The sequence below is a fragment of the Tripterygium wilfordii genome, chromosome 4 (genome assembly GCF_013401445.1).
Source record: "Tripterygium wilfordii isolate XIE 37 chromosome 4, ASM1340144v1, whole genome shotgun sequence".
Taxonomy (NCBI): domain Eukaryota; kingdom Viridiplantae; phylum Streptophyta; class Magnoliopsida; order Celastrales; family Celastraceae; genus Tripterygium; species Tripterygium wilfordii.
The window spans coordinates 7,274,034-7,397,313 of NC_052235.1; the positions used below are offsets into that span (position 1 = coordinate 7,274,034).

The window sequence follows — 123,280 nt, forward strand, 5'->3', positions numbered from 1 at the left end:
GGTGGTGGGGGATGATATTTTAAAGACTTTTGATTTCCGTTTTCTTTTTTGTAAATTTTGAGACTAAAAAGCAAAAAAGCAATCACAAAAAGACAAAGATATTCTGGTTTTTCTCCAAAACCGAACACCAACATCAATTCCAAGACTCCAAACAAAGCATAAATATGATGTTTTGAAAAGACACAAACCCACCCAACCCACCCACACGAGCGGTTCTTGAGTTGCATGAAATCCAACACATCAGCACAGACTTTAAAAAAAAAAAACCCCACTTTGTTTTTGTTTTTTATTTTCTTGAGCAAGATCAGTCTCAAAATATGTATATATAACTATATATCCTGCCTCCATTTGATCTTCATAGTCTCAATTATTACAGTGAGTGAGTGAGTGAGTGAGAGAGAGAGACTCGTGTGGGTTATTCTCTTTCTCTGTTTTGTTAATCTTGTTATTTGATTCTTCTCTGTCACACCTAGAAAACCCCCACAAAATCCTGCTCTCTTGCCTAACAAACACATCTATGGCATTGTGTAGAAGGACTTGAAGTTGTGCTCTGTTTTTGATAGTTTTGTTCTGTTTTTCTTTTCTGGGTATTTTAGGGGGTTTTGGTTCAAAATGACTCCACAAATCCTTCAGAGTGATTGTAGTACTGGTTTCTATGGATATCAAGAGATGAGCTTTTTTCCTCCTCCTGCTCCTCCTCAACTTTCTCTCTCTAACACATTTGGGGGTTTAGTGGGTAATCATCATGTAGGGACGGAGATTCCTGAAATGGGGTTTCAGATTTTGGGCGACCAAAACAAGAAACCATGGAGTTTTCATAACAGGGTAGACAAGATAAATAATGGTGATGGAGAAAAGAAGAAAGTTTTGTCCTTGAAGTTAGGTGAAGAAGAAGAGCAGCAGCAGCAGCCTCAGGCTATTAGGAGCTCTGTCTCTGGCAGAAATGGACACACCAAGCTTTGTGCTAGAGGCCATTGGAGACCAGCAGAAGATTCAAAGCTTAAGGAGCTTGTAGCCCAATATGGTCCTCAAAACTGGAACTTGATTGCTGAGCACCTTGAAGGAAGATCAGGTGCTTGTTAAAATGCCTGATCAAAGTATTGTTATTGTTATTCCAAGATTTTCATCTTTGAAATACCTCGTCTTTTGGTGTTTTATTTTTTGTCTTTCTTTGGGTTGTTTTGTTCTGGTTTTTTTGCAGGGAAGAGTTGCAGATTAAGATGGTTTAACCAGTTAGATCCAAGGATCAACAGGAGGACTTTCACTGAAGAAGAAGAGGAGAGACTATTAGCTGCACATAGACTTTATGGTAACAAATGGGCAATGATTGCTAGGCTATTCCCTGGTAGGACTGATAATGCAGTGAAGAATCATTGGCATGTTATAATGGCTAGAAAGCATAGAGAACAGTCTAGCATTTACAGAAGGAGAAAGCCTGCTCCCTCTTCTTCCTCTCCTTCTTCTCCTGTAGTCCTCCCTAATAAAGGACTTGATTCCATGACTCACCGAAACAATGCTTCTAGTACTGATCAATCAACCATTACAAGCACCATTGATGAATCTGGCTCAACCTGCACTGATCTCTCCCTCTCTCCTTCCTCAACCAGACCACCCACACACATTTTCAGTAGATTCAGTCCCGTACTGCAGCAGCAACTCCAACTAGCGCAAATGGGTGTGTTCATATCACATAAAGATTGCATCTTTTGTTCATTTTCCTTAATGGGTTTATCTTTTTTTTTTTTTTTTTGCTAATTATTGAGTTCTCTGTTATGAGATTCTGGAATTGCAGGTGAAAAGAAGATGGTGACAATGGGAAAAAATCCTGATTTTGACAAGTTTTATGGCACTGGCCATGGATTTTATAATCAAGATGGAGTATTGGTGGTGGGTGTGGACCAATCTGGTCAGTCAGATTCAAACTCATCAGAAGTGTCTGCAGTTGAATCAGTTGGCACCAAAAGGACCAGTCCCCCCTCCATTGAAGACCAAGAGAGTGAGAAGATCAATCTGCACTTCATTGATTTCCTTGGAGTAGGAGCTACTTAAAGATTAGTTAGTTTTTGGTTAAAATTAGAAACTTTGGTTTAAGCCATTGTAGCAACTCTCCTGGTGCTGTTAAATCAAAAGCTGAGCCTGAGCCTGAGCCTGCAGAAAGCTTAGGTTTCATTGCTACAGTCTTTATTGTACAGCCAGTTCCATAAGTGGAAAAAAGAGAAGTTGAAAGATAATGGGAGATATGTGACTGTGAGAGAGAGAGAGAGAGAGAGGCTTTAATCAAGTTTTTGGAGTTATATGGGAAGAGGAGCAGGCTTTGACATTATTCTCCTCCTCCTTCTCCAGTCCTCCTCTATGAAGTTATGGCATATATTGTGTATGAGAGGTTGAGTCAGGCAAAGCCAAAGTTTCTTTTATGACTAGTGAAACTGACACATTGAATGAACCTACTCATGTTTCATGACTTTTCAGTGTTTTGTATTGGTATACTTTTGTTGACCATATTTTTACATGTGTGTGTTTGACCAAACAGTGCAAAACAGCCTAATGAATGTGATTATAACATCAAAGTGGGATCTTAATATGGATCTTTGCATGATCACTATATATAGGTTTATGAAATGTGACATTAGAGTTCTTCAATGATTGGTATGAGGACATAATTTTATAGAGTTTGATACTTAACTATCAACTTGATTAAGCTTTTGGCTAGGTATACTAACCCAATTGGTTAGTTTTGATACCCACTTGAATTGGCTTTGATGGGTATCCATAGTGAGAGATATCAAAGAAATTGGGCTCCACTTTAAGGTTGGATTGCATTGTAAATAGGCTGTCCAATTGTGTGGCTTGGGCTGGTATTTTGTCCTTCTAGGCTTCCTTTTTGGTACTTTTAGTGTAGTCATGCATTTGATGGAAACTTTTTCTCCCCATTATTGGGATTGTTCCAATCTCCTCATGCATTGTGTATGCATTGTGTAAGTAAAACCCAAAAGATGAATGATCCAAATAAAGATTATGATATTTATTTTTATGTTAATGTTAACGGGTGATATTATATAGAACTAAAGAGAATTTGGAGATGCTGCCCTTAAACCCCCACACTCCGCCCCTGATTTGGGCCGTTATAGAGGGATTATTCCTTAGTGGGAGAGCATGACTATCATGCACTTGACTAACCAGACCATAATTATGTAAGCAAGAAACATAATGGCTACACAACAAATGTATGGTATGGGTGATGTAGTCATTAGAATAATCTTTGTAAAGTTATGACAAGATGTTAACCTTAGAGCAACCCTAACCATGCCTTTCACCCTTTGGGGCCTGACCTGCCAAAGCAACCTCCATCATATTATATATTCATATGCAGCTCACAAAAAAGAAGATGGGGGCCCATATTGCTGGAATGGATTGTTGACTATATTGGGCTTAAAATTACATTTTGGGCTTTGGGTTCTGAGTTCCTACAACTCCTTCAGATTGTGTTGGGCTTAGTTTGATTGATGGCCCAAATGCTTGTGCATTTCCCAATCGGGCCTAATTAACCCACCCGGATTATTAGACCACTAGTTTAGTTTCCAAGATCCGACGGAAGACAAACAGACAAACAAACAAGTGGAAAGTTTGATTGCAATCAAATCAATCACAATCAACCTGACAAACTCAAAATGACAGTGTGGCACTACTACAAATTTAATTAATTAATTGAGAAAAAGGCTGTCATAACACACACAGTGGAGATTCCTTGCACCTGAACTTTGGTAGGCAGTTTTCCATTTGTAGCTAAACTTCAAACCCATCAAAACCTTATAAACTTTACTTCAGTGATAACCCACCTACCTCCCCTTATAATCATCACCATAATTCTTTTAATTTAATTTTGAGTTCAACTTTGGTATTTATTTATTTATTTATTTATCTGTAAGTGAGTATTGTTCTTGACCCACGACCCACGACGGGATACATATACACACACATTCGAGAAATTAATATAAACTCCGTCAATGAATTTATTTTGAAAGTACATTATTGTATACTAAATAAAAGTGAAAATATCACCAAATGTCCTACAGCTTATTTAATGGTCTGAAGCTTCCTTCTTGGCCTTCTATAAACTCGCATGTTTTTAAAAGTTTATATGTTAAACTTTTTTTCCCCCTTAATACAAACTCTACCCAACAAAACAAACTCATAATATAGCTTTTAAGCAAACACCGACCAACATCTGGTTGTGCTTTTAGGGCACATGTGTGCATGCCCTTTGGCTTTGATTTGCTCCATCTTTAACATAAGTGTGCGTGTTTGTTTCTTCTTCAAACCATCAAACTATGCGGCTCGCTTTCATAATATATATATATATATATTATGATTATCTTGACAGGGAATTATATTATGATTTTAATTTATTCCTTCATGTGATTTTGTATGGACGGTTGTTTCGGTGGAAACTTGGCAGCATATGTCTTTTATATACATGTATGTGCAATACAACTACTGTACATATATAATTTGAAAGGGAAATGGAAATATTGGATTCTTATGTGTTATGTATAGTAATATAAATATAAAAGGATTTGTTTGGATCAATTACAATCATATAATGATTAAATACATGTGCACTTTGTTTGTTTACGGTTTTTTCTTATAATACTTAATTTCTTAGTGTTTGTTAGGCTAATTATGTTTATTCTTAGTTGGACAAATGTGACATTAAGCCTCTTTAACACACACACACATATATATACAAGTATATATATATATTATGATTTTCAGTTTCATATAAAACAATACAAAGAAGTAATTAATGGTTTCAGAAATGAAGGAGAAAGGAATCTCTTTCCGCGGATATATATATATATATATATATAACTCTGGAGAAAATAAACCAAAACAAAAGCAAATGTGGAATGATTATCACTTGATACACTGAATGTAATACGTGTAATAATTAGGAAGAAGTGAAAATAAAAAAGAAAAAAAGACCTACGAGTTTTAGTTAATTATTTTATAAATATGATGATATCGAAATCAACCTCCACTAATATGTAGACACGTGACATACTGTCTAGGCATTGACCAAGCACTGAGCTATCAACCAATTTACGACTGAGATGATAAGCAGAACAAGGGGCACCCAAGCGATGTGGTAAGCCGATCTAGAAGACATTTCGATACTAAACCCAGATACATCACCTCGGAAACTCCGGGAGACCAAATACCAAGGGGACTGATCAAGAGCTATAAAGAAAACAAACTCCGATTACAAAAGGAGTGAGGATGCAATTCACCTTCCTTAAAATCCACCTAAGAATCAGGAAGGAAAAGATCCTACCAACATTAAATCTCTCAACCTTATATAAAAAGGGACCTTTAGCACACGAGGTAAACGATCATGAATCCTACACTCTTGATTGTTAGACTTGAGAGAAAGAGAGCACTCATATTTATCTAAAAGCATTTTAAAATGACTTGAGCGTCAGAGAGAAACCCTATAAGACATTTTATGACGTCATATGGGAATGTAACTTGAGTGTTAGAGAGTAATTTAGAAGACACTTTTTGAGCTCAGTTCGATCACCTGATACGTTACTAAGACCGAACTAGTTTTGAACCTCATCAAAACACATTAATTACTAATACCAAGTTTAAAGGCTAAATACATATGTAATATATTTAGATAATGAATTCTTCAAGGAAGAAGTACAAAATGCAAAAGCAAAGAGAAGGGGAGTGTGAGAGAGTCGGTGATCTTGATGAAGTAATAATAAAATATATTCTTACAAAGAATATTATGTTGGAAAGGAAAGTGAAACGTTCGAGATTTAAGCCAACCTTGATGATCCCTTTTGAGCCTCTCGTTTAATATATATAAAAAAAGTTAGAAGAGCAAGAGGATATGTGTATGTATTTTTCTGTATCGGGGGGCCACTGCAGCTGCAATTACTGTAAACCATGTTTGGGTTTAGACGTCATTCTTTTAATAAACAATTGCACGGTTCCTTGACCATCCATTTGGATTCTTCTTCTTCTTCTCTCTCTCATATTATATTAATCACTTGGACTCTCCTTTCCAAGCATTCTCTCACATGCACTTGCCTAAGCCAAAACCCTAACCCAAACTTTGCACCCCCCACCACCTTTTCACATTACCATTTTTGACCCAACTCTCCCCCTTTGTTCTTTTAGTTTTCATATCTCCACGCAACCTTTAGTTATCCGAGTAGAGCTGCTGAGTTGTACACATAATATTTTATGTGTATTATATGAGACATGTGAAACCCACGAATTCACTGGAATCTTGTATGTCAAAATTCAATTACTGGGATATCAACTGTTAAGATTTTTATCATTTTTTGTTTTTCATTAATTAATTATCTCATTAAGGATTAATACCCTATGTTTTCTTATATAGTTTAGCATGACACCTACACAATGAATCTAATCTAACAACTAACATAGAGAATCATTCATTATGTTTTCATAGGAGAATGATCATTTGGTAGATTCAAACCCTAGCTACTTCATGCCATGCCACCCAATTGATCTGAAAAACTACTCCACTAATATTCCATAACATATAGATGTTAATAATTAAGTCACCAACATTATAAGACTAGTTAGCTTAAAACATGCATGTAGGTCACATATGTGAAAGATAATCTGTCAAAGCAGACCCAAAAGTAAGGCGGTTGACTTCTTAAGTAGAATGTTTGATTAATAAATCCCATCTCTATTTTATATATATATATGTGTTTTCACAAATGGGTATAAAGGTAATTTCATTAGGGTAATATTGTAATTTGACTTGGGTAGCATTCCTTTCACCACTATACAGTTACTTATATATAATATAGCTTTGAAACCCCACTTTAAGCAAAACCACATTTGAGTGTGAACAAGTTTTCATTATATTATATATACATATATTGCATTGGTTTTAGTTTCAACAAAAACATTTCTTAAATCCCTTCCACTTCTCTCCACACAAACACCCATGGAAGATGGTAATCAACAACAAGAACAAGGAGGTGGAGGCACAGAGAGATCACCACCACCACCACAAGCAGGATCATCACAAGCAGGAGGAGGTGAGCCAGTTAGGTCAAGATGGACACCAAAACCAGAACAAATCCTAATACTTGAGTCCATCTTCAATAGTGGCATGGTTAACCCTCCAAAAGATGAGACTGTTAGAATAAGAAAACTTCTTGAGAAGTTTGGTGCAGTTGGTGATGCTAATGTCTTCTACTGGTTCCAAAACCGACGATCAAGATCTCGCCGCCGCCAACGCCAGCTTCAAGCCAGCCTCGCCGCGGCAGAAGAAGAACAAAGAAATCTAAATCAGACTAGTAATACCTCTTCTTCTTCTTCTATGGTTTCTTTCATGGCAACACCCCAGTCTTCTTGTTATAATAGTCTTTTGGGTGGTTCTTCATCATCTTGTGGAGTTATAAGTGATGATCATGGTGTGGAGAATTTGTATTCAATCACTCCACAAATGGGTTTTCATCAAGATTTGCAGGAGCAAAGCTCAGGTGGTGTTTCTTCATCAATTTTGTGCACTCCAGAGACAACAAATTTGCACTATCATTCTGGTAATTTATTTAATTGCATGGCTATTAAGTTTTAGTAATAATGGGGATCTTAGCAGCTGGTATTCCAGCTGCTGAGTTGTACATATAAGATTTCATGTACATCATGTGGGACATGTAGACATGTAGAGTTCACGAATTCACTTGGATCTTGTACGTCCTACTCAACAGCTGAGATAACTAGGATATCAACTGACTGATGAGGGCTTTATCATTTTTGATTAAGTTTGGTCTGGATTAATTAACCAACCTAACTCTAATTATAATGACAAATCATTTCATTCTCATTCATTAATTTACTAGTCTAAGTAATTGACTGGTTAATTCACTAGATTTAGCTATGCATGTCATCAATTTGTAAAATATATTTAGTAACCCCAATTATTATATATAGTCCATGTTTTGGTGATGTTTTTTGTTCTAAATTTAAAAGAATCTTGTGGGTAGGTACTTTTTTTTTTTTGGGGTTGTGACAATATTAATCTAGGCCAGATTAAGAGAATAAAACACCAACATCTTACTTTTCTGCTGAGAAAAAGTGGGGTTTGCCCCTTTCAATTTTATAATTTTATTTCTTAATCCAGCAGCCTTTCCCTCTCTTGAAAATTTGATAGCAAAACTTAATTTCCTCCATGATTGATGTTGTTGCAATTCATGAAAGGAATAATCCAATTTTCTTCCCTCTCCTTTTTCTTATTCTTAGTGTTATATTTTGCAAAAGCTTTGATGGGTCTCTTCAATTGGGTTTAATCAATGTTTCTTTTGAGTTCAATCACTTTTCTGGTGAAATTAAACCAAAAAGAATCACTTATTTCTTCTTTTTAATCTTCTTTTCTTATTAGTTTTGCCCTTAATTACCCAAAAAGGAATAACCCAATTTAATTTGGGTACCCCATCTCAAGAATCCTTTTTTCTTGACTTGGATTCACTTGTCCCAACTCAATAAAACTAGGAAATAAAGATTAATGTTGTTACTAGTTATTAGGCAGGATTCATCACATATATATATATATTGTTAGAGAACAATCATTGATCAAATAATGGTATTGGAATTGTTGTTTTGATTGTTATTATTATTATTAATCAGGAATAATCACAGTGTTCATCAATGGTGTGCCAACTGAAGTTCCAAGAGGACCTCTTGACATGAAAGCAATGTTTGGTGATCATCAAGATGTAATTTTGGTCCATTCCTCTGGTGTTCCTGTTCTTGTTAATGAATTTGGCTTCTTAATGGGCTTACAGCATGGTGAAAGCTATTTCCTGGTAACCACATCCATAACTTTAATTACTTTATTAATTAATCCCTAATTAGTCCAACTTTTTTCGTTCATTTCCTTGTTTATTTGTTGTTGTATGATTTTCTACATCCTGTTCACATCTTCAAAATTGTTTGGCATGGTACATACATATATTCAATGAATCCAATATATTTAGCAACGGCACCAATAATGTACCTTTTTGGATTGATTTGGGCAGTAAAGGGATTCTCAGAATTCCTTGATCTCTCTCTACACTGTTTCAATGATGTTTATATATGCCAAACAAATATAGAAAAATCACTGGTTGTGTACTTTATTCTGCTTAATTGACACATATTATATGAATATCCTATAATTTCTAAGTAATTACTACATTCTTTTAACTGATTATCAAAATTCCTCTCTCTCTCTCTCTCTCTCTCTCTCTCTCTAAGGCAATGAAGGGTTTAATTTGGTTGCAGGTTTCAAGACAAACATGAACTGGCATGGCAGCAAATAGTAGTGGCAATATATCTCCTCCAAATTAATATGTGTGATGGGTTATTTAAGAATGCATGTCCATTAGATTTCCATGATATCTCTTTAGTTTTTCTCTTTCCATCTCTTGTTTTTCTGTTTTTTTTTCTTATTGGAATTTGGACGGTCCTTAATTATAGTTAATTATTTATTCATGAATAAAATGCTCAAGAAGGGTGCTATTTTGATTTGTGTGTATATATATATATATACATGCTCTCGATCTATACTGATTTTCCAGGTTTAATTTCCTTTTCATTTTATGCATATAATGCTATAATTGACTCCATGTTCTCAACTTTAGAGTAGTCGGTAGTTACCAAAGAGCCAACAAAGGCTTAAGGTCATATATTAGGTACCTATTAAAAAATCGGATCATGTGTTGTATCATTGGACCAAAGAGGACAATATTTATTGTGTAAACTTTATTTTTTGAAGATTGTTGTGTAAATTTGGTGCAGCTGTTGTGCCACTTCGATCCCCAACTAGAATGTTTTCTAAGTTTAACAACTAATGACGATGGATCAAGAAGAATTAATTCGTGCGAATTCGTGGACCAAAGCTAACAATATTGATTTGTAGTGTTTGGCCTTAATTTTCGGACAAAGTGCACAAATACACAAAAATCGCGAAATAAATGAAAACGTTACATAGAACCATTTATGTGTAATTGCATGTATTTGTAATTGTCGTGGGCATTCTATTCTCTCAAGGGACCTAATTAATAATAAATAAATAAATAAACCTCTGCTCTTCTGTCTAACTTTTTTCACTTCTTTCTTTCTACAACCACGCGCCGCCTCCTCTTGAGGAGACGGTGTTTTCTTTCACCGACTCCTCTCCCCCCAACACTTTTTCATGTTTTTCTTTGAGTGTTTGTTTCAATAAGATAGGCAGACGGTGGGATTCTCCCATGAATTTTCGTTCGGGAGATAACTTGGTTTCAATAATAGCGTATGATTTGGCGGATTGCGCTCAAATGACCAAATCTACTTCACCCAAGTTGTTGTTTTTTTTTTCAATCTAGCATAGTTCGGTGCACTCTAATTGTTTTTCTTGTTTGCTTATTTCATCTATTTGGGTATATTCTGGTGTTGTTTGTAATCCGGTATTTTACCTGTGTAGTCGGGTCTTTATTTGAAGTTTTCGACTGTAATCCATTTTTATGATGGTTCGAGTGTTTATGAATCTCAAATTCTCTTGCCTAAGTTATTGGATAAATGAATACAATTCGGTTTGAGAAATAAAATTTTTTTAAAAAAGGAGCTAATTAATATTTCACATTGTGGCCTTGATCGATATCTTTTTTTCTTATTTCTTTTTGTTGTAAGTAGGTATTAGGCTAATTATGAAGAAGAAGAAGAAGAAGAGTTGGGTAATATGGGCATACATGTGCAGTTTCCTTAGATTCTGGATTCAATTGCGCGCATTCTTTTAAGGAAGAACTAAAAAGGGGGGGAAGGGGTTCTGTCCCATGATTGACAAGCAATCAATCGCAGGGAACACTGCGCAGTTTTTACTCCTTGAAAAGCAGAATATCATATATATGACATTAAAGCTAGTCCAAGTTCATTGAAGATGTAATAAGTATGTGTCGCTGCTTGGGATATCCACCAGTAGATGATAAGCCCATTGGATCTCAACAACCGATCTGTGCGTCAAAGCAGAAAATTGTTGATGATATGTGTGGAGGAAAAAAGAATAGGCTCAGCAACGCTACACGCCGTGCTTACTTGCCTTCGAAGATGTGGTTGCTGGATGATGCTGTCAGGAAAAATCTGTGCCGTCATGAGCAAGAACGACGAGGAAAATTCTTGTCAGTCTTATACTTTATGTATAAAGGGCAGTGGTTTGATATTGGGAAGATCTATCTGGCCACGATCTTCAAAGCCAAGGATTTTGTCGAGAAGAAGCCAATAAAGGCGGGGAATGCTCCCTCAAGCAGTGTATCGCCCATTTGTTGATTGCTTCTCGCTGTACCGTTTCATCAATTCTACACTCCAGAATAATTTCAGCTTCGTTGAACAACGCAAGCAGTATGTAACTATTCCAATTGTGTACTTCATTCTATTTGGACAATTATTTTATTTTCCATGAATCATGACATGACTACTTGATTGTGTGTGGCTTGTGGACTTTAATTCTTGATGATGATTTGACAGATAGAAAATAAAAGCAAATGGCCACCAATGTATAGCAGCAAAGACTTCATACAAGTAAATATCCAGATTTGAGAAGCCCATATCTAACCTATAACCAGATTTCTGAAGCACCAAAACCCCATATTAAAACCTAAGACCATATTTGAACAGTCCCAATATCGCCCTAAACAAAAGAATCAAGCCCCCAATTGAAAGCATAAAATTGCCACTATGGTCTCCCTAATGGCTAGCTTTATATAGCTCGAATTATGATCAAGGAAGCGCCTTGTGATATAATGCGAATTGGCGATAGTAAGGTGTATGCTAGTCATACTCTCCCACTAAGGGTTCCATCATCTCAGCTGGAGGAATGAGTTCACACATGGATTTTCCATGGACGTATCTGACATGTGTAGTTTGTGGGTTAGTACAAAGGCCGATGAGTTTCCCTAGTGGGCATTGATTGGACCTCTATTTGATGTTCCAATGACTTTTAATTAGGTTGTTCTAGCATTTAGCTAATGTGTTTTATTACGCTTTAGCTTAGTTTTACATTTATAAGTGTTTCCCTTTGGGAGGTGTCCGGACACTTGCTTCATAAAATGAAACAGAGGCTAATCAAAAAGAATTGAAGAGGCTAAGGTGTCCGAACACCGTTAGAAGCCGTCATGACACCTTGTCACGATACAGCAAATTCAATTCTGTAGCACTTTTTAAGGGTTTTTTTGGGTATTCTTCAATTGTAACCAATGGGGATTGATATTGTAAGGTTAGTTAGGTACTTTCATAAGCAAATAAGGTGTTTTAACCCTAAGAACGTGTCATTTGTAAGGGATCTCTCCTTTTGGGGGGAGTAGTCTCCATTCCATTCTCTCTAGTTTTTGTTAAGTTTTCTCTTGATTTTGCTGTAAACACTAGTTTTGATCAATAAAATTGGTTGTTTATCTTCAATATCATGAATGCCTAGGTTTGATTTCTAGTTTCTAATCTCAAAGGGTGGATGCAAAGTTTCGATTGCTTGAGTTACGTTTAAAGAGTCGTAGCTTCGATCTCTCTCCTTTAATTTTGTGATAGTCGTGTAATTGGGTGCAAGAGAATAGCATGTTTTATTGCATTTTTGGATTGTATAATCTAGGGATTCAATTTAATGTGTTTGATTATAAATTGTTAATGCCCAATGCATGATTTTCTTAATTGATTGAGTTTTCATTGCATAGCTATTGATTGTGTGTATTGATGATGAGATCTTGTGAAATTTACGGAATATGCATGGGAGAGTTATGGTTAATTGGTTTTGAGTGTGAAACCAGGATGCTAGCAAAGTTGAGTCCCAAGGGGGAACATTAATCCATAAGAGTATGTGTCTACCCCTTTGCGTTCATCGTAGACCAAGAGGCTCGATGGCCTCCATGTAGGAATCGAAGTCTTCATGCCCAATTTCCTTTTCATATGCATAGTTAATGGTATCGCACAATGCATTGTGTATGATTGTGCGTATTTGTAATTATACCTTGAGTCTGAGAAATGAGCATCTACCAAGAAGGATTAAAGGCTAGATGTTTTTAATTAATTGTTATTTTCACTCTTGTTTTAATTTGGTTACAAAAAAGTGCATGCTTGCCGAGCCTTCGGCCCTTTTCTTTTTCCGTACTTTATTTGTTATTCTTTGCGTTTAGCTCTTTAATTAATTGTTTGCATTCATCCACCAAAATTTACATTTTGCTTCCTTGTGGATTCAACTCCGGACTCTCGGATTTTATTACTTACCGACTACCCTACACTTGGAATAAGTACACACGCGCACATTTTTGTGTCGGTCACGCACCCAAAGAGTAATGGTTGTGGATCGCACTGTAATTTGGTTTTGGCCGTCTTGGTGTATTGGGTTCTCGATTATGGATGTTGCGGATCTGAGATTGGGTTCTGCTAGCGTAGATCTTCAATTTTGGCTTGTATTTTTTTTTAATCTTTCCGTTTCAATAAAATCCATCAGATTTATAAAAAAAACGCCTTGTGATATAAGCGCACACATATATTTTATATATATACATACACACACACTTATTGTGCAAAATGTTTATTGCCCATTAGACTATATCTTAAGAATGTTTATATGAAGATTGTCTATTAAATAAGTTTTAGGATGAAAAAAAAAAAAACTATTGAGCAATTATCTTCATTAATATTCTCAACTAATATTGGCTAGAGCCTATTACATGTCAAATAGTTGTATTTTTGAAGTCATTCTATTGTAGTGTAAAAATATGTTCCCATATCTTTTTTTAGTGATATATGTTTAATGTAGTGATAACGGTGCGGCGGTGGACTTTTGTTTAGTAACATGGGAAAGATATTCGGATATGTAGCGCACATTAATTTATTAACATATTTCTTACAAGTAAAAGAAAATTTAATATTTCTATAATAATTAAGTTAATTAATGTGTGGTAGCTAATAAATAATAAAAAAACAATACAAGGCCAGCTCTGATGAGGATTTGTTTGAGGAGCAATGTGAACAAGAACAGTACTTTTATTACCGTAAATTACATATTTTTTATAATATATACAGATATACTGTATATATATATATATATATATATATATAGTTTTCCATTGTAATTAATTAAAATAATTGGTACTGCAGAGAGTGTGGGGGTGTGATGAAGGTTGCATGGCAAAGGAAGGTTTCAAGAACCAATGCAGGAAATGGTCAGGCAACTTGGGTTGTACACCGACCAAGATAACCAATCCAAATGGGACGGATGTTTGTACAAATATTTCTTTAATTATATATATTTTTACTTAACTGAAAAATATTTGGGGCACAATTACTGATATATACCCATGTGATATATCATAGTTTCAAGTGTTTTTATTGGTTGCCATGTCATATACATATACATACATACATACATACATACACACACACACACACATACACAGTTTTACTTACTGCAAATTAATAAGTCAGATTCTGTGGTCCTAGATATAGTTTAACACAAATGGGGAGTTCATTAATTGATTAGTGTGAAGATTACGTGGACTTGACTTGAGCTTCCTTGTTTTAATCAAAACCTTTGCACTTTGGCTTTTGCAATTGCACCACCAACGTTGTGTAGAATGTCGATTTTGCTGGAAGTCTGAGTTGGGCCGGGCTTGGGCCTGAAGACCTAAAAGGCCGCCAGCTCATTTTGTCAATTCTTTGATCAATCTGTAACATTCTTATTGTTCGGTCAGGCCCACTAAGCCTATATTGGAAAAACCCACAACACCAACCGAGTGTGCGCAACTGACAACTGCACCCAAAAGCGTGATCTTGTGATTTAGGGTTAGTCCTTTAGGTCTGAAGGTTTGTAATGCACCTCAGAGTCTGAGACACTGAACCCCTGGTCCCATCAAGTCTCCGTCGTCGGAGTTCGCGCTAGACCGGGCAGTCAAGCCTACCGGTTGCGGGTCTGTAAATGAGACCTTCATCACTCCTATTTTGTTTCTACAAATGGACATGCATATATATATATATATATATATATAGGGGAAGAAGTCATGGAAGGTATTTGCAAAGGCTCATGATTTGCCACATTTGTCACAATGAATCTTTAAGAGATGAAGCAATCTGATCTTATGGTTATTAACTGATTATACTCGCACATTTATATTTGTATGTATAGGTTATGTTTCCCAAACCCATCCCAGTTTTGTATTGGACCGGGCCTATGTGTCTTTTCCAATGTTGGACTCAGTAGCTCTTTTGTAAATGTTACAAGCCCGCTGATATATGGACCGCAAGAGGCAATGGGCCTGGAGCCCAAAATAAGAATTACCTAATTACTAAAAAGTAAAAAATTTGGAGATGACTCGGATGAGTAATGAAATAGCCCTCGTACTTTCAAAAAATGGTCAATTGAGCCCCTCTACTTTATTTTTATTTTGGATCAAGCAAGCCCTCAACCTTGAAAAATGGTCTCCGTTAGCCCTTCATGACATATGTCGTTAAAAAAGTCTAATGTAGAGTATATTTTGTGACATGGATGTGATTTTGCTAAAAATACAAATGACGTGTGTAATCTGACATGGTATTTTATAAATTTTTTTAAAAAAACAAAGCAAATCAAAATCAAAACACCTCTGGATTTTTATTTGGGAGTTTTCAAACTTTGGGGTTTTCGATTTGGGAAATCCATTATTGGGATTTCAATTTGACTTTAGGGTTCGAAGTAGGTCATTTGGGAGTTTTCATATGCCGTTATGAACCTCATTTCTGTAATAATGTGAATTCCCTCCAACTGTGCTTCTTTTGTTGCCGAATATCCATCGAAACTCAGAAATCCAAATCATATAACCACGAATGTTCTTCTAGGATATTGTTGTTCCCGTTTAAAGACTTGATTTTGATTGTGTATTTCTTCGTTTACGATTTTTTTGTTGTCTTCTGTTGATTTTTCTCCATCTTTGGGTTTAACGGGTTGTGTCAATTCGAAGCAAAAACAATGCTTAGGAAGAATAGAATGACGACTTTTCATCTCCAGCGGTGGTGATTCTCTAATGAACAATAATTGCAATGGCGAGGTTGTGGTGAATGATGATAAGGAAGAAAAGAAGGACAATTTTTCGTTGACCAATATCACCTGTATGTCACGTGGAATGTCAATAAAAAATTAAAAATTACGCATCATCAACTAACGGCCACATCATATATGTTACGACGAAATAGTGGTCGAATGGTTACTTTGGATCAACTCCCAAAGTGGAGGGGCTGTTTGATCCAAAATAAAATAGAGGGGATCAATTGACCCTTTTTTGAAAATATAGTGATTATTTCGTTACTTACAGTTTTTTTGTTTTTATCTGGCACGTTACACTCACTCCCTCACATAATTGCACACAAATGATATCCACATGATTCGAACCTTACCCATCAGATAGAGATACACGAATGGTAACCAGAGCGTTTGTTACTTCTAACTACTACACAAATGTTTTTTTTTCAAAATTGGACTAAACATGGTTGACGGACTTACAAGTCTCCAAAGGAAAAATCCAAAACCTAAGGAGAGAGAATGATCAAAAGAAAATGAAGTAGCTTTTATTCTTTTTCCTCCTCCTTTTCCTCCTCTAAACCCATAAAGGCTAAAGCCCATTGAACACAAGTGAATGATGACAAGTGCTGCTTAGTCATTATTACAATCAAAGGCGTTGATTAATTCTGTGGTGTGCTAATTTGGGATAATTAAGAACAAAAGAGGCTTTTGAAAACAATTACCATATAGAGTAATCCAAAAAAATCATAGAAGGGCATAAATACTAGCTTCCTAATCACTTAAAGAAACATACTCAAGGGGTTAGCCGAGTTGATTCCTGATATTCCATGAAAACCCATGAATTCTAAGCTCAAAACTTTTCACCGACACTTTGAATCAATGTAAAATGCAAAAACTGGACAATATACAAAAAAAAAAAAAAAAAGCAAGCAAGAATTTTAGTGTCTTTTATCTTTTTAATGATGCAAAAAGTGGGAATTGGCTTTCTTTTGAAGATGAAAAGTCATAAAAGGAGGGGGATATATTCCTTTAGGATTCCTAAAGTCATTTCTGCCTAAAGGAAAAAAAAAGAGACTTTTTCCAGGAAAAAGAAGAAAGCAGAGAACTAAATATGGCTTGAAGTTGGGCCTTTTTTTTGAACTTTAACATTGAGTGTTAACATGGCATCTTCATTAGCTGTCAAACAAAAAGAACAAAAAAGTACCTTGTCCTGAATATTTGCTGAATAGCAGAAATTCTTTTCCAAAGACAACATTTTGCTTGATACTATTTCATAAGCTTACAGAAGAAGTTGTGTAATCAAGAATAGAGCTTGGGATCAGCACTTCTGAGAAGAGTTTCTATAACTTTGGAATTAAAATCCAGCAAGCAAAGCCCCATTGTATTGGGGTGAACCATTTAAATTGAGCACAATTTTGAATGCATATATACAACAGCAAAAAGAGTTCTCTCCCATTTTTTTCTAAATCAAATCAAAGATAGTTGCATATAAGACTATGAACTGAAACTTAAACTAGCCGGCAGAGCATAAACAACACTCAAATCACTAACCTCTACTATTTATTTACTACATTTGATTGTTGAGAAAGAGTTGAGGATACTTGTGATTAGAAACGCAGCTTCTGGTACCCGAAAAACTTCTTCCGCGAAGTCATTATTCGAAGAAGGGATGGCAAACAATGGGAATTCACAAAGGCAGAGCAGAAGCTTTTTTGGCCCCTTGTCTACATAGAAAATGTGCATCTTCTATCGTACAGCTGAAACTTTGAACAACTATTGGCAGAAAACCCTTAGGTGCTTTCTTGAAATGTATGAGAGCGTGAAAGAGCAGCTGGGTTAGCTTCCAATATATGAGTAGCTCCTGATGCATGTCCCTCTCCTGATCCATTGCCAGAAGTTTTTGGGATAGCACCACTTGATAAGGAATCCTTTTGGTTGGGTTTAATGGCTAATGTAGCCCATACTGGACTCCTTGAAGCTTCATCTGGGTCATCAATTCTCAGTGTTTTCGGAACCAAAATACCTTTTTCTGCTTTATCTTCATCGAAAATATATGCATCTCTGGAATGCTTGCCCAAGGTTGGTGAGCCATTGCCTGAACAGCAACTAGTGCTAGTAGAGGATGACGGAGAAAGGCAACCATTAGAGCCAGCCAGTGGCATATTTCCTGTCCCAGCAGGCCACATAGGTGTGCAACCCCAATATGAAGCAGGTATGAACTGCAACGGAATGCCTGATGGACAAAAGCCAGGAACTGCCAGCATCGGTGTGGGGCACCACTGTACTGGATTCTGATTACTGCCAGTTGGTAAGCCAGCATGTTCAGCAGATGGTGGTGCTGCCATGGGAGCCACATTGTTTAGACCTGGACTCCAAGGGAAAACCAATGGAGGTACAGGGTAACATTGTAGAGGATTTGGTGTATTAACATTATTACAAGCTCCTGGCAAACCAACTTGATTTTTCTGTATGACATTTGCCGGCAGGCCATTTCCCCTGATACTCGAAGCTGTCATGGAAGATCCACATGAGGATGGCTCCTCCCCACTTCCTCCACCACTAAAAGAACCCGTCTCCACACCTCTCTTCTGGTCTCCAAGACTAAGCACAGTTTCCATGGATTCACATAGAGTAGCATCAGGACCAAATTTCGGAACCATCCCATTTCCAGACGAAGGCCTGAAGGTGGCAGCAGTTTCACTGGGTAACAAAAGTTCGTGATTCGACGAGTCTGCAGCATCTATTCTAGTAATCGGAACTCCATCAGAAGACACTAGTATCTGACGGTATTGGGAAGCCAAGTGCTTATTCTTCCTCCTTCCGGCCCCAATAGGAACATTTCTTATTGTTCCACCGGCTGTCCAATATCTCTGGCAATTCTTGCAGAAATGCCTTGGTTGATTGACATTATAATTATTGAAGTAACAGAACTTAGTTTCTAAACTATTACATCGTGGACATGACAGGATCTTGTCTGGCTTCTTAAAAACCTTCTCTTGATCTGCACTATTCCTCTCTACCTGATCTTCATTGGCCTTACTATTTAGCAAAGTTTTGTTACCTTGCACCAGAGTTTTGTTTTCTCCTTTCACACCTTCTAAAGCAGAAGACTTATCTAGGTCTATGGTGTCATCAGATTCCACGGTTATTATTTCACTGCAGTTGTTCAAACCCTGAAATTAAAACCAACATCAATGACAATCCAATTATAATTCCTATTCAATCGAAAAAAAGTCAACAACAAAGTCAAACAAAAGTACAATACCAATCCACGATCAAACAAAAAATAGACAAATCATCAAATAATGGGCAGTCGTTTTCCATTTTCGTTATTTTTCCTCTCCGCCTAAAAGGAACATGATCAGGTATCAAATATAAGGTCTTTCATCAAAAGCAATAACTCTAAATGGTCTAATAACAGGAAAAATGATCAAGTATTTGCAAATATGTGGTGAATTAATCAATAAAAACTATTCCAACACCTACGATTATGAAAAAAAAGAAGAAGAAAAAGAACCCCTAATAAATGATTTGAAGAAGACCATACACACCTATCATTCATTACAAAACCAAGAGTGTGTTAATAGCAAGTTCTTTCCTTTAGTCAGCTATAGTAGAAACTAAAAGTGGCTCAGTCATGGAACACAAGTTTGGGATTCATTTTCCCAAACAAGTTACTGAAAACTTCACTTACAGAGGTTCGCCCTTTTTATTTCAGTTTTAACCAAAAAAAATTCCAGAGATAGAAATTGAAAACGAAGTAATTCCCTCAATTTCAGAGATTTCCATTGAAGTCCAACCGTAAATTTAATACACCTGAAACCAATCTTTTCCATACAAACATATTAGGAGAACCAACTCTAAACACAAAAATTAAAAGTCCCCATGAATGAAAAATCCAAAATATGATTCCAAATAGTAGCTAAAGCAAAACCAATACTTCATTTGACATTAAAAATCAACAAAAATAATACAGATTTTAAGTCAATCCAGTATGTATGTATGCGTACCTTGAGCGTGGACTTGGCCGGAATCTGCGTTTCGGGGACCGGAATCTTGGCTCCGAAGAGCTTGATAGCTGGATCTTTTGATTGAGGCATATCTCCGCTGTTCATTTTAACGATCAAAAAGTTGTAGCAGAGTTTGAAGAGTGACAGAGAAACCCATATGTGAAACAACGAAAAGGAAGCGTCAAGAGAGAGACCCTATTCGAAGTCTTTCTCTTCTAAAAATCCACAAAACAAAAAACACTCGAACAAGTCTGAAGGCTCTTCCATGGAAGTCCCAGATTAAAAGGATAAAGAACGTGAATGAGCAGAGAAACAGAGATTACACTTTTTTTTATAACCTTTTGTCCTTCTTTTTATTTAATATATTAAAAATTGGTATCACTTTTTCTATTTCTTTTTTTTTAATATATAAAAAAGAATAAAATGACATAGTAAATCACATGTTTTTATTTCTTTTTTAGTTTTATTCATGAAACTCAACTTAACTTTTTTTCCTCAAAAGAAAAAATTTATTAAATCAATTTTTCATTGTTTTCATAATCCTTTATTGAGATAAATTATAACTTTAAATTTTTTGTTTAATCTTTAACTAACATGTTTCATTTCGCCAAATTATTTCTTGTCTGCTCATGAATTGAGCAAAAATTCAACAGATATTTTAAAATAATTTGCATCTCTTTTATGTGTGTTTTCCCTTCCTCTATTCCTCGCTTGCTTATTAAAAAAACATGTTTAATTTTATTCCTAAGAGTTACTATGTTAGCAAAAAAATCTATTTGAATTCTTATTGGCATAAACTAATCACATTATGTGACTAAAAAAAAGTCAATATTTTAGTGTGTAAAAGGAATAAAAAGTCGACAAATTTTATCAAAAAAATCAAAATTGGACATATGCCCAACTTGTTTTGAATAGACGGTTAAATATGCATAGTTGCATTTTTTTTATGGGAGATTTGTGGGCCGGTACACTAGGGTCTACTTATTTGTAAAAAAGTGTAACCATTAAAACATTATTTTAAAAAAGTCCAATGAAGACCTGTTTTTACCAAAATAACCTCATATTTCATTTTCTCTCCCACAAAACCTTCCTCCTTATACCGTGATTTTCCCTTTCATCACATCACGTTTTTCTCTCTCTACAAATTGCAAGAAACTACCGATTTTTGGACCTTAAAACCTCCATTTTCAGAGATTTCACATCCATAATGACGTTTCTTTCTCAATCTCGAGTGATACTATACTGATTTTCTGAAAAATGGTTAGCATATTACATATCCAAGGCTTTTTGTCGGTTAATGGATACTTTGGTGATATTATCTGAAATTTGTGCGCCGAAAACCTTTGTTCGTTTTCAAATCATGTTTATATGTCTTGATTTTTGAAAATTTTGGTTAATTTCTGACACATTTACTAGTTAGGATTAGTTGGAATCTGTTAGGGTTTTTGATACAATACTGATACTTTTGTGCATTTGAGGCTTTCATGTGGTTAATTTTCATCCATTTTTCTTCAATATTTTCAAATTTTGGTTTGAATAATATTGTTTCTGGTGTAGAAGGTACCTTTTTTTTGAAATTTTGGTAAACTGATACTATAGTGAAACTTTTGTAATTGCAGCAAATAATTGATACTATAGTGATACTAAATGTGTATTTCGATATCAACAATCAATTTGTGGGAATGTAAGTGGTTGAGGGATTTTTTGCTTGCTTACTGGTGAATTTTAGTGCAGATATGACATTTTTCTTTGGTATTTTGTTGAACTAATACAATAGTGATACTTTTAAACAGAATATCCAATTTAGTGTTCAATTTATATATTTTCCTCATAAAATGATGATACAAATGTTGGAATGTAAATTTGATTGCATTACATGTCTTTATGGTTCAATGGTATCATTTTAGTGGATTTTTTGTGTTGGTGATACTATAGTGATACATCTCTGCACCTGTAAATGTTTTTTCAGAATTAGCAAGAGAGGTAACCAAGAAAAGAAAATCAAGAAATCAAAAGTAATTAGGAAGAGTAAGTATGCATACTGGTTCAATTGTATCATTTTAGTGGATTTTTGGTGTTGGTGATACTATAGTGATACATCTCTGCAACTGTAAATTTTTTCCAGAATGAGCAAGAGAGGTACAAACAAGACAGAGCGAGGAAGGAAAGAAGAGAGAACGAAGCATAGCCTAGATTGAGCAACGAAGCATAGTCTAGATCTGGCAAAAACAGAGACAACAGCAACTCGACGCAGTTTAGATCTAGCAACAAAGAAGAAGGCGATGAAGAGAGGAGAAGTTCGGCCAAAAACGGAGAAGAAGGCAACGAAGAACAATTCAGGTCGAGAAGAAAGAGGAGGAGGAGGAGAGAAAGAAGGAGATAACTTTTAGTAGAGAAGAATGGGAGAAAGAGGGGACACACTGGAATTGGATAGTTGGAGGGAGGAGAGGGAGGAGAAGAAGAAGAAGGGTATTGTAGGTATAAATCAAAAAATATCTTAAGTCAGATGACCAAATTACCCTTAAATTGAACTTTTTTACAATTTTAAAAAGGCCTACGATCTTTTTACAATTAAATTGTCTAAAGTGCTCTTAGTGCCAATTGTCTGTTTTTTTATTAAATATGCTTTATCCCTAATTTTATTATAAAAAATATTTTTTTTCATTAACAAAACTTTCTATTCATATTTTTTTAGTCTTATTAGAGCAATATAAGTATGGTGCCAAGCTGGCATTCTAGTCGGCAGGGAAGTGATTTAATGACCAAAAGATGAGTGGTTAAGGATGAAGTTTTTGAAATAACTAAATATAATTTATTTTTTTGTCCCTCAACTATACTCATAGTTTACTTTGCCATGTAAAGCAATATATGGAGTCAATGACATTATATTAATTAACTAGCTTTATGGTATAAGGTCTCTTGCATTATATAAATTGTGTAGATCTAAGGGACCACAATGTACATGTATATTTTAAGTCACAACTTGATTTATTTGTTTGACTTGTGCATTTAATTTGTGTAGATTTGGCAACAAGAAGTCATGTGGTGAGGGGTGAGTGTTTTTTTTTTTTTAAATATTGAAGAAGGGGGATTGGTGGGGCGCGAATTCGAGATCTTTATGAAATACCACACACACGAGTATCATATGAGCTACTCGTGTTGTTAGATAATTAAATAATATATATGATCACACATTTTGTCATAAAAAGTAAGCAATAATTGAGTAAAAACTGATTTTAGTGTAAATTTTAAAAAATCCTAATAATTGTTTAAAACATTTGACCCTACAATTATATGTGGACAGGGCTATTACCAATATGTTTGATTGATCTAGTTGTCAATGGGGAAGAGAGAAAGATATGAATAGCAAAATCTCATCCTCATTTTTTGGGGGCCTTAAATAAAGTTGGGGGTTTGATAGTATTGTCTGCTTTTTTGGAGCTAAAGGAGGGCCCTCTTTGAAATTCCCTATCTCTTAACACCAAAAAGCCAAGAAACCATTTATTTTGGCCCACCAAAAAGGGCCTTTTTCTAACTTCAAATTTGGAACTTTTTCCTTTTTCTTTTTTCACCTTTTATTGCTACTTTACTTCAAAAAGTGTAACAAGAACCCTAAGCAATTTTAGGTCTTTTTGGCTAACAAAATTATTATTGCAAGTTTTTTTTTATATATTTTTTTTATATATAATTCGAAAATGACATGTAACCCATCTATCTGGTAGTTCATGGGAGTCCAACAGGTTTATTCCATTGATTTAATCAATGAAATAGTTTTATTTACATTATTTTATCCCATAATTTATTGTCTAAAATTTATTGTTTTAATATAAATTCTATTGTTTTTTAAAGCACAGTTTAGAATTCATTGTTTTAATTTTGAATTCATTTGTTTAAGAAATTATATTGAAAAAAATAATGGAATTAAGATTTACCCGATAAAACTCATCTTTAATGAATCTTGTTATAAAGAGTTTTATACGTTGATTATGAATATGTAATTTTTTAAAAAAAAATTAACAAGTATTTTGAGAGTTAAAATGTTTTAAAATTTTGTTTAAGAGATTTGGATTCCTATAAACTATCACTATATGAACTACCTAGCACTACTGTATATAATTTGATGTAGATCAAATCCTCCATTCTTGTTGATTCACACAGAATACCAAGATATCGCAAGTGCGGCTGAGAGACCTTCTCATTCTGTCATTCATTCACCATGAACTCCATTACACACGGATCCTAAGGACCATGGGCCCTGACAACAAAGGCCCAGCACAAAAGGGGCCCAACACAACAAAGAAAAGCCCAACAAAAGAACTAAAAGCCCAACCAAAACGGAAGAGAAACAATAAACAAAAGACACAGGGGATACAAGAACTACAGGTTCTTCTAGGAACATTAAACTCCGAAGCATATGATGAGCCAACGCATGATCCTATTGCAGCCTCTAGGCGCATGTTGGAAGCAAACATTAGACCAAAGCTTTGGCTGAGTCCACTAAATGGCCAAAGAGAGCGATTGAGTACTTGTTAGTATTCAGTGCCTAGACAAGGATGCTTGAGTTTGGCTCCACTATGAGTTCACTAAATGCCTGCCTCCATTGCCACTTGACAACCATAAAGCACTGCATAAGGCTCGGCAACACTGGGATCAAAGCCACCTGAATAGCAACCAGTAAAATGCTAAGCAAAGAGGCCCAGAATCATCTCTCTTAGGATAGCTCCCACACCGATTGCCCTGGCTTCTTTCAAGGTTGCGCCACCAACGTTAAGATTGAGACAATGTGCCCGGGGGGGTCGCCAACAGGTATTTCTCGTATTATGAGGGGAACTCCGATAAGACACATCAACTTGGAGCAAAATTAGAAACATCGGCATCACTTTTGCTAATTCCTTGATGGAAAAACTGGCTCTTTCTTTCTCAAATTGCCAATAGAGACGGGCGAAAAAAGATGCGTCGTGCTTGTTCCTAGATACTAGAATATTTGTTAGACAATCTTGAAACTTCGTGTGCGGGCATAATAACCTTAATTTAGGTCTATATTGAATGTCAAAAAGGATAAACTTGTTACATTTAATTTATTTTTTTAATAAAAAATGACATGTTATCATTCTTGTAGACAGCTAGGCAAATTTTGGCGTTAAATTATCGAAAAATGGAGATTGGGATAGATTTAGGCGAAGTTTTGAAACATCAAGGACATAAATGAGAAATTTTAAACTTAAACGATAGAAACGATAAATCGATGAAACTTCAAGGACATAAAGAATAATTTAGCCAAAGTTTTGAAGTTAAATGTTGAATCTGATTTTGAGAAATATATAGTTTTGTGTATTTTTTTCATTTAGGATAATGCTTTAGATTTTCAAAAAGTGATATCCATTTAATATGGAGTGTTGGATGTGAAGTAAGTCCTGCATATGTATTTTTAATCAATGACTATTTTAATACCATATAGATTTGGGGGACTTTGAATCATATTTTGGGGGTCTAACATTCTCCTTTAATTTATTACTCTATAGTAGATATGGCTATAGACATACATACCCCTTTGGCTTTTATTTAAACATCACATAAATTTGAAAATTTATTAGGGTTCCTAACATTTTCTTTTCATTTACTATTCTAAATTATATGGATATAGACATACATATTTACATACCACTTTGGCTTTATTTTATTTTTTACTTTTTATACAAGTTATTTTGGACCGTTAGCTGAGAGTGCTAAGAACCATTGGATTAAACTCAAGTCAGGTCACGTGCGAACTAGAGAAATCGATCCCCAATATCTTCTCCTCAGGGTTTTCTTCGATCAAAGCTTCAAACTTTTTTAAAAACCCTAATTTGCTTAACCGCTCTCAATCTGAAACAGCTAGAACCACAGCAACAATATGTCGGTTACAGCTGGTGTTAGCGATACCATTATCGCTATTCGCGATAAGCTGAGAGGGAAAATCGGGCAAACGAAGGTCAAGAGGTATTGGCCTGGTAAGGCTCCGGAGTGGGCAGACGATGTCGATGAAGATGGCGATATTCGTATGGCCAGGTCGGCCGCCTTGGAGAAGGCTTTCCCTAATCAGCAAGATTCTGATCTTGCGGTGAAAGATGACCCAAGGCTGCGCCGTCTCGCTGAGATGAGGATCGATAATCGTGAAGAGGTTAGGGCTGATCACAGGCGTATTAGGCAAGCCGAGATTATTTCTACGGAATTAGAGGAAGCGAGAAGGCTAGAGGAATTGGAGGAAGAAGATGAGGATGCGTTGGAGGAGAGGAGGAGGAGGATTAAGGAGAAGATGCTTCAGAGGGAGCAAGAAGAGGCTGCTCTTCTACCTGAAGAGGAGGAGGAAGAAGTGGAGGAAGAGGAGGAAGGAGAGTCTGAATATGAAACTGACTCTGAAGAAGACACAAGAGGTGTAGCAATGGTGAAGCCTGTGTTTGTGCCAAAGTCTGAGAGAGATACAATAGCTGAGCGTGAGCGGCTTGAGGCGGAAGAAATAGCAATTGAGGAATTGGCAAAGAGAAAATTGGAAGAGAGGAAGTTGGAGACGAGGAAGATTGTGGTTGAGGAGATTCAAAAGGATTCACTGATACAGAAAAATTTGGAGATGGAGGCAAATGTTGCTGATGTTGATACTGATGACGATGTCAATGAAGCAGAGGAGTATGAAACATGGAAGACAAGAGAGATTGCAAGGATCAAGAAGGATAGAGAGGAGAGGGAGGCATTGTTGAAGGAGAAGGAAGAGATTGAGAGGGTGAGGAACATGACAGAGGAGGAGAGGAGGGAGTGGGAGAGGAAGAATCCCAAAGCTGCTCCTCCACCAAAGCAGAAATGGAGGTTTATGCAGAAATACTACCACAAGGGTGCCTTCTTCCAAGACGAGGCTGATGACCATGCCGCAACTGTTGGAACTGCTGATATTTACCAGCGTGATTTCTCTGCCCCAACTGGAGAAGATAAGATGGACAAGACCATATTGCCCAAGGTTATGCAGGTCAAACACTTTGGTCGTAGTGGAAGGACAAAATGGACTCACCTTGTCAATGAGGATACAACTGATTGGAACAATCCGTAAGTTTTCCTTCCTAATCTGCCTGCTTATTGCCTCTTTTGATTCATAGGATGAACTTTAGTCTGCAGAAAGCAAATATTATACATAAAAAGTTTGTGATAGTGCAGAAGAAATGGTAGATGGGGAAGTGCTTTAGGTGCCTTGATAGCTTCTTTAAAAAAAAATTTCTCAACGATTCATCTTTCTCAATGAGCTTACACTCTAAAAAATTAGGAAGTAACATAAATTAGGCATCTTGATACAATGTTGTAGGTTGTTAGTTATGATTGAAAAACAATGGTTGACCCTATTGTTTACTTGGTTTTGCAGGTGGACATACAATGATCCTCTACGGGCTAAATATAATGCGAAAATGGCTGGGATGAATGCACCTATTGCTAAACCCAAGGGAAGCAAAAAATTGAAGAATTGGGATAACCAATAAAAGTTTTGAAGATGGTCACCAGGCGCCAGTTCGAAAATCTTTCGCGTGATTATATCAAACTGACCATAATATGTTTGGTGAATTTACGGTATTCTGCTTACAATGATGCATATGCAGGCATGATTAGGTTTATCCATTTGCGTAGTAAGTATAGGATTCGCCTTAATCATGGTACATGTGCTTAGAGATAAATAATCCTATTATATCATTGCCTGTGTCTTTTTGTTCCTCTATGTGTAAGTGACATATGATCCTGAAGAAATTTGAAATTTAGAGAAGGGATTATGTAAAGTTATTCTGTGGGTGCATAAATTTGTTTATTGTATTCAATACAGCTCTTTTTTTATGAGAAGCATATTCAATACAGCTCTTGCAGCCATTCTATCAATTCTCTTGTGGTGATTTTCTTCCTTCGATCCTTCGGATGTTATTGGTCGATCAAGATTACTGTGTACGCTGATCTTGGCTGTCATGATGAGATTTGCATGCTCTCAGACTCAGAGTCTCAGTAGTATTCTTGTTAAATGTGCTGCTGTTTGCCTAATTGAAACTATAATTTCAGTTGGCTTCTTACATAATATAGTGAATTTGCATATCATGGTAATGTTGTTGTACTGGGGTTATTGCCTTTTCGTACCTCAGCTTTCTTTTGGGTTGATTATGATCCTATAGTTGTATTTATATTCCTATCTGCAGACATGCTAATTATTCTTGATTTTGTATATCAACCGAAACTCATGGGTTTGATTTACTTATCTAAAGCATTACCTGCTAGAAACGATATACAGCGATAATCTATCCCCTCGTAGGAACAGTGATTATCACACATTTCTCTTCGGAAAATTTCATTTTTATCTAGATCAGCATTTTTCCCTTTGTCAATTTTAGCCTTGATATCCTCGTTTTTGCTGAGACTCGATGGCCGGATTCCCATTACATGGGATGGTCTCCACCCCAGGTGTTTCCAAGCGTTGAATTCCTAATAACAACTTTTCAGTTGTGTTTGTTGACATTTTTCTCCCTCCCCCTGTTTTCTTCAGTTTTTTTGGTATGTTTGAGATGTGGTTTAAAAGCGAGATATTTTGTTTTGGGTTCTTCAGGGTTTGGTTGTGTTGTAGGGAACTCTACATTATGGTGCAATTAGAGGTATCATTTATTTTTAAAACATGCATGATGTTGATAAAGATATCATTGCTTCACATTCTGCAAATTGATTGTACATTTGTATAGAAAAATTACTGGGTATTTATCATTAGCATGTGCAAAGATCAAAGATCAAAGATTGATTTCTTAATCTTTATCATGTGATGATAATTTTGAGAATGACAGTACTTATGAACATGCCTTATATATTAATTATGGCATGAGATTTTTGTTTAGGAATGTACAATATAATGCAGATTATATAATGTGGATTTGGGTTTCTGGAATTCTAAAAAAATGTCAAAGGGTATTGAAATTTATGTGGCATGATATATGCCCTTGGATTAAAATTTGAGAATTCTGAATTTTTTTTAGAATTACAGAGCCTCAAATCTTAGGTTTGAGTATAAATATGCATAGAGAATTCTTATATGCACACCAGCATCGTGGGAACCACACATTTGTTGTGGGATCCGTTACATCTATGATTGAAAAACACCATAATTCAAATACCGACTCAATTATAAATCCCCTAATTAACAATTGTATTAATAAACAATATAAATCTGAAGTGGGCCTTAATTTTCCCTCGAAATTATGTCTACTGGGCTTATTTAAGCTATGGGCTCATCAACTACCTTGTGTTCACAAGACTTAGATTAGAAGCCCATTAGCCCATTTAGGTGGTTTAGACTTTAGACTGTTAGTACGATATCATGTCAGAAGACTCAGAAGCAGAAGACCAACAACAGAGTACAGAGACCTTCTCCTTTTCGTCCATGGCAGAAGAGTCCACCTCCCTTTCGTCCATTGCAGAAGAATCCTCCTCTCATCCTTCAAAGGTAGAAGAGTCCTCTTCCCATTCTATGGCAGAAGGATCCTTCTCCCTTTCGTCCATGGCAGAAAAATCCTCGGAAGTCGATCATCCAGATTCTCCTCCTGTAACTACCTCTATCTCTCTCTTTCTCGCTAATGTGTATGTAGTGTGTATGCCTTGTGGTCTCTGCATGTGTCACTTGAATACTGGCACGTTTTCATTGTGGGTTATATCATGCGATCCCTCTCGATGGTTCTGTTGTGTCGTTAGAGAAATTTTTGTAGGAATATATGAAAAACCGTCTCGTAAAATTAGGAAAATATTGAAAAAAAGCGAAGTGGTACTCATTAATGCGCTTTTTTTGTTACTTAAATAGTTATATTGATTAAAGTCTCATCTCAATGAGTGCATTGAGTCATTTATTTTTCATGGGATGCCTACAGTTGGGAAAAATTTACTTAATTACATTAAGTAGGACTGGAGGAGAAGTGATGTGGTTATGTGATTTTTCAATGTTTTTCTTTTTCCCTGAATCGTTTCTCTTACTGTGAAATAAGTTTAATTCAATAATTAATATTCAGTCTCTTGTTAAACATGTTGTAGTTGCTTAGGGATATACGATCCTGAAGAAATTTAATATTCAGACCTCAGAGAGGAGATTGTGTATAGCTATTCTCTGGAATCTGGATGCATCATTTACCACCCTGGCATACATTTGGTTTTTTTGTTACGTATTATATTCTATGCAGCTATTGCAGTTAAAGGCCATTTTCCCAGCTCTCTTGTGATGATTTTCTTCCTTTGATCCTTGAGATGTTATTGGTCAATCTAAATTACCATATGAATGTTTCTTGACTGTCATTGCCAGTTGTGCGTGCTCTCAGTAGGATTCTTGGATTTTTTTGTTATTTATTATTTTACATCAAGAGTGTCTGAGGCTTTGCCACGACTTTTACTTTGGGTAAGTTTGATTGCTTGTCCCACATGGACCATGCAGGCGTGCAATTGCTATGTCCTTGGCCTTGGGGGTTGGCCCCATGGATATTATAACGTATGTTAGCTTGTTGGGTCTTTACATAATATAGTGGCATGTTGCATATCATGATCGTTTTGTGGACTGGGGTTGTGAGCTCAGCTTTGTTTTTGGATTGTTTGTGATCCTAAAATTGTCAGAACTTTTGTGCATATTGCATAATTCATAATACCCTTTCCAAGTAAAAGATAAAAACTTATCTTCAAACGTGCTGATTATTCTTGATTTGGATATTAAGAACTTTACAATTATCAGTTATTAGATGACAAATCCTACGCATCTAAAGCATGATTTCCTAAACCCTAAATATTATCTTAGGCAATCTATGTACTCTTAGGAAAGAAGATTTTCACTTAACCATTCTCTTCTGTGATCCTAGCGTTTTCATCCCCAGTGTAAATTCCAATAATTTTGTTGCTAATTATACTTTTTATGACAGAAAGACTGTCTTTACTCTTTTCCTTCTCTTGGCTATTATTGCCAATGACCGGAGAATTCCATTCTTATTTTCGACCTTGAAATCCTCTTGTTGAAACTAGGATTGTTGAGTGTGATTTCATGGCCTCTAGTTGTATGGTTATTCTCGGGTGCATCATACTCATACATCTTGCATATCCCCGACCCACCCACCGTGGGAGCCTTGTGCACGAGAGTTGCTTACTGGGCCTTAATGTTTCCCCTAAAATTATATCTATTGGGCCTTGGCCGTGGATATGCTTTTGGCTCATTTTTACAAACAACCACGTACTATTTACCTGACTCATCATCCATTTAGGCAGCTTACTATGACATGATGTCCAAACCCAAAGAGCATAACCACAGAGAAGTTCTCTCTGGTGTCCTCGGCTGAAGATTCCTCCAAATTCAATTGTCCAAATCCTTCTCCCTCTCGTCTTTATATGCTTCATTTATGCTCTTGCAAGTCTAATGCAGTCCCTCTTGATTATTTATGTCGTTTATTGAAAATTTCATGTCTTTAGAGAGCACCATTTTGGAGGAATATAAGCCAATTGATCAGGTAAGATCAAGAAAATATTTAAAACTAAGTAAAATTGTGGGAGTTAGTTATTTGTATTGTTGAAGTTATTGTTTAAGTTCTATCTCAATGAGTCCATGGAGCCATTTCGTTAGCATGAGATATTTGCAACTGGGCCAAATTCGCATAATTACATTAGGCAGGAGAAGTGATTAAGTTGTGATTGTCCAATGCTTTTCTTTTTCCCTGAATTGTTTCTCTTTCTCTTACTTGAAATAGTCGAACATGTGGCCTATGGTAGAGTTGCAAGGGTGCATCCTAGAGGTCACATGTTCAAATCCTGGAAATAGCCTCTCCACTTATTATGCGGGGGGTAAGGTTTACGTACATCATGTTTGTCCCTGACCCAATCCACTACGGAACTTTGTGCTCGGGAATTGTTTACCTTTATTATGAAGTAGTTGAATTATATATTAATATGCAATCTTGCTATAGTTTTTGGAGGTTACATGCAAAAGTACGGGTAAGATCCGTCGCTTTGCGGCGGGTTCAAAGGCAGGGTTTGCGGTGTCTTTGATAAACAGGACATTGGATATTGGGATGTCACTTGCATTGAATATTGAAGCATTCAGAAATGGAGAAGAACCCATAAGTTTCGGCCCTGACGCAGTTCTTGTAAATTTCGGAAACGGATGGAAGCTACAAACTGTTATTGATTCAGATTATGGAGGTATTTGAATTTTATTTGTGTTAAATTTTCACCGACTTTGTGGGGAGCTTGTTAGTTGTTTAAGTTTGAAGTCAGTATTTTTTTGAATTTCATTAACACATGTTCTCTTGAAATAGGTGTTAGAAAGGCAGAAGGAGTTCTGCTAATTCCAAAATTGTTTCCCACTGTAGCGGTATGGATTTCTTATTCTCTTCTCTAATAATATTCATTTGAGACTATTAATGTTTCATGGAAGGTTGGAAGCCTTCAAGTGGTTTTTGGGACAATTGGAAAAGAATCGGGGATTTCTGCGTGGGATAAATATGGACATGAATAAGACACCAGTGTCAATGTATTGAACAAGGATTTGATAATTTCTGTTCTTCTAACATGGTATATCATTGTAGTTGTTAATGATATAATCTGCATATCGGCGAGAAAAGCTTATAGTAACCCTTACAATTCTCAAAACTGCAGTACAATGCTTTTGGATAAGTTACACTTTGAAATCGCATGTGGGTAGGGGGCAGTTGGTAAAGTTTAGCAGGAAAAGTGATTGCCCTCCGGAATGGCCTTCATGACCTGCTGCAACTCTAGTTAGTGCCTCAGGGATGTTGTGTATGGCCATTTATAGCAGCTAGCGCTAGAAATCAATTTGAAGACACTAAAGTGGGAATCTTTTTTATGGACATGATATCGGATTGGATAAATTTTTGTCAACTCTTTAGCTTTTGTTGCTTCCCCGCGTTTCCTTTCTCTCTTTCCGGGAGTGTATAATGTAGCCTTGTGATGATTAGACTGCAGAAACAGTCTGGTTCTTATCGATATTTTACTCACTGTCTAATATGGTTGAAAGACGAAATTAGGAAGTCTTTTTATGGCAATGTAGTAATACTTTGGAGCTTTCCTCTATGGTGAGCAGTTATTCATTTTTCTCGTTTTTTGCTTCGGCAGAATTCTGGTGGCCCAGATCAGATGAAGAAGGGTGGAAGAACAGGAATCAGTTCTATGTACATTGCTAAGATATTATTAGCTTTCATTTTGATGTTTGTTCTTGGCGGAATTTTCACGTTTGGTCTTGAGAATCTTCCCAGACTGATTTTGTTAATCAATTCATCCTTCTAGAGATTGCTTATGAACTCATACGCGTAACTTCAATGAAGATTTTTCAGAGAGGGAGAGCATAGCTTTTGGTTTTTAATTGGGAAGGGAAGGGGGCACCGTTTGTATTCATTTTTGGGATTTGCGTGCTCCCTGGTTAGAAACTCTAGCCTCTAGGGGTCCCAATGGTTTTTATGTACGAATGAAACAAGGAGAATTGATGGCGATGATGAGGTTTCCTTGTCAAGAGTTGTCTGGTATTTGGCATATAATCCTAAACAAGGTGTCTTGTTGCACTATGCAAATCCTCTGCCTTGAAATTGTGTAGATTTAACTTTTGGTCATTCTTGTTAACATATCTAGCTTAGAGTTTGTGCTCTGTCCTCTTCATGAGTTTTCAAGTGAATCCATGTAAACCCTCATTGCATTTTGTGAGTTTTCATCTTGTAATGTCTCATTTACAATCTTCTGGTATGACACTTCTGCTACATAAATAGCAGAATGAAATGTAGTTAAGAACTGCACTTCATTCTGACAAAAACTGTGGATATATATCTCAAGACAGAAATGACATTTACAGGCTGATGAGTTTTGTGTCAAGTTAAATGTACAGTTTTAACCTAGATTTTGATAGATTACGGCATCAGCCTACTGTATCAACCACAATTTGCAGAGTAATCATTGAGAATGGTATGTTTTGCAGCAGGATTTCATCAGTCATTGCCACTCTAAAAGCACAGGCACGTCTTCAATCTCCATTGCTTGGATATGATGAGGAGTTGACGAGAACAAATTGTCAACCAATTATGCCAAATACTGAGAAAAAGATTACAAACAACTTTCCCCACTTTCTCACAACCACAACCAAGTAACCAGCACCACTGGTATCTTATGCACATGCTATAGAAGACCACATATGAAAGAAAGCATACTCATAATTGAAAAATAAGTTTTAGCTTAGCTGTCTAGGAGGCAGAAATGAAGTTTTGCAGACAAATTTTCTACAAGCCATGCATGTGAAAGCAAAATAAGGTACATCAACATCTAACGGGAGGTCCCCGAAAAGAGCCCATCACCAGCACTTCTTTTTTGCCCCTATGTAAGGGGCTGTCGGAGCACTAAAATACGTCCTCAGTCAGCTGTCCAGCTCTGCTCCACTATTTCACGCACTCTTCTGTTGTATTCCCGCTTATTCTCACTGAACATTCGAGCTGCTTCAGAATTTGCGGGAGAGTTTGGATTAGGATCACAAAGCAGGGACTGGTCAATACACAAATCTCTTGTTAGCATTTGCATGGCTCAAAAGTGCAAGTTCTATAAAATCTCAAATAAGATGTATAATCACTTATGTGAAACACTAGTCAGTAATGATAGTTGTGAAGTCTCAGAGGTTAAATATAAAACCAATTAAATCTCGGTTGAACTGGGAAAGAAAAACACTGGTGTTTTTACCTGTATTGAAGAAGAAAGCGATCATAAACTGAACGACAGAACACACAATTGACTGTGAGATTCGCTAAAGTTGAAGATGGCCATATAGATAGATATCTTCATATATTCAGACAAAAAATGAAGAAAGTAACTGAAGGTTCAATAGACAAGGTTTCATAAAAATGAACTTTTGTCAAATCTGGAATTCATCACATGATCTGAAGGGGGAACTCATTGATGAAGTTCATTGTTGGCACAATCTTACTATGCGCTTAATATTGTTACGCTCTAATGCATTCTCTATGCCTTCAAATATCAATAAGATAATCAAAGTTGCGCCTAACACATTAACCAAACTCCAAATTTAAAAATTAGTATCCTAGACACCATACAGCCAGCAGAAAACAAAAACAGCACAAACCCTGCATATTCACACAAGCCCTCTCCCCCCTCCCTCCCTCACTATTCCTCAAATTCCTCAAAGCCTCCAGGTCAGGTATCTAAAATTAAGTGCCAGAATCTCTGTAAATAAAACAAATCAAAGGCATGTTGTATTCAAACTAAACGAAAATCCTGAAGAAGTGAGCAACAGCAATGACAGTGCAATAGCACATCCAAAAGAAAAACACGAAGTTGTTTAATAAAGGAGGAAAGTAGGAAGGAAGGGGTAAACTGATAGACCTATTAGTCAAGTGTACAAGAGAGTAAGAAATGAGGCGCGTGGCTAAATAGCAGAGGACCACGTGTTTAGTGGGTGGAAGAAGGTTGGCCGTTTTATCTGGAGAAATTAGGCCAAGTTTGGGAGGTCCTATGCTCCTTGAAAGCTAGAGTTATCTTTCTATGTTCTGTCCAGTTGTAATTCCATTTCTATTCCAAGTAATATTACCAGTTATTCTCCTATTTCATTCTCAGAGGTAGTTGCATATGTGAGTTCTTATCATAAACACACACAAAAACAGGGAAAAAAGAGTCGAGCATAGAGGCCTCGCAGTTAATGTTATAATGAAAATATAAGAAAGTGCTGAAGAAGAATGAGAATGATTGAAAATGAGTCACAGAAAGTCACACCTGGATGGAAGTGAGTATGGCAGCGACATCATATATAGGACTCCACTGATTTTGCAAAATATCCAAGCAAATACTTCCATCAGCATAAACTGATGAAATCGATGATATGGTTAGAGACCAAATACAAACACTTAAACGAAAAACCCATGCAAGTTAAGTCCTAGAAGGTTTTTTTAAAGAAAAAATTAAGAGAAACTAAATGTGATGCAGTTTATCGTTACTTGATGATAGGAAACTTATTAAAGATGCTGACATACTATTAGGATGAAACATTCGTGAGACGAAGCGGACTGTCGGAGGCTTATTAGGGTAATCTTCTGTAAATTGCAGAGTCAGCTTAAACGTACCTGAAAACTCAGAAAAAAGTTATGTAACATAATGAATATGTTACATAAGAAATGGATATAATAAGAGGCCAAGCCAAGCAAAAGGAAGGTGAATGCAAAACAAGAAACGAAATTGTTCTTAAGGAAAAAAGGTAGAACAAAGTCCATTATATTAAGAAATACATCAGTGATCTAGTTATCATTAAAGTTAAGCTAAAGAAAAGTTTAATGGACTAAATACACCAAAAATATGAACATCTGGATCATAGAGTATTATTCCCGTAATGACCAAAACTCATTCAACTGTTGACCAGTAAAGTCGTGATTCAATGATTTCTTATCTATTGTTTCCTACATCATTTCCAACTCCGACCTCTTCCTCTCACCCTAGTATTGCCTCCTAATGTTCTTCACGTCAACACTAACTCCCCTTCTCATAAACGATACGACCCCAAGCCGTCGACATAAATTCTTCCCCTCGCCGCCGCCAATCCTACATCCTTAAAATCAGACTTGCACTCCTTCGACCTTGATTCCCTAATCGTCTTGACCTCAGCCCTTGTAGTAAAGCATCTCGCCTGACAAAATTCCCTCCCGAAAACGATTACCCTGCCTCTCACCTACATCTAGCAAATTCCCTCAACATACAAACCTTGAACCAGTCCCTAGTCGAGCTCATGTCCAATCAATCAACCCATATTTATCTCGAAATGCGCATTTACACCCACCATTATCAATAAACCAAAACGTCGAACTTGCTCTTGACAAAAAGAGAACTCCAGGGCCTATTTCTGAACACATCTGGTGCAAATCTACTTGACCGAATCAATATGAAGATCCATATCTTTAGCAAAAAGATATCGGATCTCTACTATAAAGAGGGATCACCTACACAATGAAAGGGATCCCCCGGGAGAAATGAAAAAATAATGTACTTTACAAACCGTACGAGATAATGATAGGTGGAAACTCTACTAACTTGAGAGAGCTTCATTGGCCGGAGCCTTCCCAGTCAAGGATTCTCTAATGCTATCTGAGCTTTGCAATCATTGATTGTGGAATCTTGGCCCACAATTCCACATATAAAAAACATAAATTTAAAGTTAACCATGACCCATAATCAACACCTTCACGAGAATTATAAATATACTCGGAAAAATTATGAATTATCAATTATATCTCTTCATGGCAGGAAAACCAACTTAGATGCACGAAACATCAAAATCCAAAACAGTATGTCACAAACAGTTCAATCAATTGAAATTTGCTTAAAAGAAACCAAATAGCATATGAAGTTACAGAAACATGTAACTACAAAAAAAGAGAGCAAGAATTGGAATACCCACCTCCGTCCCAAGGAGTATCATCTGGCCTACAAACCCACAAAAGAAGAAACCACGAAAAAGAAACCAAAAAACAACCAAGAGAATCAGAAACATATCAGGGATGAGAACACAAAAGCGAACCAAATCAAGACAAAATAAAACCCAGAAATGAAGGGGAAGAAAATACCCAAAAATGACAGCGTTCCATAACATAATATTGTTGTCTTGGGGAGCCCCACTGATCCCCGCCGGAGGATCCTGCTGAAGCCTCTTGAAATCCCTCATCAGCCTCTTCTTCGCTGGCGTCGACATGTTCTCTGCTTCTTCTTGTCTCCCACTCTCCTGGGAATTGTAGAAAGAGAAGGATAGATCTGTAGCTTAACTTTTCTGATGAGAGAAGAATCTAAGACAGATTCATCTGGGTTTCGAAAGAAAGAGAGGCAGACAGAGATTTCCTTTATGGGTATCAGAAACCGGTCCAGAGGTTTTGCAGAACTTCCTCTGTTAAATGCGTGTAAATGCCATGGTTGTCACATGATGAGGCAACTCCGCTGTCATTCTTTACTTGACAGACAAATCACCACGTGCCACCTATACGTAACTACATTAAACGGTCTGTATACTCTATTAATGATATGATCGATCGAATATCATGATTAATTTGTATGATAATGGATATATTAACGGATGTCTTTACAATTTACACAACTCAAAGGGAGTTGAAGAGTGATAACTGATAAGTTATTAAGATTAATTAATTCTTATTAAAGTTAAGTGATTTAAGAATCAACTCTTTACGCCCATCAAATTTCTTTAGAACTACCTATATGGCCGCATGTCCAAAAAAATCTTTGTAATTTTAGTTTTCAAATACCGCAAATAAATATGTTTGCAATTGAAATCGAACTTTAAACACAAATATACCCCCTTACTCAATCGATTGTTAACCAAACCACCTCTCCTTAGTCCGAAGTCCTTATAATTACATGGTGTGTCGATCAATTTCTCGTTAGGGAAAAAATATATATTAAGGATTCCATCACATGTAGTGCTTCTCTATTTTTACTTTTTTAGGTCACTGTGTTTTTAGTCTCTAGAATTTGATAATGCACACATTAAGGAACGTGTTTACATGACCTCTCTATGTTTTGCTTTTTAGGAAGTAACCATATGAATGCGTATTAGTCTCCCTAATCTAATTTATACTTGCAAGTTTTTTTTTTTTGTCCGGCAATATAATTGTACACATGTAACACACATGTATCCCGCAAGCTCTCACCCACACTCACACAAATGCACACCGGACAAATATAACCAGCGGATCTAGCACCGGCGTGTATTTATACTTGCAAGTTGCAAGTGCCTTTTTTAATTCCCTAATTTCATCATGTGGGTCTCTATGGGCTGAGATGTAGGCCCATAATAAGTACTAACCAATTATAGGGCCTGAAGCCTATACTGTAATCCATCCAGAACTCGCTCAACATGTTGTGCCCACCATTGAAAAAAAAGATAAAATAAAATTGGATTGGACAATGTTTTTGTTTTGGGATTAAAAATTAACATATCATATGAGCAGTTGATGGGAAGCCAAGATCTACATTTATACGTGTACATACGGAGAAGATTGACCCTGAATATATATATATATATATATATATATATATATGCTTAGCTAAGTTCAGGCAAATTTAGTGAAGCGACATGTTGGAAACTTTGCTGGGTGCTTGATGTGTGGGGGTGCGTTTGAGGATGTTGAACACATTTTTAGGAGATGCCCAATAGCGAATAGATTATGGTTTGACCTTGACTTTGGTTTAATCTCTACTTTAGGCCGTGGGCTGCAGTTCAGGGATTGGGTTGGATGAGTGCAGTTCTTCAATTGGGTTCGACTGAGGATCAAGTTAAATTTGCTACTGGTTTGTGGTCTCTTTCGACTATAATCGAAACATGCTGTTACACGAGGGTTAATGTTTGGTCGCTAATAATATGGGAGATATGGTGGTTAAGGTCCCCTCTTTTGCTATAGAATTTCTTTCTAATTGTGTTAGGCGTGGATCTGTTCCCTTGGCTGCTTCTTCGGAGCGGGCGGATAAGAGTTGGAATGTCCCTGATGTTGGTTCCCTAAAGTTAAACGTTGATGGTGTTGTATTTGCTGCTACGGACGAAATAGGGGCTGGGGCTGGGGCTGGGGCTGGGGCTATACTGCGTGACCATATGGGATCTGCTGTGATCTGCTTGTCTGAAAGGGTCTGTGGTGGAGTTGATTCCATCTATGCTGAGCCCCTTGCTGCTCTTTGTTCATTACGGTGTCTTCATGATACAGATTATCGGGATTTTATCCTTGGGGTTCATTCCATTAATGATGGTTGTCCATGCTCTGGTTGGAGATGAGTATCTTAATTCTAAAATGGATATTTTATTTTTCCCACTTACTGAATAATTTCATTGTCAACTTTTTTGTTTTCTAATTATGTGCGCGAATATGACGACTCGAATATATACTTAACCATCTCGTCGGTCGGGAGAGAGATTTTCATTGGCAACAAGAATTTCAAAAACAACAATAAAACACCCTTATTTTATAAGAAACTTATATTGGGATTTACATTCACTACTTAGCCAAACTCCAAGCCATAATAGAGATCATAAGCGAAAAAGAAGAACTGAAAGAGACATATTAAAGTTCATACTCCATTACTGCCACCTGCAAAGCAACAGATCAACACAAACACCTAATGAGTAATCTTTCAAAAGATCTCAAAATGTTCAGATCTCAAGATTAATAAAGGAATGGACGATATTTATTCAAAATTAGATATAAAAATTTACCTGGAATTAGGTTTTGTTTTTCTAATCGCTGTCGCTGCTGCTGCTGCTTTCATGACCATCCTCATGCTTCTTCTTCTCCTTCTTCTTCTTCTTCTCACCGTCATGACCAGTCTTCTTCTCACCGTCATGACAAGCAGCGCCTGGTGAGGCACCAGGGAGCTTGTGCTTCATCTTGTCCACGAGCCCTTCCTTATGCTCCCCTCCATGGAGTTCTCCCTTGCGTTGCTCACCATGATACTCCCCTCCATGGAATTCTCCCTTGTGTTGCTCACCATGACACTCTGGTTTGTGCTCAACACGGTGTTGTTCAGGCTTCTGCTCCTCCTTCTTGTTGCCTCCTACGTGGAGGGTCTCCTCAATCTTGTGCAAAATTCCTGCCATTGTTGTTGGTTTTGTTTCTCTTCTGAAAATTTCTCTTTTTTCTGAGCAGATCAGATACGATCTTAGAAGTCAGGGGGAGGGTCGAATTTATAGGAGATTGAAGGAAGGAAGGAGATCACGGGTTTGAGCAAAAATCTGAATAAGGCCAATCTTATCCGCAAATTCTGTTGGAATTACTAAAATACCCAACACACGTTTACACGGTCTACACACCTTCTTTGACCATAAAATTTAGGTGTTCGCGGTTTCGGTGACATGAAAATAATCGATCAAACAGTTGATTTTTTTATTGATTTGATTCGGTTTTTAATGAAGAAATGTGTAATTTTGTATTATAAAAAACCTATCAATCATTTTGATTTCGATTTTGATGGTTTTTTTAACAACCCTAATAAAATTTAATGACAATCGATCATGTCATCTTAATTATTATTTTTTTTGTTGGAAGGGGGTGAGACAAAAATGTAATTTTTGTTGTTATATCCACTTGGTTAATGAATTTTTTTAAAAAAAAGAGGATTATTCTCCTCTTTTTTTTTCTTTTTTTTTTTTCTCCCTTTGGTTTAGGTATGGACATTTGGGCCTTTGTGGATGGCCCATCAAAGTGTGTATGCATTCTATCATTCTTATCCTACAATGTGATCATCTTTTCTTTGATGGGTGTGGGAGATATGGACTTCTCTCCATTAGGGTTTCTGCATCTGTTCTTTTGTGAAGGAGGAATAGTAACTACCAGTGGATTATAGGAGATGCAGGTGATGTAATCGAAAAGATAAGTCACCAGTCACTAATGTTAAGGAAGGACACCTGGACACTTACTAATGTTTAGTAGTTATTGTATGAAAAGTACTAAAGTTCCTTACTAATTTTAGTAAAGTGCCGTATCCAAATCCAACATGTGCATCCTTAATCAGTTTGTTATCTAATCCATAAACCCTACCCAAGATCTTAGGATTTTTTTTTGGGTGTTTCATGATAAATTAGGCAAAAACCTAGCACGTGGCCACAAAGAGTATTGTTTTCAGTGAAAATCGAACTCGATCACGACCCTCTAAATCCATATGGCTTGGTCTGGAGAGATTTACCAACTAAGTTATCATCCAAATAATTAAATCTTAGGTTTCTAAACCCTAAATCAAATCATGCTACATTGTTGTTTCATGTAGTGATGGGAAACACACACACACACTATGGACACAAAATGAATTTCAAATGAATGTGTATATCATAGTATCTCAACTCCATATTCCATTTATCACATTCAACCATGCATGGCCTTAAGTTAATCCTAAATCTTAAAAATTAAGTCTTAAAGGCCTAAACCTTAAATACGAATTTTTAACTTATAAACTCTAATATTTTTTTTTCACCTAAAAAAATAAATTTTTTAATAGAATTAAAGTCGAAATTGGACGGTGTAGGGTTTGGGAATCGATAAAGTCAGTGGAGGAGCTTTTGATGACATGTGGACGGTTCAGAACATGTATTTAAGCTCTTATTCAAAGCATGCAGAATTCCTGTGATTCTGACACGTGTAATCATACTACCGACACTCCCAATCCAATTCAATTCCCATCTACTTTCTTTTTGAAATATCTCTTGGGAATACGTGCTGTAAGAAATTAAAATGACATGTATATGCTGCATTCAGGATAACAACAGTTTCTTTGGCTTTTGGTGCCTCCCATTGACTGACACGCGTACAGTCGGGATATTATTGCCGACAGATGGGGAATACTGTAATGTTAGAAGTAACACACCACATACTGTGTGTCTAACCACCCCTCGCATGATCCAAGCTTACTAGAATCTTCTACATCTCTTGGGGCAGATACAGTTATACATAGGATGACAGAAGTAGTTCAGTCTAAATGATTGAATTTGTTCGATCTAGAATAAATTAAGTTTGTCTAAAATATGGATTCAAATATAACGGTTTATTTATCCGAACCTTAATCCAAATTATACTATTTTTTAATTTATTTGTCCGAATTTAAATCAATATGAGTTTGATTAATTACATACGTATGAAATTCAATCTGAATTAGAGTCTAGACGTGTAAATATTTTGTAAACACGTGATGTTGTTTGACTCGAAGCCAAAATTTTGTCACCCTAGTGATGCAGATTACGGAGAACCCCAATTTGTGGAAATTAATTCCCAGAAAGTAAGAGAGCAAATGGCTTGAACGACTAGTGATGGAATGGTTGCCACCAATTCAATTCATTAACTTTGGTTATCTTCAAGTCTTATCCCACACAGATATTTTTTGAAGCATTCAATTTCCTACCCAGACCGGCATCCAAAGCCACTTATAACTATGTCTGCTAAAGTATATGTTTTGTTTTGTTTTGTTACCACTGAGTAGCGCTGTTGACCGAACCGAACCGAACCGACAAAATTGACAATTTGATTGGTTATTTTCATGTCAAAAAAACCTTAAAAAACTGATCGCGAACACCTCTATCACTCATGGAGAAAGTGAGCGAAAGAAATCCTACGTGACATCTACGTAACATATCGAAAAATTCATATGACAAACGTCAACGTTATATCCCTAAATCATTAACACGGCACTACACTTGAACATTTATAAGTAACAACAATATTACAGATATTACCGTCCAAAATAAAGAAATACTAATTTAAGAGATATGCTCTTGTCCAAACTAATGTCAATTGTGTTGAATACTTCCACATAGGTGAGGGACGAAATATAAAGCTCATCATATGTACAAGTAGTTTAGTACTATATAGGTCCTCTTAACAGATATTTGATGGTTAATAATCTATAATAGCACAGCCTTTGTGGCTGAAAATAGGGGAGCATATACCATTTTCAGCACTCCACAATATCAGCTCCATTGAGAGAAGCAGCAGCTTTTCAGGAAATAGATGCCAATGACCAGGGGAAGCATTGTGCAAAAGGGTCATTATAAATTGAAAGAAACAAATCAACACAATATTGAATATTTTAGCAAATCAAACAATGGATATATGCAAGGACTATATCTGAGACCTAATAAAACAACAACAGACAAGGCATGGTCGCTAAAGATTAACTAAAGCTAATTAATTAATTTGCAAATAGAACAAACAAGAATTGCCTTGTAGGTAAAAGCACATCTTCCCTAGGCAACAAAGAGTCATCAGTTTGATGATACACACATACATATATATATATATATGTTTTAGCCAAACAAAGCCCAACAACAGTTTGCTGTATTTCTTTGTAAATTGGAGTATTGGACTAGGGTTCTTACAAGAGTATTATTCTTGCATTTATATTGCAGCATGCAAACTTGGCAATGGCGGCTATGTGTGGGTTATCTATCCTGTTATCAGTGATCCCGTTCAAGTTGGTGATTATGGCAGATATATTGTACGACCTCATTATGACATCAAAACTAAACAAGTTCTCGGACAGTGAGCAGGGGAAAAACTTGGTTTGTGCTTACAATCATTAGAGCCAAAACTCAGTGCCTTTCAGTGGTATAATGCTGATTTCAGGCTCCAAAAGATAACACAAGCATGTTCCAGACTCGATATTTACAGACTGCAGCCAAGCAATGCCTGGTGAAACCTGAGTTTCTCCCCTATCTAGGAATTATACCTGCCTTAGGTAATAGTCACTACTTTCCTCTTGCCTTTTCCAAATCTGACTCACAAAGCATTCCTTCGTCATCACTGCTTCTCCCCTCTTGATTAATGTCCTGTGAAATATAAACTTGCAAGATTAAAGACAAAACTCTGGAACTCTATATATCATCAAAGTAAGAGAAAACAAGTTACCCCTCATCACCATCTCCATCAGAGGCCCAGTCAGCTGCAAGGGAAACCAGCAAATATCAGATCCACTGTGACACTATAGAAAGTAAACTCAAGTTACACGCACAGATACAAAAAAGATTGCATCTCCCCATAGACGGCAACAATTTATTTAAATTCAAATAATGTCATTATTACAGAATCACTTCACTGTTTCAAACATTATTCAACAAATAATAATAATAATAAAACAATTTATTCAAATTAAATTTGCATGGAATAATTCCTCTCTTGACAATCTCATCAGGTGTAGGCACTAGCCATAATATCTGCTACTTCTTGTTCCAGCTTCAAGATTTCCTGTTCAGCCTCTAGCCTTTCATTCGCATGCATTGAAGCCAACATTGGCTTATAGTTTTCAATTTGCTTCTCAATGCTTTTAATCTGCCAAAAAAAAGAACAGAAAGTTATAAGAAGAAAACCTGTTCGACGAAATGCCAAAGAGAAGTGGCAGAATAATATTATTATTATACCTTTCGATGAGGCCAACGGTTCAAGCCCTCTCTTCTGCAAATTTTCTTCACAACGGTTGGGCATAAATCCACCTCTTCAGATGCCTTGTTGATGGGGAGATGGAAAACATCTTTAAGGTCTTTCAGTTTCATTTTCTTTGCCCTCTCCCTCTGTATCATAATTAGACATTAATGGATGAGTTCATGAGTTGGGAGGAAATCAATCAGAATCGTTACGATTGAACAGAGGGAGAATAACAAAGAACCTGTGCAGCAAGAGTTGACTTATAGACCCTCGATGTGGACGCATTCTCTGCAAAAATGTGAAAATTTCAGGACTACTGACAATGCCAATGCCGATGGCGCAAGCAACTTTACCAAAACTGAAAGTGATTAAAATGTTTGTGTTTTCTAACCAGAACTAGTCGATGAAGATGAATTAATGGAGTCGTCAACATCTAGACCATCCTTTATATCCAATTCCACGCAGAGAGTTTCGTAGAACAATGTCAGTGGATCGTGCACCTTGGTGAATCCCTGTTTGTTTCTATCAGAAATGTACTGCAGCATGAACCGCTTCACATCCTCTGGGCTTTTATTGGAGAAACTGATTTTAAAGAAACATCAATTAGTACCGGAATCATGTTGGAAATCCAAACCCAAGCACATCAAAGATATTATCCGCGTTGGGCTGTTCATAGGGCGTCGTCATCCGTTCTTAAATCCATGAAAATGCGTTCTTGAGAGATCAGAGTGCACAACAAACCCACACAAGGATATTGTCCTCTCCGGTCCAACATTGGTCTGACTTCTCAACGGGTACTCAATATTTGTCCTCAAGGCCTTATTTGTACCCGTCTTTGTATGAGAGATGCAAGACCTTTACTTATACTACTCGGTTGAGTTATACCAATTCCGATGTGGGATATTATTCTTGACAATTCATAAACAATAAAGGAAAAACAAAGTCATACATCAATGTCAAAAACTTACTCGAACTTGTGACACTGAGGCGCCAGTAAACCAACGTTGCAAACTTTTTGAACCATTAGAATAGCATGGCCGATTATACCCAGCCTTCCATGAATCTCGAGTTTGGTAACAAAAGTGCCTGCCACCACCACAATAATTTATCACATTTCACTTAGAAAAACAAAAATCAATCACGCCAAAACCAATTTGCATACCATCTGTATGAATCAACTCTCTGAGCACTTGACAGCAATCACAATGATAAGGCTCTGGCTCTCTGGGCCACTTTGGAAGTTTAACTCCCTTCCGAATGCCCGGATTCTTTGCCAGCAAACTTTGTCCTCCATTAATCATGCTCTGTTCTGGAATCGCCAATGGTGTTCCATGATTGGACCCTTTATAAGAGTTCCAAATCATAGGATCACTTGGGTGATGGTTATTGTTATTAGCATTTGCGATGCCAAAACCGATCGAAGGAGTAGGATCCGGAACATTTGGTTGATTGATTGAAGTTAAATATCTGGGATTCGGATCCGGGGTATTGAGTAGATTGATTAACTCGTACTCAACGTCGGCATTGATGACACATGACTCATTGTAAGGCACAACAACCCCCCTGGGATCCATGCAAAGTAAAGAATAATGAGACTCTGTTGTGAAGAAGACGATATCGAATCCGTCTCAAGCACCCATGTAGGTGCTTGAGAGAGGACAATTGTGAATGGGAATCTCTGTTCTTACCCCTCTGAAAAGTTATTAGATATGAGAAGGTGTTACAGAGGGAGAAGGAGGAGGCGCGAGTGGCAGTTAATAGCCGTTGAGACAAAGACGGTTTTTGATTTGAAAATTGGAAGTTTACATCCCAACGACACGACGTCGTGTCAGTAAAATATTAATTTTATGACTTTTTATTAGTCCCTAATTAGTCTATTTAACTTTTTTCTTTACAGTGTTGATTTTAATATAAGAAAAATATGCTGAAATTGAATTTTACATTTTTTAATTTAATTATTTTCAATAACTCCTTTTTTTTGTGTGTAAATAATTAAATACTTGCTTTCTTCATTGAAAGAATGTTTTTACGTGTTTATGGTAAGTTATCCATTTGAACTTCTTAACGCATATGCATGAGAGGTCGCAACATGGGATGTCGAACTTAACCAGCCTTTTACCATTGAGACGTAGTCTAGTGGGTTGTGCTTACGATAGATTCCCTTGTACCAAAAAAAAAAAAAAAGATGATATAAGATTGCCCAGGATCATCTTCATGGCGGATCTTTGCCCGGGGACTGATAGAATGCCACAGATAAACCATATGCAGTCTCATTATTGTAGATGAAGCTTTATTTGCATCAGAAATTGCTTCTATCAGTAACAAATCTGCATCAGAAACAAAACAGACACAGCAAACCACCGAGAAGTTTGTACTTCTATGGCATTTTCAAACATGACAAGTTCAGGGCAACAGGAGGATTGCAACCATCTCTTCCAATTCAGAAACTATTTACATTCCAAAGCGCGGTTTCACCTTACTTTAACATAGCATATATGTACAACAGAATGAAAGACAATAATACATACATAAAGGGAGAAGATGATCCCAAACATACAACAACAGACGATTCTTTTCTAATGGCAGATAAATCAGCACCCCAGGCAATGGTGAAGTGATTTGTGTGTTCAGCTAGGCTAAGGAGTCTCCAGAGTTGCGATAGATTTCATCAGCGTGCGCTGCGGGAACATAAACTGCGTCCAGTAGTGAGCTGTGCGTTCGGCCGTAGAATGCATAAACAAGTGCCCCCATGACTAGCCATACCGAAACCCGGGTCCAGGTGGCAGCGCTGAAAGTCGAGCACAATGGAGAACATTATACGGTTGTATCGTAATGAAGAATGCAGTAATCACTAAGTTTAGATGAATATATACAATAGATTGGCTGACTGGATACTCACCCAAGATTAATTAGTAGGTAGACATTGATCAGAATGCAAGCAATAGGTAGAAGCGGAACGAAAGGGCAGATGAAACCTGGAAAGAGAGAATTTTATTAACTGAACATTTTTATCCTAAAAAATAGACTGATGGATGATGACTATTAACAAATTACTAGAGAATAAATTCGACAAGCATTAGAGGAAAACCCCATGTGTAGGCAATAGGCATTACTTAACAACGTTAAATTACAAAGACTCTTTGACATAAAACTCCGGTGAACTAATGGTGGTACAAACAGTTCCATGGCATTTGGAACTAGTTCCTGTATATGACTTGACAACAGAGAATTAATGCAATGCAATTGCAGCTTATCTAGCATGAACTTATCTCAAGTAATTTTACACGCAGTTCTAATCTATCTCAAAAATATTAGGCCATAGTATCAAGCTAGATCTCTGGAGATCTCCACCTACTGAATGTATATGAGGAGCATAATTCAGCCCAGTATGAAGTATCCTGCGTTCATTAATTTCGAAAAAGTTGACCAATGAATAAATTTTCGAACTTCACTAGGCAAAAGTTCAAATATAAATAGCTGAAGGACCAATCTCCACCTACTGAATGTATATGAGGAGCATAATTCAGCCCAGTATGAAGTATCTGGCGTTCATTAATTTCGAAAAAGTTGACCAATGAATAGATTTTCGAACTTCACTAGGCAAAAGTTCAAATATAAATAGCCGAAGGACCATATCCAAGCAGATGACTAAGGAACAGAAAAGTATATTTTACTTTCATCATACAAAACATAACATAATTAGACACAAACCTCCTGAATGCCCAAAGCTATGCCTTGCATCATCTTGATCTATAAAGGTCAGCACAATCAATCCAGAGAGAAGAAGAGCACCACCGACACCACACAAAGTGAAACGAAGAAGCCTGATGAAGGAAAGAAAAGGGGGGAGGAGGTAAATAAAAATATGTAATAAGCAAAATTGTACACCAAACTTCCTGAGAGGAAACAAACAAATAATGTTTTTAAACGTCAATAGATGCACCAAACTATTGCAATCGTTACTCATTATACCCCTTACATTCAGATTACAGAGGAAATAGACACAATTAATTATAAGCAATTTACCAGAACTAATTTTCCTTTACTTAAATTTTTGTTACATGGCATCCAAATATTTTAGGTGTAACATATCTATTGAAAAAATTAAAAAAGAAAGAGTATTAAGTTTATTATTAGAAATTTATACAATAGACTATTACATTAATAAAAACTTGCAGCCTTTCACCATTTGTTCCTATTGAACGCTACACTCTCCACCAATCCTGTAGAGCCCATATATTTTCAGCATTTATTCCTGTCTAGAGGGTTAAAACTCTCCAATCCTATGCGTATAAGAGCCATTCTAAAAATTCATTTTACAAAGAACAATTCTGTATGATAGGCCCTATCAGAAACATGATGCTCCAAATATTAAGAATCATCAAGAAAATATTAGACTATGGCATATGAAATATTGTGGATCTTCAATTCAATCTAAGAAAACTGTGCAGAATTCTGACTTGATATTCTGGTCCCTCTTCAGCGAGAGAACCTTTAGATTATAGCTTTTAACAGTATTTTCATTAAAAGAGTTACTGATACTACTTTATGGTTTCCAGTCTTTTGCTGTGTCTTGACTAATAACATTGGGCGACAAAAATCTCTAACCAGAACATTGGAGCAATTAGTTAAGGACTTGCAATCAACTCACCCAGGAAGGCCCAAACTTGAAGCTGAGTAGGTAAGGACAAACACCCCCATACAAGTGAACATTATAGTCCAACCAGCAATTTTTCGCCTTTTCTCTTCACTTAGGATGCCTGCAGGAAGTAACAAAAAGGAGTGGAACACATATTTTAGCAGAGACCGTAAAGTTAGTAGATGTAAGTAGTTATGTATATGATATATCAATAGGTGAATCCTTGAACCTACTCAGAACTCAGTTAAGGAAAATGCAGACTGGTGTCTCCAGCCAGTCTGAGGGAGGAGCAATTGCCTCCTGAACTTTCTTTTTTTTTGGCTTTTCCTTCTCACTTACCAATACACAGGAAGTGCATTTGTGCTTTCTTAAAGATATTAAAGCTTAGTGTATATTGTGATAAATGTTGTTTACATATATCTGCATATCTGTATGCATGTAAATGAGTACCAGCAATACCAAGAAAATGGGACATATTACAACACAGGTTCTCAATGATATGGATAAATTTAGCCAAGCTCTAACCTTTCATAGTCACCTGCATATATGTGTGCACTACACTCTATATTTAAGAAAAACCAATGTCCAATAATGTAATACCAGAGGTTAAAGCACACAAAGAACTTAAATCTACCTTGAGCTTCTTGTTTCTCAGATAATGGAAGTTCAATTGTCGATCCCTTTTCGCCTAGTAGAGGTAGGGTACTGTCAACGGAAGTCCCAACATAAACTACAGGTTTTCCCACATTAATCTCCTGAGAACTCTTACTGTAACGCAGTGACACTGAATCAATTGACTCCTGCAGCGAGGATGGAAGTGGCACCTCATCTGGTGGGACATATCTGAGAATTAAAACAGAAATCGCTACCATAGTAAACGCAAGGAGTGTGCCCACACTAACCTGCCAAAATAAAAAGTAATATGAATGAATTCAGTATCATTCTTCGCATAATAAGAGATTATTCAAGAAACCAAAAAATCAGATCTGCAGGCTGACAAAGGAAAAAACAATCAAATTTTATTTAAAATAGGCACCCATGCTAGGTCACAAACTGGAAGATGTTCTTATCTAAGGGTAACAGTCATTCAATTTGGATTTCCATCAAAGCCATATAAAAAATTTAGATTCCTAAACAGCTACGTACTAGATTTGATACTAAAATATGCATATGCATGTACATATACACATGGCACACATTTGTGCAGTCAATGCCCATTACATGATTATAAAATTATTAACTTGTTTAGACATGGCATTATGGTGGTCTCAAACCAATTCGCCGAGGAGGCTGGTTAACCACAAGACAGCATGTTCACATCCAAGTTTAGATTAACATCACGGAAGGGAATCCTACCAACAAAGACATAACACGATCTTCATCCTAAATTTTTTTTTACCACTTACCATCCCTGCCAACTGTGAGACATCCATAAAAAAAGCCAGGACTGCAGAAACAAAACCCGTCACCAGTGTGCTCTTGATCGGAACTTGTGTGCGTTCGTTGACATCTGAAAAGAATGAGGGAAGTAATCCATCTCGAGCCATTGCCATCAGGATTCTAGGCTGAGAAACCCATAGAGGTAAGGAACATGAGCATTCCATCATTTGGACGTAAAACATCTCTTAAAAGGTAAAAGCAACTAATAAACATTGGATCACAGACCAGAAGTACAATGGTATATACCTAATGCTTGGCCTTGTGGATCTTAAGAGAAGCATTAATATAAAACAGGAAAGAAGTATACACAGTAAAAATTAACTATCTGCCAACTACAGACTTTTTAATCTGTTACCATGTAGCAGCAGATGTTCTCATACACAATGGTTTTACTTAAGCAACTCAAACTTAAATCAGCCTACATCACGTCAAGGTCCACTGTCCTGCTTTCCAGATGAAGACATGGAAAAAAATTTAAAGGAGCACCAGAAAGAAATTTCAACAATTTAAATCACATTTCGAATGGAATTCGCCCAAGCTCCTCTCATGTGGTAAAGTTATAACCCAGGTTAATAATTCATTCCAGGTATAGTCATGAACAATTAGACCCAAAGAAATCTCACAGAATTTGGATACTGAAGTTTCAACTCATCATATCACTTGGGAAGGAAAGAAACATCTTAAACATAAAATCTATAACACTTGGGACAAAAAGAAAAGAAAATTTTATCATATTATAGAGCGATACATAGAGGCGAATATGTGGCCAAGTAGTAGAATTGCAGGGGTACAACCTAGAGGTCACATGTTCAATTCCTGATAATAATCTCTTCATATATTATGTGGGGGCAAGGTCGTCGTACATCTTATCTATCCCCAACTCCATTATGCAAGGGAGTTGTTTAGTGCATTACATAGAGTATAAAATTATTATTTGCTCAAATAATTTCATTAACTATTTCCCAAGGATTCAAAGCATTCTGGAAATACAAAACATGGGCACTGACCATATCACAAGGGTACATCCAATCCTACTCCTGGTAACTCAAAACAAACATGCTCTAATATTTTTTTAAAAATGGTAGAAAAAGAAACACTTTGAGGATTGTATTTAATTACCTGCGGGAGAAGTGAACCCATCAAAGTAGAGCAGAGGGCAGTAACAGCTCCTACAGTAATTATATACCTGGAATTTAAAAAAAAAAAATGAAAACAATGCTCAAGATAAATTTCAATTCTAATCTTCTGAAAAGACTTCCAAAAAATAAGGGGAGGGGGAAGCTAAATGTACAACAGGGTTCGAGCAAAGTAATTTGCTTACGCTGCCCATTGCATCCCGTGGTGTGTGAATGCAGAGGAGATGGGTGTGTCAGGATCCATTGAATAATACGGGACCAGACCCACAATGACAATGGAGACCAACATGTATAATGTACAACAAATAGACAGTGCAAGCCCTATACCCAGTGGCAAATCCCTTTGAGGATTCTTCACCTGCCAGAATACTAAATTAGAACACTTAACTTCATGTCCACAACAATAATGACTGAAGGTACATGTATGTGAACTACATTATAGGTAGGGGTTACAGACATATTCAGAAAAGGAAACATATGTACCTCCTCAGCAGTGCTGGCAACAGAATCGAAGCCAATGTATGCAAAGAAAACTGTTGCAGACCCAGCAAGCATCCCATCTACTCCAAAGGGAAAGTACCTGACAGTTTAATGATAATACATCAAACATACAGTCTTGGTCAAGAAAATTACCATGTATTAGAGGATACAGCATGAGATTCCATTTACCCAGTAGGGAGCTCATATCCAGCCCACCCAGTCTTGAACCCAAGATAGCCACCAGCTATTATGACGAAAATCATAGCACACACATTTAATGTGGTGACAATTCCTTGTGCAAATGTGCTCTGCACAAGAGCATCTTCATAATGAATAGGAGAAACAAAATGACCTTAACCAAAGCCTGGTTTGATAAAAGGAAGTGGGAAAATAATTAAATAGATGGAAGAAGTAGAGAAAATAAAAAGACAACATACCTCTTTAATTCCCACACAAAGGAGTCCAGTGACAACAAAAACTAGAATTGCAGCACATGGATCAACCACAATATCAATCCCAGGAATATACTGACGAGCGAGAAAAGCAGGTAAACTATCTTCACCTCCAAACAGCAATGCCTAAGTTACATAAAATAAAACATAAAACAAATAAGATTGAAAACATATCAATACAGTGGAACCTGAAGTAAAGTAAAGAAGAAAACTATTCCTACATCCACAATGCAATGCCATACATGAAGATCAAACCATAGTTACCAGGAACTCGGTACGCTCCGGGTCGTGATACGGGTACGGGAACGGGAACGGGGTATGACACTTGATTAATTTGTGGTACGTTTGGGGGTAGACTTAATTGTTACGCTAGTTGGGCACGTGGTACAGTTTGAAGAGTTATTGGGGTCACTTCTAAATATTGAATGAAATATAAAATTAAATATAACATATTTTACAATCTACCGCGCCTTCTCTGATTCTGTCGTGGGGTAACTGTTTCTCTCTCATGCATTCCCAGTAACTATCTCTCTCATGCATTCTCTCTGGTTTGAGTACTCCTCTCCCATGCCTTCCGCTTCTCTCCAACGTCGTGAAGCATCGACCAAGTATGATTTTTGGGTCTTTTCTGGTTTGGGAACTGTTAGTCTGTACGCTGTCTTCTACTCTTCTTTGTTCTCACATCTCAATCGATTTTTGGGTTTTTTCATGGCAGAATTTTGGGACGCTACTTTAAGCGTCCCAGGTCGCGTTCCCGAGCTTCCCAAGTCGCTAGTGTACCCCGAATTGGGACGAACATTAGGGGGTAATGACCGTTCCCGGTAACTATGGACCAAACCCATGTGCTATATACCATGTACTTGTGAAAAAGTAAGTGTTGCAATATATTCGTGAAAAAGAGTTCCTGCACCTTTTGATGCACATGAAAAATACTAGTTAAGAGAAAGGAATTGGGTTATAAAACTGCTCAAGAGATCAAACAACCTTGCCTTTGCCTAATATTCAAAATTCATACTCAGTTGAGTGCACTTCATGTTACATGTAAATACTTAGAAATGTAACTATTATAAGTCAATGAAAAGAAATAAAGAATAACAGATGACACTTCATAACAGGCAGTGGAATCCAGATAACAAACAAGATGCAATTTGTCACTAAGTGATAACACACTGAAAAACTACAAGGTTAATCCATTACAGCTTACCAGTAATCTAATGTTTTCTAAATTGCAGTCTATCTTTGAAGAAACAATGATGACCATAAATATGCAAACAAAAACATCAAGTCAAAGATAAAAATTCACTGAACCAGATTTGGAGATATGCCACGAGCAACTGCAGAACCGCCAATTGTATATTCCAATATGAGAGCCCAACCAATCAGCCAAGCAACGCTGCATAATAAATTTTCTTCAGTATTTTCTAGGGGAACAACAAAACACTAAAATATTACCATGAGAAAATGATCCCTATAAGTGGCATATGAGCAAAGGACTACCAAACTAGAGAAGTAAGAGTAATACCCCTCTCCAACACAAATATACGAATAATGATAGGCACTCCCGGCAGATGGGCAACGGCTTGCAAGTTCAGCATAACAAAAGGCCGAAAGAGCAGCAGCGATTCCAGCTATCAGAAAAGAAATGGTAAGGGCTGGTCCAGAATGCTGTCTAGCAACTGTTCCAACAAGAATATAAACTCCAGCTCCAATTGTAGAGCCAACACCTGATCAACGCAGTAAGAACTATATAGTGAGACCGTATACAAAATGTGAAGATTAAAGCCAACAAATATCAAAATAAAAGGTTGAAACTAAGCAAAGTCTGACATCTTCCTTAATAATTTGTGATCGAATATACAATATTCATAACAGAGAAAAAAATTTCTTAACTTTCCATGGTATATACGGTAAAGACCAGAGCTAAGAAATTAAAAGCTTCATGGATACTGCTGAATGAAAAACTAATCCATAAATTGCATATCATTATATTGATTGAAACAAATGAGACTATATATGAGCATATAATTACAATGATTGAAACAAATAAGGCTATACATGATCATACGTTTAAGTCACTCTATCAGAATAGAAACATAATGATTATAAACAATATCAATAATCATATTCTACAGAAGGCAATAAGGAGAAAAATCAACTACACCGTTACTACATCATCAAATACACAAACGTTATGTTCAAAATTTTTGACAATTAACTCAAAGGCACAAGCATATATTGGCAGAAAATCCAAAAGACGTGCAAACATATAAAAGTAAGTAAACTCTCATCCAAGTTTTGTCCAAAAAGATCGTAAGAATAGTACCAATAGCAATTAGGTGAAGAACAGATAACTCCTTGGCCAATTGGTGACCAACCCCAGCCCTGGCGTGAACAGAATCCACCTGCTTCCTCCTCACCAAGCTCCTCAAACCACCACTCCAAGGAGAACCCCCACCCTCCTTTTGTGAATCAACAAGATAACCCATCAAGCAAAGAATCACAAATTTCCACTGTAAATGGAAAAGTTCACCGCTTTTTATTCTTCTTTTACGTAATAATAATTATCATAGAAGAGGGTATCCAAATTTGTACATAGAATTGCAGAAGATATTGTACAGAAACCCAAAAACAAAAACAAAAACAAAAACCTATGCTATAAAACCTGCCCGCCAATCCCTGACACAAAGATTTGGGTAAGATAACTTTGATGAGTCCTATAAGGGTTTTCGAGAGGGAAGCGGGCAGATTCCAGATTAAAACAGAAGATTCTGTGTGAATGTTCTTTCGGCTGACTGATTTAACGTAAGGAGAATGAATAGAAGGAAAGGAAAGAGCCCCCTGATAATTGCTGCAAAAGGAAAGTCTTCACACGCTATCATTCTCCAATGGCTCCCTGCCCCCTGCCCGTTGCCCGTGGCTTAATACATCAAACTTGGCTGAGTTTATCGTATTGCACTATTATTTTTTTTGTATTTCCTAATCAATCGGAGCTAAATTGGTCGTTGGAATGTGTGTAAGAATGCAAGATCCGATGGGTCCCACTTCAATTCTTTTTCCCTTGCTAAATTAATTTCACTTTTTGTGGGGTTGAATAATTGGCGGCAACAATTTTCTTAAATAGCTGAAAAATTAATTAATTTCTCATGGATTATATAATGAAATTAAAATAAATTATTTAGTGTTATAATATTTAGACAAATAAATTAAATAAGTAATAATCTTTCTTAGTTTTTTGATATATTCAATGAAATACATTGAATACAAAACCCCTTTGTCAACTTTTTATTGGATGATGCATAAATAAATATAAACAAAATTGAAAAAAAGAGGTAATGGGGCAATGTAATATATATGGGAAAATTCTTATTTTTTTTATATACCTATTCTATTAGAATTATCAGATCCATGGTAGATCCCCCCCTGGGCATTACTACTCCCAAAATGGAGTAAAAAAATAAAAGCTCCATCATGACGTTTAGCATTAATGCAAGCGTTTGGGAGTGCTGTGAAGTGAGTTAGGGTGCTGCAAGGTAAAAAGTTGTGGTGCTGTGAGGTGAGTTTTGTTGATAAAAAGGGTTTGACGTGTCACAAAAAACTGTGATGTTGTGAGGTTAGGTGCACCTAAACGCATTCTGTTGACAAAAAACGTTTGACGTGTCACAAAAAACTATGGTGTTATAAGGTTAAATGCACCTAACCGCAGTGCAAACACTTTGTCAAACCGCTCCAATGTTATTACTGATTGAGTAATGAGTTGTGCAACTCCTAATTGGCTGTGCGAGTAATGTCCTTTTTGTCTATGAATTCTCATGTGAAAATCTAATTTAAAAAAAAAAACAAAATAAAAATATCCATGAAAGATATTGAAGATAATTGGACAACTTTAGTTGGGGTCACTCCATTTCCAATGGATCAATGAGTGGTAGCAAAGGTAATAAATCAAAAATAAATTAATAAATTGGATTAATGGAAGTCAAAAAAATAAAAAATAAAATAAAATTGAGAGGTAGATGGATGCCCACGCAAGTAGAGGCTGCTAATTCATATTGAATGAATCAACGAACATACCAAGAAACATTGAATCATGTGTCGGCAACAGAGCAGACAACAAAGTTATGGAATCCACGTTGAGAGTTATGTAGTATTTATTTATTTTTATATATATACCTACAGTATGTCATTGTGTTGTGTGGAGGGTTACATAGAACTTCACGTTAGCGATATAAGAATTTACAAACGCTAACAAAAAATTACAAAACCGAAGAACAAATATCGGGTAACACCGAAATGTACCCAAATAATCTTTTATTAACAAGTATTTTGGAAATAAATAAAGATAGAATACTATTAGAAATCCTGGCTTACATGTTTAACAAGAATGGGATCCATTAGGAGCTTTGTGACAAACATGAGAATGATGGGATCTTTTTGATGTTATAGCACAACAGAAACTCTTTTCTTTTAATCCATATATTTGATTAATTCACATTTGACATCGAAAACAAGTTATATATTTTCAATTTTGTCCAATTGACTCTAACTCATGCCTCCAATGGTTGTTTTGGTCAATGAAGAGGCGAAACAGAGGGGTGATCTACGGTAGCCGAATCAACCCCCTCTCTTTTTCATGGTGGTTGCATTGCCTGTGAGGCGTTTTTCCAGTAAAATGAGCAATTTTTACAAATCCAAACATTTTATGAAATTTGAAAATTGTCGAGTTGAGAGATAGGTTGATGAGAAATTTGAAAATTGTTAGTTTCTTTTGCAATTTATGAAACATTTTAGGTAGTTTTTGCAAATCCATCGCATTTATTACATTTTGACAGGCCAAACACTAATTTTTTGTCAACACAATTCATCCCACCTCCCCACGATTTTGGAACACACCTCACCACACTAGGTTAAAATACAACACACTCTCAAACCGCAAAATGGACCCATAATCATAAGATACTTGCTAACAAAAGATTAGCACAAATCAATGAATTATAATGAAATCATAATCAATACTCCAAAAACTTCAACATTACCAACACAAAGCGAGTTGATTGTGATTTTGGTTTATATTCCAAACATTCCAAAGCAAGATAGCTAGCTATAAAGGACAAGGGATTTTCTCACACCAATCAAACCAACCAGGATTGAATTTCAAATATTTTTGAAACAAATCGAGCTATGAAATGAAAATTGCATTTTCTCAAAACAAACCAAAACCCAGAGATGTTACACATTAAATATTGACATTTTCCCAAGGAGGAAGATGGGAAAAGGGGAACTAAGGTACAAAACCAATATCCTTGAAGTATTCATGCTCCAGAGCAGCCCTGGCTGCTATTCTTTTGCTAGGATCCAAGCAGAGCATTTTCTGAAATGCAAACCAAAAATGAGAGAGAGAGAGAGAGAGAGAGAGAGAGAGAGAGAGATGCCAACAAATGAGGTTCCATATATATAAGTATGATAATAAGACCAACTTACACAAAGAAGATCAATTCCAGCCGAATCAAGATCTGGAACAACAGATGCCAAATCCTACAAGTGAAGCATACAACTTTGAATTTCTAAAGAGTTGTAACAGGAGATATTTGTTAACAACAAGAATCCTCAAAATTACCTTTGGAAGCCACTTTGGGAAAGCAGTTTTAAAATCAGGCAAAGATGTCACTCCAGGCCATGTATCCTCATTTGGCGTACCCAAGATGCTTCATAAAAAAGCAAGTGGATAATAAGCAAAGATACTGGGCATGTTTTAGAAGAATAGTGTTTTTCACCAAGAGATCTTTATAGACATAATTCCTTAATTATAGCAGTTGAGATTTCCCGCGTAAATTGAATAATTAGTCATGTTCCCTATGCAGTTACCACACTTACTGATAGCAGTATAGCACCATAAACTAACATCTCAAAAAGAACTAGTAAGCATGAGGTTTCATAAACATGCAAAGCTGAGCCACTAGTGGAGATGCCATGGTAAAACTATGAAGCCCTGCGTTCCTTCAATCTAAAAAATTATGGATCCACACATTCAGAAACTAAAAGTATAATGATGGATCTAAATGGAAAAAATCAGACATTGCATGGTCTTTTTGTTACATCCAAGCAATAAACCAGACAACATAACATTTCAGATGAATCATTTCTCAAAACAAAACCCAAAATGCTTTTGGACTTCTGATAGCAATTTCGAGAAACAATCATAGTTTCATACAGTGTAGCAGAAGAAATGAATTTCTAAGCCACATATATTTCTAGGTTGAAAAGGAAATTGTATGGCATCAGCGTTTGCCATTAACTTTCAGCTGCTGTATTTTTCAATTATTTCAGCTTGTCTAATCAAAGGGAAAAAAATTTGGACAGGCCATATGCTGCAGCTTGTTGAGAACCACTACCATAATAAACGGGAGGGGCCTTATATTGCTCAACATTGTAGTACTTAACTCATACATGCTGTGAATATTTATATCCAAACAGCTTATAAAGTGATTTCAGAAAAAACAAGTCATTCGGGGGATAGCTTCCCACACTCTGAATGGAGAAATGCAATATCTCATATCTGTATACAATTATAACAAGGGACAGCAGTGATTGGAAGTTATAAAACCTGAAAATCTTGAATAGTTCATCAATCTCGGAATCCCCAGGAAACAATGGCCGCTGGTTCACCATCTCAGCAAATATACATCCCACGGACCAAACGTCTACAGGGGTTGAGTAATGACGAGACCCTAGCAGTATTTCTGGTGCTCTGTACCATAAGGTCACCACCTAAAGAGAACCATTGGTTATTGAAACCAGAAATACAATGATTGATGGACATAAACTTAACAGGGGAAAAAAGCAAGCATCTGGCTTTCTTCAAGAGCCACTGAATTAGTTATATCAAGAGTTGGCATTTATCCAGTGATGTTATATCACTCGAACCAAGACAAACCAGGATAATAGATTTAATACAATTCTCACCAAAGGGCATAAACTTATATATCACATGTTTACCACAAACAGGCACCATAACAGTTTGATCTTTCTGTTTTAATCATATGCCTAATAGGCACGGGAGCCACCGCTATTTTTTGTATTTCAAATTTTTTGCATTGTTGGTTGTGGCAGCAGAAATAAACTTAGAATTGAAAAAAGATAAAAACTATAATTTTTATCATCGACATATAGAGTTCTTTTCAACTCAGTCACCTATGTTTAAAATCTCTCATTTTGGTCACCCAAAGAAAAATTTCTCTCAGGCTTGGTCACTCCAAAACCCGAAAAATCTTTCATGGCAGTCGGAGAGTTCAAGTGGGATTTAATATTCATTTTTAAGTTTTACGTGGCTAGAAAAAGAAAAACAAAAATTAATGACATGACAAGGAAAAATTAACTAATCAATTAATTGAGAAAATTTAATTAATTAATTTTTACATAAATAACATGTGAGGTGTGATGTGGATGAAAAAAGGAAAAGCTAATAAAGTATGTTTTTCAATAACCATTGATTGTATAGATCTGGTTTTAGTGATTCCTACACCTTCGTTGTACAACTTTTTAGCATCTCCATTCCCATATCAGCCCATCTTGCAATATCCAAGTCATCATCTACCACAGCCATCAATCCAGCCACAATACTCATCACCTCTACCATGCCCATGCCCATGCCCATCACCACCACCACGGCACCACCACCACCACCACCACCAATGTAACGCTCAATACCATCTACCACACCTGCAATCCAACCTAATACAGCCCCCGAAATACACATAACTTTGAGCTCAAGGTCCTCTTTATTCACCGACTCTAATAAAGATGAAGGTTATAGAAATAGAAGCAACAAGATAGACGCCCCTGCCCAAAGAAGGGTGCCAAGCTTCTTGTATGAAAGGAAAGTGAGGAGATTTGAAGCGACGGAACAAAAACCTTTTGATTTAGTCATTGAGGTCCAGGGTACTAATGTTGTGTAGAACCTTGATTCATTATACAGAGATGTCAAAAACACCAAATACGATCCAAAAGGGCTTGAATTGATATTTGAGATCAAAGTTAGATGCAAGTGGACAGCGGAGAAGAAAATTTGGGGAAAATGGGGTAGTCGAGAATTTTTCCATATCATCGTTTATTAACCTTTTTTTTGGACACGTCATGTCTCTAATTTCATTTTTTAAGATAACATAATATTCAAAAATAAATATTAACTGCCACACGAGCACTCCATCTGTCAGCTATGAATTTATAGTGACAGAGTGGCCACTGGTGAGAAAAAATATTCCTTGGATGACCAAATTAAGAAATTTTAAACAAACGCCAGAATAAGATTGCATTCAAAGCTTCAACAGCATATAAACTAATAACCATGGAGCACGAAACTCAGGAAAGGAAAGTTAACACCAAGACAAAGTGTTACCTCATGAGTAAATGTTCTAACGGGTATACCAAAGGCTCTAGCCAGTCCAAAATCTGCAAGCTTTAGTGCATTGGTACGACGATCTATTAGCAAATTCTGCGGTTTCAGATCCCGATGGAGAACTCGATGAGAATGACAATAAGCAATGCCACGGAGAATTTGATATAGAAACGTCTGCATAAGAAAATACAAAATTAAATTCTGCGTGACATCGATATCAGTCATCAAAATGAACAAAAGCTATAAGAACAACTGATCAAGCAATCACGCTTACTCAGAGTAACAAAGACGATAACAAAAAACATGAGTGCCATTCTAGGTGCAATCTTGACACATTGCATATCTGTCCAACAAGCTACAAGGGTGATTACTGATTACACATATATTACATGTGGTGGTAGCAATAAGAGGCTTCACAAGACATGGAACAACTATTCCTGAAGAAAATTATCGACAAGAAAAGTATATTCACTCGCTGGATAAGTACCTGAATGGACTCCAAAGCGAATAATTTGAATAAAATAGTAGTATCTAAGGAAGAATACAAAAACCTCAAAAGAAAAAATCTCACTTACTTTTACCAGTCGAGGGTCCTTTGAAAATTCTGGGCATGAGTCCATGTGCTTCTTCAAATCCAACTCCAGATACTCAAAAACCAAGTAAAGGCGTTTCTCACTGTGTACTACATCCTGCAATCTGTCACCTCAATATATCAATCAGAAAAAGTTTCTAATAAATCCTTAATGCATAAAAATATAGAAATACATACAAGAACTTATAAAATATTACACAGATTCAAAAAACAGCACAGCCACAAAGTAAGGTGGATGGAAAATGGGAACAGAGCAACTTCCAAAATTATCAAATTTCATAAACAATCTGATTACCGAGGTAGCATAAACTTTTGTTGTTCCAAGGAATCAATCCATGTTGCCTACATAAAAAGACTCTTCAAGAACATCATGCCAAGAGAGTTTGTAAATGTCCCTAAGTCTCCTACATAAATATGAGGTTCAAACTTCAAAGTCATTTGAGCAAAGACAAAGCTCCTCCTTTGACTCTTGAAATGCCCCGAAAGGACCTAATACTCAGCCAGTTAAAGGGTAACTATTTGCGTACCTGATTAAAGACATATTAAGAGACCGCCCGGCCAATCAAGTAAATAAGACAGAAGAAGCAAAACAAAAAATTTCACCAAACACAACAGGCAATGTACTGAATCCAGTCCCATAAGTTGAAAGGCTAAATCAAACGCTGGCCATCTGACTGAAAATGTACCTAACAATGTTGCCGTGCTGCATTTCCTTCAATAAGGAAATTTCTCTTATGGCAGTGCTTGGTACACCTTCATCCTCCTGCTGGAGGCCTATGTAGCACGGACACGGACACGGACACGCGACACGACACGACACGGACACGCGGACACGTGATTTTTCCAAAAAGTAGGATACGGACACGTTGGGGACACGTTGATTAATTTTTTTTATATTTTTTATATATATACATATATTTCATTTCAATCAATATGGTCCAAAACAACAATACATTAAAACATAATATAATTCAATTAAGATAGTTCAAAAAATCAAATATCTTATAACAAATTAAAAAATAATTCAGTAAATTAAAAACAAAAGACAAAAACGTGTCCCCAACGTGTCCTCAACGTGTCGAAAACGTGTCCAATATTAAAAAAAAAAATAAAAAATCGGATACTCAGATTCACGTGTCCCAGACGTATTTTGAGCGTGTCGGGACGTGTCCGTGTCCGACACGTGTCGGACACCGACACTCTGACCAAAACAGAGTGTCCGTGCTACATAGCTGGAGGCGGATCTTTTTCAAGGCTATAGTCTCATTTGTCGCACGATCACGGGCCTTGTAGACCACACCATAAGTTCCTTCACCAATCTTTTCCACTTTCTCATACTGTCATTTTAAGCATTAAGCATCACAACCCAGCGCCAACAATTATGAATACATTCATGCAATGAGGAGCTAAAGACAGCTGTAATATGATAGACAAACATTGAAACATATCTACACAAGTCAAGTACCTGTTCCATCCACTCCAGTTGTAAGGCCTCCGTAAAACAATTTGTTCTAGGGGCAGCACAGCCGAAGAAAGGAAATTTCAAGTTAGAAAGTCATCAACACAGATAAATGATATACATATGTATTGCAGAGTCTAATATATAGAGTCACGTTAACAAATATAAATATCCTTTGGAGATCTTCTTAATCTCATTTTCAGCCTAAAATGTGACTGCAAGTATATCACTGATTTTGTCCAAATTATGCTTACACACAAAAGACATTACATTCACACTGATCAATTATTACAGTCCAAAATTTGACTATTATTCTCATCGATTTAACTAAGACACATACATTACATTCACTCTTATAACAATAGATATGGTGCGTTGATACATATGGAAATTTATCAGCGATTCTCTCTGATTTTACTACTTATGTTTAAAAAGAACGTTAAACATCAATCGATCCCCACCCAGTAGGCTTTAGTTGCTGAACAATCATGACTGAATTCACAAAACACATTTAGATTTTGGACTGAGAAGAAGGAACCCTAATATTGAAGACACAATGAGAAGCTGAATTACGTGAACATGTCGTTAGGGTTTTGCGTAGACAGAGATATGACTTACCAGAGACCAATCCAGGATCTCTCCGCCTGTTGTGGGTGTGGGAGGCTGAACCGTGAGAGACTGACTGGTAGGCGACTGATAATGCTTTTCACATTCTTCTTCTGTCTGACTTGGAATGACATACACGTGATTCTCACGTGAGCAGTTACTAAAAGGAGTAAAGGTAATAATAAGGTGAATCTACTCCACTCATGATTTTTCTCCATTTTTGCCTAAATTAGGGGAGTGAACCTACCAATCACATTGTCTAATGTTGAGGACTTTTGGCTTTTGCATCAACATGGGTTTGTTGGGAAATTATTCAATCGTTGTGGCACACCGTCTTATACGTTAATGTAGTGTATTAGAATTAAGGAATGGTGTCAATCCTCGAGTCAATGGTTCTGACACACCATATTATATACTAATGTGGTGTACCAAGACCATAGAATGGTGTCAATCCGCAAGCGATTGGCCTGTGAATTGATATCGTCCGCGAACAATTGGCTGCTTGATATCATCCACGAGCGATTGGCGTGTGAATTGATATTGTTTATTGATTCTGGTACACTGTATTAGCATATGAAATGAGGTACTAAAACCATTGAATAATTTATCAGGTTTGTAAGTGTAATAGACCAGTATCAAAATATATTTGATCACATACTATTGGGCCGGGCCGGGCAGGACCAGAAGCTTTGGGCCAATTCATAACCCCTTTAAACCTTAAGTGAGTAAATAAAGATGAAGAATTTCTCTTGCCAATATCTAAACAATACAGAAACAACACATTTTGTTTCCAATTGAACTCCTGTTACATACACTCCTACATTGCAATTCTCCCCAGATCAGACTACAACAATTCAGAGGAGACTGATGTCATGTTCATCAGACATCAGCCATACAAATTTTACAGTAGACAGAAGATAAATGATGGTATGCAATACAAGCAGGAATTCTTCTTCTTGATGAAGTAAGGGAAAGCAATGTTTGTTGCTGCACATTCTATACCAAGTGATTTGATGAGGCGCGATGGATCTCGTCTGCAAAAGCCGAGGGCACGTAGATTGCATGTTTCAGCGAGCTGTGGGTTCGGCCGTAGAATAGATAGACTAGTGCTCCTATTGCCAACCATATTGAGACGCGGATCCATGTGCCAGCCCTAGATGTTCATATGTCAGAATCAAATGACCACAGACCTTAAACATGGATCAAAACTCATAAGTCGTATTAAAAATAGCTCAAAATGCTCTTACAACGAGGGAAGACAATACGGTTGTCCAATCACTCACCCAAGATTAATTAATAAGTATGTGTTGATGAGAATGCAAACAGCAGGCAAGAATGGGATGAACGGGCAAAGGAAACCTGGTAAGAGGTAACAGAGCATCTCGTAAGCATTAGAGATTTTATGCGCAAAGTAGCTTTCATCAGCAGAGATGAAAAGTTAAATTACCACCAAAACATGCATTCTTCTTCATGAAATTCATCAATTCAATTTTAATAGTGAAACTGTGTTAAACTTAAAATTTCACTCACTTGAATTAGTAATTTGTTTCAAATTACCATGGGGCCTTAGAGAGTTTAGCATGATGGCAGCATGTTCAGACAAGTCAAATTAAAACCAACTCAATTTCCTCAACATTATATATTAGAGCATACCTCCAGCGTGCCCAAAGCTATGCATCCCGTGATCCTGATCTATGCAGGCCAGAACAATCAAGCTGCACAAAAGAAGAACTCCACCCACCAAATACAATGCAACATGAAGAAAGCTGGTGGAAACAAAAGCAACCATGAAGCATAAGAACAGAATCAACCATGAATTATAAACCAAACTTGGGCCTAATCTTGTAGCTTTTTACCACAGATAATGCTGCAGACCTTCTTTTTTTTTCATTTCCTTTCTCTTATTTGGCTCTAATTAATGTTGCGAAAAAAAAAGTGCTATATTTGTTTCTTGATAAGAAAGGTAAAATTATGTCAAACCGAACACAATTTCCAGTCGACAAATTACAAGAACATGGAAATCTCTTAACTAAGATTCCTAGAGAGAGCCAAACACCTCTCCCATGAGTAGGATAATGTGCAAATTCTAGAGCTATGTGCCTTCACAGTATGTAGGTATACGCTGCATTAACAAACTCATAACACATACCAAGAACAACGGAAACTGTAAAGGTCTCCAGCTCGAATGAGGAATAAACATCACAATTTTATGATGTTAAGTAAGCTATTATGCCATTGAACGAAACAGAGTTGTTGATTCTTTTGAAATGGTGATTCTAACGTACAAAGTACCAATCAGAAGCAGAATTACTTGTCAAAAATTGCATATAGTTGAATGGAATATGAGAGAAAAATGGCTTTTAAGATTCATTATCAAATGCAGAGAAGTTCAATGACTAACAAACCTATGTAGCCCTTGAGCTGAACCAGCCAAAGCAAGGACAACAATTCCTATGCATAGAAGGGCTATGCTCCAAGCAGCAATTTTCCACCTCTTCTGTTGATATTCATCTACGTAACCAATTGCACCAAAATAGAACATCAGTTGGCATGACATAGAAAGTAGAGGTGGAGGTATCCATGAGCTGGAAAGCAAGAAAGTACATTATCACCAAACAAAGATTAATTTCTTGATTTTTAAATTGACAAAAACCACGGAAAATTACATTATGGACAAAGAGGACCACACCGGGAAAATATATGGCTAATACAAATCTTAAAGATTTGTCTACCTATTGCCACGTGAGTCCTGCAAACTCACATGACGTGAAACTGTTGTTGGTAACCCACCTCTTGGTTCGCCTGATGAGTAGCCTAGGATTTCAATTCCATTTTCCATTTCTTTCTATTCATTTTTGTCAAGCACATAATAAGATGAATGTATAAATGTATTAACTACCTGTCAGAATTCTTAAAGAAAAAATTCCAGGTCTCATAGATATCCTTAATTATTAAAACTATTGTTACATGTTGATTTAATCATTCATCAATCAAATTAGCAAATTCAAAATAGTGAGCTTTTCAACAAACCTTAAGTCCATCTTGAAAGTGCCCATGGGTATCTAAGAAAAGAAATGAAACCTTTTTATGTAGTTATATCTTAGTGCCGGGTCATCATTGTTGGCTATAAAGACCTGAAAGCAGCAAAATTAGTGGTACCTTGACCTCTATTTTTTCCAAGAAGAAGATATTTAGCCCAAGCATCGCTGTCATCAGGTGAATATTGACTACTTTCAGGAAAGTCATTGTCAGACTTTTGCATATTAATACTGAACTGCTGTGACACTGAATCAATAGTATCTTGAACTGATGATGGAAAAGGCACTTCATCTGGTGGAACATATCTGAGAATTAATACTGAGACTGCGGCAGCAGTGAAGGCAAGCAGCGTGCCAACACTAACCTGCACCCAAGGAAAGGACAGAAAGGGAAGTCATATCTCTTACTAAATTTCCATATTTTTTGGATTCCTGTTTCATCTAAATGTGTTTTTTCACCACAAAATATCTCCAGTTCAATCAAGTCAACTTACCATCCCTGCCAATTGTGAAACATCCATAAAGAATGCCAACACTGCAGCAAGGATACCAGTTGTCAATGTGCTCGTCACTGGAACTCGGGTGTGTTTGCTGATATCTGAAAAGAAGGATGGAAGCATTCCATCTCTTGCCATCGCCATCAAAATTCGCGGCTGTGGACAGAGGTAAGATGTACAAAAATCAAGGGAATCTGCCATTTTAATAACTGATAAAACAATCTCTTAAACAAACACTTTTTAGCTTGAGCTTAGCGTGCCTCATAGAAAAATCATGAAAAGATTAAGTAAAAAGAACAAACAATGTCGTTATATATCTGAACTCATTGAGACTGAAATAATTGAGTAAAGTTGAAAATCATTCCGATAATACATAATGATTAAGATATTAATGATGCACTACTTATGTACCTGAGCAAGAAGCGATCCAAACAAACTCGCACAGAGAGCGGTCACTGCCCCAGTTGTTAATATATACCTATGCAAGGAAACATTAAAAAAAAAAATTACAAACACAGTTTCAGAAGAACCTTCAAAATTAAAGAATATACTAGAACATCATAAGAAAATCATCATTCTTACGCTGCCCAGTGCATCCCATAGGTAGAAAATGCCGACGAGATAGGGATGTCTGGATCCAACGCATAATATGGCACTAGGCCAACAATAACAATGGATACCAACATGTACAGAAAGCAACACGTAAACAAAGCCATTCCCACACCAATGGGTAAATCTCGTTGAGGATTTTTCACCTGCGTCATGATAAAAAGTGATGATAAGGTTCAAAATGCTCCACGAGCAGCAACTAATCCGAATACTTATACCCATAAGTTGTACCATCAACAAATCAATTTGAATAGAATATGGAAGAATAAAGATTTTTTGCTCAAATTACTCATGTATTCTAAAAAACAAAGTTATGTATAATGAAATCCATGACAGCAAGTATATGTCCAAAAGCACTACTTTTACAGGGATAGTTTGTCAGGAAGCCTGACAAAAATGTTTACATCACAGAACTTGAGCAGTTTAATCCACCACGTGATAGATATGTATGTGAAAAACATGTCATAACATGGTTGTTATCCATGTATTATAAAATTTGTTTCTTCATAGATTTATAAATCATGATGATCAAAGAATATAGATTGAAGAATCCTAATATCTCTTCTTACTCATCATGCAGAAATACTAAGTCAGGTTCAGATTAGTACCTCTTCAGCAGTACTGGTGATTGCATCAAAACCAATGTATGAAAAGAACACTACTGCTGACCCAGAAAGAATCCCATTTACTCCGAAGGGAATATAACTGAAATAGCAAAAGAAAAATATGAACTAGATCTATTAAAGAAGTATAAAAAGCACATGCCTTTGTCGACAAGATAACACATTCATTACCCGCTGGGAAGTTCGTATCCAACCCATCCAGTTTTGAAAGCTAAACATCCACCGGCTATTATGATAAAGAGCAAGACACACACATTCATTGTTGTGACAATGGTTTGTACCAATGAACTCTGAAAGGTTAAGTAATTGTTTATAGCATTTTATATTTTTTATTTCGAAATAAAATGCAACAACGTCAGCAGATCAAGCCTTAATGCAGATATTTGGGATTTACAAGGGCTTCATAAATCCCAAGTGAAAAAACTACTCGGAATGCACCCTGTGAGTCTTTTAATCGCTAAGACAGAGACAGAAATCAGGAATAAAATTGCAAGTACCTCTTTGATTCCAATGCACAATAGCAAAGTGAGTATAATAACTAAAGCCGCTGCACACGGATCAACCACACAACCAAGACCAGGTATGGTATGGCGGGCCAAAAGAAATGGCAACTTATCCTCCCCTCCAAAAAACAACGCCTGAGAGGAAAAAAAGGAATGATCAAATGGCATTTTAAAAACTGAGGATATCCCTCAATTCTACATTCCATGTCTGTCAAAAATGAAAAGAAAAAGCAAATCCTCTGATATCAAATAAATGCATTCAAATACAATCTAGAATGGCTAGTGATTAGTTTTGGCTGCAGCGATTAGCAATGCATATGCATAACGCTAACAGAAAAGCATACATGCACTGATGCACATATGTATTTCCTAATATCTTGGAAGATCCATTTTCCAGTGGGGAACATAACCCAACTGTTGAGTGATTGAAATCTCCAGCTTCCTCTAAGGGTCTGTCTATCAATTACGTCAGAATCAAATTGCAAACCAATAATTCATTGGAAATGATAAAAATTTGTCGTTCATTTTCCTGAAATCCTCAAATTCTAATATTGGCAAATATCCCAGCTACCATGAAATGTGAAAGTCATAACTCTCAAAAGTCGAATCTACAGGTGAGAAATGCGATTCTAATCCCTTTACTTTGATGAGAGTTCCTCCCCTTACCAGTTTCTAACTCCCACATCTCACTTCAAAAGGAGACAAATAAGATTTAAATAATGCTCTCTAAAGAAGGAAAAAAAAAAAAAGAAGACATTTTTTCATATTAGGCTCAAGAATGAGCGCAAAGGTGACACCTCAAGGCAGAGAAGACATATCTTACCAAATTAGGGGTTATGCCACGGGCTACAGCTGAACCACCAATTGTATATTCCAGAATCAGTGCCCAACCAATCAACCAAGCAATCCTGAGATGAATTTTTTACAAAAAGTTGCTGACAATAAGGTTCTTAGTAAAACACATCCATGGCCCCATTTATTTTCCCTGCCCCATAAAGGGGAAAAAAATTGTGGAGGGTGAAGGGAGATGTGGGCCACCAATTTCTCCTTTCTTCAAAACTAATGTAATAACATCTTCAAGATCACTTCTTAAAATTAATACCTCAAAACAGAAATGTATGGCCTTCAAACATCAAGATGTTTTGCCATCATAGAACCCTAGGATGTTCTTAAAATGAAACCCATGTGAAACATGGTGTCAATGTATAAGAAACAATTTGGCAAACCAATGATCCAAAAAGTCCAAGATTACCCTTCTCCAAGGCAAATGTATGTATAATGATAGGCGCTCCCAGCAGATGGGCAGCGACATGCAAGCTCTGCATAGCAAAATCCAGAGAGAGCAGCAGCAATCCCAGCAATTAGGAATGAAATAGTAAGAGCTGGGCCGGTATGCTCTCTAGCAACTGTTCCAACAAGAATATAGACTCCAGCTCCAATGGTTGATCCTACTCCTGATAAAAAGGTAAGCAAAAGGAATAGGAATTTCAACATACAAAAAATCATCTAAAGCCCACAATTTAGTCGAAAGTGAGATAAAAGCAAACCTTGATGCAATCACGTAAGGCATAAATTCTAAATTATATGCAGTGAAGATATCAAAATTCCCAGTTTATCTTTCCTTAGTAACAACTAAAGGAACAAAATCCATAGTTGTTCATTTTTTCTAAAGTGCAAAGAATAAAGAATTTTAAAACCCCAAACAAAGTTTCGCACCCACTGTTTTTAGGATCATATAACTCACAGACTAAAGCAACTAATCATACGAACACTGGAAGAAAAGTATACCTGGCCCATTACTCTTAAGTACCACGTTTTGAATGCAACTCCGCATACAGCAGATATCATTTAAAAGAAATACCAACGCTCAAAGAACTTGCATCTAGTATATGCCCCTATCCATCCACCAAATAATTGAAAACAACATCATTAACAAATGAACCCAAACCGAGGATAGTTCATCACGAGGGAAGTAGGCGATCATGAACAGTGTAAAACAAGACACCACCAACCACAGCTAAAATTGATGAATGCCCCAAACCCAGTTCCAAATTACAGAAAAGAAATATATTATTGATAACGGATGGAAACAAAATCGAAACTACTATGCAGTAAGAACAATAGTATAGACCCGTCAATATTAAATTAATACATTAATTCAAACGCACCCAATTACCAAATGAAAAGCAAAACAAGTGCATAAGCACAAACAATAAAGCATGCCGAAGTTAGTGGATAATCGAGATAGATTACCAATGGCGATCAGGTCAAAAGCAGATAACCTCTTGGCCAACTGACGGCGGCCCTCCCTATCAGCATGAACAGAATCGACTTGCTTTCTCCTAATCAAACTCCTTAAACCCCATGAACTCTTTGCACCACCACCACCACCAGGCTGCATATCAACAATCCCACGCTCCAAATTTTACACCTCCTTTTCTACTTCTATTTAAACCTCTAGAGAACTCAATTTACACTACACCCATGAAGCCGTTTATGCCCAAAAGATTGAATTCAGTGAATAGTGTTACAGAAAGAGAGGCAGATGAATGAAGAGCGCGTAGATAAGGAGAAAGCCAGAGAAGATATTGTAGTTGCGTGCTGGAAGAGGGCTCTTCCTGCCCTCTAAGCCGCGACGATGATTGAATATTGATTCGTGAATAAACGTTTCTTAAATATTATCTTATAACTCAAACATTCAACAGTTTTCCGTAAATGCAATTGTTGTTCGTAACTTTTCTTAAATATTAATTTGTCCCCTTTTACAGTTTGTTAATCGCGAGTGTTGATAGTGTTACTGCGAAGGTTGTCAAAATCGGATCTTATATAAATTCGGGCAAGATCGGATCTTACATAAAATCGGTGAAATGCATCAAAATCGAAATCTTACATAAGATCTGTAGAAAGGCATGTAAAATCGGATTCTTACATAACAGAGGTGGAATGCATGTAATATCGTCAGTTCGTCAGATTTTATAAAATTTAAAAAATAAATATAAAATAATATAATTACTTATTTCTAAATAAATAATTAACATTATATAATAGACTATAGTTTATAGATAATAAAAAATTCAAAAATGTGATTATTATTTATTTATAGACATGTTAATACTTCATAAAATTATAATTTTTTAAGACCTCCTGAGAACTATGAAAAGCAAGCACAATAATTATGCAAGATTATATCATGTTAGTAGGTTAGAATCAATTTTTCAACAAAAACTAAGAGTAGAAACATAAGCACATGATTAATAGACCACAACCCATAAGCTCCATGACTCCATAAGTCTATAAAGGTTAAGATCGGTAAATTCGATAAAATCATAAAATTGATAAAATCGGATAAAATCGTAAGGTAAGATCGGTAGATCCTTATCAATTTTGGAATTTTACATCGATTCGAATCGTTTTGGTTACCTAAGATCGTACCATCAAAATCGAGATTTTGACAACCATGATTACTACATCCAATCACTAGCAATTGGGTTGGACTAATAAATTTGTAACACCCACTAGCCCAAACACATTAAAACATTGTTCGCTCTGAGCCAACCAAAGCTCTCACAAATTTGTTCTTCCAAGCTCAACATCCTCGCTTAAACCTAAAAAAAAAAGTCTTAATATGTTAAACGGTAGATTCTCCTTATCTATTACTGTTCCTCCCTTAATTTTCACGTGAGATCACAACTCATTGATGAACAAAACTACAAAAACTTACATTTCAGGTATAAAGTTAGCTAAATAAGATGACGACATCAATCCACAGAAGGTAAAAGGTAAACAATTCTCGTAATAGGCAGGATCAAAGACAAATAAGATATACACAAACTCTACCTCCACATAATATGTGGATAGACTATAATGTTTCCATAAATTGAACATTTGACCTCTAGATTATATCGTGCAATTCTATCACTGTACAGGTCCCTAGAAAAAGCATCTAAACAAGCTAGCTTTACATTATCTTATTTGCTTTTTTCCAGCAAGAAGCACATCACTTGTTCAAACATCCATGGACAAAATTTGGACTGCATTAGTCTGTAAAGGTGAACTCTGATGGTCGATGAACACCATAATTTCCTGCTGATTACATATTTCCCACTTCAAGAAAGATATATTTAACCAATCTGCACCACATTCATTATAAAACAAGGCAGTTAGTGTTTCAATCAACCTTCCATCCTTTCTCTTCTCGCTATTTGCTTGTATCACAATATCTGTTTCAACTCATAACATTGACGTCATTGGACAAGACAAGGTTAATACCATCATTTATGATATTATTATCCTTCTTGGCTAGGACTCCTGCCTGGATCAATGACGTCGAGGGGGACACCCAATCTTTCAATTCTTTCCCCTTCGCTGCCCCAGCTTTGTTGCCTTACACTGGCATCATCTGTATCGCCGCCATCAGATAAATGTGCCCACGTGCTTTGGCCTTTCCCCCCTTCGCTAAATCCTTCCCCACAGCCTGCCATCATCTTTAGGAGCTCAGATTGCAGCAATGGGCCGTTCTCTTTGAGATACTTGTACCCATCAGAGCGCATAACAGCTGCATCAAAAGGGACAGTCAGAGAACGAGGAAGCCAGAAGTTTAAGCGACAAGGAATATTACATATTTGCATTAAAATATTATGAATGAAAAGAGAATCAAAAGATATGCCAATTGGAGAATTTCAAGAAACAACCAACTTTTGTGTCTTGATGCCACCACTCTCTCTCCTTACAAATGCTCAGACTGATCATCAACTCTCTCGGATTGTTATCTTAACAGACTTGTGTACTCTACTGTTATTTCCAGTTCATACAACGAGGGCCTTCACTCCCTCCATGATGAAGCATATATGGAGACAAATCTCGAACCAATAACTAGCACTGTATTGTACATTCTGTGGACTCCCTGGAGTCAGTATCAGCTTTTGTATCCAGTACATAACCTAATTGTTAATCAAAATTCTCACACCAAGAGAAAGCAATGTTTATCATGAATCCAACAGGACCGTAAATTAACTTATAAATAGAAACGGCAATTTGCACCCAGGATATCAAGAGCCCTCACTAATGTTACGGAATAACGGGCAATGATGCATCTAGAAAACCACCTCCAATTTGGGACAGGCTTAGGGTTCACCATGATGCCGTAAAGCTAGCACGAGTGATAATAAAGGTATGGGGCAAAACATATATTCCTGGGAAACCAGTGACATCTTTGACAAGATTCTGGCTTTATCAACGGCCCATTACAAATGGAAGTCCTGATTTAGGATAAGAAAGTACTGTGATGAAAGAAAACACATCACTAGTCATAAACCCTCATCAGATGGAGTAGAGAGGCCAGAACCTACTACAATATTAAACCTTCATTTGAGGCTTTTATCGAGACCACACTTTGGCATTTAAAAAATAAATGGAAGACTGGAGGGGCCAAAACACTTTTTAACATGTTATGCACAACAGATGGACCTATCCCATAAGATGTGATGCATATGGTGTTACTATACAGATGATTTAAAGTTGTTTTGTCAAACCCAAAGGGATATCCGATCCCAATAGGAATGCACAGTTTCCCCTTTCCTGCACATATTTCCTTTTTTTCTCAGGACAGATATGGTGAGGGAAGAAAGCATATACCATAATTAGTTGGAAAAGAAAAGGAACATTTAGTGCAACCACACAACTGATCCCAACTAAATTTGAGCTTAAGACCATAAAAAGAGAAAGGAAAGGGGGTTCAAGCTTAAAAATCAGTCAATATGCAGACAAGGAAAAGAACATAGCTTCAGAGTTTGCATGAGAGAAGACAAAAAAACTCCTACACACATCAAAAGTACTTCATACATCTACCATGCCAGTAAAGGAAGTAAAATATTTTTGAAAAAACATGCGGCAAGACTATGTAACCTATTCACAGAAGCAAAACATTATAGCACTTAGCACAACTCTACAAATTTTTGAACATGGAAGATATCATGAAAAAGGCAAATCAAACTGGACTGACGTACCTACAAGGTTTTCAGCAGCGAATTTTAGGCAAACAGATTTCAGGTCTGTTGCATGGTAACGATCAGCCAGTGCCAGAATATGGGGAACAGATTCAACAGATACATCCTTGCAGAGTGCAGATGCACAGATTATTTTGAGTCTAGGCAAACCATATTTTTCAGCCGATGCTAACAGCTTTGCAGCTAATGTGTCAAATACAGATGACATGAAAGATGAACTTGATTCCAACAGCTCCTTATCTTCAACCAGAGTATCTCTGTAAATGAAGTGTAGCAAAGCCTGGCGATACATGAGAGAAGTTTTCATAAAAATGGGGACCAACTTACTATGTGCTCCAGAGCTGTGAAAAACCACATAATTCAATATATAGCTCATTATATTAAAAAAAAGGAAGATTAAACAAATGCTACCTTAAAAACCTTAGGTTCCATATCCGTAACAACAATCTCATGATTATTTTCCTCCGTTGTGTTGAAAAGTTCAGTTTCAAATACAGGAGAACGAGCAGCCAAGACCAACTTGTGCGCATGAAACTTTTCACCAGACACAATAAAGGTAACATCAGAGTAAACCTCATCCTCCAGTAACATACCAAATTGAGTTCCAATATCAGACTCAGGGACCTGCACAGAATGCAATCTTGTGCGATCTATTCCTGACACTACAACACCAACAGTGCAGTCAATTTCCAGGCAATCGTCCTTGAGAAAATCTGATGTTTCAAGCGATCCTCGTCTGAAAAATCGTTTGAAACCCCTGGATAGCAAAAACAATGAATAAGTAACCGGTAACAAAGAATCAACAATCATCCAAAAAACAAACGAATTCATCATAAAAATATTTGTTTATGATAAGAGTTAAATCTCTGACAAAGCTTCATGCTAAATTAACTATAGCATTGCAGTGGATTAACATAACCACCCACTGCTGATAGTAAAGAATAAAGAACATTAGAACAAAAGGTTAACACGGGCAGCGCCAGACCATTCCACGAGCACACAAGCATACACAGGTCACATGCACACCCACCCAGAGATGCAAATTTTTATCCTTTTTTAAAAAATTTCTTCCTTACCTTGAATGTCATACAGTAATTAAAACCAAAGCTCAATATTCATAAAAGCAATCGATACTCCCTTCAAATAAAGATCATATACTTGGCATGTAAGTTCAACAACTGGCACCAATGATCCCCCAACTATACCCCAAGACATTTTTAATCCTCTACTTTTAGTATGCAAAACTATTAGGAATTTTCGTTTACCCCTATGCTTTCTTGCAACCAAAAGGTCATCGGTTCAATTATGAGAAACAGCTTCTCCACCATAGGACTAATGCTGCATACATCTCGCCCTTCCTCAACCCCACCTACACAGCAAGATCCTAGTACTGTAGTTCATGACAGTTGTTTACCGAGGTTTTAATTAAATTAAGGTATGTCAACTCTATTGAGCCCCTCCCATGCGGACATGTGGCCTAGTCATAGAGTTGCAGGGGTGCAACCTAGAAGTCACATGTTCCATCCCTAAAAATAGTCTCACTACATATGTGGGGGTAAAATCTGCTTACATCTTGTTTGTCCCCGACCCCTTCCACTGCGGCATTTTGTGTACAGGAGTTGTGTACTTTATCATCTTAGGAGCACCACCGCATATGATATCACTCCCCAACTCATAAACTCCACAATGTTACAACTTAGAACAACTAACACAAAACATCCAAAATTTACTGTTACATGACACGCATCTTCCATAATATCTTGCACATGCACTTCAGTAAGATATTGGAATATCCATCAACCTCATCTTCCGAGTCTGATATCCTTATTTATCCTCAAGAGATCCAAGTAAAGATCTCTTGATTCTTCTAGCAGGCCTGGCTTAGGAGGGAGATGCCTGTCACCTATCTCACCCCCTACTCTAACACAGATTAAAACCTTATAGTTACATATACAGTAAGCTCCTGCCTCTTCTATTTTGAATATCTCAGGCCCATAGATTGTCTATGAAAATTTCTGCCGTATGGAAACCAGAATAAACAAAAAAAAAAGATGCACGGTATATATAAAAAGCCAAGCAACCAAATGAAAAACAACAACAGATAAATTGTACGCACCACATGCTGCCTCGGTACTTCAAGGTCGGGGGACCGCTCTCAAGAGATAGATCGAAGTGGCTATGCACCTTATGTTTGCCTTTACCACTCTGGTCCACCAGTGTGAGCTCGAACAAGGCCCGGACATCGGCGCCCTCACTGGCCAGCGCGATGAAAACGGAGACATAAGCGGAATTATCCTCCCGATTCTTGCCGTCGGGGAAGAAGTATATAGCCCACTGGTGGCCGGCGACGGTGAAGATGTTACTGGCGATGTATTTTCCGACTCCAATACCCTTGGCCAGGGAATATCCACGAATTGTGAACCTGTGGGAGCCGTTGATGGTCTCCGTAACGGAGCTGGATGTGGAAGGGTACATGAAGGAAAGAAGAAGAGAATGAGAGGCGTTTGGGAGGTGAGAAAGCGTAGGAAATCGAGGTGAAATTTTTGTTTGGAGAAAGGGAAAGGGTTTAGGCCACTGGCTCTGGCAATGGTGGGACCCACGTCATTGTCCAGCGTGGTCTGACTAAGTGACTAGGCCGTGTTTGGACATAGCTAAGCTTACGGAAATTAATAATACCGTTAAAATCAATTATTCAAATTATGCAATATAAATTCTTACAGCAAATATAGTTGCATTCAATGATTTCATTTTTTTTAAGTAGATCAAAGAAGAATTTTTTTTTAACATTCAAGAAATTATATATTATGAGAGGATATTTTGACTAAAACAGAAAGAACAAAATAGGAATTCAACTAAATTCTCTTGTAATAATAAATGACATGATTGAATCATTGATGGAAAGCTTAAATAAAAAGTTACGGGTAAGTGTTCGTGGATCATGCTCTGGTATTAGGGTTCAATCATCTTAAGAAGCGTGAATTTTCTATTAGTGACATGCATGGTTTGTGAATTATTGTCCAAACCTAATGGGTTTTTTTTTATGCGCTACCAAAAAGTATTGATCGCAAATGATTTTGTGATCTATTGTGCAATCTCAATGGGAATATCGAGTCAAGTTTTTCTCCTATCCATATCGAAAAGAACATGCTGAGTCAAATCTTCTTCATGTAAAACATGCTTTAGTTGATCGGGAAACGATTTTATGAAACCATACAGGTTTTATTTCCGATAGGAGCAATTGACAATCGAATTCAATTTTTTTTCATTATTTTCGTATTCGTACCAGTGCGAAGAGACTACCCGACTCCAATTAGTTCGATTATTCAAGAATTGTGGCGTTGTGTTTATCGATCCGATGGTTTGTGATCTATTGTGCAGTCTTAGTGGGGTTATTCATTACACACCCAACTAATTATTGAAGTTTTAAGCCAAGCCAAGGTCTTATTATCCATAACAAATCATGCAAAACACTGCATCGAGGCTTTGATTATAAAGAACAAAAAAACTTCCAACATCCACTCACAATGAAAGCATGCAATGGTCTTTCAGCTCCATGTAATATTCAGTAGAAATTAAATCTACCTACATACAGACATACACCAGAACCCACTTTTACACTGTTGAATAATTGCAGAAACCATACAGAGATTTCTCGATCAAGCTACATGATGTTAACTTTCCTAAATCTGTGGCTTCAGTGTATCTCTTACTACTCTAGTCACAAAACCAATTAAACCACCTGAATTGCTTGCAGCTACCTACGTTAGTCTTCTCGTCTGTGGAATCCGACTCACTTCCCGCTCTTTCCTCTGAACTATCTGAACTATAGTCATCAGGAACGAGCTGTATTCGGTTAGCATTATTAATGATCCAATCAGTGAACTCTGGAGATGCAGACAATTCAGCTACAGCCTGCCGAGTCGATACTTCAGTAAAATCTTCCCACTCTTTCTTCGTGAACTTCTTTCGCATTTGCATCTGGTGGAAGGTTGAATAGTAATCCCGCCTAGTCCTTGTCCCTGGATGAGTAGATGACGATATCACACCTGCTACAGGTAAAAAATAAATTGTAAGAGATCCTAATGAAGGGTTGCTGAAAGTCCCGTGGCCCAAAGCCTCGCTAGATGCGTGAAATGATTGTAGCAAAGCTACCATAGGTAATGAAACAACAATTTAATCTTATTCATTATTTACGGATTTATGGGGTGAACTACAAAATCTCATATAGATCCAACAACAATAAGTAAACATGTACAGAAACGTAAAAGAAACATGGAAGGCAGCAGAAAATAATACCTTTTACAGGAGAATCAGACCAAGCATATGAACGCTTCGGACTGTTCCACATCTTCCCACCAGAGCCATTTTGTGGGGACCTGCCAAGAAATTCTGCATGGTTGTGCTTCATCATCACCCGTCCTGTCCTTTTACTGTCGACAGATTAAGATTGCATATATAAGTGAAAGTTTGATGGTCAGCAACAAATATCTAGTTCAAGTATGCATGAAGTATGATGAAAAATCTATGAATCGCAGGAGGGAAACCATATTCCCAATAATATAGCAAACAGAGCCTACCGTCTCTTCTTTATTCTACCAATTAAGAAAAAAGAAGTATATCCTTTTATGCTTGATTCTTGCTTTATTAAAATCAGAAAAACCCTTGATCAATGGTCAAACCCACTACTCTAATGGCCTATCAAATGCACAATAAGTAAAACATGATTCACATTTCTGCTATTAAATGGTTAAATGAAGAGGGTAAACATAACATTCCAGTAGGAACAGTTCCTAAATGTCAGATTAGTTTTCTAAGAAGTACCAAGGGAACTGAGGAGCTTACCTTGAATGAAACCACTTTGGGGAAGTTATCAGAGAGCACACTGCATAGCAGGTTACAAAGGAGCCCATTGCTAGAAGAGAATCAAGAGTGCTCTGCAAATAGTAAAAGAAAACAAAACTTGAGATTATACAGCATTGCACGGGAAAGCGAGGACATACCATGTGCTATTGACATAATGTACTTAAAAAGAAATTTTGAAAGAGGATACGCCAATAAAATAGAAAATCAGCTCCGCAAATAGAAAAAAGAAAGAAAGTAGGCATGATAACAAGTTCTAAACAATGTAACCCAGGCCTCAGAATCTGATGCATTATGCAGTGAAAGTACTGGTAACAAGGGGGTCAAAGTCATCTTTAGATTATTAGCTATATGCATGCTGATGCCGCCATGTATGTCCAAGTAAAACATATTTCAATCTATAGGAAAACTAGTGACATAAAGCACAGCTAGGCATGCTGCATCAATATGTACTATGAAACATTACATGTAAATAATGTATGCAGGGAACATCAATGCAATAGTGCACCTGAAAGATTAAGGTGGCAGCAATAATGCGCATTGCCCATTTCACAAATTGCGCAATGCCAACATCCACAGTTCCATCGTTGGAGATTACAAATTTCCTGACCATCCAGTAACCTAGAGCTGCTCCTGCAAGAATAATTCCTACTAGTACAAATATGGAGACCTGTAAGAGAAACAAGGAGAATAATTATTGTCAAACAGTTACAACATAATGAAGCATACCAAACAGATATTTAATAACACTGAAAATTTAAAATTACAGAAAGATATCACATCATAAGTAATAAATTAGATTCTTTCAACCCCTTCCCATACCAGAAATACTAAAAAGAACGGATATCAGACTGAAATTAAATACAAAAATTAATATATTCTCTCCTTTACTGTCACTTTTATAGTACACTAGCATAACAATACTTCACTGACCACGCAACATACAGTTGAAAAAGCAACCACAACTTGAATCTAAAAATGCTGATCATGTTGGTCAAAAACATTGCAAGAAAGTTCAACTAAAGGGAGCAGGAATTCACCGGATTGTACATCTCTTCACTCAGCCCAAAACTATTAAGAACAGAATTCACGAACATCGAGAATTGATGTAAGAGAAAAGAACCCACTCCAACCTGAAACAATAAACAGTAAAACACATGTTAGAATGAAACATTACAGATTAGGTGAAAGTGTAACATAAGGCCAAAGTAAAATCATACTCACCAGTGATCCATATATGGTAAGATAGAAGAAATTTTTCCTTCCAGTTGGCAATAACTTCATTCCCTATGTCATTATACCCATATAATAACAAATTAACAATGAGTACATCTCAATTCTCAAGTAAAACAGAACACTGAGCAATAATAAAAGATATCTATGAGAAATACCCAGCACTGAAATAAAAAGATGCACCATTGATAAAACATATCTAGGAACACTTGTGCATGTATATAGAACCCTTGAATGATAATGCATCAAAACAATGGTAAGCAAAGTTCATTCTCTTTTACAAAGTGGAGCTTTCATTATCTTTGGAAACAACAACTAAAAAAAGAATTTCAAGCTGAGAAGTTTCCTAAAAGGAAAGTATGTTATCAACAACATAACCATCAAAACAAAACAGTTCCAAGTAAAACAGATCCATATATTTAAGTATGTAAAACCCAATCAAGTCATGTGGGATGGTAGCCACACTGTGCAATTCTTTTTATTTCAGTGCAATTCATAGGCCACGGTAACTTAGGAGGACCATACATCCAGAACATTTATAAGTTATAAGATTTAGATTTACTAGTACCAGAAAGCTGGAATTATAGTATTGTCGAACCAATGTATTGCAATTATTTCTTAGTTCAAAAGTAGGAGAAAACTCCACAGCATTAGTAACATTAAAGGGAAAAATCACTAAATTTGATACCTGGAAAAGAAGAATTATAATAACGAGAAGAACTCCAATGACCATTGACGTGCTATAGTAAAAAGGAACCCAACTGCTGACAATGGGAGCGGACAGCAGTAGAACGAATCCCACAGCTAGAAACAGGAGACGCCACCGCTGAGAATCTGAACAAACATGAACATGTCAGGCCACAGACAATCTAAAGGAAACTGAAACAATAGAAGACAGGCATTCTAGCTACTAAATAAGGAAAAGGGAGGGTAATGGGGAACCAGACCTTCTTCAACAGAAACTCGGACAGAACCAGATATATCACCACTGAACTTCACATCAACATATCTGCTCACATAAGGTGACATGACAGAGCTCCATAGCCCCTTCTGAAGAGTTTTCCACTCATCCTTTTCGCATTGACACAATCCAACTGAAGAATTCCTGAAAATGTTCCATGAGTGAGACATAGAAATCCATATAATATCTAAAACGTTAAGTTTACGAAAATTGTGCAAGATAATCCAAACAAAGGAACCTAACATGAGAATAAATGTAAAAATCTCAACTTACCGGTGAAAACAAATCTGAATTTTACCATGCAGTCTCTCTGGAATTTCAACAGATGGAATCAAGGTAACTCGAAATGCAGAGGCATAACTTGCGAGTGTCAATCTGGAGTGACCAGAAACCTGGACGCGTTCACACAACAAAGTATCTTTTGAACCACGAACAGATAAATGCCTGGATATGTAACGTGGAGTGATATCTAGAACCGGATGTTCTAGGTTAATTCCTGAGACTTCATAGTGCCAAGGATCAGTTTCATTCAAACTGGCAAAAAGTTCAAGAAACAAAAACGCATGTAACAACAAAATCATTGTAAATACACACAGAAATTCACATGATATATTAGCTATGTCAAGAAATATATATAAATTCACCACAGCAAAACAGATACATCTGCAACTCCAAAAGTTTGGAAGTTCATCAAGCAAACATATGCTAATAAAACCCAACGAGGTAAGCCAGTAATCCACTAGGAACACAAGGTCTACATAGACATCTTTGACAATTACAACACCAAAACCCTTCATAACAGTCCTTTCAGATATTGAAAAACAACCGAAGCAATAGTTAACTGCATGCTAACAAGTCCAATTTATCCAGGCATTACCTAGTAATCCAAATGATGATGATTGACGAATAACACATGCCAGTCTCATAAATTTCCATCAACACCACACTTATTCTGTATATATACAGCAGTTCGACTAAGCTCACCTAATGGCTTGCCACTAATATTGATAAAAAAAAGAGTAAAAAACCTTGCTGTGATGCATATTCATACTGAATAAACCTTACTACAAATTTTAGCACTTTAAAATTATCTGGTACAAGAAAAATCCAGACTTGACAAAACAAAGCCCAGCTGCAGAATGCAGACTTGATTTATAAATATTATACGGAAATCCAATTCTTTGTGCACATTCAAGCAAACAACATAAACGATAAAGTCACCTCTAAAATTCACCACCCCTGGGAAACTATCTTTCATTACCGATATAAATAACCTATGAAGAGAGCTAATATTAGTCTCATAGACAATACTTCAATTGGTTCCATTATAATCCAGTAGAAGGAGATCGGAAGAAGAAAACAAGCCATTCCCACACATGTACAACATCAATTACAAAGCAAAAAAAAAACCCTAATATCCTCTCCCCGAATTATCTCGGCCACCATTACCAAACACATCAATGAAGGTAAAACGCAAAACAAAGCAAGGAAAAGAAAAATAATTACCTCTCAGAGTTGTCTTGTCAGATGCATGAGCGAGGTTCGGCAAAAAGAGTAAAAAGTAAACGAGGAGAAGAAGAGAAGTGGGAGAAGAAGCGCCCATCGGTCTCCCTCCGCGTTTGTGTAAACAAAGAGAGTGGAAGGACTGATCGAGCTTTGGTGATTCATATGTCTCGGTTTGTCAAAACTCCGAAGCGATTAAGCCTCTAACTGCGTCGTTGTTAAGCTTCCATTGCGTCGTTGTTAAGCTTCCGACGCCTGAAAAAAAAAAAAACGTTAGGGGTTTATTTTGGGGAAAAATAATATTTGCTCACTTTCTTTTTTTTTAAAAAAAAAAATTTCTTCAACTTTGTCCTTCAACTATATTGAAAGGTAAATATTTATTTGTCTTTCAAATAATAAGTTAACTAGAAAAATTAAGGTGATACCTATTTGACATATAGAGACAAATGATATATTTTCAATAAGTTTATCATTACAAGAGAATAAGCTGTTTTTTAATATAACTAGCCGTGAAAACTTAAACTGTGTTATTATGGTTTTTAGATTATCGTTTGATCGAAATGTAAGTTCTCATATTAGAATATGTATAAATAAGGTGAAATGTGAATGCCCCAACCCAACAAATTTAAATTGAGTTGAATGTCAAAATAACTAATATGATATTGGAAAAGGAGGTCGGGTTCAACTTTTATCTTTTGCTACTTAAACCCCTAAACCCCCACTTATGGGTTGGGGGACGTTGGGTTGAAGTAAATTTACATCTAATAAAACTACATGGACCAAAAATGTTTTACTACATATTAGAAGAATTAATTGAGACTTCTCAACCAAAATTAAAAAGAAATTAAAAAGAAAAAGAAAAAATAAATCTCCGGGGCTAGCATAATCATTAATGGACTATCCATTTATAACCCAAGATGTTCCAGCCCATCGGCCCATACCCAGGCACAGGGTCAGAACTCAGAAGCACTTGACGGGACTGTAACAGAGAAGCGGAAGCGGCAAAACAGGTTCAATACCTGAAGAGGAAAGATTGCGGGTAAATCACGCCAAACATCACTCCTGTATGTATCTTGTTGTTTGTGTAGGGTTTAATCACAGTCTCTCGGATCATTTTGGGTTTTTCTTCTTTAAATTTTGTTAGCTAGGTTACCAAATGAATGTTGGAATGCCACACTATTGGGTATTTGATTCTGTTATTGCTGTGTTTGGTTTTTGGTGACAATCACATATGTTGTTGCAGCTTCCAATCTTTCTTATGGAATTGCCTGTCTACCTGGAAACTCTGCTACAAAAATGCAACTCTTTCCCCCGCATCAAGCAACTCCAAGCCCATCTCATGACCACCGGCAGATTTCAATTCTGCCCTTCGCGCTCAAAACTTCTCGACTTATGTGCCATCTCTCCTGCCGGTGACCTCTCCTTTGCGTATCATATTTTTCGGAAAATCCGGATACCTAGGACCAATGACTGGAATGCCATCTTGCGCGGGTTAGCCCAGAGTGCTAATCCCGTCAAAGCCATCTCGTGGTACAAGACCATGTCCCATGGATCCCATAGAGTGGATGCACTAACTTGCTCCTTCACTTTGAAGGCGTGTGCGCGTGTTTTAGCTTGCTGTGAGGCCACCCAGTTGCACTCACAGGTGGTGCGATACGGGTTCATTGCTGATGCTAAATTAGGTACCACCTTATTAGATGTATATGCGAAAACTGGCTGTCTTGATAGTGCAAAGAAGGTCTTCGATGAAATGTCTAAGCGAGATATTGCCTCATGGAATGCGTTGATAGCTGGATTGGCTCAAGGGGATCAACCCATCGAGGCTCTGTCTTTATTTAAAAGAATGAGATTCGAGGGATTGAAACCTAATGATAGAACTGTTCTTGGTGCTCTTTCCGCGTGCTCCCAACTTGGTGCTGTGAGAGAAGGCGAAAAGATTCATTCTTTCATAAGGGATGAAAACTTAGATACGAATGTGCAAGTTTCCAATGCTGTTATTGATATGTATGCAAAATGTGGGTTAGTGGAGAAAGCGTGTTTGGTGTTTGATAACATGACTTGCAAGAAGAGTATTGTCTCATGGAACACCATTATCATGGCGCTTGCAATGCATGGCGATGGCTACAAAGCACTTGAGCTTTTCAAGCAAATGGCTCAAGCTGGGGTGCCCCCAGATGTTGTGTCATACCTTGCTGTACTATCTGCTTGTAACCATGCCGGATTAGTAGAAGATGGTGTTAGATTATTCAATTCGATGCCAGCTTGTGGTGTCACTCCTGCTGTTAAACATTACGGGAGTGTTGTTGATTTGTTAGGCAGAGCTGGGCGGCTCAAGGAGGCTTATGACATTGTAAATTCTATGCCAATGTATCCTGATGTGGTTCTTTGGCAGAGCTTGCTTAGTGCTTCTATCACCTACAATAATGTGGAAATAGCAGAAATTGCATCACAGAAGCTGGTGGATATGGGTTCTAGTAGTTGTGGTGACTTTGTTCTACTATCAAATGTTTATGCAAAACACGAGAGATGGAATGATGTTGGGAGGGTGAGAGAGGCTATGAAAAGTAGGGATGTAAAGAAGCTGCCTGCTTTTAGCTATATTGAACTAGAGGGTACGATGCACAAGTTCTTCACTAATGACTACAGCCATGAGAAGTGGAGAGAGATCCATAGGAAAATGGAGGAGATTAGTTTTAGGATTAAAGAGCATGGCTATGTGGCTGAGACTAGTTTTGTCCTTCATGATATAGAAGAGGAGGAGAAGGAGAGTGCTTTGTGTTATCACAGTGAGAAGTTGGCTGTGGCCTTTGGTTTGACTAGTACCAATGAAGGGATGCCAATTCAAGTGATCAAGAATTTGAGGATTTGTGGGGATTGTCATGCAGTAATTAAGATCATATCCAAGATTTACAACCGGGAAATTATTGTCAGAGACCGAGCTCGGTTTCATAGATTTAAAGAAGGTTCATGTTCTTGTGGAGATTTCTGGTGAGAAATTTTGTTTGGCATTTATTATCAATGTCATGCTTTAATGAAACTTGAAGTTTCTTAGGTTACAAAACATTGAGGAAGACCCTTGTAGAAAGCATATTGAAACCCGTCAACATGTTAGGAGCTCATGAACGAGCTCAAGTTTACGCGATGCTATGCACGCTCTACAAGTTCCTTGTCAATGCCCGCATACCTCTTTCTTGTAGAAAGCATACTGCAGGTCTTCAACTGAATGTTCCCCCACAACTTCCATTATTCCCGTGGATCAAACTAAGGAGGGTAAATTTGATTAAACCCTTTTTTCTTTTTTTTTTTTGCGATACTGCTTTTACTTACTGAAAGACTAATGTCCACCTATGATTTGCTATATACTCACCGATGCCTCTTTTTCTCGAATGATTGTAGTTTCCTGAGGATGGCATTCATATTGATGCCTCACCAGATGTCTATTCTTCTTTTTTGGGGACTACAGGACCCATATGCCCACCCAGGGAAAGGAGACCTTCGGTTCTCATATTCTGTTTCACAGTGGATGCTGCTTTTCTTCAATCAGCCAGAACTTTACATGATTACCTTGGAGCAACCTGAGGGTGGTGAACAACATACTCTTGGAGATGAGCAATATCCATCGAGGGTGAGTAAGATGGATCAAATATCCAAAGGAGGGACTGTTGTCATGTTGTCATCTAATGCTTGATTGTATACTTTTCCCTCTAGCTCAGGGATTACTAGTAGTATTGACTATTGAGTTCTCATCTTCTGTTTCTCAGTCATTGGATCTTGGTTATCGTAAAGAGGATGTTCAGCCGAACTTCCTGTGATTACCATGGAGCTATGAACATCATTATAATTTTGGTGAAACTGTGAAATAGGTGTAGGTCTCTGAAACTTCTTTGCATTCGCCAGAAGAAGAGGGAACTCGTTCCGTCTGTTGAAAACATTTACATTCCCTCCTTCTTCATGTATTCCAAACCAAGAACTGGAAAGTTAGGTCAAGGTCCTTCAAGCACTGATGCAGCTCAAGTTTCTCCTGCCATTGTTTACGTATAAGGATTCTGCTCGGTGGATTACTTCTGCAGACAACATCAAGCTGAAAATTAACAGAAGATGGATGCTTGAACAACAAAGGGTTTGATTCAAACTCAAGTGAATTAGCAAGTCATTTCTTGTATCCGTAGGGGATTGTCCTGTATGTTTTTTGTTGTGGGAACTTCTCCTTTGTATAGGTTGAGGCTATATTATCAGTCTGGAGTGAAAGAAAAGAATGATCTTTAACTTGTTTTGGTTTATTTACATTGGAAAGAATGACTTTCCCGCGCCATTCGTTGGGGTTGGGTATGGCGAGCGCCTAGGTTTGGTTTTGGGCTGCTTACATGGGCGGGCTGAAATCCAAATGAATATCAAGCCCAAACCCAAGCCCAATATCCACACCATTTATGGTCATTTTAATTTTGGTTCTTTCTGGATATGTTATTGCATTTTACAAACGGTGTCCGGGTTATGCTAGCTCAATTATGGGGATTTCTTTTTGTTTTAAAAAATAGATTTTTATTTTGATCGGTTTACGAATCTAATGATATATTTGATGTGAAACAAAAATCAAATTAAACATGAAAAATGTATTGAATGCTTTTGGTATATATCAACAGTCCAGAATTGTCACGCACTTTTCATGTTGAATTTGATTTTTGTTTCGAAAAAAAATATTGTTAGATTCATAAAATAAATCAAAATATAAATACAAAATTATTTATAGGAAAAAAATAAATTTGAGACCCCCATAATGTGTATTTTTTTTTTACCGCGGCCCACTGTCATCCTTTTATGGATGAAATAAAGAATTTAAATTTGACTTTATCCTAATTAATGACTTAGCAAATGTAGTAATATTATGAATTTCATTTTCAGGTGATAATCCTTGCATGATATTTTTTCCCAAATTGTCACAATTTCATGCCTGTTTGGGGAAAATTAAGGTTTCCATAACCATTGAGTTACCATAGACACAATGACCACCTAGGAAAAAAAATAAATCCACCTAAATTTGTTAAGATTGGAAAAAAAAAATTCTACTTAAGGTACTAATATGAATATTCCTTCATTTGGAAGATATTATTGTACCATTTTTATTTTCATAAAGAAGATTTTCTTAAAATATATTGATTCTTATCTAGTTATTTGTACCATATATAAATATTGTGACATGGTGCTTAGAAAGAATATATATGTTATATTTATCTTGAAATGATTTATTTTTTCAATTTTAGAAAATAAAATTTTTTGTTATTAAAAAATAATTAGTAAGGAAAATCAAACATGGACACAAGCAAGTCACTAGGTGTTAATGCAATGAACTAAACATGGATCCCATGGGGTGTGTATTCGATTAATTAAATCGGTCATGGAAAGAATTTTGACCTAACCGAAAATTTTCAATTAGAGAATTTACTTTGTTCCAAAATTAATAATATTAATCTAATTTAGATCAAACTAAAATATTTGGATTCGGTTTTGATCAATTTGATTAAAAGAAACCTAATTTTGGTCTTTATAAGTCCAATTGATGCAGGGGGAAGATCTCGAATTCGAGGGTGATGTCTATCATATTTGGATTGAGATCGATAACAAGAGGATTTGATCTATGTGCGCTAAAAACAAAGTAATAATTTTTAATGTTTTTTATTTCCTCATTATAAGTAAAGTAATATCTTTTACGGTAATAATTTTTAGTAGTCAAATATTTTTTTATTAAGAAAATTGTGATTTAATTAGGGTTATCAATGCTCTGTAAACCTAACAGAAATAGGTTTTTAAATTCTTCATTTGAGTAGCTTTTATAATTTAATAAAACTAGAGAGTTTTTATCCTTTTTAATACTTTCGTTCAATTTTTGGTGCATTGAACCACTAGAAGCAGTTTCGTTTTTAATCCAATTGATGCAGAAAAAGATTGTGAATTCGAAAGTGATGTCCATATTATTTAGATCGAGGTAGACAAAAGAGAATTTGACCACCCTAAAAAAAACATAATTACGGTTGCGTTATGAATTTAACTTAATTAACGGTCGGATATCAACAGTTATTACCGTTATTTCAGTTATCGGTCGACTCTATTAAAGAAATATGTAATTTTTTTTGAAAATAACTGACCGGGAAATTCGGTTATCAGTCGATTCAGTTATCTCGGTAATTTTGATTACCCCTACTCAATCCCTAGCCCTAAGACCCAATCTTACATTAACCCTAATAATTAATCACATCAGTAAATTTTACTTTTTTTTAACCAACTAGACTAGTATTTAAGAGGACCCCTAGTCACTGGTGCCTTCACAAAATTCGAAAACCAGAGTAGTTAGAATTTCTTCCCTCTGACGTCGCTCCATCTTCTTCTCCCTCTCACTGTGACACAACATCAAACATGTAAAAGACATAGACTGCAAGAGCTGAGCTTACCGCTACCAATGGAACTATCAAGATTACCAGTCAACATGGACAGTCCTCTACACATGCCTAAGTTTCAAGCTCAGGTGATTGTGTACTGTTAGCATTTCCTTTCATGTCTTTCTATCTTTTCTCTCTCACAGTGGCAGAAAATAAAAAATGTACAAGACAAGATTGCAAGAGTTGTGCTACCGCTACCGATGGAAGTATCCAGAATACGTCGAAACCATGGATGGTCCTCCACATTTGCGTCTGTTTCAAGCTCGTGTTATTGTGAATGGTCAGTCCTTCGACTCCCATGACCAATTTAAAACCAAGAGGGCAGCACAAAATGAGGCTGCCAGGATGGCGTTCGAGCATTTCTCTTCTCCGGAATTTGCTCCCCCTGAAGGTAATGACTTCATATTCACAATCTTAATGAAAACTATCTTGGAATTGCTTGTTTGGTGGAGTTGACAAATTGTTGTTGCAATTGCTTGATCCTCTGTTTGGATTGTTGGGGTTCGAGAAACCGCGGGAGAATTAGACTTATAGTTATACTTACCATAATTGATCATGCAATGTGGTTTTTCTTTAAATGGTATTGGATGGTTTTTGGGTTTTTTTACAGAGAGATTAGACCATGTTTTTGTGAGAAAGAAATTGTAGGGAATGAGATGCATGTACACTTGAATTGGATCAAAAGGGGCAATAATATTTCAGATTGCTGGCATAGATTGTGGAAATCGTTGAAAGTATGTGTTTTTCTTTGATTGCTTCTAGATTTGAGGATGTACATGGATACTTAAGGAAAATATGATTGTAATTACTATTTGATATAATAGGAATGAGATTTTTACATATATCAACCGGTTGATCAAGAACTTTTACGCGGATTTTCATTTATACTTTGAAAATGAACTGATAGACCAATAGTAATTCCATTGTTTCTTTAAGTTTGATGTGTAAAATACTTTACGAAAAGTCCTTTTATTTTTAACCCGAAACTGGTTCTCTAATCCTTGCAGATGCTTTAATTTCACGCAAAAAGGGTCTTTCATGGGTGGGAACTGCTAAAAAGCCCAATCATGAATTCAAAGGTGAGAATAAAATTTAAATTCCGAAGTTCTAATCCTTGTTTCCTCCTCTTGCGACTGAAGATCATAGTTAACACTCCTAATTAAGGAGCGGCTGTTGTCTTCTAATGCTTGACCCTATGCCTTTTCTCTTCTTTCAGAGATTGAATACACGTTCTCTGGTCCCTCGTCGGTGGATCTTGCATATCTTCAAGAGCACGTGCAGCCTGAACTTCCCGCAACTCATGTGGAGGAAGCTAAAGAATTTCAAGGTGAAATTTTCCTAATAACTACAGTCTGATTTTAGCATGAATTTGGCTACTCAAATATGAAAAGAAAAAAAATCAGTTAGCTTCCACTTTGTGAATTCTCCTTAGCCAAGCCATTCAATTTTAAAGCTGCTTTCTCCACGAGTCATATACTGTCCATGTCCTTTACATTAATGGAGCTGATTTATCACATATTCAAGATTGAAAAATCTGTTAATTTTCTTATTTGAGTTCGAAAGGTATTCAATATAGGTGTTTTCACTTCCCTAGCCATATTCACGACCTAAAATATTAGATCCATGATATTGTGTGTTTATATGTCATTGGTTGAAAAATACATTTGTAATTCATAAATTGTTTCTGAGCAGTTTCTTCAAATTGTTTACAGGAAATCCTGATTATATGATCCACACTTCTTTCGACTTCTACAAGTCGGACACTTATATCGCGCCTGGGGTTGGAAATACCAGCTCATCCAGCACCAGTGATATAGTATACCCAGCCAATCTCCTTAGGTCAGTTACTCCCCATGCTCGTGTTGAATTTTGAATTAAGTGTATCAATGTACAGAAACCATGGCAATGCTTTCTTCTCCTGCACGAACTCTATCATACGTATGCATGTTAAATGGGTAGATTTCTGAAGCTAATGAGTTAGCATTACTAAATAGTATACGGAGAATTGTTTTTAGATGCTTTTCTGAGTAGTATACAGGTTTTTCCATGGTAAGACGATCTGATGCGTAAAAAAAGAACTATGTTTCTCTGTATATCAGGAACCAGTTTAGCATGTTGGGTAGTTCATAATTGCTTAGGACATGCCCTACGTTCGTGGAGTCTTGAAGGATTGCTTGCATATATTCAACGACTGATATCTCCTGAATCATTATCATCAAAATATGAAATCAACATTCGATTGAGTTTATATTCTTAAAAAATCCTTTGCCTTCTGCTACACAGGGAAGACATAACCATGGTGAAATCTGTTGGGGAACATCCTAATTATGTTCCTCCGCCGCAATCCACCACCAAATCTGAGGAGAAGAAGCCATTTATCGCTGTTGACTCAAACTTGTCTTCTGCATCAGCTGTACGCAAAAGCATTGATGCGCTTGATCCAACTAAAAATGAAAAATCTGCTGAAGCACCTAGAAGGAAATCACTTTCTTCTAAATCTACTACAAGTCTTGTCACAAAGCCGACAGCCTCACCAAAATCTGAGACGAGAGCAAGGTCTCCTAACAGTCAAGGAAAAAGTAAAGCAACTGCTTCCGATTCTTCAAGGTCATCAACAAGCCGGAAGAAGTTCAACCTGCTGTCATCACCGTCCTACTGGTTATCTCACATTAAGCTTTCCGAATCAGCTTCAAAGCACTCAATTTCGCTTGGTTTTTTCAAACTAGCATTAGAAGCTGAATGTGAACCAATTCAGGTGCTAAAGGATGCTGCCATATCCTACGCCAATCGTCATGATCTCGGTGAACCGATGAAAGAAGTTCTTCGGCTTTACAATGTCCCTAAATTCTCTGGATCAACTGGTGCTGGAATGAGCAATCTGAAAAGAAGCAACAAATGATCTCTTAGTTTTTATTTTTATTTTTTGTTGAATTCATGTGTCTTGGCTGTTTGAGCAATATTCAATCGTAGTTGATTGAAATATTATCATTTGTAACTTAATTTTCTTCCCCAAATAAAGAATAATAAAGTTGATGTAGGGGGCATCAATATTCTATATGACCAACGTGCACACTGTGATTTACGGATCTCAATGTTTTTATCTCAGTCTCAATCATTCTAAATGTTGAGACGCAGACACGATCTTCATATGAAGTCCACGATTTTACATGGATCACGTGCATTCATATCAATATTTGGGATAGCTGGGGAAAAAAAAGCACAGGATGTTTAACATTTTTGTGCATGGTGCATGGAATGGTTTCTGGCTTAATTCAAAGATGCGCCATCAAGCTTGGACTTTTGTTTTCAAGCCAATTTAATGCTTTATGTGACGATAGAAAAGTTTCAAAAAAAAAACCGTTACTATTTGCATGCTCGCATTTAAGGCAGGCTTAAATATTAATGATTTTAAATCTAATGTTATATTTTTGTTGAATAAAAAATCGAATTAATTAGGGAAATTGTTATAGAAATCTGGTGGTTCTAAATCTTGGATGCAAAATATATAACATATTATCTTTTTTTTTTTAAAAAAAAAAACTTATATACTTTGTATTTATTATTTTAAAAATATTTTATATCTTAAAAAATAGAAATAGTAAATAGTCTATTGTTTTACAATAGGAGCGGATTAAGGGATTCCGAAATTCCATAAAGGACAATGTTATGTTAGAGAACCCTAAAATATCACCTCCAAAGGCCCCAAATCTATGTAGTATTAAAATATTCATTTATTAAAAACATATATAGGGTCCACTTCACATCTAATACTCGGGTCACTTTTTAGGGTCTCAAACATTATCGAACATAATTGGTGAACTCCATATGTCTCACATGATACACATAAAATCATGTGCAACTAGGATAATCGAAAACTTTTTTTTAAATATCGAAAAATATGTTTATGATTGGAATCAAACTTTAGGCACATATATACTTAATCAAACAGATTGTCAATCGAGTTACCTTTCATTGGTTGGAATAACTAATAAGTGAGATACCACTTGGTGCAATCTTTTTATCATTTTAGATAAAGTATTTAATGGAAGTTTACACAGTAACCGACAAATCACATAAGAGATGGCCCGCAGAGTCTCTTCTGCTTTTCTCTCACGGCCTGAATTTTGTTCTTCTTCCTCACTGGCTCACGGTCTCCCCTACTTCTCCCTCATGCCTTGAAAATAGAAGCTCAGAGAGAAGCGAAAAAAAGGAGGCAGTATGTACAAAACGAGGCTGCAAGAGATTTGTCAACGGAAGCGATGGAGTTTGCCAAAGTACTCTGTCGAAAAGACAGGCCTCGATCACATTCCTCACTTTCAGGCCACAGTCACTGTCAATGGCCTCACCTTCACCTCCGATGACAAGTGCAACTCCTCCAAGGACGCTCAAAACGAAGCCGCAATGCGTGCTTTCAATCACTTATCTGTCCCTGAATTTAACCCCTCGAAAGCCCCAATTCCCTTCGAGCCGTCTTCTCTTCCAGGTATGAGGTCACATAGGAAACAATTGAAGGTAAGTTTTTGATGGAATTGATTATCGCAGGCTCTGTAATCCATATGAGAAATTAGTTAGGATCCATAGCATGAATTCGGGTTTTCCATTCAGCCGTATCAAAAGCTACTCGCGATTAATCCTAATCTGATGGATTTAATGTCCTTTCTCATCACGTCCATCCATGCTTTTTTCCTCTTCTGTATTTGTACATGTCCAAACCATTTCAATCAATTTTTTTTCATCTCAATCAATTGTGCTGCTGTATATCCGACTCAACATTCTCATTTCTACTGCACTCATTCTTTGGGCATATTGTTTCCTGATAGCTAACATCCCTCTGATGCACTCTTCAACTTTATCCAACCAGCTTTAATATAATGATTCTTGTGTATACCAGAAAAAGTTCACGGTGTTTCATCAATGGTTGTTTCAAATCCTTTCAGGTACTTCAAGTATAACAAATGATTTGAATAAGGAATTTCCTACCCGTGGGGCATCCCAACAGAAGTCACAAGAGATGAATCAAATTCCTCGTGGAATTGCAACTGCCAGATTGGTCATTGATAATGACAGATGCAAAGGTTAGAGAGAATCCTAACACTTGTGTTCTTGTTTTTTTTGTTCCATATTTTTGACATTGGTTTTGAAATGATGGAGATGCAAGTTTGCGAGTTTCATATTCTAGTTATTGTGTTTTCCCTGTGGATTTTTTATGTTGGTTGCTTTTTATTGGAAACCTTGTAAAAGTTTTTCTGAGGATTTTTCAAAGATCTTTTATGATTATCAAACTTATAGAAAGTAAAAATTGAGAAAGAAAAAATGAATCCTATAGTGCCTGGAAAAGTGTACTTTAAGAAGATGTTTTCATTAGTAGGGCAAAAAATATCTGGTAGCTAGTTAGCAACACCTACTTATGGTGATTGTTACACTGGCTGTTTCATTTTGAAAATTTTGGGAAAAGAAAATAGCTTTGCAGTACTCATTTTTATTTTCTGATGATGCCTTGGCAACATTCCTTGTTTACAGACTAGAGATTAATCCTATGTATAATTTGTGATTTTTCACTATAGTGCATTTTCCATAATATTCTTTGTCAATAATCTTCCTTAAGTGGATTGTCAAATATACTTAATACCCATTTAACATAAGGCAAAAAAAAAAATACATTAAAAAAAAAGGTGAATGAAGTACGGATGAAGGACAATGCATGTATACCATCATGTTAAGAAAAGATGGAAATACCTATTTATAAATTAGAAAGTAGTATTCTTTGTAAATGGCATTTCATATTCATGAAATTGCAGAAAAATTTGCATTCTTTACATGGTGTCGTTATATTGGAGATCTCCAATTTCTAAATATAAGCACATGCTCCATGTTAATTTTGCTATTTGAAACAAGGGACAAATTAGAAAGAAAGAACTATTTTTAATGGGTTATTCACTTGCAAAATTATCCTCTCCCTGTGTGTCTATATCTCACCTTGCAGACACAGACCGAGAAGCAGAAGCCAATATATACAAGTCAAAGTTAAATGAGTTTTGCCAGCGGAACCGATGGAGACCGCCTGATTACATGGTAAAAAAGAAGGGCCCTGATCACTTTCCTCAATTTCAAGCTACTGTCACAGTCAATGGCGTCTCCTTCACCACTCATGACCAATGCAAGTCTTCTAAGGATGCCCAAAACAATGCTGCCAGGATCGCTTTTGATCACTTCTGCACTCCCAACATTCCTTCATCTCTTTCCCCAATTCCATCTAATTCTTCTCTTCGTGGTAACGACTTCACCAATACAGCCAAAATGAAAATAACTGAAGGTAGGCTTGATGGCAGAGATTATTGTATTTATCTGTATATGCACTTTGTTTCCTATGGCACTTCCCTTCTTGTCATCACCGGGAATCAAGAAGTTGCAGTTATACAAGAGCAGTCATAATTAGTCACGCAATATACTTGTTTGGACTTTGAAAGTTGCTTAAGTCTGTTTGTGCTTATTATTAAACAACTCTGGTTTCAATGTTATTGTTTGGTCGGAGAAACCATGGGAAAGACTATGCAAAAAGGTACATAAAGATGTGACCAACAGATGAAAAGACGAGTGTTGGGGAAAAGAGGACGTTGTGCCTTGGTAGTGTGGATGTGGTCACTGTGGTGACAGTGCATGCAATTATTTTAGAATTGTTTCTGGGGTGATGGCTCACAGATTTTAAAAACTCCAGGAATTTGTAAGGCTTGTCAGGCATAATACGGTGTAGTGGTGGAGAGCAAGTATTCAGAATGTGGGTTAAACACTTGTTAGTGCTTGTTTCAACACATTAGCCATTTTTCATGGTCCCTGCCATGCGGGATTCATATATTCACCTTATGGAGCAATTTAATTCTTTGTACCTTTACTTAGTGAATTATTCATTCTCTATTATAGTTTTGCCATGATATTCTATGGAAATTCTAATGCTATGGACCTTTTGAATCAGAGAAGAATGTGGGGAGATACATCCTTGGTGTCTCCTCTAGAATCTTATTTTCCATTCAAAGAAATTAAAATTAAGGTTTGGTTAAACAACTCCCATTCATAATGTTGCTATAGTGGAGGCAAGGTCAAGGAAGGGCAAGATGTATGTAGTCTTACCACATGCTGGGAGAATGTTTCTAGGATTTGAAGCTAATGACCCTTAGATTGCGAAGAAGCAAATTCACCTTAAGGTATTATATTCTCGTAATGGAAATCTGTTGGAGATACCATTTCCTGTACAAGATCTGTTTTAACTTTTGGAATGCTTTTGTTTTATGGAAGTTACAAGGCCTTGATTCTGTGGCACATAGATCCAAACTTATCATGATACATGCATACACTGAAATGTTTTTCTAATGGGCATTTGTAATCCATGCAGCTTCTTTGAGTGCAATTGCTGATTTGAAGGACATGCCTCTCACTGAGACATCACAACTTAAACCACAAAAGACAAATCAAGTTCCTCAGCTGAATGGAAATGCCATACATGTCAAACATAATGACAGATTCATAGGTGGTAATGAAAATTTTAATGCCTATGCTCTTATCTTGTTATGGTTAGAAATTTACGATTCTGCTCATGATTGAACTTATGTTTTCATTTTATATGAACTAGCAATGTACCATATTTTTATGGATTTGTTAAAAGACGATGGCTCAAAGCTTTTGTGATTATAGCTTGTATACTCACAATTTCCATGAAGATCTTTGCTTTGACATGCTGATGAAATGAATAAACCTATTGCTGTAATTGCTCTAAATAGCCTCCATGTTAATGTATCATGCTGGTTGCTCTTCTTCTGAAACAAAATGGAAAAGCTCGGATATAATAAATCTCGCACCGAAGTAAGGCATGCAGTCTCCTCATCATTTCATAAACTAAGTTGTACTGGTGCCGTGGTGCGAAGCTTGTCCAGATGCACTTGCATGCATGATGTTTTGATATTTTTCTTATCGGTTTTAAATTGGCATGCGTTAACTAGCTTGCTATTTTTGAGATACCTACACATTATGCACTTACATTTCTTAATGCTTGGCTGTTCACTCGGTTATGTGAGTTCTTAAAGACATACTTGGTCACTCTACCCTAGCTCCTTCTTTTGATTCTGTTTAAACTTAGAAAATATGAACTCTCAATATCTGCAATAGAGGTATAATGAAATTGATAATACTTACTTAGAACCCCTTTATAACTGCAACTCCAAACTTCTGATAGTGCTGACCATTAGTTTCCTTGGTAGTATATCTATGTACAAGATGTCGTTTATTTCTTTCATATTCCAGTTGTTTCAATTTCCACTAACGAGTTTTCTTCTCTGCGTAATAGATATGCAGCATTCATACAAAAACCAACTGCAAAACTATACTCAAAAGAGCAATGTTAACCTTCCTGCTTATTATCATGAGGGTCCTCCTCATACTAGCCATTTCAAAGGTGTGGTCGGATTTGGTGAAAAAACTTATGAGAGTCACGAACTTTTCCCCACGATGAAGGAAGCAGAGCATGTGGCTGCAAAAGTTGCATTGATGCCATTATCAAAAAACGAGGTTCAAGAGGCTAGTATTCCTGTCACTCCTACTTATTATTGTGATCAGGAGGGTCCTCCTCATACTAGCCATTTCAAAGGTGTGGTTGGAGTTGGTGAAAAAACTTATGAGAGTAACGAACTTTTCCCCACGATGAAGGAAGCAGAGCATGTGACTGCAAAAGTTGCATTGATGCCATTATCAAAAAACGAGATTCAAGAGGCTAGTATTCCTGTCACTTCTGACCATTGATTTCGTCTTTCATATGCTTTAGTGAATTTGTAATTGGACATGCCTATCTCATTTTGGATATATAATTGGGGTTATTTTTTTGAATCTGTTATTTAAATGTGTCAGGATGAATCTCGTTACAAGAACCTGTTACAAGAATTGGCTCAAAAAGAATGTTATGGTCTACCATCTTATAATACATTGAAATCTGGTGAACCCCATGTACCAATTTTTGTTTCAACTGTCGAAGTTGAAGGAGAGCTTTTTACAGGGCGGGAAGCAAAAACTAAGAAGCAAGCTGAGATGAGTGCAGCAAGGATCGCTTACAAGGCTATCAAGGATCGTATGTACATTTTAGTTTATAAACAATGATTGATGAATTATTTATTTTTGTTATCTTGGTAGGCTTTTTTCTGCTTTTGCTTTTGCTTTTCTTTCTTTTTTTTTCCCTTGGTTCTCATGAAGTTTGATGTGGATATAACAAACGTGACTTGGCCCATAGGAGACAGATAGAAACAAGGCACTTCCTGTAAACCTTAATCCTCGAGCCTTTGGTGTTGTAATTTACTTGTAAATGAAAATTCGCGCTTAACAGTTGATGATTTAAGGACACAGATGAAATTTTGGCTCAAAGTACATACTAGGTGATTGAATCTGTATATCAGTGCTTCCTACCATTTAATGATTTGGGGCATGCCGCAAATTTTGTCCATATGGCCCGCCTCATATTTTACCCAGATAGATCAAATATTAAATGAAAATATAGGGGCATAACTGAAATAAATGGTATGCTTGTGCTTTTATAACCATGGAGTTCATGGTAACTCTTAACCACATGTTTTTCCTTCTTTTCCAGGGATGGCAAGTCAGAGCCCTAATGCCCACCAAGGAAAAGGAAACCCTGAGTTCTTGTCTTCTGGTTCGCACTATGAGAAAACTACTGACCGGCAACAAAATTTTGAGGCAGAACTTCCCCCGATTCCCCAAGAAGAGCATGAAGAAGGTAAAGTCGAAATATTCTAGAAGCTCATGCATTTTATTTTCGTGATACTTGTTATTATTGACCATATGCGAGCATGTGGCCTAGTGATAAGGAGTATATGTTTTTATTTACCTATCATTCTCTTTATAAGTAGTATATGTTTTCCAGTAGCCTCTCTACCAGACCAGAAAACACTTTGGTGGAGACTAGATGGTTAGATTTTGTGAATGAATAGATACAGCTGATATGATAATCATGTGTGATTGTTTACCCTATCATCACTTTTATCGAATTACTTCTACTTTCGATGAGGACAGGATTTAGCCTTGAGCTGCAGCTTACCTTTGCATTAGGCATTCCAGCCTTCCATTTCTCATTTAAACGTTAAAACATGGAGTGTATCTAAAATTCGTCTATATTATGGAATTGATTTGATATATCTGAGATCAAAGCTCCCACCAGTAAGATCTGTTTATTCTGGTTTGTGGTAGATTTACTTAGCTGTTATTCCTTTGTTCATTTTTCACAGCCAATTAGTTCTCCAATAGACCAATTGATGTCAAAGTTGCATTTATACATACGAGAACTCGTGTACACACATAGTTTTGTGTAATGTAGTACCGGTTATGGTGCAATGATTTGTACCAATTATGGTGGCTTTCTAACAAAGAATGCTCCCAGATAAATAAAGCATGCTGATTTTCTGATCTATTTACCATATAGCCAAAATCTATTTCAGCCAGATCATATTTTTCTGAATTACCGTTGGAAGCTCGAAACACAACCACCATGATAGTATTTGTAGAAAGTACAAAAACATGCATGATTGTTGGCATTAATGAACATTTGCGATCTGCAGGTAAACACATACATGGGTCTTGTTAGTTAAACGTCTATTTGTTTTTTTTTTCCCGCCATTTCTATTCACTGGCAGATGAATTTGTGCTGTTGAAAATGGAATGGAATCTGTAAAGCTTCTAAGAGTGTTTTCTTGACATTGTTTACAGAAATTGAATTGTTCATTGGCGTTGATCCTTCCTCCATTCAATCGCCAGTAAGTGGGGGCAATTCAGCTGTCAACGACGAATTATCCTCAACTTCTTCCTGTTTCTATGATTCAGATGCGGACTCAGAACCCCGGGCTGGAAGTACAATCTCATCTTACACGGATACCTCATCTCGCCCCGACACAGAACCCCCAGCTGGAAGTACATTCTCATCTTACACGGATACCTCATCTAGCCCCAGGGTCATCGTCTTCCCCCGTAGTCACCCTAGGTCAGTTCCTCCTGGCGGTGCTATGAAGATTTTGAATGATGAATTTGTTTCATACAAGTACAAATCTGAACCATATATGTCGTCTAGTCCTCGACGAAGCGGAAACATCGCTCATCTCCACGAGTACTGAATCAGTAGTTATTCATAAGTAACTTTCCATGCTTGTATATATGGAGAACAACGTTTTTAGATAGTATTGAGATTAGTGTCATCAGTAACTGAATTAGCATGTTGAGCAGGTTATGGTAGCTGTCTGTATGTATGTCTAATGTTCTCTTGTTGTAATACAGCTTCTGTAATAGAGAATCCTTTATGTCCAGTTATCAAAAGGATATATAAAAATAATGATAATTAATAATTAGTTAATAAAATAAATATACTTAGTACATTATAAGTCTAAGACTAATTGCAACGTAAAAACAGCTATTTGATAATTAATAATAGACGTATTATTCATCACTTTCGTTTTTCTTCCAAAAACCCATCAAATAACATTTACCTATCTTTCATTAGAAAAGTACTATTAAATGATAAATGTGTATATTATATATACATTAAGCTTATTTTAAAGATATGTCTACATGTATAATTATCATATAGTATATAATTGATACCGTCTAAAACTAGCTTGATCTTGGTGACTTATCGATGGTCGGATTGACGTTAGGAAGTGTCTTCGAATTTGTTGATATGACCTGCACAATAGCAAAATGTGAGAGCTATAAGGGTCTTGAGTTTTTTTTTAGGGGATTTTTTCGACGCTCAAGTCAATTCATGATACTTTCCCTACTTTCAATAGAGAGTGTTCGGAGCACCCGCTCTCTCTCTCACAAGTAGCAATCAAGAATGTATGGTTCAAGATCGTTTACTTGGTATTAGAAGTCTGTTTTTATATGAGTTTGAGAGTTTTTAATTTTGATAGGAGAAAATCTCTTTATTCTTGATTCTTAGGCAGATTTTGAAAAGAGTGAATCACATCCTTATTTATTTTCCTAAATGGAGTTGGTCTCATTCATGAGTCATGACTCTTGGTTACTCGTGTTTGGTCACCAAGGGTTTTCGAGGTGCGCTCTTGGGATTTCTGACCTTGAGGTGAGCCCATGAGACCCATCGGGTCGTGTGTTTACTCATCATCCTGTACCATGTGTCAGCATTCTAGTGGAAAGTGATTTTGATATCATTATTATAAATTATATATATATAAATTGATTAAAAGAATATGTAATATAACCAGGGCGGGTCAGCCCAACCCCATACCCGCCCGGATCTCAGTTACCTGTAGGGGCAGGTCAACCAGCAACCCGAACCCTACTTTCCGGTGATTACCAATTCGTCAAGAATCGCGTAATTTACTCTCTATCAATTCAAACCCACCCTGTTGAGAGAAGCTTACTATCAAGGTAATCAACAATTCGTTAAGAATCGCATAATGTCATGGTTTCTCTAGCTCTGTTTTTGATGTTTAATACTACTGTGTGAACAAAAAACAACGGATCCCATATGGGTTTCTTCCCTTGTTACCTCTGATACATTGCTGTTGTTTGTTTTGAGAAGATGTTGATTCTCAAAATCACCGTAGAATTTTCGGATCAAGAACTGTGATTCATGTAATCCTACTGTTTGCCAACCGGGCTTTCATGAAAAAAGTTTCAATTTGATCAAGAATACTGGGAAAAAAATATATATAGTTGGAGTTTCTCTGTTCTCCAATGAAAGTTGTGTGCTTTTATAATGTTCCTAGTTTTTAGGATTAGGGTTAGGTTTAGGGTTTGTTATGGTGTTTATTTTTCTTCCAATTAGATAACTGCCTGCTTTTGGCTTTGTTTAAGATGTTGAAATTTCTTAGACAAATTTGTTGGCAAAGTAGTATGATGTAGAGATGGGCATCTAATTATAAGTAACTATTGTAGAAAAATTCTGAATTGGTATTGAGATTCATATTCTCTCCAGAGTGCTTAGCTATAAATAATACCGTTATCTAACCTAGTTAGTCTACTTTTAGTGATGATGACAAGATCTTGTACTTCAATCATCTTATGCATAGCATATATGTACAGGCAAATATGGATGTTGGCCCTCCCTTGGGTTTACCTGGTAGTCCCATACCCAGGGAAGTGGAAGAAATTGAAGAATATATAAATGAAGAAGTTGAAATAAATATCATTGAAGAAGTTGGAGAAAATTTGATTGAAGTACCAGTAACACCTCCACCTAGGAAAAAGCGAACTACTATTGCTCGTCCCAAATTTACTGATCGAATTAATGAACTTCTGATGCACATTGTGCATCATATCATTTCTTTCTTACCTACTGAAGATTTCCTCAAACTAAGCTTGTCATCCAAAAGGTTCAGAGATTTGTGCATCTCTAGTCCATCCTTGAGCTTTGATGGCATGAGTGTTGGAGTCTTGCCATCGATTTACCTTCTGAATTATCTAGACAGGATTATGAGTCTCCACAAAAACACCGAAACGTATAGTCTCAGAGTCTATTGGGGTATTCAAAGCTTCGAGGAAAAATATCGTATATGTTCATGGTTGCACAAAGCGATAAGCTGCAATGTCAAAGTGCTTGATCTCAAGTTCTGGGTTGAAGATTTCGCAATTCCTGTTGATGTCTTTTGTAGCAAGTCGTTGAGGTCTTTGAAGCTGAACTTTAGCGGAGGCAAACTGAAACTGCCTTCAAATTCTGGCATCTCTACTAAACTACAATCCTTGTTGCTGAAACACTTTGTACCCGAAAACAAGCAGCATTTTGAAGAATGGATTTCATTGGCTTGCAAGTCCCTTAATAGTTTGGATCTTGTTTACTTTGCAGGGGTGGATAATATTAGGATCAATAGTTCATCTCTGAAACAGCTCAACATTTACACCGCTTGTAATGTAGACCTTTGCTTCCTTGAAGTCTCAGCAGCTATGCTAAAGGATATGGATCTGTATTGGACTTTTGGACACACAAATAATATCAGTTTCGCAGATTATTGAAGATTTCTGCTCCCAGCCCTGAAGTCTTGAGATGGGGAGCGTGTGCTCCAGATTGGTACTTTGTAGAGAACTTGAATTCGCTACAGATCACTACGATATAAGTTTTAGCTTCTCCTTTTTCAAGGACAAAAAATGGTTTGAAGATGATACTAACTGGTATAAACACGACTAAAAAGCTCTTGATTGGACATCAATGTCTCCAGGTAATTACAGTTCATTGTTTACATCACATACTGATACTGTACTTTGTTTCTCTTGTATCTAACAAAAAACATTTTGTATACAGGACTATGATATTAACCTATTAATACACTTACATTTTATTGTTGACTCTATTATGAGTTCATTTTACTAGTTCATGGTAAAACTCAGTGACCGAGTATTCTTTATCTTGCAGGCACTGTTTGAGCAAGGTTACAGAAGGACTGAATTTAGTAATCTACGTGATTTGGTCGTCTATGTTAAATCTTTGAGTGACGATTTAGTTCATGCGTTAGCCTTCTTTCTCCAAGGACTACCACGAGGTTTGAAGACGCTATCGATAATTGGTAGACAAGCAACTGCTACGCTTATGGAAGAACTGGTTAGTATCCTTATGTCTCATCTCACGGTGCACGCATGATATATAGACAATATGCAACACTTCTAGTTATTGACTAAACAGCATTTGTTAATCTCAGCCATTAGCACCATTCCGCGCGTACAGATTCAAGGCAGGATTTTGGGAAGCTCAAAATCTATTGTGTATACAGAACTTGGAGAAGGTAAAGCTGGAGGTATTCGATCAAAATGGGCTTGAACTGCTAGAATATCTGCTAGACAATTACACACTGCTAAAGGAGCTTGACATTATATTCACTTCTCCCTTGCCAACACCTATTCAAAGGAAAATAGATGTCCTTGAGACCTGCCCTACCCTAACTCTGAATCTCCATGATAGATTATAGATCGAAGCGTTATCAGCAGAATTTTTAAAGCCCTCCATAGCTGGGCCAATGCTACTACAGCGGAAGACTTCCATACACCCTGTGTGTATGTTTTACTATGTTCTGGGTTAACTGTGGACATGCTTGCAGTGATTCATTAACAACAATCATTCCACCAGATCACAAGAAACCCAACCCTAGTTTTTGTTGTTCTTGGTGCTAATTGTTTACATGTTTGCTTAAAAGCTTTTTTGCTCCTAAAGAAGGTAAGCAACTGGAGAAAATGAAACAAGGTTTTGAATTGTACAAAGCCATGCAGCATGGTTCAGTATGGCATAACCACTTATATCAGAACTACATTAGGTTAACCATTGATGCATGTCAACCAACACTTTGATTTACAATAATTAGTGCGACACGACTGTACACAATGGAAAACTGTCTGCTGTGTAACTTGATCTTCTGATGGAAGATCTTCACTTGACAGAAAACAGCTTCTTGTTTATTAACTGCCTTTCAACATGTTCAAATGCTCTCATAAATCTGTACAGGACTCTGCTATTGGTCTGAAAATGAGAAATGATGCGTGCGTCAAATAACGATTAATACAAGAATTACAAACAAGGTTAAGAAGAGATTAGAAAGGAAAATTACATGGTTCTGACAAAATGAAAGCATAATAACTACATGCTTTTGCCAAACTGCGATCATAAAAACAAACAAGAAAGGGCAAAGACTACCGAAGTCCAAGAATCCATCAAGTTTCTAGGAAAAATCTGTCAAAATGGAAATATACAGCAAGAGAGTAGCACATCAAAAGATGTCGATTCCCGCGTAAACTACCAATGTGAAAATTTTAGATTCAATGTCCTATTAAGTATTAACCAGTGCTCTTAGCACTTATTAAGTAGACGAGTGGAGATGCCACGTCCTACAAATTACAATCTTGCCACGTGCATGAAAAGAATTTCTAATGAAGCAACTCCTTGCCCAATGTGTTAGATTAGATCACTTGTTAACAAAGCCAATTATTAAATTCAAATGCTACTTAATCATCCTCCAATAGAAAACATGTAAACAAGACTTCTTTGAATTGCTTGAACTGTACCTACCTACAAACTAGTTTCAAATGCAATGTGATCAAGACAGTAACGAAACAAGGAAATACCTGCAGTGAGCTAAACCTAAATCATGCTCCTAGACAAGCAGATTAAAAAGACCCACAGACCATACTAATGATTATAAGGGTAGTCTACTGGTAAGGGAAGGGGAATTTGAGACCACTGTGAGTCTGAACTCAGAGGTCCTGAATTTGAATCCCCTTGGCACAACTTGGATTATACAGATACTGGTTCCTTGCAGATGGTAGCTAGTATCCGTAGCTCTGTGCAAGTTTGGTCCAATGAGGCCTAACCTTGGAGAGGATCCACTTCCTCAAAATAATCCTAATGACTATAAGAAACAGGAAAGGCACGTGATATAGAAAGGTGAACATTGTACTTACATCTATAGTGCAGACTGTTTCTACCAAGGTATGGAGCTTGTTCGTTCTGCAAACAACATCCATGAGCACAAACACAAAATACATGAATATCAAGCTATATTATATTTAACAAACAATACCTTCAGAATCCAAAGGCTAAGTCTTGATAGCAGGAATAGGAAATTAAAGTATGTCAAAGAACACCAAAGAGTTTGTTTTGAAGATACTTTCCAAGCCAATTTAGACAAACAAGGCAAGTCATGAAAGCAGTATACTCAATCCGTCTATTTTTTCCTTTTTTAACAGACATACTCAACTGGACTTTTAAGAACCGTCATCTGCCCTTAGAAAAAGCTATTTATTCAATACAATAAATACAAATTATCCAAACATATCAATCCGGTACCTGGAAGCCATTTGCATAATCCAGACGCCCAACACCTAACAACATCGTTAAGAAAAGAGTAAATAATAATAAAAAAATAATTCAAGTCAGCCACAATCACTTACGACATAAGAACTGACCTAATCTATAACCAGTTCCTTGTTGTTGTTGATGTGAAAGAGATGTTGCTCCAACACCATAGGCATATGTGCTGTAACTAGAAAGCAGAAAATATTAATGCATGTCGGTAAAATTATCATTCCCACATGCAGGCACGATGTAAAAATAATTCACGACCATGTGACAAGCAAAATTATTTTCAGAGTATTAAATAGGTATTGAACATATAAATCATATGGATATAAACTCAAAGTACCTTGCACTTGCAACCGGAAAAGAACTCTCCAAACGCATACGAGGATAGCCTCTAGGTTCTGTATTGTACAAATCGTCTTCCTGATTGGCAGAAAGAGTAGGGTTAGATAAAGACAAATTAAAAGAGTCCATTAATCACAATTCTATCTAATTAATGAGAGGGATGGCTTACAAATGTAGAATGAGGGCGCTTCCTTCCTGGTAAGGAGTAAGAATCACCTACAATGGGAGATCCTGCCCACAACATTAGGGGGTTAAGTCAGACAACATCAGGTAAAGCATTTTGCCTCTGCTAGACTGCTACTATAATAAATAAATAAATAAAAACTCAGCAGCCCAAAATACGAGTAAAAATATCAAAATTTCAAAAGCAGGAAATGAGGTCACAAGGAATAGCATGTAATTGCAAAATTATTTGAGACCGAGCCCATATAGTAAACATACTCATTTTTCCAAGCATGTGAACCAAGTAAAAAAAAAAGTATCGACTCATTAAAAGAAATGTCTAAAGCTGAAGCCTATTTTTGTACTAAACCCTATATAAAAAGAAAAAAGGAAGTGTAGAAAAAGATTAATTAGCAAAGATGGGTTCCGGGTAGTTTCACAAAATGATAAACTAGGTTGTGTATGTCCTCCAACTGAAAAGTTAATTTTCCAATGGGTACCCCATCCAAATCAAACCAACTTTTAAAATGCATCATAGTTAATTAATTAAGATCAAGACTTATTAGATAGTAGTTTTTGAAGATTTCAACCCAAATCCATTACTTAATCTCAGTTCAATGTGATGTTCTTTTCCTTAGTTTCTGCGAAGTAATGAAAACAGAAAATAGAACTTGGGCAACACCACACAAGACAAACTTAAATGAGGAAGTCGCAAACTAGTATTTGAGTAAAAGTTGAAACAATATGTCATCATCATCCGAGCCTTTATCCCAAAAGTTTGGTGGCAGCAACATGAGTATCTGAGAAAATCAATGGGAATCCACTACTTGTATTCGTTTTCGCCATCAATTTCTATCGAGGATCATACTTGCATCAACTCCTATTGAATCCATATTCTTTCTAACTATTTCAAGCCATGTGTTTTTAGGTATTCCTCTTCACTTCCTAATTGAGACAATATATATCCCATTGAAAACCATAAATGAGATTACAGGTAAAATAAATATATCAAGCACCGCATAAAAAATGAACCAAAATGACAATATACCTGTATCAAATCTAGATTGCAATTTCCGGAAAGAAGCTCGATCTGCTAAGAGTCGTTCAAGTTCAGCAGAAGACCTTCTATTATCTATTTTATTTATATTCTGGAAAATACTAGATATGCTCTTGTTTCTGGGTTCACCTGAAGCAAATAAATACATCATTCATCAGCAAAAGAAAAATATGCTTCCCAACAGTTGTAATGTATAAGAAACTGATCTGATTGAAATGACTTGGCAATTTTAAGCGTAATTTACTAGGTTGCATTATGATTTCCACTAGTGATTTTATTTCGAACTTGAGTACCACCAAGTTGAGTATATGCCTTAACCACCTCGAATGAGGTTATGAGGGTTTGTTGGCAATTTCCACTTGTGATGTGATGCTATGCTGAACTCGTAAAGGCATCCCAGTCCTAGGTTTGTGAAAAGGGAAAGAGGGTAATAGGGGATATTGAATCTTTTAACCCAAAACTCGTGCAACTACATAAGTATGAAAAATATACACCATTTCCACTATCTGATTCCTGATCAGGATCAAGCAAAAGGGAACTTTTATGATTCCATGTGGCATCATACCATTCCTGAGTCAAGGAATAGGCCCCACTTTGTTGATTCCCTTGTGACAACACACTGTCACATGGACAGCATGATACCAGAAAAGTATCTAGACATCCCATCTATAGAAGGAAGTACAACCAAAATTAAAAACTAAACAGCACTCACGTTGGCTTACTGTGGGCATCTGTTTCGAAATTTCTTCAGTTTTGATAGTCTTGGAGATTTTCCGATGTGGCTTGTTTTTCGGCTGTGGTTTTGCAAGAGAAACCTTCACATGTACCTAAACAATTGCAGTTGCAATTATCACAACTATGTTATAATTTGAAAATAATGGCAGACTAGACAACTGTCTTTGTGAAGAAAAAAAAACAAAACCTTAGATCCCTCGTCACTCAATGGTTCCTGATTAAATGACTCTATGCATGCAAGAGCAGCCTCACGGGTTGTAAAATTGACAAATGCAAAGTCTTTTCTTCTAGAAGAACGTAGATTTCGGGAAAGCACCACATTTTCAATCTCCCCAAACTTTTTAAAATAGCCTCTTATTTTCTCCTCATTCCATGAGGAAGGAAGGTACTCCGCATAAACTGATTTCACCTGCAAATAGGACCCATCATTGAGCATCTATTATTTTATAATCAAAGCAGTGCAGCAACAATAGAATCCAAAACTTTGAGCCAGAAAGACCTTCAGCATTTCTTCTTCATCTGGCTCGCTCAAGGGTTCAGCCCACGCAACTTTAATGTTCTGAAGCTTCCCCGGCATGTCGTTCGTTTGAAGTATCTTGTAAGCAATTTGAGCATCTTTATTACTTTCAAGTTCCAAGAATGCAAAACCACGATTTCGTTCAATATTATTGGGATCAGCCATAACTGTGACTTTGTCTATCTTCTCAATTCCTCTCTCTTGCAACAATTTGATAACCTGCCCAAATACAAGAATTATTTCTTTAAGGTGCATAATTCAATCATGAGGAAAGAAATCAAGAGATACAGCATGTGAATCCTTACATCTTCATTCTTCCACTTCTTGTCAATGTTACCGAGAAATAATGTGTCATTGCCCTCAACTGGAGCTGGACTACATTGCTTGCCACAAATCTATGGTTGAATTTTTAAAAAAGAAGCAAGATTGGTTATACAAGGAATGACAAGTATCTTCTAATTACACTCAAAGTAAAGGTCAATAATATAACATAAAACAATAGCAACATCTTCACCAAAAAGTTGTTGGGAGACCGAGCAGAAGATTGAGGAGGTTGAATAATAAAACACTACAATATATCGCATAATGATTAGTGATTGGCTGAGAAAGTTATAGAAGGCGAAAATGGGATACCAGCCTAATGCAACCAAAGGTTAAGTATAAGACAAAAATTTTCAATGGATAATAAAACAAAAACTCACAAACATTCCTGAACATAAGATAAAAGAAAGCCCTCAAACATTACTCTCTTCCAGGATCTACATACACCTTCATCTATCACGAATTGTAAAAGAACAGTACAAAAGTATGAAAGAACAAAATTTTAAGAAATAGAACGTGAATTTCAAACATCCTATGTCCATGTTATGTAAATTTTAAATGGATAGCTCAATCAATGCAATCTTTATTCAATCTGCTGCTACAGTTGCATGGAAGACAAGTTATGCTGAACAACAATGACAGCGTAATGTACCGTCTCAATATTTTGAAATTTTTTGTAATATTTATTTGATGCTATCAAATCTCACCCAGGCTAAAGACTGAAAATAATAATAATAATAATAATCATAAGGTTTTTGGAAACAAACATCAAACATTTACAGTTAACTGTACTGAAAATAATGCTATAATATGAAACATTCAATCTCATTAGTAGTTTATTTCCAAATTTAAGAACATGACATAATATTAAATGCAACACATCACTAAACTCAATTGGCATCCAAACAATAACTTTAGAAGCATGAATTCGAGAAATAATTATATTCGCTTAGATCACCAAATATGTTCTAACAAACTAAAATGTTACCTTAAATTGTTCAAAGTATACCTATGAAGCGCTTGTCAATTAGTTAAAAGTCTGAAATACTTCCGGAACTATGAAAGAAAGTTTATTATTATCATTATTCTTTTTTGAAAGCGGAATCAAGTAAGAAAGTTGACTCCTTGCAAACATAAATTCCATTACAGATATGGCTTAGCTAAGGGTCCCACAGTTCCAAATATGACATGTATAAAAAGCAACATGAAGAAGAAGCAAATGATCATTTCGGTATTCAAGGGGCAGAAGCCATCAACCACTCCCAATCATCTTAAGCAGTAGGTTATTTGCATCTGTTCTAGGATGAATTCAAAAGTAGTAGGAACAGTGATGCTTGAAATGTAGTTAAAACTTTAGCAAAATCATACATGAGACCTAACCTATGGTTTATGCACTTCTTCAGTATAAAGGTATTTTTAGTGCAATCTTGCTGCTCCAATCATATCAGGTGAAGCAAATGCACTTATTATTCCCTAATTCGGGAGCCTCAAATCATCACCGATAAGGCGATAATCATGTTGAGTCGTTGATGGCTTGCCGCCACCAGCAAGCTAGTGCTTGCCACATGGTAGTCTCGTGAGTTAAGGACTCATATTTTACACAGCTGGATACATAAGTTCCATGATTTGGCTTATGTAATTATACTCAAAACTCAAATTCAAAGAAATTTACCTCGACTAGGGGGTGTTTCTCCAATGCACTCTTAGCATCAGATGCAGAAGCAAACCTCACAAACCCATAACCCTTATTCTTCCCTGTCTTACCGTTGACCAACAACCTCACTTCCACAATCTTGCCCGAATCCTCAAACACTTTCGTTATGTCCTCCTCCTTGGTATCCTTGTCAAGCCCACCAATAAAAATCTCTGTTTGCCTCCTCTTCCTCCTCTCCAGTGCCTCTAATTCTCCACTAAGAGCTATCCCCCCTGTACTTGTTTTACACTCCGCAGTCAAATTGTCATCGTTCCCCTCTCCCTTTACTCCCTCCTCTGCTCCACCACCCAGCTCCTTAAACCTAGCACCACACTCACAATTTCCACTTAATAAACCTACGTTTGTGTGTTCCTCTGGAACCTCAGTTACCGTTGTAGGCTTTATAACTACGTCCTCATTGTTCTCAGGCTGCAACGGCACTTCTGCCACAGAACCCTCTTTGCCTCCTCCACAAGTCTCAGTTTTTTTCAGGTTTTCAACTTCCTTTGAACCGTCAGCTGCTGGGTTACTATTTTCGGTTATGTCCGCAAACAAATTAAGTTTTTCGACTTCCATTGAATCATCAACAGGACTCTCTGCTCCATCAACCGCTATATTAGGTTTTCTGACTTCCACTGAACCATCGGTAAGTGAATTAGGATTTTCGACTCCGTCGACGGCTAAATTAGGTTTTTGTTTTTTGACTTGCGCTGAATCATCAATAAGTGAATTAGGATCTTCTGCTCCGTCAACAACTAGATTAGGCTTTTCAATTACCACTAAAGAAGTAGCATTCCTATCACCATCACCATCACCAAATACTTCATGTCTCTCCAATTCTTTGTTCGAACAAGCAGCCATACCCTTTTGAACACCTTTGGAGACTCTCTTCTTCACCAATTTCTTCACAATTCTCACCACCTTCTTCTTCTTCACCACTCCACTCTCCGCCTCCACCATTACAGAAACAACATCTTCTCTCGGACTCGTTTTCCCTCCTCCATCCGCAGAGTCTCCTATGGCAGTTCCTAGGGTTCCCTCAACACCAATCCGCTCCACTTTCTCCTCACGAACCTCATCCACACTCAATCTCTCAATGGGATCAGCCTGGCCGCCCTCCCCACACGCCCTATCTTGTCGAATTCCGTCTCCAATAGTAGATTCCCCGGCACCACAACTCGCATCCGCTGAAGCGCTTTCAGTCCCAATTGGAGGAGCCAAAATTACCATTTCAGGAGCGGAATCAGTAGTCTCCGTCGTCGTTTCTTCACCGTCTCCCACGTTTATCCTACATATCTCGGAGCCAGATTCAGAAGGCGGAACGTCAACTTCAGGCGGTGTTTCCGTAACTTCCTTTGCTGCTGCTGCTGCACGTCTTGAGGAGGTCCTAAGGGAACGCCTAGGGCGAGGCCCTGGGGGTTGAGGCTTCTTCCTCGGAGGCATTTTTTAATTAATTTTCAGGTGGAGTTAATGTCTCCTCTTTCATGTATCTGATTCTGTACTGTGAACTTAAAAACCGTTGTCCGATTGCCGGAGCAGAAGGGAAGAGAAGGGTAAGACTATTAAAATACGAAATTGCCCCTGGGCCCATTCTGTAGCTTAAGAACCAGACTGCCTGTGCCATACAAACACGCACAAAACAAAAATGTTAAGGATCCCTGTGAATGTGATCCCAGTTATCGTAGTAATCCATCTTGATCATTGATTGATGTAAATGTAGGGACTTACAAAACCTATTGCATATCAATTAAGGGATATGATTAATTACTGAGATGACTGAGATCTCTTTTACTGGGATCCTTATCATTTCTGTGCATAAAAATGGCTCCACATATGATAGCAATGTTATTAGGGATAACAAAATGTATTGGGAGACAATATTTCGCTTGCCTGGTTTTTTGTTTGATAGAGATAGTGTCAATATTGATTTTTTGGTGTATATGTGAGTGGAGTTTAAGTGAGGCTCATGTTTGGAGTCAACATAAAAGTCAATCATGTTCCACGCTTGTAAGTTGGGCCCGACAATTTTGTGACAACAAAATCATGGAGACCATTTTTTAAAAGGGACCTCAAATACCATCCATGGACCATTAAAATGCTACCATGGTGGTTGATCTAAGCAATTGCAATATTGGTGTCATTATGTTGGAGCATGGATATGTATTTTGTAAATTTATTCCGCCATAAATCATAAGGATGGGCATGACACAACAATGCCACTTTAATGGATTTATTTTGTTGGGCCAAGAACATGAGCATGCACTTTGGTTGGCCCATTGCCCACTTTTGGAGAAAAGTAGTTGGTTTGGCTCCAATATTCTTGACAATCCAAACAAGCAAAAAAGCACCATTTAATTCCTATGGTCTTCATATCCACTCTTCCTATGCCATGTCACCAAAACGCACTTACCAACAATTTCCATGGCACCATTACAATTGCTTAATTTAGTAGAAATCGAAACTACAACTTTCAGAGAGAGGGGGGTAGTCTCTCCCGTTAGATAAACTTTAATAAAGAGTTGTATAATAGGATATCCAGTCATATTTTCTTTCTTGGAAAAGTAAATTACAATGTTTAGTTTTGGAGATGATGAGGAGCTTGATATTTGTTCATTACATATATCCCTACAAGCACCACCACAACCGCCACTGCCACAGCAGCCACCCCCACGATCATCGGCTTAGCCCTAACAAGCCTTGAAACTCTTCCCTTGAAGCTCTTATCAGTTTCGCCACTGATACTAGTCGATGTACCCGTGACATCCATGGATTCCTTGGTCGCATTTTGAGCTTGTTTTGGGTTTTCTTTGTTATGACTGTTTGTTTTTGGGATTGCTTGATCTTGTGATTGTGATGATCGCTTAGGCATCACTACATAGAGAATGCCATTAGAGAACTTGGCATGGATTTCATTTCGTTTACAATCCTTTGACACTTTGATTTCTTTGTGGAATCTGCTCCATCTTGTTTCATCCAGAGGACGCGATCCGGAGATTGTTAGAACCCCAAGATTGTTCAGTTGAACTCTCAATTGATCCTTCTTCAAACCTAAAATAAATAAATAAATAATATGTAAGACGCAATTGGCTTCGGCCAAAGGTATATGATGCGATCCCCAATGAGATTTATTTCCGTAGAGTTTCGAGTGGGGCCTCAACTTAATTATCTGTCGACAAGTTGTATGCGTTGCTTGTTTGGCCCGAGTCTTGGCCCTATTTGGCAGTCAAAACTCAAAAGACGAGTACAATGATTGGTTTTCGGTTTAAAAAGATATAAAGTTGGATGACATATATATATATATATATGAGAAAAAGTAAATACCATGAAGATGGACTTCAAGAGTGTCATGTTCTTCCTGTTTCTGCCATTTGCAGAATGGTTCAAAATCCTCGTAAGATCGCTTGCCGGTAGCTCCTGCTCCTGCAGTCTTGGTTGCCATTGAAGATTATGTTCTTTAGTTTGGTTCTTAATTAATTAGCTCAAACACAATTTATGTATGATCTTCGTTAAGTTCACACAATTTATGTATCTCTTTATATATAGCTATAAAGCTAGCAAGCTATACCACCATTAACAGGCACCTTAAGCTGGTTCTGTAGGACTTCCTCATGAGAAAGGTAACAACCAAGAATAATTCCCTTTTGGGGTTTCTTAGGATTTTTTTATATGAGTTTGTGTATTGATCAACTAATCTTGTTGCACATGTAAAAATGTCTTTTCTTTGCATGAGTGAACCAATATTCCTTGAACCTTAATTAATTCACCAAGGCACCCTTATCAGTTGCTGTGATCCCCTTAATGCTTCCATACAGTGCCTGAGGAAGATAAACACCAAAAAATTTCAACTTTACACGTGGTGGATTCCCGTTGATGTTCTCATAAACTCATGTAGTCAATCCCAAATTTTGAGATAAAGGCTTTGATGATGATGATTTGGATAACAAATCCAAGTTTCAAACTTTCCAGGAAAAAAGTTTGTATATTTACGTTGGCATAGTAGTTGGGAGGATTACTTATGCATTTCACAACCATTCTTAGTGAATATGAGAATTCAATGGAGTTCCTGTTCTTGAGAGACTTCAAGCACAACATTTTCTTCAATGGCTGCTATCTAGGGCTCCCTTCCCCTGTTTCATAAACCCTTTTTGCATCACAAGAATCTGTGAAATACCCATCAAAATTAACACTGAAAGTAGTTGGAAAAATGTTTTCTTTACCAAAACAAGCTTAGTTTTTGGTGTGAGTGAGGGGGTTCAATGTTGAGTATGTCTTGCTCAAGTTGCCTCCTAAACCTTGCTTAATATGCTTGTTTGATGAGCACAATATGACTTGACTTCCCTACCCATAAAATCTCAATAAATGCCTCGTAATAATTATCTTGAAATGTCTCCCTTGCCACCATTGTTTCCTTTACTAACCAGTTGTTCGGTAAACAGTCTAGGTGAACTACGCATTAAAAAAAGAAGAAAGTCTAACATAAACATAGACAAAACAATTTTACTTACTTTCATCATCTCTCGGTCTCGGCTAGCCAAGACTTGAACCAGTTGGTTTAGGTTGCCCCAAGAGCCATAGATTTTTGGGCTTTGGCTGCTAGATCGACCAAATCTATCAAATGTAACCTACTTGAGTTGGATATTTTTCTACCACATTTGACCAATGGTAAATCAATCCAAATTAGTTCAAAATTTTCCAAAAAACTCAGTAAAAACCAGCTTGGAATATGAAAAAAAAAAAAAAAAACTTGTCAAAGAAGATGTGATAATGGAGAAGATAACAATCTTAGGAATCCTATAAGTTAGCAAAGATAGGAACAAAAGAGAAGCATAAGGGGAGGAGATAGAAAAAGGCAAAGGAAGACAAGTCACAAGTCCAATAAAGTTGAAACACAGATATTATCACATATTGACCAAGAAAGGAATCAAATCATTTATAACTTTTGTATTGGACAACTCTAACCCTCTCAAAAAATTTATTGATTAAATATGATTTCTACCTTTATTTATTTTTATTTTTATAATATTATATATACAGATATATATTATTTTTTTCTAATAAGGTTTGCCTTTATTCTTTTTAAGCGTGTGCAATTTTCCTCTCTCATCATATTATTCATTTTTTTATTCGAATCCGATCATTATGATAATACACATCATATTTATCATTCTAACGATTATTCATTGATAAATGGAATTGCCAAAACAAAATCAGATTTTCATAAAAAGGGTAAAATGGGGAATTTAAGAGATGCAATTATGTCAACACTCAGGGGCATTTATGGAACATAGTTCCCATCACATTCCCTCTCCCACTCACATTATTGTTGACAGGTCCAGTTTCTCTGGTGTTTACCTGGAAGCCTTTCTTTCTCCTCCTCCCCCTGTCTCTCTGTGTATCTCTCTCTATAAGTAACGACGAGCTGATAAGCGGTTATTGCTTTATATATAGTCAATAACGATGGAGGTTAGTCTAGTGTCTTATGTATAATTTTGAAGTACTGAGACCTAAATCGATACCTTTTCAGTTTAATTATATGTTGTTGTTGTTTGCTGTTGCTGTAGACGAGAACTGTTCAAGTGAAGAACTTGTCAGATCTAGCGACTGAAAGAGAGATTCACGAGTTCTTCTCCTTCTCCGGCGACATTGACAACGTTGAGATCCTCCAGTACGTTCTGCATGTGCACACATTCTTAGAGATTTTCTTTTACTAATTTTTTTCCTTCAAATTCATTAGTTAATGTATCTTTGAAATTCTGCTTGGTTGATGAGAAAACTCACATATTCTGCTCTGCTTGGTTGCTGAGAAAACGCGGGAAAGAAGAATTATTATTAATTTATTATTTTGTTGGTCTGAGTTTAAGTATTTGGTTTTCCAATGAGTAGGCTTGACTTGATTGAAGCAAATGCTTCTTTGTTTTTTGGATCTTTCTGTTTTATTGTCCTCATTATTACTGGTAACGAGAGTGAAAGACGGGAAATTGATAGAAAATTGATGATATGTGATTTTTTTTTTCTTGGATGTACTAACATGTAGAGTGATGGCTAATTCAGGTTTCTATGCCCTTTGTTTATGCAGAGAATCAGGACAATCAAAGGCAGCATTTGTAACGTTCAAGGATCCAAAAGCACTAGAAATTGCATTGTTGTTATCGGTCTGTTTAGTTTCCTTAAATGTCTTTCTTTTCTCCTTTCCAGGCGCTGCTATTTGATAAGCAAATTTTTTTTTCTATGTGTTTTATTTACAATGTTAGTGAATTTAAAGAAATTCCGTGGAAGGAGGACTCAAACCTTGATCGTTTGTCTTCATTTTCTCCCTTTTGGATGGTCCCTTAATCTAGCTTTTAACGCAATTCTAACTATTTCTTTGGATTGAATCAAACATTAGAACAAAGTCGAGTGGCAAATTAAAAAAAAAATTTGGTGGAATAATTGCTCAAAATGTTCTTATTCAACAATCTGGGTATCTCTATGAAAAGAAATTGAACTAGAATTACACCCTCTATGTTGCTGATAAGGCAAAGAATATTGTTTAATGAGTTGCAATTTCTCCTTTCATTTGGCAATTACTACCTCATACTAGTTCTTGTGAATTTCACTTTCTGTGAAATAGTTAATGCCCCAAATGTTTCTAAAACCTTTCATCAAATTCTTCCAGAGAGATTATGCAATTAAGCCAGTGCTTGATTTTTGATTCAATTTTTTTAAGTACTTTTCTAGTTGTGTTGTCGATAGTATTGAACAGTGATCACTGCTATAGCATGATAACTTTTACACCAGAATCTGTATGATATGCTAAATCTTTGATTTTTAAATTACATCTTGCATTCACTCATATGGACAGGCATCAAATTGTGAATGTCTTTCTTTTTTCTTTTCCTTGATCTGATAATCTTCGCACATAGACCAAGAAATTAAACTTTTGTGTATTCTTTTGCTGCAGGGAGCAACAATAGTAGACAAGATTGTTACTATAACTGCAGCGGATAATTATGTGCCAAAGAATGAGGTGCATGTGAGTCAATTATCCAGTCTATGCAATCCTTACGTTGGTTGTGGCTGAAATTTATAATTCCATGTGCAATTTGTGCAGGCAGTGAGGTTGTTGGATAACTCTGTGTCTTTTGCTCCTGTTCAGCATGTGGTGCCAAATGTTGAGGTAATGCTGAACACTTATTTTTCCCCCTTAATTCATGGCCTTGAAAGGTCACTTGCATATATCTATTTTTGCACTTTACTGTCTTCCAATACCCTCAGTATGCCTATTCAATTACACCTTGAAAATTTGTGAGTCACTGAATCCATGTTTGTTGGCTTATGTGTCTTGTTGTCTCTGTTAGCAGGAGCAAAACAGCCCACCTGGCAGTGGAAGAATTTATGTTTGTAAAGCACAAGATGTGGTTACAAATATGCTGGCAAAAGGTTCAGTAATTGGACAAGAAGCAATGAGTAAGGCTAAAGCATTTGACGAGAAGCACCAGTTGACGGCCACTGCGTCTGCCAAGGTTATTTCTTTGGACAGGAGAGTTGGTTTTACTGAAAAATTGACAGTTGGGATTTCTGTTGTTAATGAGAAGGTGAAGTCTGTTGACCAAAGACTTCAAGTGTCAGACAAGACAATGGCAGCTATATTTGCAGCTGAGAAGAAAATAAACAATACAGGATCAGCTGTCAAATCAAGCAGGTGTGAATCAGCTCCATGAAACCATATTTGTTAGTTCTTTTGTCTGCTTCCGATGTAATTATTTTTCTTTTGATGTTACTCATCACCTGTTAGCTATATCTATAACTTTGTTGCGCAAATCAACTTGAAGCAGAATTTCTTGTTTAAATCTCAATTCATTCGGAAAGCATGTACAGAACTTGGAAAGTGAGTTTGATCATTAACTCTGTTTTGGTTCTTGACAGGTATGTGAATGCTGGAACATCTTGGCTAAATGGCACTTTCAGTAAGATGGCAAGAGCCGGTCAGATTGCAGGCACAAAAACTAAGGAGAAGTTTCATATGGCTGTGTCAAACTTGACTGCCAAGGTGGGTATTACTGTTTGCTCCGTAAAATATTGACATTGACCTTTGATGCTCCTCCATTATGATGATTGACTTCTTTATGATCTGGAACTCTAAACGTAACATGGGCGGGTCATACTCCAACAAGGCCATAATGTTTCAACAGGTTAAGATAACAGGGACAAGACACTAGTATTATTTCGTAATTTGTTTCTAATGTAAAAAAGAATGTTATATGGTTGTGTCGGAGATTAAAAGGTCAAATTTGCAATTTTTGGGAATCTCTGGAGTGCTACTAAGAGCAACTCCAAGGGGAGTGCTAAATGGGGTGTTATACGGTTTTAACTACCAAAATAGCACCTCAACTTCAAAAACCATCACTCGAAGTGGTGTGCTAAAATAGCATTTTATGTGGTGGGGTGCTTAATTTAGCACTTCTTGAAGGGAATGAGAGGGAAGGTATAAATGGAGGGAAAGTTGGTTGAGAGTGAAGATACTGGATTTTCGATGGGCTTGGCTTGGCTCCAAAAACCTTTTAGCATCACATTTAGCACCTTGGGTTGGAATTAAGAAATTATACCACTCTACTATTACACCATTCAAGTGTTAAAATAGGATTTTAGCATCCCATTTTAGCACAGTTGGAGTTGCTTATAGTGTTGTTCAAGGATCATATTCTTCACGAAAATGATAGGTATCCCAACTTTTGGTGTCTCGAAGTTATCCCAACTTGATGTTGTAACATGTAATGAGTGGATTTGTGTATGCCCCTTTGCATTTAAAGCAAACCATTCATTGCATTCCACATCAACATGTAATGAGTGGATTTGTGTATGCCCCTTTGCATTTAAAGCAAACCTCCTAGCATAATTAGTCTGCGTGAATCTCCTGCATAATTTTTATAACTTATTTTGAATGCAGGATTCCCCCATTGCTGCTTAAGACCAAAACGTTACCGGAAGTCGCTTTAACAAATCATTGTAACAAATGCATGCGGCGTGATGTTGCTCTCATCACTATGATGGAGAATTTTGGTCGAAGATATGGTTGCAGACATGATATCAGTTGGAAAGCATCTGCTACAATACCTAGTTGCTTGATGTGAGCAAATGGTTGTGCAATTCAATTTTTGCCCTTTCTTTATATTCTTTAATTCATAGGGTATTATTATGGCTGTGTGTGGTGGGGTTCCCTTAATTTTATTTATTTGTACTTGTAACATTGGTTCTGAGGTCAAAATCAAAACCAAGAGCAAGTTCTTGTACCTAACGTTTGTGTATTTACTGCCAATTTTTTTAATCAGTTTTGAACTTTTAAGACAAGAACATTATGTTGAGAGTAAATTCTCCAATGACCTTCCATCACTTGTTTATTAGGGTTCCTTTGAAGCAGAGGATAAGATAACGTATAATATAAGATTATCCTTTAATGAAATTATTAAGTGTTTGATGATTTTTAAAAAACTCAACGTAGTATAACTTTATGTAAAATGAGGTTTTTATATGGAGCACTTAGGATAAGAGGTAACGCAATCAAAAACAAATCTCTCTCATTAACTTTCCTTTAAGCGGCACTAAGTTTGTGTCCCCTTGAAGTTAAAGGGGATTATCAATTGGAATTTCAATCTCTCTCTCTCCTTTATACAAGCTTTATGGTCCATACATCCAATAAATTGACCAAACTTTAAGGCATTTTAATTGTGGCTGTTACCAATGAATTTCCCTATTTAACTTACCATAAATATATGTACCACCCCATATTTAATCTTACACATTTATTTACCCTCCTTTTTGTTCTATAAATTCATAGTTATAGTCACACTCAATTCATTCAACTACAACACCAAAAGGAATTAGGTTTTACTTTGCTACAAAGTGAGTAACTAACCATGGTAAGGCAATCTCAAGCAACCTCTTCACCACTAGCAATGGCAATCTTCACAACCATATTGTTCCGAATTACGGTGGCTCAGTTACCATTACCATCAAATTTTTTCGACGGCGGTTTGCCACTACCACCACTTTTCCCCGGTGGTGGCGGTTTGCCACTACCTCCATTTTTTCCCGGTGGCGGTGGTTTGCCATTGCCTCCACTTCCTGGTGGTGGTGGTCCGGCTGATGTAATAAAATGTTGGTCTTCTATAGTGAATGTACCAGGTTGTGTCCAAGAAATTCTGGGGTCAATTGTTAGTGGCCAAATTGGGAAAATTGGCCCTAATTGTTGCAATGCTATCAATGGAATCACTCAAGATTGCTGGCCTAAATTGTTTCCTGTGACTCCCTTATTTCCTCCATTGCTCAAGTACAGTTGTGCCATTTCTGCTGAATTAGCTGCTGCCGAAGAACCCGAGGCTCCTTGATTAAGTTAATTAGAGGATTAATCAAGATTGATTGAATAAGAGGAAGTAGTATTGTTGGAGATTGTGTTATTCAGCTTGTGTGAAGATGTTTAGCTATAGCCTCTAGGTGCTAACATATCATACTTTATGTTTAATTAGGAATAATATTAATATATAAATTTCTTCAATCATGAAAGCAAGGGAGTTTGTTAGAAATAAAATTCAAATTTGGGTTTCGATATTATCAATTTAATTCTGTTCTCTCTTTTTTTTAAAATAATTTTCTAATATTATCAATTGAACTCTTTTGTTGTTCCAACCTACGATGTAGCTCAATTGCCGTTCCCCCAAATAGGGTGTTGGTAGACTTTCATTCCCTTTTATCACCATTTTCATTCTCATTCCCACAAATCGATTGGTTACCTCTTTTCCTATTCTCGTTTACGTTCTCATTCCCATAAGTTGAAGGCAGCGATTCATTTACATTGCCATTCCCACTCCCACCAAGTAGCAGCGATGGTTGGTTATACCAAATCCCACCGACAGCGGACGGCGGTGGTGATTTTAACGTGGTCAATTTTCACCATTTTGCAATTAGTTTCGCTACAGCAGGTTGGGAGAGGTGGTTCATATAAAAAGTACATATTTTTCTATTGAAATCCCTCCAAATATTATTACTTAAAAGAAAGAAACAACACACCAACAAGATATGCCTTGGTTAACAATCGATTGGGTTAGACATGTAACCAATCGATTGGGTTAGACATGTGTGTTTGAGGTTCGATTCCAGCTGCAAACATGTTTTA

General features: G+C 36.7%; 19 protein-coding genes across 37 annotated transcripts; 9 read left to right on the forward strand and 10 right to left on the reverse strand.

The window, feature by feature from the left end:
• Positions 1-341: 341 nt before the first annotated feature.
• LOC119996400 (transcription factor CSA-like) lies at positions 342-2,477 on the forward strand. The gene is made up of 3 exons (XM_038843016.1): positions 342-1,072; positions 1,202-1,675; positions 1,793-2,477. Exons 1-3 carry the CDS (start codon positions 613-615, stop codon positions 2,047-2,049), a joined length of 1,191 nt encoding a protein of 396 aa, XP_038698944.1. The 5' UTR covers positions 342-612; the 3' UTR covers positions 2,050-2,477.
• A 4,456-nt stretch (positions 2,478-6,933) lies between these two features.
• LOC119997370 (WUSCHEL-related homeobox 11-like) lies at positions 6,934-9,503 on the forward strand. 2 transcript variants are annotated; one of them, XM_038844325.1, is made up of 3 exons: positions 6,934-7,595; positions 8,692-8,858; positions 9,316-9,503. In XM_038844325.1, the coding sequence occupies exons 1-3, from the start codon at positions 6,995-6,997 to the stop codon at positions 9,331-9,333; spliced, it is 786 nt and encodes a 261-aa protein (XP_038700253.1). In that variant the 5' UTR covers positions 6,934-6,994; the 3' UTR covers positions 9,334-9,503. The 2 variants fall into 2 exon arrangements, with proteins under 2 accessions (XP_038700253.1, XP_038700252.1); XM_038844324.1 differs by having other exon boundaries at positions 6,939-7,595; positions 8,680-8,858; positions 9,316-9,502.
• A 7,856-nt stretch (positions 9,504-17,359) lies between these two features.
• On the reverse strand, positions 17,360-20,373 carry LOC119997970 (cyclic dof factor 1-like). The gene is made up of 2 exons (XM_038845218.1): positions 20,062-20,373; positions 17,360-19,224 (listed from the first exon to the last, which is right to left on the reverse strand). Exons 1-2 carry the CDS (start codon positions 20,164-20,166, stop codon positions 17,842-17,844), a joined length of 1,488 nt encoding a protein of 495 aa, XP_038701146.1. The 5' UTR covers positions 20,167-20,373; the 3' UTR covers positions 17,360-17,841.
• A 5,494-nt stretch (positions 20,374-25,867) lies between these two features.
• Positions 25,868-27,948, forward strand: LOC119997562 (microfibrillar-associated protein 1-like). Its single transcript, XM_038844676.1, has 2 exons — positions 25,868-27,135; positions 27,446-27,948. Exons 1-2 carry the CDS (start codon positions 25,955-25,957, stop codon positions 27,558-27,560), a joined length of 1,296 nt encoding a protein of 431 aa, XP_038700604.1. The 5' UTR covers positions 25,868-25,954; the 3' UTR covers positions 27,561-27,948.
• A 1,456-nt stretch (positions 27,949-29,404) lies between these two features.
• On the forward strand, positions 29,405-33,644 carry LOC119997563. The gene is made up of 4 exons (XM_038844677.1): positions 29,405-29,644; positions 32,025-32,259; positions 32,376-32,431; positions 33,193-33,644. The coding sequence occupies exons 1-4, from the start codon at positions 29,420-29,422 to the stop codon at positions 33,361-33,363; spliced, it is 687 nt and encodes a 228-aa protein (XP_038700605.1). The 5' UTR covers positions 29,405-29,419; the 3' UTR covers positions 33,364-33,644.
• A 474-nt stretch (positions 33,645-34,118) lies between these two features.
• On the reverse strand, positions 34,119-37,998 carry LOC119997564 (ubiquitin-conjugating enzyme E2 2). The gene is made up of 5 exons (XM_038844679.1): positions 37,677-37,998; positions 37,511-37,536; positions 36,096-36,185; positions 35,839-35,927; positions 34,119-34,599 (listed from the first exon to the last, which is right to left on the reverse strand). Exons 1-5 carry the CDS (start codon positions 37,799-37,801, stop codon positions 34,471-34,473), a joined length of 459 nt encoding a protein of 152 aa, XP_038700607.1. The 5' UTR covers positions 37,802-37,998; the 3' UTR covers positions 34,119-34,470.
• A 2,043-nt stretch (positions 37,999-40,041) lies between these two features.
• Positions 40,042-40,772, reverse strand: LOC119996163 (protein SRC1). Its single transcript, XM_038842701.1, has 2 exons — positions 40,322-40,772; positions 40,042-40,196 (listed from the first exon to the last, which is right to left on the reverse strand). Exon 1 carries the CDS (start codon positions 40,700-40,702, stop codon positions 40,343-40,345), a length of 360 nt encoding a protein of 119 aa, XP_038698629.1. The 5' UTR covers positions 40,703-40,772; the 3' UTR covers positions 40,042-40,196; positions 40,322-40,342.
• Positions 40,773-47,354: 6,582 nt separating this feature from the next.
• On the reverse strand, positions 47,355-56,031 carry LOC119997265 (cationic amino acid transporter 2, vacuolar-like). The gene is made up of 14 exons (XM_038844165.1): positions 55,479-56,031; positions 54,678-54,879; positions 54,464-54,548; positions 53,141-53,281; positions 52,893-53,011; positions 52,707-52,803; positions 52,409-52,581; positions 52,207-52,273; positions 51,054-51,212; positions 50,282-50,549; positions 49,660-49,768; positions 48,720-48,832; positions 47,908-47,983; positions 47,355-47,796 (listed from the first exon to the last, which is right to left on the reverse strand). The coding sequence occupies exons 1-14, from the start codon at positions 55,639-55,641 to the stop codon at positions 47,640-47,642; spliced, it is 1,929 nt and encodes a 642-aa protein (XP_038700093.1). The 5' UTR covers positions 55,642-56,031; the 3' UTR covers positions 47,355-47,639.
• A 2,110-nt stretch (positions 56,032-58,141) lies between these two features.
• Positions 58,142-64,434, reverse strand: LOC119996737 (cell division control protein 2 homolog A-like). Of its 2 annotated transcripts, none has more exons than XM_038843482.1 (10): positions 64,214-64,434; positions 63,602-63,662; positions 63,377-63,473; positions 62,823-62,910; positions 62,120-62,240; positions 61,545-61,718; positions 59,754-59,917; positions 58,767-58,854; positions 58,631-58,684; positions 58,142-58,520 (listed from the first exon to the last, which is right to left on the reverse strand). In XM_038843482.1, exons 1-10 carry the CDS (start codon positions 64,417-64,419, stop codon positions 58,431-58,433), a joined length of 1,143 nt encoding a protein of 380 aa, XP_038699410.1. In that variant the 5' UTR covers positions 64,420-64,434; the 3' UTR covers positions 58,142-58,430. The 2 variants fall into 2 exon arrangements, with proteins under 2 accessions (XP_038699410.1, XP_038699411.1); XM_038843483.1 differs by having other exon boundaries at positions 58,175-58,520; positions 63,602-63,647; positions 64,214-64,328.
• A 489-nt stretch (positions 64,435-64,923) lies between these two features.
• Positions 64,924-72,129, reverse strand: LOC119996736 (cationic amino acid transporter 4, vacuolar-like). Of its 3 annotated transcripts, none has more exons than XM_038843481.1 (15): positions 71,725-71,866; positions 71,260-71,366; positions 70,724-70,925; positions 70,295-70,379; positions 69,466-69,606; positions 69,140-69,258; positions 68,954-69,050; positions 68,319-68,491; positions 68,148-68,214; positions 67,734-67,892; positions 67,361-67,604; positions 66,607-66,712; positions 65,855-65,967; positions 65,485-65,560; positions 64,924-65,354 (listed from the first exon to the last, which is right to left on the reverse strand). In XM_038843481.1, the coding sequence occupies exons 2-15, from the start codon at positions 71,303-71,305 to the stop codon at positions 65,198-65,200; spliced, it is 1,785 nt and encodes a 594-aa protein (XP_038699409.1). In that variant the 5' UTR covers positions 71,306-71,366; positions 71,725-71,866; the 3' UTR covers positions 64,924-65,197. The 3 variants fall into 3 exon arrangements, 2 of the variants coding, with proteins under 2 accessions (XP_038699409.1, XP_038699408.1); XR_005467927.1 differs by lacking the exon at positions 71,260-71,366 and adding an exon at positions 67,232-67,263 and having other exon boundaries at positions 65,286-65,354; positions 71,725-72,129; XM_038843480.1 differs by lacking the exon at positions 71,260-71,366 and having other exon boundaries at positions 71,725-72,126.
• Positions 72,130-73,239: 1,110 nt separating this feature from the next.
• LOC119997628 (BTB/POZ and MATH domain-containing protein 4-like) lies at positions 73,240-78,029 on the reverse strand. Of its 2 annotated transcripts, XM_038844771.1 has the most exons (5): positions 77,593-78,029; positions 75,888-76,233; positions 75,477-75,756; positions 73,741-74,026; positions 73,240-73,601 (listed from the first exon to the last, which is right to left on the reverse strand). In XM_038844771.1, exons 1-4 carry the CDS (start codon positions 77,949-77,951, stop codon positions 73,758-73,760), a joined length of 1,254 nt encoding a protein of 417 aa, XP_038700699.1. In that variant the 5' UTR covers positions 77,952-78,029; the 3' UTR covers positions 73,240-73,601; positions 73,741-73,757. The 2 variants fall into 2 exon arrangements, with proteins under 2 accessions (XP_038700699.1, XP_038700698.1); XM_038844770.1 differs by having other exon boundaries at positions 73,247-74,026; positions 77,593-78,028.
• A 905-nt stretch (positions 78,030-78,934) lies between these two features.
• LOC119995909 lies at positions 78,935-84,314 on the reverse strand. 3 transcript variants are annotated; one of them, XM_038842383.1, is made up of 10 exons: positions 84,037-84,314; positions 82,804-83,026; positions 82,517-82,674; positions 82,258-82,403; positions 81,561-81,623; positions 81,377-81,469; positions 80,845-81,006; positions 80,319-80,410; positions 79,773-79,906; positions 78,935-79,525 (listed from the first exon to the last, which is right to left on the reverse strand). In XM_038842383.1, the coding sequence occupies exons 1-10, from the start codon at positions 84,131-84,133 to the stop codon at positions 79,191-79,193; spliced, it is 1,503 nt and encodes a 500-aa protein (XP_038698311.1). In that variant the 5' UTR covers positions 84,134-84,314; the 3' UTR covers positions 78,935-79,190. The 3 variants fall into 3 exon arrangements, with proteins under 3 accessions (XP_038698311.1, XP_038698309.1, XP_038698310.1); XM_038842381.1 differs by having other exon boundaries at positions 82,804-83,032; XM_038842382.1 differs by having other exon boundaries at positions 78,935-79,522; positions 82,804-83,032; positions 84,037-84,313.
• A 653-nt stretch (positions 84,315-84,967) lies between these two features.
• LOC119996029 (pentatricopeptide repeat-containing protein At1g34160) lies at positions 84,968-88,301 on the forward strand. Of its 4 annotated transcripts, none has more exons than XM_038842531.1 (3): positions 84,968-85,072; positions 85,277-87,303; positions 87,430-88,301. In XM_038842531.1, exon 2 carries the CDS (start codon positions 85,292-85,294, stop codon positions 87,023-87,025), a length of 1,734 nt encoding a protein of 577 aa, XP_038698459.1. In that variant the 5' UTR covers positions 84,968-85,072; positions 85,277-85,291; the 3' UTR covers positions 87,026-87,303; positions 87,430-88,301. The 4 variants fall into 4 exon arrangements, with proteins under 4 accessions (XP_038698459.1, XP_038698457.1, XP_038698456.1 ...); XM_038842529.1 differs by lacking the exon at positions 84,968-85,072 and having other exon boundaries at positions 85,079-87,303; positions 87,430-87,658; positions 87,795-88,301; XM_038842528.1 differs by lacking the exon at positions 84,968-85,072 and having other exon boundaries at positions 85,079-87,303.
• Positions 88,302-90,623: 2,322 nt separating this feature from the next.
• Positions 90,624-93,446, forward strand: LOC119996877. The gene is made up of 5 exons (XM_038843657.1): positions 90,624-90,855; positions 91,472-91,543; positions 91,681-91,791; positions 92,177-92,303; positions 92,748-93,446. Exons 1-5 carry the CDS (start codon positions 90,624-90,626, stop codon positions 93,361-93,363), a joined length of 1,158 nt encoding a protein of 385 aa, XP_038699585.1. The 3' UTR covers positions 93,364-93,446.
• A 1,109-nt stretch (positions 93,447-94,555) lies between these two features.
• Positions 94,556-101,849, forward strand: LOC119997753 (double-stranded RNA-binding protein 1-like). Of its 3 annotated transcripts, none has more exons than XM_038844938.1 (8): positions 94,556-94,947; positions 95,402-95,539; positions 96,448-96,777; positions 97,852-97,989; positions 98,800-99,221; positions 99,357-99,573; positions 100,087-100,233; positions 101,220-101,849. In XM_038844938.1, exons 1-8 carry the CDS (start codon positions 94,683-94,685, stop codon positions 101,618-101,620), a joined length of 2,058 nt encoding a protein of 685 aa, XP_038700866.1. In that variant the 5' UTR covers positions 94,556-94,682; the 3' UTR covers positions 101,621-101,849. The 3 variants fall into 3 exon arrangements, with proteins under 3 accessions (XP_038700866.1, XP_038700868.1, XP_038700867.1); XM_038844940.1 differs by having other exon boundaries at positions 98,800-99,029; XM_038844939.1 differs by having other exon boundaries at positions 97,852-97,986.
• A 908-nt stretch (positions 101,850-102,757) lies between these two features.
• LOC119997324 (putative F-box/LRR-repeat protein At5g41840) lies at positions 102,758-105,539 on the forward strand. Of its 2 annotated transcripts, XM_038844259.1 has the most exons (4): positions 102,758-102,890; positions 103,548-104,677; positions 104,872-105,057; positions 105,155-105,539. In XM_038844259.1, exon 2 carries the CDS (start codon positions 103,554-103,556, stop codon positions 104,472-104,474), a length of 921 nt encoding a protein of 306 aa, XP_038700187.1. In that variant the 5' UTR covers positions 102,758-102,890; positions 103,548-103,553; the 3' UTR covers positions 104,475-104,677; positions 104,872-105,057; positions 105,155-105,539. The 2 variants fall into 2 exon arrangements, with proteins under 2 accessions (XP_038700187.1, XP_038700186.1); XM_038844258.1 differs by having other exon boundaries at positions 102,758-104,677.
• Positions 105,540-105,675: 136 nt separating this feature from the next.
• Positions 105,676-113,657, reverse strand: LOC119997323. 3 transcript variants are annotated; one of them, XM_038844256.1, is made up of 12 exons: positions 112,111-113,657; positions 110,423-110,512; positions 110,100-110,336; positions 109,788-110,009; positions 109,578-109,692; positions 108,857-108,994; positions 107,816-107,877; positions 107,645-107,724; positions 107,409-107,485; positions 107,290-107,324; positions 106,905-106,950; positions 105,676-105,966 (listed from the first exon to the last, which is right to left on the reverse strand). In XM_038844256.1, the coding sequence occupies exons 1-12, from the start codon at positions 113,572-113,574 to the stop codon at positions 105,959-105,961; spliced, it is 2,574 nt and encodes an 857-aa protein (XP_038700184.1). In that variant the 5' UTR covers positions 113,575-113,657; the 3' UTR covers positions 105,676-105,958. The 3 variants fall into 3 exon arrangements, with proteins under 3 accessions (XP_038700184.1, XP_038700183.1, XP_038700185.1); XM_038844255.1 differs by lacking the exon at positions 105,676-105,966 and adding an exon at positions 105,984-106,176; XM_038844257.1 differs by lacking the exon at positions 105,676-105,966 and adding an exon at positions 105,985-106,176 and having other exon boundaries at positions 107,409-107,479; positions 112,111-113,656.
• LOC119996878 lies at positions 113,582-115,570 on the reverse strand. The gene is made up of 3 exons (XM_038843659.1): positions 115,453-115,570; positions 114,749-115,179; positions 113,582-113,746 (listed from the first exon to the last, which is right to left on the reverse strand). The coding sequence occupies exons 1-3, from the start codon at positions 115,568-115,570 to the stop codon at positions 113,582-113,584; spliced, it is 714 nt and encodes a 237-aa protein (XP_038699587.1).
• Positions 115,571-117,443: 1,873 nt separating this feature from the next.
• Positions 117,444-121,461, forward strand: LOC119996129 (binding partner of ACD11 1-like). 4 transcript variants are annotated; one of them, XM_038842658.1, is made up of 8 exons: positions 117,444-117,594; positions 117,693-117,796; positions 118,208-118,283; positions 119,072-119,143; positions 119,222-119,287; positions 119,469-119,812; positions 120,037-120,160; positions 121,058-121,461. In XM_038842658.1, the coding sequence occupies exons 1-8, from the start codon at positions 117,589-117,591 to the stop codon at positions 121,076-121,078; spliced, it is 813 nt and encodes a 270-aa protein (XP_038698586.1). In that variant the 5' UTR covers positions 117,444-117,588; the 3' UTR covers positions 121,079-121,461. The 4 variants fall into 4 exon arrangements, with proteins under 4 accessions (XP_038698586.1, XP_038698587.1, XP_038698588.1 ...); XM_038842659.1 differs by having other exon boundaries at positions 119,472-119,812; XM_038842660.1 differs by having other exon boundaries at positions 119,072-119,137.
• The last annotated feature ends 1,819 nt before the right edge of the window (positions 121,462-123,280 follow it).

Bases quoted from the DNA above. Each gene is read 5' to 3' on its own strand.
- LOC119996400 (XM_038843016.1), top strand. From the start codon at position 613: ATGACTCCACAAATCCTTCAGAGTGATTGTAGTACTGGTTTCTATGGA. The intron at 1,073-1,201 runs GTGCTTGTTAAA...GTTTTTTTGCAG, and splicing joins GCACCTTGAAGGAAGATCAG to GGAAGAGTTGCAGATTAAGA. The intron at 1,676-1,792 runs GTGTGTTCATAT...CTGGAATTGCAG, and splicing joins ACTCCAACTAGCGCAAATGG to GTGAAAAGAAGATGGTGACA.
- LOC119997370 (XM_038844324.1), top strand. From the start codon at position 6,995: ATGGAAGATGGTAATCAACAACAAGAACAAGGAGGTGGAGGCACAGAG. The intron at 7,596-8,679 runs GTAATTTATTTA...ATTATTAATCAG, and splicing joins AAATTTGCACTATCATTCTG to GAATAATCACAGTGTTCATC.
- LOC119997970 (XM_038845218.1), bottom strand. From the start codon at position 20,166: ATGAACAGCGGAGATATGCCTCAATCAAAAGATCCAGCTATCAAGCTC. The intron at 19,225-20,061 runs GTACGCATACAT...TTTTAATTTCAG, and splicing joins CGGCCAAGTCCACGCTCAAG to GGTTTGAACAACTGCAGTGA.
- LOC119997562 (XM_038844676.1), top strand. From the start codon at position 25,955: ATGTCGGTTACAGCTGGTGTTAGCGATACCATTATCGCTATTCGCGAT. The intron at 27,136-27,445 runs GTAAGTTTTCCT...TTGGTTTTGCAG, and splicing joins ACAACTGATTGGAACAATCC to GTGGACATACAATGATCCTC.
- LOC119997563 (XM_038844677.1), top strand. From the start codon at position 29,420: ATGTCAGAAGACTCAGAAGCAGAAGACCAACAACAGAGTACAGAGACC. The intron at 32,260-32,375 runs GTATTTGAATTT...CTCTTGAAATAG, and splicing joins TATTGATTCAGATTATGGAG to GTGTTAGAAAGGCAGAAGGA. The intron at 32,432-33,192 runs GTATGGATTTCT...TTGCTTCGGCAG, and splicing joins AATTGTTTCCCACTGTAGCG to AATTCTGGTGGCCCAGATCA.
- LOC119997564 (XM_038844679.1), bottom strand. From the start codon at position 37,801: ATGTCGACGCCAGCGAAGAAGAGGCTGATGAGGGATTTCAAGAGGCTT. The intron at 37,537-37,676 runs GTATTTTCTTCC...GTGGGTTTGTAG, and splicing joins TGGAACGCTGTCATTTTTGG to GCCAGATGATACTCCTTGGG. The intron at 34,600-35,838 runs GTGTGACTTTCT...TGTATTGACCAG, and splicing joins CCATACTCACTTCCATCCAG to TCCCTGCTTTGTGATCCTAA.
- LOC119996163 (XM_038842701.1), bottom strand. From the start codon at position 40,702: ATGGCAGGAATTTTGCACAAGATTGAGGAGACCCTCCACGTAGGAGGC.
- LOC119997265 (XM_038844165.1), bottom strand. From the start codon at position 55,641: ATGGGTTATCTTGTTGATTCACAAAAGGAGGGTGGGGGTTCTCCTTGG. The intron at 53,282-54,463 runs GTTCAGTGAATT...TATGTAACTTAG, and splicing joins GTGGCATATCTCCAAATCTG to GCATTGCTGTTTGGAGGTGA. The intron at 49,769-50,281 runs GTAGATTTAAGT...TACTTCCTGCAG, and splicing joins TGAGAAACAAGAAGCTCAAG to GCATCCTAAGTGAAGAGAAA.
- LOC119996737 (XM_038843482.1), bottom strand. From the start codon at position 64,419: ATGGAGAAAAATCATGAGTGGAGTAGATTCACCTTATTATTACCTTTA. The intron at 63,663-64,213 runs GTAAGTCATATC...TCCTTTCTTCGG, and splicing joins AGATCCTGGATTGGTCTCTG to CTGTGCTGCCCCTAGAACAA. The intron at 58,521-58,630 runs GTAAGTTGGTCT...TTTGCATTTCAG, and splicing joins CTGGAATTGATCTTCTTTGT to AAAATGCTCTGCTTGGATCC.
- LOC119996736 (XM_038843480.1), bottom strand. From the start codon at position 71,872: ATGCAGCCTGGTGGTGGTGGTGGTGCAAAGAGTTCATGGGGTTTAAGG. The intron at 69,607-70,294 runs GTAAGATATGTC...TTTTCCTCTCAG, and splicing joins GTGGCATAACCCCTAATTTG to GCGTTGTTTTTTGGAGGGGA. The intron at 67,893-68,147 runs GTACATAAGTAG...CTCTGTCCACAG, and splicing joins TTGGATCGCTTCTTGCTCAG to CCGCGAATTTTGATGGCGAT.
- LOC119997628 (XM_038844771.1), bottom strand. From the start codon at position 77,951: ATGTACCCTTCCACATCCAGCTCCGTTACGGAGACCATCAACGGCTCC. The intron at 76,234-77,592 runs GTGCGTACAATT...TTTGCTATCCAG, and splicing joins AAGTACCGAGGCAGCATGTG to GGGTTTCAAACGATTTTTCA. The intron at 75,757-75,887 runs GTAGCATTTGTT...ATGTATCGCCAG, and splicing joins TGGAACCTAAGGTTTTTAAG to GCTTTGCTACACTTCATTTA.
- LOC119995909 (XM_038842381.1), bottom strand. From the start codon at position 84,133: ATGGGCGCTTCTTCTCCCACTTCTCTTCTTCTCCTCGTTTACTTTTTA. The intron at 83,033-84,036 runs GTAATTATTTTT...GGCACTATGAAG, and splicing joins TGACAAGACAACTCTGAGAG to TCTCAGGAATTAACCTAGAA. The intron at 82,404-82,516 runs GTCTGGTTCCCC...ATGTTTGTTCAG, and splicing joins CCGAGTTTCTGTTGAAGAAG to ATTCTCAGCGGTGGCGTCTC.
- LOC119996029 (XM_038842528.1), top strand. From the start codon at position 85,265: ATGTTGTTGCAGCTTCCAATCTTTCTTATGGAATTGCCTGTCTACCTG.
- LOC119996877 (XM_038843657.1), top strand. From the start codon at position 90,624: ATGTACAAGACAAGATTGCAAGAGTTGTGCTACCGCTACCGATGGAAG. The intron at 91,792-92,176 runs GTGAAATTTTCC...AATTGTTTACAG, and splicing joins GGAAGCTAAAGAATTTCAAG to GAAATCCTGATTATATGATC. The intron at 92,304-92,747 runs GTCAGTTACTCC...TCTGCTACACAG, and splicing joins TACCCAGCCAATCTCCTTAG to GGAAGACATAACCATGGTGA.
- LOC119997753 (XM_038844938.1), top strand. From the start codon at position 94,683: ATGTACAAAACGAGGCTGCAAGAGATTTGTCAACGGAAGCGATGGAGT. The intron at 94,948-95,401 runs GTATGAGGTCAC...AAATCCTTTCAG, and splicing joins CGAGCCGTCTTCTCTTCCAG to GTACTTCAAGTATAACAAAT. The intron at 96,778-97,851 runs GTAGGCTTGATG...TAATCCATGCAG, and splicing joins CAAAATGAAAATAACTGAAG to CTTCTTTGAGTGCAATTGCT.
- LOC119997324 (XM_038844258.1), top strand. From the start codon at position 103,527: ATGCATAGCATATATGTACAGGCAAATATGGATGTTGGCCCTCCCTTG.
- LOC119997323 (XM_038844255.1), bottom strand. From the start codon at position 113,574: ATGCCTCCGAGGAAGAAGCCTCAACCCCCAGGGCCTCGCCCTAGGCGT. The intron at 110,337-110,422 runs GTAAGGATTCAC...GTATTTGGGCAG, and splicing joins AGAAGTGGAAGAATGAAGAT to GTTATCAAATTGTTGCAAGA. The intron at 107,878-108,856 runs GTATATTGTCAT...TGTTGTGGGCAG, and splicing joins GCAATCTAGATTTGATACAG to GATCTCCCATTGTAGGTGAT.
- LOC119996878 (XM_038843659.1), bottom strand. From the start codon at position 115,570: ATGGCAACCAAGACTGCAGGAGCAGGAGCTACCGGCAAGCGATCTTAC. The intron at 115,180-115,452 runs GTATTTACTTTT...TATTTATTTTAG, and splicing joins TCTTGAAGTCCATCTTCATG to GTTTGAAGAAGGATCAATTG. The intron at 113,747-114,748 runs GTAATGAACAAA...TGTATGGCACAG, and splicing joins TGGTGCTTGTAGGGATATAT to GCAGTCTGGTTCTTAAGCTA.
- LOC119996129 (XM_038842658.1), top strand. The intron at 119,144-119,221 runs GTGAGTCAATTA...CAATTTGTGCAG, and splicing joins TGCCAAAGAATGAGGTGCAT to GCAGTGAGGTTGTTGGATAA. The intron at 120,161-121,057 runs GTGGGTATTACT...TTTTGAATGCAG, and splicing joins TGTCAAACTTGACTGCCAAG to GATTCCCCCATTGCTGCTTA.